Source organism: Martes martes (genome assembly GCF_963455335.1).
Source record: "Martes martes genome assembly, chromosome: 12".
Taxonomy (NCBI): Eukaryota; Metazoa; Chordata; class Mammalia; order Carnivora; family Mustelidae; genus Martes; species Martes martes.
Window position 1 is genome coordinate 83,312,565 of NC_137900.1, and position 137,025 is coordinate 83,449,589.

Sequence of the window (137,025 nt, forward strand, 5' to 3'; positions counted from 1 at the left end):
TTGAGAGCAGGACTTGGTCCTTGCCTAGGGCTGCAAGTGACAGACAGTGCCCACAGTCCCATCCCCCCCAGCTTGGAGGAAAGTGGGGCACTAAGCAGGGCTCTTCCTTCTCGGGCCCCCCATCTCCCCATCCGAGGAATAGGCAGAGTGAGATCCGCCATAGACGATGACCAGACGCGTGGTGGAAAGAGTGACCTTTAGATGGCAAGGGTCAGCTGGCCTTTTCACATTGGGTTTTGTGATCCTAAGTCTGCTTGAAGGCTAGGTATGGCTTATGGATATGAGGGGGGCCTGTCCCCAGTAGAGTGTCACCAGCCAAGGTTTCTTCCCTCCTTCCCCCCGACCAGTTCAAGAAAAGTTTTGTTTGTCTGACCTATCTGTCCCCCCAGGGCTGCTGGGGGGAAATGCAAGCTTTCCCCTCGCTCCGGATAAAGTCTGGCCCATTTACCCAACTAGCAGACGTGTCTTGAGCACCTACTATGTGCTGGGCTCCAGCCAGGGCCCTGGGGGCACATGGGGATGAATGGCACATGTTCCCAGCCCTCCCCAAGGCCTCAGATGGTTGAGGAGGCTGACTTGTTGAGGTTCACTTGAGGCACAGAGCCCTTTTCAGGGTACAGAAAAGGTGGGAGGCAGGTTCTACTCCCAGCTCAGCAATGAGCTGCTTGTGTGACTGGTTGCGTGACTCCAGGCAACTCCCAGGGCTTCCGTTTCCCCGTCTGTCAAGCAGGGCTTATCATGCGCTGCTGCCTGACAGGTCAGGAGACCTGGAATGCCCATCCTCATGCTCATTGGAGGCTCTGATTCTTTTCTTTCTGTTTTCACCCGAGTTTCTCCAGGGGCTAACCCTTACCTGCCTGCGCGACGGGGCCTTGGTGGATGTATTCTCCTGAGATGGTCGGTCCCTCCTCCACATCCATACATAGTCCCATTGCTTGGCTCAATGTTTTGGTTGCTGTGTGATCCCTCTCGCCTCTCCCCAGGCCCCTTTCATTTCAGGGTGTGCTGGAGTCTGTTTGAGGGGCCTCTGGAGGGGTTTTCCAGGAACACCCCAGCACACTTGGAGCTGGTTTGACACAGCTGCTTCCCAACTGGGATGATGGTTAGGGAAGGGCCTGTGTGCCCCATAGGGAAGGGCAAGGGCTGGGACCACTCCATACGGACCCTGATTTTACTGAGCCCTGCCAAGATGCCCTGTGGGCTGGCAATACCCTGAGGGTGGGGGCTGGTTGTGTCTTTTGTCCCCTCACCCCCTCATTTTCAAACGTACCTCCAAGGACCCAAGGCCCAACTCTCTGTCCCCAACTTGGATTCAACCTCTGAAATCGTACATTTATCCTTTCCTGCCTCATCTCTTCGTTTGTCCCCGCTGAGACACAATCCCTCCTTTGGGGTTTAACCCCAGCTTCTGCGGGCTCTCCTCATCCTTACATGCCCCAGGAGCTGGGAGTCTCAGTTCTTCTCATGGCATGTAATGGAGTTAAAATGGCTTTTGTTTGTTGAGTGCTTTCTCAGTGCCCAGCAGTGAGCTTAATTTTGTATTTGCCTTATCTCATTTAATGTTCATAACAACCTTGTGAGATGGATCCTGGTGTTATCCTAATTTTAAGGGGGAGGAAGCTGCAGCCCAGAGAGTGGGAGCCATATCCAGCATCACACATCTCTGAAATGCTGGAGTCCAGTTCTGCAAGACCCCAGATCCTGAGCTGATAAATGTACCACCTCACTATTCTGTGGGCAGGCAGCTCTTTCTGAGATCAGGCCTTGGCTTTGATAAGGCCTCCTCCTCCCATCTGATTTTCACAGTCAATGCCTCCATCAAGTGTTCTTGGCCATCATCTCCCCAAATCCTGGCCATAACTTGGGGAAGAGTTAGGGAAATGATTCCGTTGGCATCTGTGGGAGGTCAGTCTTCTCGGTTGGCTTGTCTGCCTGCCTGAGACCACTCAGGTGACCCCTTAGGTCTGGTTTTACCCCCACCCCCACCCCTATATCCCGCTGTCATTTGCGTTCTGCCAACCACGTGCTTTCCCTAGGAAGGTCACAGGTCAAACAGCCTCAGCCCTGTCTCTTCACCAAGTCTCTTTGTGCTAAGCGTTCAGGGTCCCCTGGTATGAGGTCCCTGAAGACAGGCAGACAGCTTGAGGCCCACCCCCCAGGGCTATCTAGGTCCCTGAGGGAGGCCAGAAGGTCCCCCATTAATCTGCCAGAATGTCAGCCTTTTAGCAATTGTGTTTCTGGCTTATCCTTATCACCTTCAGTAACAAGGAAGATAATGGCTGAATGTGTGCCAGGCCGGGGGCCAAGAGCTTGTCCTGATCATGTCATATCTTATTTTGACCCTTCCATCCTCCTTAAGGTGGTAGGGGTCCTCATTATCACTTCCCTTTGCCGGGTTAGGAAACCGAGCTTCATGGTGGTTAAGTGTGAGGCAAGGTCCGAACCGAGGCCACTAGGCTCCAAAGCCCATTTCCACTTAGAACCAGGCCTGGGAGCCCAGTGCTCCCTTTTCTGTGGTCGGCAGGTGGAGGACACAGGAATTCCCTCTTGAGCTCAGTGGGTCAGGTCTGCCACTCAGTCTCTGTAGCGCTGCCGTCTGTGCTTACCAAAACCTGCCGGGATGGGGGACCAGAGCCTGCTTTGCTCCGCTGCTGCTGGGCCCGGTTGGAGGGGCCTCTTGGACCCCCAGCACAGTGGCAGGGAGCTAACTCTTCCCCTTGACAGCTGGGGAAACTGAGACCCGCAGAGCCAAGGCCACTTGCTCAAGGCAAGGTAAAGAAGTTGATGAGAGATCCAGGTCTGGAATTCCGCCTCTTACATTCTATTTCCACACTGGTTTTGTTTGTTGTGCAGGAAGGGAAACCAAGGCAGCTGGGCTCCTCCTTGGGTCTTCCTGGGGGAGAGAAGAGGGCTTGAGCTCTTGTGTCACCTGATGCCACCACACTCACATCCCATCCGTGTTTTGCTTAGAAATGACCCGGAGCCTTTTGACTGTTTTTAAAAGAAAAGCCACGGCTGTGATACTTCCCCTGCACCTTCCTCTCCAGGCCACTCGGTTTAAATGTCAGGAAAGGGAGAGTATTTCCTGGTCAGGAACATTCAGAGCTTGCCGGGAGCTGAAGTTTTGTTTTGCGTTGAGTGGGAACTTGGACAGTCAGTCCCCAACCCCCAGAGCACCCCAGCCCCCTAGCCCCCCCTGCCCTACTCCCCCCACTACTACCTCCCTCCCACCCCCCTGCAAGGCTGTGTTTGACAGTTGCTGGGAGGAGGGATTTGAGAATGAGCGGGGAGCTGCCTCGCCAAGTGGCAGGGTGGTTATCGGGTGGAGGGGCTGGGTGGCTATTTTTAGCCATCCCGATCCAACAGAGGCATTGCAGCGTTTGTTCAATATTTAATTATCCATCCGAAATTGGCCCACGTGGCCTTGAGTTTGGAAGCGGCTCTCTGTGCTGTGATTTCCTCTGACTGCATAAATAAGGAAGCGAGGGGAATCTCAATCGCCCTCCAAATAATGATAATGAAAAAAAAAAAAAAAAGAATCCCGGGAGTCTCGGTACTCGGAAAAGACCAGCTCAGTTCTGCAGTCTAGACAGACCCACCTGTACGTTAGCGGGAAGGACGGCCCAGGACTCCCATCATGCCCTTGGAAAGGCAGCCGTGCTTGGTCTGTGAATCCCAGACTCGGCAGCTGCCTGGGTTGTATTTGGGATGGGCTTTCCTCCCCGTTGCCGGGATCCTGTGTTGACTTTGACAGCTGCTGGGTGCCCGAGAGGTGGTTTGGGGATTTTGCTTTTAGAAGCCTTGTTAGCTTTTATTTCCCTCCTCTCTTCTCCCTGACAGACAGGAGAGCACTTTCGGGATCTGGGCCATGTTCTTTCTTTTTTCTTGGCCCTTAGAGGTGATGAGTTGACACGGCTATGAAATGAAAAAGGCAGAGTGCGGGGAGGATGGGGAGGAAAATGTGGGGCTGGGAGGCTCCGTGCCCTCCCCCTCAGCCCCTGGCGGATGAAGGAGCAGAGGGAAGAGGAAGGAGAGGGGCCAGAGGAGCTGGGTAGCCAGCGATGGGTGCTCCTCGCTGTCCCTCTTGGAGGGGGAGGTTTGTAGAGTTTGGAGACCAATAAATTGGTCAGGGAGAGTCTTAGGAAAAAATGGTTTCCCATCCATTTATGCTTCTGTTCTGGGGACTGGGTTTGGCTTAGGAGTGTGGCCAGGGCAGGAGTCCTGACCGCAGCATAAATGCTGTGTGATCTCAGACAAATGACTAAACGTCTCTGGGCTCAGAAGCACTTGCAGCAAATAGGTGTGACGCAGCATAGAGGATTATTATAGGCTGGGTGAATTGTCATTATCTGTTCATCCAAAGCCTGAGGGGTTAATTACACCTTTATTAGGGCTGATCTAGAAATAAAATGTGATGCCTACGGGGATTGGAACCATCTAGATGGTTCCTTGGCATCCCTTCCCCCAGAGGCTGCTACAAGTGTCACTTGTACTTGTTTAGAGCAGCAGAGCTTTAATGAGCCACCTACTGTTTGCACACCCTGTGCCAGGGGCTGCCGTGGAAGATAGAGCCAGTCTCTAACCTCAGGTTGCTGAGCCTGGGGGAGGGTCTCCTGGAATCAGGTTAGCAGACGATGTGACTGGAAGGTTGGTCAGAGCCTTGAACGGTGAGCCAAGAGGTTGGCACTCACCCTAGCAAGCCACAGGGAATCAAAGGAAAGGTTTTGAAAATAATGGTAATTATGAAAATGACTTCCGGCATGCCAGGGGCTCTGCTAAGTCCTTTCAGTGTACCATTTTATTAAATCCTCATTCTCTCTGGTACCCTGATCTGCTTCATTTTGCAGATGGGAAAACTGAGTCTGTGATGGGTTCAGTACCTGCTCAGCATGACCCAGCTGTGGAGGGGCAGAGATCAGGGTGTTTAACCCTCACGTTTCTTACCAGAGCTGTGATTGGAAATATGCTTTTTAGCAGCCAGAAAGCTAGGTCGGTGTGGTACAGGAGAGGGTGGGGGAAGAGTGGGTATCTGCGAACAGAGGTGACAGTGTTGGCTGTCCCAAAGGAGGAGGCAGTGGGTCTGAGCTGGGAGAGGGTGAGAAGGACCAGACCAGTTTGCGGGAGTGGGGGAGGAGGTTTCCCAAAGGACTCAGATGTGATGCAGGGTTCAGAGGCCCACCAAGGAGGTCATTCGTGCTTCCTGGAGAATTCAGAGGGAGGCCAGTCGGTATGGGGTCTAGGGAAGCAGAGGGCAGGTTGAGAGAAGTTGACAAGGTTGGGGGAGGTGGTACAGGGAATGCCATTCCCATCTGAGGAGCAGTGCTGGACAGACTGCCCACATTTGCTCCCTGACCGACAGCAAAATAAGAAAAGTAAAACCAGTGCAGTGAGTCGCCCATGACGTCCATTTCGATGTAATCCATCTTCGTAATGTTTCTTTATTCCGAGATGATGGGGGTTAGAACATTCCTTTTATGAGATGCAAGGGGTGGTAATTGTTTTAACATTGCATTTGACAAGACAAGAGGTCAGAGGTCCTATTTATTGTGCCCATTTCCATATTATGCTACTGCATTGTTTTTATGGATGAAAATTGAATGGGTTCCTGATACTCCAAATTGATGGGAACCTGGCACTCAGGAGAGAGAGGTCCCACAAGAAGGTGGTGGCCTATGGCCTTTGGAAAGATCTAGGTGAGTGGGAGCCCTTGGAGTGGGTTGGGGAGCCAGCAGAGCAAGTAAGAAAATCACCTTTAATCCCAGCACCCAGTGATAAGCTCTGGGAGCAGGTAGGGGTTACTTCCAGGTCTTTTCTTGTTCTTGAATTTTTTTTTTTTCTGTTCTTGAATTTTTAAAAAAATTCTAAAATATTTGGAAGTATAGAAAGTGTGGGAAACAAAATCACAGACACCCATGCACTCGCTTCTCAGATGTAACAAATGGTAACATGGTCCTATTTGCTTCTGCTTCCTTCTCTTTTCTTTTTCTCTCACTCTCTTTTTTTCCCCTAGAAATAAAATGATTCAGGTACAACAGGGGCCAGGAAAGTACAGGCCACAGGCCAAACCCAGCCCACCCCCTGTTTGTGTACAATCTGGGCACGAGGAATAGCTTTTTTCCGTGGTGGACACAAAAATCAAAAGAGGAGTGATGTTTTATGACGGGAACATTCTATGAAATTCCCATCTCTGTGTCCCTAAGTAAAGTTTACTGGAACACACAGCCATGCTTATCCATGTATATATTGTCTGTGGCCTTTTTCAGGCTACTTTGAAAGAAGTTGAGTAGTCGAGAGAAGCCCTTTTAGGGGAAAAATTTGCTGAATGGCTAAAGGGACCTGTCCTGTCCCCAGGGAGATCCGGCCTCCTGAAGGCTGGGTGTGTCCTGCCCACCTGTGCTTTTATGCTTTTCCTACATATGCAAAGGCTTCAAAATGCATAATATGGCATTGTTTCAAACAAGGGATGGATGTGGAGAAGCTGCACACGTGCCTGCACGGTGGGTGGGACTGCCTTCTTTCCCGCACTCCAGCAGCACAGTAAAAATGGCCGCCCCCTGTGGGCCCTGGGGTGGGCCCCGCAGCCACGGAGCAAAGGGCCGCAGGGGGAAATGCGGGAATAGAAACACCGCACACCCGAGTTCCTAGAAATCCTCAGAGAGCAAAGGAGGAAGGAGACTTGGGGACAAGAGGGGACGTCAGGCTAGTTCATGAGTCCTTGGAGTGAGAGAGAGATCCAGAGTTTTCTGGAAGGCTGGGAATTCCTTGAAAGCGAGGTGCACAGGGGTGAGGGATAGGAAGCGTAAATTATCAAGGCAGTTGTGAAGGGGCTCGAGGAGAGGGGCCTCAAGAAGAGGCGGTGGCAGTGTCTACAGATGCTGGCAGGTTTGTAGGACTTCCCTTGGTTGGCTGCTGAGGCCAGCTGGGGGGCCGGGGGGCAGGCCCCCGCACTCTGCTTTCTGAGAGGTCCCTCCCAGGATCTAAGTGAGGGGAGCGCATGTCTTTGGCTCTTCCCTCCAGCTCCTGAGTGCCAGCAGCCTGACCCCTCCATGGCCCCTCTGGAGAGTGGCTGTGCCCCCCACCGAATGCTATGGGTGGGTGGTGTTGGGTGCCTTGGCCGTGCCCCTCTCCCGGCAGACTCACCCCCAGGAGCAGTGGGTACCTTCCCCTGATTCTGAACCACGTCCTGAACTTAATGACAACTTGAACTCTGATCCCAATTCTACTTGAGAGACAATGGGTTATCACAGTTCTAGGTCTCAGGACTCCTTCCCTTCCCCACACCCAGCATCATGGGAACAAAATGTGATACCAAGCGAGGCCTCCCTCATCTCTTTGTGCCTTGTTGCTGGGGCTGCGAGGGGACCTGGAAATGGAGAGAGAGGCCAAGGGCAGGGAGGAAACTCAGCTTCCTGGTTGACTTGGACCCGTTGTCCTCTCCCTGCTCTGTGCGTGGAGGTTCCCACCGTGGGGCAACCCTTAGGTTCACAGATGAAGGGCCCGAATCCTGCCTTCTGCATTCCTAGGTGTGTAATCAGGGTTCTGAACCTGTTTCTTCCTGTTAGAGTTGCTTCCTACTTTGGGAAACAGCCTTAGGATGAAAATACAGATATATGGCATGGTCACCAACCCCAGATCTTTTTCTCTACATTTCCTGATGGTCCGTTTTTTATTACATGCAGATATCCAGTTCTAGTGCTATTTGTTAAAATAACTATCCTTTGCACCATCAATTTACTTTTGCACTTTTTTTCCCCAAAATCAATTGACCATCTGTATGGTACTGTTTCTGCATGTTCTTCTGTTCCATTGATCTATGTCCTAATGCTAATACTACGCTGTCTTGATTGCTTTAGCTCTATTTCGGAACTATAAACTATGCCTTGAAACCAAGTAATGTAAGCCTCCCAACCTGTTTCTTCTTACTCTAGATCGTCTGGTTCTTCTGCGTCTTTTGCCTAACCACCTAAATTTAAAATTGAGCTTGTCGTTATCTTCAGAAAGTCTGCTAGGATTTTGTTTGGGATCGCATTAAATTTGGAGATGGGTTTGGGAGAAATCCATCTTAACAACACCGAGTCTTCCCAATCCTTGAACATGGTATATCTCTTCTTCATTTATTTAGATTTTTTTTTTTTTTTTACAAAGTCTCTCAGTGACATATTTTTAGCTATTAGTCTTGTACCTCCTTTATTAAAAGTAGTTTTGGATGCTCTTTGTTAATTACCATGCAGGGTGGGACTATTACCCTACTTGCAAGCTGAGAGCCTAGCCTGGTAGTTTCATGGGTGCCGGCAGAAGATAGGAGACCCCAGGGTCAGAGACAAAGGATTATGCACACATGAAGCTGGAGCTTCATGTCTACATTGGTCCCCTTTCCCCTCAAGTTCCTAGGGTAGTCACAGATGGTCTGTTCTAGAACATAAAATGATCACTCCCTTGTGTTTCCAAATTACAGCTTCATGTCCCCGACAGGATCTGATATATAATCTAGGGGGTCAGCTGTTCTGTAGGCTAAAAATTACACAAAGAACTGGAATTCAGTTTGCTTTAGGATTAAACCGTTAAGTTAGAAGCTGGGAGATCATTTAGAATTTGAATTTCAAGTTGTCAAGTACCAAAAGGTAAAGGGAGTTTTCAAGTTATATGTAAAAATCAATAGATACACACTTAAAGCTTTATGCCCCTTTTAATTTGTTGGGGGAAAAAATGAAGGCTGTTATGTCATATAGCCATGGACTAATTTAATAATACGGTTCTTAAATGTGCAGAACCTTAAGTCCTGAGGTCAAATCTTGGGGAACAAAGAAATAGCTTGTATTTTCTGAATGAAATGAAAAATAGGCTGAATCTAATAATACATCAGAATATTTAGGTTTGGATAATCACGGTTCCCTCTGGAGTGCTATCATTAGAACTTATATACCCTAGAGAAGTATGATTGATGTAAATAGTATCTGTACTGAGGATAAATACACAGAGTGCTGAGTACGAAAAGATGAAACGTTCTCCAGGCACAGATGTGAAAACATCTCTAAGTTATATTGTGAAATAACCAGCAAGTGTACCCTATGCGCTTGTGGTTTTCAGGTCTGTGGCTATCACGTGTGTCCTCTGATACCAGGTGCATTGTGGAGAGAGAAAGAGGCTTACGTTATACGTGGTGATGAACACTGTCTTTCTAGAAGGAAGCTCGACTCCTTTTTTAAAGCAGCTGTAAGCGAGAGGTGGGAGACCTTGAGCGTCCCCTGTCTGCATCGGCTGACGGTCTGACGGCGCTATCCCTCTATCTTTACTTTAATGTAATTAGAGTCTGTTGTGCTTTTATCAGGGGCTGTATGGGTTTCCTGTTGCTACTGTAACAAATGACCATAAATTCGGTGCCTTAACACAACACAGATTTATTATTTTATAGTTCTGGAGGTCAAGAGTCTGAAACCTATGTCCCTGAGCTAGAATCAAGGTGTCAGCAGGACACTATTCCTCGTGGAGGCTCCAGGGGAGGGTCAGTCTCCTGGACTTTCCCAGCTTCGAGAAGTCTTTGACCCATGGCCCCTGCCCCCCTTGCTCCCTTCACCACAGCACCAGCTCTGCCTTCTCGAACCCTCCTGTCTCCTTCTTGGGATGACATTGGGCCCACCAGGTCATCCAACGTAAACTCCCCATCTCAGGGCTCTTGATTTCATCTTGTCTGCAAAGTCCCTTTCACCACATAGGTGACCTCTTCAGAGGTTTGAGGGATTGAGACCTGGGCTCTTTGGGGCCCATTATTCTGTCTACCGCCAGTGGGTAAGGCTTAGTCATCTCTAAGGAACACCTGTCCCCCTTCTCCTAAAGACAGATGACCAAAAACTGAACTGGGAAAAGTACCCAGTGGGAGACAGGAGACCTACCAACTTATCAGTGCAATATTTTGGCAAACTCACTCTTTATTTAGCTCACTGTTATGAGCAGATAATAAGAGTACGGATGTGCTTCATTAACGCACACAAAGATAGACACAGAGCCATCATAGTTGGACTGCTGTGTCTGGAAAGTTCTAACAGTGTGAAGATTCCATGGCCTGTTGCCATGGTGATTTTACCTTTGGCTCTTCCTTCTGTTTACCTGGCCACTCCCGTGGTGGGGGTGGGCAGGGGGGATGGCGGGGACCAGTCTTTTGGCCTTCCAGGATGGGGGGCTATGTTCCCTCATCTACTGATTTGTTACTCGGTCCACTTTTTGAACTTTTCCTGATTCACTCTCTGTAGCCATCTGGTAATTTGGGCCGCTGTTTCTGATTTATTGGTTTCATTTTCTGACTTGTTTTTTTTTCCTCCTCCTTTCCTATGTGTTCAGGGGGCACAATTCATGCTGAATTCTCATACCACCTATTTATATTTTAATTTTTCTGTTAGTTTCTTGGTTGTCTCAATTATTCTTCACTCAGTAAATAGTGCGGTCATCTGTGTCCACCCCTAGCCCATCCCCTTCTTCAACGAGAACATCTGATGATAAATGTTTCGAGAACTATTGATAATTTTTTTTCTATATGAGTTTGTGCACACACACACACACAAACAGAAGGTAAAACAGCGTATCGGTTTAATCACATAGACAACAAATGTACTTCAGCCTAAGGCGTCTAGGGTAAGCCTGTGTGGTGAGGGTTATATTTCTGGGCCTCTTACCTCTAGATTGCTAACTCCTCTATTAGGTAACACGGGATACCAATCCATTTCTGCAGTGAGTTTCTTGGGATGGAAAATCTCAATTATTTACACACAGATATGATTCCATGTATTTCAAATAGGCTGTTTATTACTTTTCCATTTTGAAATCATCACGGATATATAAGCAGTTGCAAAAAGAGTACAGGGAGCTCTCCCCGTACCCTTCACCTGGTTTCCCTGATAGTTACGTCTCAACGTGACTATTTTGTGATACCCTCCTGCATCGATGCCCTCCAGCCATAAACCCATGGGGAGCACGCTTCTAGTTAGACAGGGTGAATTTATTTTTTATTATGCCAGCGAGGGAGAACATACACCACCGGGAACCATAGGACATCTCAGTCTTCATGAATATGGTAGAAAAAATACCTGCTATAGGATTTGGGCTTTGATGGGGGTGCTTTGGGGGGAAGCCTAAGGAAGTGAGGTTCACTCTAGCTCGGCTGCTGTTAGAATGTGGGGCGATTTTATGATGAGGGATCTCCACATGTGTCTTTAGGGAGAGGAGGCAAGCAGGAAGATAAAGCTGTCATTGTAGGGAAGCAGCAGTCAGTCATTTCAGCCAAGGCAGGAGGGTGTTTGGTATTTTGTGGGTGGCACAGTGACTTGACTTTGGCCACTTGCTTAGGCAAAATTATGACATGGCCTTGTTTTGTCTCACTTTAACCCAGTAAACTTGTCTGAGGCTGGTACCCTAGAAGATTCTGTATGTCCAAAAGGAGAATAACGTGGCACGTCTGTGAATGCCGGGTTGGATTCTGGGTGCCAGGGGCTGCTGTCATCCACTCTTGTCTCTCCTTTTCTGCAACCTGGTACCTGTGTATGTATGATTCCGTGCCTTTTTAAAAAAAAGATTATTTATATATTAGAGTGACAGCAAGAGAGGGAACACAAGCAGGGGGAGTGGGAGAGGGAGAAGCGGGCTTCCCGCTGAGCAGGGAGCCTGATATGGGGCTCGATCCCAGGACCCTAGGATCATGACTTGAGCTAAAGGCAGGTGCTTAATGATGGAGCCACCCAGGTGCCCCAGTTCTGTGCCATTTTATCACATGTGTACATTCACGTAACCACCACCACCAAGACACAAGACTCTTATCAATACCAAGAGCTCTCTTTATAGCCACACCCACACCCACCTGACATGCCCCACCCCTCACCACCATCCCTAACCCCTGGCAACCACTATTCTGTTTTCCATCTCTGGAACTTTGCCACTTTAAGAACGCCCTATCAATGGAATCGTATTCCATGTGGCCTTTTGCTACTTGCTTACCCCCCTACCAACATAATGCCCTTGAGATCCACCCAAGTTGTGGAAATCAATCAATAGTGCATCCTTTTTTTTTATTGTTATGTAGCATTTCATGGTATGTGTGTTTATTTCCTGTTGCTGCCACAACAAATGAAAATTTAGCAGCTTAGGTCTATCTGACTAGCTTAGTCAGAAGAGCATAAGATTCTTAATCTCAGGGTCGTGAGTTCAAGCCCCACGTTGAGTGCAGAGCTTCCTTAAAAAGAAAAAGAAATAAATTTAAAAAAAATTGAGCAGCTCAAACAACACAGAGCTGCCATCGGACAGTTCTGTAGGTCGGAAGTCTGCCATGGGTCTTGGGTCTTGCAGCACTAAAATTGAGATGTTAACAGGTTGAGTTCTTTTCGGAAGGCTCTAGGGAAAAATCCATTTCATTGGCTGAACTCTGTTCCCTGTGGTTGTAGGACTGAGGTCCCCTTTTCTTGCTGGCTGTTAGCAGAAGCATGTTCCCAGTTTCAAGATAGAAGTCACCCACATTTCTTAGTTTGCGATCTCTTTTTCAGTAGTTCCTTTCATGCTTAGAATATCTCCTGCCTCTTCCATCGTTGTACCCTTCTGCTTCCTCTTCCTCATTTAAGACTATTTCCCCTGGATAATGCAGGATAAATGCCCATCTCCTTACCCTTGATCCTGTCTGCAGAGTCCCCATGTAAGGTAACGTATTCACAGGCTCTGGGCATTAGGAAAAAGTGTGGACTTCTTTGGGGGGCCATTTTCCGCCTCACACACTGTGGATGGACCACAGTTTCACCGTTCACCTATTGAAGGACATTTTGACTGTTTCTGGTTTTTGGCTATTGTGCATGTTATGAACATTGGTACCAAAATGTGTAAAAGTGGATTATGCTCCATTTCCTTGGACGGCATACTTTTTTTCACTCAACGCCATGTTTCTGGGTGTGCTTCATGTGGATCTTACAGAACCAGGTCCTTCGTAGTGTCACTGTGTGCCACGTGAACCGAACCCCCTTAGTCATACCTTCTTCCTGCCTCTGTTGTATCCCACCAAATGACTGCCCTGGGGTGGGATCATCCATTCCCCTACTGGTGGACGCTTAGGTTGCTCCCAGCATTTTGCTGCTACAAACAGTGTGGCAGGAGACATCTGTGGGCAGATCTCCTTGTGCGAGGATGAAGCAGTTCTAGATTGGACGTGGAGGAGGGAGTTCTGGTCCTAGAGCGTGTGCGTGTGTCAGTTTCCACTAGTTCTCGTCTAACTGTTCTTCAGACCCGTTCCACTCCACCAACAGGGATGAAAGAGTGCCGTACATCCCTGTCAACATCCGGGGTCACTGTTCTTCTTTATTTTTGCATGTCTGAATGGTGTGAAATGGTATCTGGTAGTTTTAATTTGCATTTTCCTGGTCACCGTTGAGGTCCAGCACACACATATTCCCCTGTCTCCTGTCTCCTTTTTCTATACTCGTGCGGACTTCTTTTCTCCTGACACCAATATTAGAGGTCGCTGCCTCTCCCTGTTTTTAAGCATTAAGATCTGGGCAGTGCAACCCGACAACTGAAATTTGGTGTCTTGTCTGAAATTACAGGATGTTCCTCAGGCCTCCGTGTTTCCATGGGAACAAGTAACAGTCATCCTTCATGATTAGGTGGTATCCATGGCAACCAAGCCAGCAGCATTTGAATGAAACCGATTTTATTTTATTTATTTTTTTGCAAACACATCAAGGTTAAAATGCATTTCTCTGGCTGTGGCTTCCAGGAATGGGAAGACAGCCTGGCTTTCCTGGTAAAAGAGAGATTCTCTTGACCTCGTGGTGGAAAGGGGGTTGAGGATCCGCTTGTCCTGTGGCCTGGTTTTGCAGGTTGGGAGCCCTGAGGTCATGTGGAGGTCATAGTGGGAGTCTGAGCTGAGGGGAGACTCCTGGACCAGTGCTCTAAGGTCTAGGGATGCCAGCCTCATGCTGCACAGTGTTAGGTCACTTACCCTGTCCGGGATTCTGTATCAGCTGTGTTGCTTAGACCTTTGGGGAGCACAGGGCCTGAGCCTCCCAGTGTCTGCTTCCCCAGATTAAAAAAAAGTCTGCTAAATCAAAAGTCAGAGGCATCTATGTTTTTGTCAAGGGTCAGGCTAATTGTAGGCAGAATTAGGATGGGGGCAGACAGTCAACTTTCCATATTCTTTGCCGGTGTAAAATAGGGTTTGTTTTTTTGTCTTTGCTTTTGTTTTGGTGGCTGAGAATGGAGATTGTCACTGCTCTAACCCTCCCTGACTAATTGGATTGCTGATAAATCAGGAGCTCAGAGACGGAAAGGGACTGGCCCGGAGTCACACAGGAAAGGCCAGATTGAATCCTGTCTCCTAGTGACAGCCTTGCGCTCCTCCCTCTGCCCCTGGCTCCTGGCAATCTCAGCCTTCTGTGGAGTCCTCAGTGTGGGTTTAGGGGGGCAGTTTAAGGAGCTTCAGCACATACTCTTATTTCCTACCAGGCAGAACTTTAGAGGAAGTCATTTTTGCCCCTGCAAGTTCAGTCTCCCTGTCTGGAAAATGGAACTGACCACAGTTGTCCAAGTTATCATGTGGGGACTATTTGAATGGGTCCAGAACTTGCCTTCTTAGTGGGGAGTGATAATGTCCAAAGTTGGGGGAAAAATTGGTTCTTGGAAAGGAGGGGGCAAAAAAGTTCTCACTCTTTCTCTGTACAAAGCCCAGTATACGTAGATACATAAAGATAGCTACTGGATATGTGGTGTTAAAGTTTTATGGGGGGGGGGGAACTAGGGGGAAAAGTGTCTAAAAAGACCCCTCAGGAGAAATGGTAATGAAGAGAAGGTAGAGAGATGCTGGCTCCGAACTCAGTGGTCCACGAGGTTTTTAACTTGGGGTTTCGAGCCTGTGGCGGGCTTGGGAAAGCCGTTGGGGTGAGGGATGGAGAGAGAGCCCGGCCCGGGCTGGCCCAGACCCTCCCCCTGAGGACCGCGTGTACGACATCGCTTCTTTCCTGGCCTGACCTCCCCATTCCTCTATAAGCAGGGGCCGGGGCCTGGGCATTTGGGATCCCGCCTGGAGCATCAGTCAGGGTCCAGCAAGAAGCAGATGGCACTTATGCTAGAATGGTTGGAAGTGTGGGTGGGCGTGGGGACTCGTGAAGGGAGTGCAGGACCCCAGAGCTTGTGATAACTGGGGGTGATCTACCGAGGCTTAGGGAGGGGAGGCGAGCAAGAGCTCAGGAGACGGACTCATCTTGATAGTAGCTGGGGCCATCAGTGGAGGGAGGCAGCAGACAGCCTGGGCCACTCTCCCTCTCCTAATCTCCCTGCCAGGGCCTCCCTCGCCCCGGCCTAACACCATAGAAGTTGGGGGACCCAGAAGCTCGATTGGTGGGTCCTCTGGAGCAGAAGGCAGGGTGGAGAAGAGTGGAGAATGGAAGTGGGCCCAGTGGAAGCTACCTGGAAAGGTACAAAAGTCCCCTTCAGTGTCCTAGGGAGGGCAGGGCCCCACCCTGGGCATGGGCCGGGAGGCTTGAGAGGTCCGGCAGAACTGGCCACTCTCTGCAGGAGGGAGAGCCGACTCCTGTCCTGTCCTGTCCTGCAGCCCTCGGCTGCATTTCTACCTTCTGACAGGGAGGGGGCATGGCCAAGTCTTCTGAAATGAAGTTTAAGATTATTTTGGGAGCACCTGAGAGAGTCTTTGCTCTAGACCTATTGGGTTAGGGGCTAATGGACAAGTTCCTTTCCTCTGCGCTCAGCTTTCTCATCTGTAAAATGGGTGGTTGGCTCAAGCAAGCCCTGAGAACCTCGTGGTCCAGGAGGCAAGAGGTGGTGTTCTGTCCAGGTTGTCGGGGACATCACTCTCAGAAGGGAGGCAGCCTTGTTGGGCTCCTTGGGCCCTACAGGGGACTCTGTGCGTGTCTTGCTTGGAGCCACGATGGCCCACCTGCCTAGGAAGGGGCCGTGGAGCTGTAGCTGTGTGTGTGTGTGTGTGTGTGTGTGTGTGTGTGTGTGTGTGTTGGGGAGGGAGGGACATTCCTGAGGGGCTTCTGGAGGCTGACCACAGTGCCTCACATGTGGGTAGGACACAGCAGTTAAGGTGGACACGCAGGTGCAGGTGATGGGGGGGAGGTGCCGGGGTGGGGGGGGAGGTGAAGGTAGATTGGGAAGCACAAGAGATTTCCTAGGGAAGCTTCCAGAAAGAGTGGGTGTCTCCTAGAGTGTGACTGGCTGGGACCATGGAGGAGGGAGGAAGGTTCTCAGCAGGAAGCACCACGAGTGAGACACCGAGGCCCTCAGAGATTGGGGTCACTGGGCTGAGGAACCAGGTGAAGGAAGCTTTCCTGGAGGAGGTGGCCCCAGGCTGGCTGGTGCACATCTGGGCCTGGTATCGACCCTTGCCTTAGGTCTGCCTGGTGGTCAGCAGTGCTCAGACCCGTCCCCGTGGGTGGCCCACCTCCCCTAGGGGCAGGGTGGCATTGCCGGCTGGGCCATTGGCCAGGGCTTGGTACTGGCACCCTTCCTTGGGGGGTGATGGGCTCAACTTTGGCCTTCCACACGGCTGAAGACCCCTGCCCAATCTGGCTGCAGTGAGGGAATGGACTGGAAGGTGTAGACGTTGTCCCCAGTAGCCCCTTCTCCCTTCTGGGAAAGCCTGCTCCTCGCTGTCATCTGTCCTGTGTATGTGCACACATCCACCTGTCCTCACGTGGACATGTCCCTGGTACGTACGTACATACACACATCGATGCGGCCGTGCGCGTGTGTGGAGTGAGAGTGTACCCGACGGCGCCTGTGTGTACGTGCAAACCAGGGAAATCTCTGCCTTGTCCTTATTCTTCCTTGCGAACCAACAGGCCTTTCCCTGAGCACCCCCCATGTGACAGGCTCCACGCAGGGCACTGGGGACATGGAGGTACAGGCAGATCGGGCATGGGCCTTAGGAGTTCCATGGTCAAGTGGGGGGGGGGCACACACACAGATATACAGACACATGCACTGGGTGCAACGTGAGAACATAGATTGGCTTGGCCTGTCTGTTGCTGTAGAAGCCAGAAGGGCGCCCATAGTGAGGTGCACAAGGGTCTCCAAGGGTCTCCTCCGGGGCCTGCAGGATGGGATGAGCCGGAGTCCTCTGGGGGGCGTCCTAGCCAGAGCCCTGGGAAAGAGGCACCTGGAGCTGAGCATGGCGAGCCTGGTGTGGGTAATAGCCAGCCGGGAAAGCGGATGCCTTGCACTGACCTGGGAGGTTTTAAACAGACATGCTCAGGTCATGGCCATAAGTTTTAAATGAGCCATCACCATTTAAAAATCAGAATCTTTTATATTTTAAAAAACTCAGATTTCCAGCTTCTCTTGAATCATGGGAGGCTGTGGCTGCCCTGGGCCCCCTGTGGCGACACTGAACAACCAGGAGGCTGCTACCCTTGATCCTGGAAACTGCCAGCCCTGTACTGCCATCAAGTGTAAGGCCTCTGGAAAAGAAGGTCCGAATTGGAAGCCAGAGATCACAGTTCTCGTGTTTGAAGGGACTACTTGTATACCTCCAGTAACAGGCAGCTCCTTATGTCAGAAGATATACGATTTGAAGTGCAGGTATTAGGAGACCTTTAAAAAAAAAATGGGGTAGGATGCCTGGGTGGTTCAGTTGGTTGGGTGTCTGCCTTCAGCTTGGATCGTGATCTCAGGGTCCTGGGATTGAGCCCCACATCTGGCTCTTTGCTCAGCAGGGAGTCTGCTTCCCCCTCTTTCTCTCCCTCTGTGCTCTCCCTTGCTCTCTCTCAGATAAAGAAAGAAAATCTTTTTTAAAAATTGGGATACATATACATATTACATAAAAGTTGCAATTTTAATCATTTTTAAGTGTACAATTTAATGGCATTAAGTATATTCATGTGCTGTATATTATGTGTTGTGAGACCATCAGCACTATCCATTTCCCACTCTTTACCATCACTCCGAACAGAAACTCTTATCATTAAGCCGTACCCTCTGCCCTCAGCCTCCGGTCACCTCTGGTCTGCTTTCCATCTCTAGGAGTTTGCCTAAGAGGTGTTTTGTGTTAGTGGACTCATACAATATTTGTGTCCAGCTTTTGTCACTCAGCTTGTTATCAAGGTTTGGCCATATTGCGGCGTGTATCAGAACTTTTGTTCCTTTTTATGCTGGACCCACATTCCGTGGTACGGACCTCCCACACCGCATGCATCCATTCACCCGTGGATGCATGATTGGCTGGCTTCTGCCATTGGCTGTTAGGAATAACACCGTTCTGCACGTTTGCATACAAGTTTGCGTATGTGTCTGTGTGCCTGTTTTCAAGGCTTTGGGTATATATCCAGGAGTGGAATCACCGGATCATGCCGTCATTCTGTCTTTCACTTACTTTCTGGGGGAGCCGCCGAACTGTTTTCCATAGTGACTATACCATTTTATGGGGACCACTTGTCTGCTGTCCTGGCCAGGATGGGGAATGACAGGAGGGCCTGACTGAGTGGCCTTGAATGTCCGTCCTCACCCTCTCTCTCCCTCTGTTGACAGAGTCGCCCCAGGAAAGGCCAGGCTCCCGGCGCAGTCTGCCCGGCAGCCTGTCAGAGAAGAGCCCCAGCATGGAGCCCTCGGCCGCTACACCGTTCCGGGTCACGGTAACTATCTCTGCGTCACCATCGCCACCTGGCCTGGGGTGCTGCTCTGCGACCCCGCGGGCCCCCTTCCTGGAGCCTCACGGACCGGGAGAGCATCCAGCCTCCCTTGTTCTAGGTATCCGATCGCTCAGCTGCTCCCACTCTCGGTGGCTCAGCCTGTGGGCCACGTGGGGGTCCCATCCTGTGAGGGAGGGGGCAGACACAGAGGACAGACAGCCCTGCAGCCGTGGGGCCCGGAGCAAGCTGGCCGGGGGAGAGAGAGAGTCGTGCGAGGCCAGATAAACACAGCCTCCCATGTGCACGTGCGCACCACGCTTTCTCGACTCTTAGGATGGTTTTCATTTTTACATGGGAATATCTCTCTCATGTTACAGCCTGCGGTGTGTCACAATTTCATTGCTGTGTTTTTTTCTTTCTTGGAGAGACATAAAAGAATGCTGTATCTTAAAACTGATGATGTCTTGGAATTGACAAAACACAACATACATACTTTAGTTGTTGATTCTCATAGGCCCACCGGCACGCACCTTTTTCTTACAAACCTGAACAACTTTGCAGAGATAGAATGTGGTGACTCTTGATGTCTGACTCTCTGTCCTTGCCCAGCACATACGGTTTCACATACCCTTTTCTTCCCCGTTCAGCATGTTACCATGTGCTCCTCTGTCCGGAGCTCCGTCAACCCCCCGGAGGAGGAGGAGTAGAGTGGGGAGAGTAGAAGCCGCGGTCTCTTCTCCTGGGGGCTCATGGTCTGTAACAGAGCTAGATGTTTGATCGTGAGCTCATCTGTCCGCTCATTCAGCAGTTTTACGGCCTGCCAGCTGTGTGCCAGGCCGCATTTTTTTTTTAACGATTTTATTTATTTATTTATTTATTTGTCAGAGAGAGAGAGAGAGAGAGAGAGAGCACAAGCAGGCAGAGAGGCAGGCAGAGGCAGAGAGAGAAGCAGGCTCCCCACCGAGCAAGGTGCCGGACGCGAGACTTGATCCCAGGACCCTGGGATCATGACCTGGGCTGAAGGCAGCAGCTTAACCCACTGAGCCGCCCATGTGTCCTGCCAATCCCCATTCTTGGGACTGGGGCACAGTGGGAGGAGCTGGCCACGAGAGCACCACATAGACAAAGTCCCTGACTTATGGGCTCACATTCTGATGTTCAGGTTATGTGCTGTGACGAAAAGCGTGCTGCTGTGATAGAGGAAAACAGGAGGGCTTCCTGGAGGTGGTGCGGTCGAGAGGTGGTATTTGTGCTGAGGCCCAGTGGATGAGGAGCCAGTCCCACAGGGAGCAGGGGGAAGAGGGTTTTGGGTGGAGGGAACAGAGAGGGCACAGGCCCGGCTGTCATGGTGGGTGTGATATCAGGGTTCCAGGTGAGTTAAAAATGACTAGATATTCCCTGTGCATTGGGAAGAGTGTCCCCCAGAGGCTGACTTTTTTTTTTTTTTAAGATTTCATTTATTTGAGAGAGAGAGAGAGCATGAGAGGGGGGAGGGTCAAAGGGAGAAGCAGGCTCCCTGCTAAGCAGGGAGCCCAATGCGGGACTCGATCCCTGGACTCCTGAGCTGAAGGCAGTCGCTTAACCAACTGAGCCACCCAGGCACCCCAGAGGCTGACTTTTGAGCTGCGTCTTGAAGGGTCAGTGGAATTTGGATAGTCAGGGACAGTGAGAGAGGGAGTTCCAGGTAGGGGGAACAGCAGTTGCGAAGGCACAGAGGCACTCGAGAAATGGATGTGTTTGTGGACCGGCGAAATGTTTGGTGGGACTGGAGTTGAGGGGTGGTGTGGAGGACGGGGTAGGGGGTGAAGCTGGGAAGCTGGGCAGAGTCTGGATTAGGTGGAGTGTCAAGTGCCAGGCTAAGGGATGGGTCTGTCCCCAGGGCAACTGATTCTCCCACCTGTCTGTGTGCCATAGAAATGCTTGCAAAATATGTTCGTAGGCCCCCCTCAAAATCTCAGAGCAGGGGGCCAGGGGCAGAACCTAGATATCTGCATTTTACAAGTGCCCCCAAGTGGTGGTTGAGTGGTGGTCTGAATCAACCTTGGGCGGCAAGGAGGAAAGGGAATCCCAGGCCGAGAATGCGTTCAGGGTCCCTCCCCTGGGTGTGGCAGGGGGGGGCCCCTGGGAGAGGGTCTCCAGCCTGCAGGGAGGGCCAGGACACTGACACCTGGGTGACCCTGACTCCGGTCAACTGCAGCTGAGGCCAAGTCCTGCCTTCCCCAGGCCCTTGGGGGCCACAGCCACTGGGGCCGAGCCTTCAGGGGCCTGAGGGAACAATGACTAATAATAACGTGGTCACCTGCCCTGTGCTTCCAGTCTCACATTTGTGATCTCTTTTAATCCTCAAGACAGCCCTGAAGCTGACACTTTGATCACCCCATTTCACAGTCAAGAAAATTGAGGCTCAGAGAGGGGAAGTCACTCAGCCAAGCCCCAAATGCTAATAAATGATCGAGCCAAGATTGGGACCCAGCCTGTCTGACGGCAGACTGCGAGCATGCTGTGAGGAGGAGAGCTGTTTCCCTCCCGGAGCCTCTCAGTGTGGCCTATTCCCTGTGTCCCCTTGTTTGGCTGCTCCGATAGAGGCATCATCCCACCTTGACGTGGCTGTTGCTTGCAGGTCTTTAACTGTCGGGTAGCCTTGTCGTCTTCCCTGCAGTGGCCTCTTCGCTCTCTGTCCTGGTGCAGAGCCCACACGTGGGCAGAGCCAGCCCCAGCTCTCTGAGCCCCCAGGCCCAGGAGTCATCGTCCCGCCTGCTCTGCCAGGCTCTGCAGGCCGGGAGACATGGTCCCTGGCCATCTTCCCCACTTCTTACAGCAGCCCGGAGGGGAGGGACCACGAGCAGCTCCATTGCACAGATGAGGGAACTGAGGTTGAGGGATGTGAAATCGTTTGCCCCTTGTCACGCCGCTCCGAGGGAAGGAGCCAGGCATGGATGCCAGTACTGTTGGATGCTCGCGTATTGTGTCCTTCTCCGTGCACTTTGGTCCTTTTCTGTGTGTGGCAGTTAAGGAAAGGGATGGTAGTTTCTTTCCTTTTTTTTTTTTTTTAAGATTTATTTATTTATTAGAGAGAGCATGCATAAGAGCAGTGGGGAGGGACAGAGGGAGAGGGAGACAGGGGGAGAGAATTTCAAGTAGACTCCGCACTGAGAGCAGAGCCTGAAATAGGGCTCGATCCCGCAACCCTGAGATCATGATCTGAGCCAAAATCAAGAGTCGGACGCTTAACTGACTGAGCCACCAGGCACCGCAAGGGGTATGAGTTTCTATCCTGGGCTGGTGCTCACAGTTCAGAAGTGTTGGAGAGCTCAGAGGCAGGGATCTGTGTTCAAATCCTGGCTCTTCTGTGACCTCGTCAGTCACTCAGCCTCTCTGAGCTTTGTGTCCTTATCAGTCAAGTGTGGAATGTCCACCCTTCCTTGAAGGACTGTGGTGGACCTTCGTGAGTCTGGCGTGTACAGGCCCAGGTCTGACCCACGGTAGACACTTAATACAAAAAAATCCACCGCTGTCTTTGGAATTGTGTTTCCTTCTTTGGCTTTAGAACAGTACAGATCTAGGGAGAGTCAGGGTGGAAAGCAGAGGACAGGGTGTTTGGGGGAGGGTGGGCAGTGTGCCTGGCTTGGGTGTTGGGGACACTCTTGTACCCAGACCCTGTGAAGGCCCCGAAGCCCACCCTCTCCCCCTGCCCTGGCTTACACTTGCTCACAGGCACTCCCACAAGCCACATCCCTCGTGCTTGGCTGACTGCTGCTCTGTGCAGCCCCCCGAGGGAACTCGGGGAACATGGTTTTGCCTGGGGGAGACAGGGGAGACAGCTCAGGATATATTTGAATAACTGGTGTCTTCGCTGCCATCTGAAACTCGGATGACAGATGTCACCACCTCTTACAGAAGTGCCCCTTTGCAACCAGTAGTTTAATGAAGAAGCAACATGTTGTGTTGTATATCGTCTTGACTTCCTCCATGAAGACTAGAGCCTGGGAGGGCCTGGGCTTGTGCAAGCTCACCGTCCAGCTGGGAGTGGGCCACTAGGACCGCATGGGGCTGGGGGGCTCGTGTGTGCCCTGAGGGCTGTCGAGGACCCCGGATGAGGGTAGGAAGGGAAAGGAAACTGGAAGTAGGTGACCCAATGGACCTCCTGCCCATCTCGGGCTATCAGCTCTTGGACTCCAAAGAGATGCTGAGGCCAAGATTCAAACCCAGATCTGTTTTCTCTGGACCAGTAGGGAATCCTGGAAAGGAGAGAGGGGCAGAGAGGGCAGGCAGGCAGCAAGCTGGGGGGCCCGTATTGGCGCAGACTGTCAGGCGGAGTCCAGAGGCTCTGCATGGGCCCCATCTCCCTTTCCGAAACCCAGGCACCCTGAGCATAGCAGTGTGCTGCCCCCGTCACCGGCCATCCCATGTTGGGAAGTCATGGTTTGATTTGGGGGGAAGGCAGTGGTGACGGTTCCTGGTCTCCCCACAGGTCCCTTCAGCCCACCATCTTCCCCAGACCCAACTTCCCCTGGTGTAGGCTGGGTGCTTCCCCTCTCCCTCCTCCGCCCCCACCCCCTCCCTTCGACCTTGAGGAGAGCTGGCAGGGCTGGGGTGTGGGAGGTGGCAGAGGCTCTGGGAAACTTGACAGCCAATTGATTCCTCCTCGGGAAGTTGAAAGTGGAGAATCGTGTTTGAAGGTTTAGCTGAAATTAGGTCTCAGGGCTATTTTTTGCAAGATGGAGAAGGAGAAGTGTCAGGGAGGGGAAGGCCCAGGGGGTTGGCGGAAGCTGCAGATAAACTCAGTGCCGGCTTGATTGCAGATGCTTCTAGATGAGGGTCTTCATTCCTTTCAATCACCCACTTTTACCAGATGCTCATTTGTGCGCACCCTCGCTGGTCCTGGAGCTGTGATGGAGGTGTGGCTGGGGTGCTATGGGCACCCAGAACCAGGGGCAGTCGCTGTTGGCTAGGAAGGGCAGAGAAGAATTCCTAGAGGAGGCATCCTAGGGAGGCTCAGAGGTGCTGAGCTTTGAGGGATGTGTAGGAGTTTGTCAGGAACAAAGGGAGAAGAGTATCCCAGTTGGGGGAGACAGAAGCGAATCGGAACAAGCCAATGGCCCCATGGGATTAGAGTGTTGGGTGAGTTGGAGGCTTGAAGTCGGGCGGGGGTGGGGGGTGGCTGGGGAGGAAAGGGAGTGAGTGAAGGCTCTGGACTTTCCCTGTGGGACATAGGAGCCACCGGAGATGCTGGGGGAGAGTGGAGCCAGCGGATCTCTGGGGTGTAGACTTCAGGATTCCCCAGCCCCTCGCCCCCTTCCCACTCCTGCAGCTTCTCTGCACCTTCCCCACAGGTCAGCTGTCTTCCTGTCACACCCATAGTAACAGGCACGTGGACATAACCTTGCCGGCTTGGGAGGCACCCCTTCCACCCCACCCTGGAGGGCTGTTGGAAATGATCGTGAAGCCTTCCTTGGACAGAGGAAGGACTGAAGCTCAGAGAGGGGAGGGTCCTTTCCCGAAGCCACATAGCATATCCTGGAATTGAGCCCAGGTCTCGCCATTCCCTCCGTTTAGCGCTCTTTAGCGTTTAGCTTTGCCCACTCCAGCCCTCTCTCCCCTGCAGTTGAGACCTTCTCCCTGCCTCCATCGGGTTTCCTGGGAGGAGAGGCTGAAGGGAAGGGGCGTCTGTGGCTCCCGCCCACTTACTAGCGCACTGCCACCTCCGGGGCTGCCTCTCTGGGTCCGCGAGTGCCCCTTCTCTGCGAGGGCGACTCCAGTAGGCCTTGGGTGAGGGGTGGGCAGAAAAGCCAGTCAGGGTCACAGATCAGATGAGCCAACACTGTCATTGCACATGCGGCAAAACGAAGGCCCAGAGAGGGGAGGCTTGCCTGGAATGCTTGTCGGGGCTCACTCGCTCCTCCACTCCTGGCTGCCCTTGGCCCACATCAAATGTGCATTCACGTGGGACACGTCTATGTCTGTGGTCCCGCAGCTGGCGTGGGGAGGTCAGCTGTGTAGCCGTGGTTGACTGTGATGGGACCGTGGCGCCGGACCCTGGATCAGCGTCCCACAGATGGGCGCCCCATGCCTGTCCTCACAATATCCTGCTCCGTGGTGCCCTGTGAGCTGGTCTCCCAGCCCGGCGTCTGGCAAGTGTTCCCCAGATGAGAGGATGGTGGGGAGAGCCTTCCTCCACCCCTGCCGTTCATGGAGCCTAATTGTTATTAAACTGCTCAAACGCAAAAGGAAAATTACTATCATTTTGGTCTGTGTCCACCATCCACAGGGAGAGACTCCTTTCCTGCAGCGGGAATGCAGGAGCTGGGGACAGTGTCACAGACAACCCAGACGCAAGGACACAAGGAGCTGGCCAGGGCAGCCGGGGTGGACCAGGATGCTCTTCGGGTCGGGGATGTCGGACTCGGGGCTGTTTGGAACCTCCTGAACCTGAAGTCAGGCCTGGGGCTCGGGGGCGGGCTGTGGTATTTGGTAGGGCTTGGAGGCTGCTGGCCCCATTAATAATGGTATCATTGCCTGACTCTGAGTCTCTGTTTCCCCATCTGTAAATGGGCACAGGAGCCCCTTACTCACAGAGTGGCTCTGAGGGTCCGGTGCCTGGCAAAGGGGAGGCATTCAGCCTCCCATTCTGTCCCCCATTCTGGTGGGTGGGGCTCACTCCCGCCAGACCCCTTCCCCCAAATCCTCAGGTAGTCAGACAGACAGACTCCCGTCCCCCCCCCCCCCATCATCTGCCTCCCCAGTGCGGCATTGCCTTTGGCAGAGCTTCTAGGGCTCGGCCCAGGCACCAGGAGGTGGAGATGGGTAAAATGATACCTAAGGGGCCAGGGACCAAGATCCCAGGTCCTGAGCATGGATCCAGGGAGCCAGAGGTGTCTGTGCAGGGCCGCCTCCCACCAGTTGGGGGCAGCAGAGGGCAGCGAGTGGCCGCCTGGACAACCACGCCCAGACGAGCGTTGGAAGTCCCAGGGGTTTGTGTGCCCTCCAGGGCCGCAGGGGCCCAGCTGAACTGAACTGCTAGCCACAAAGCTCACCATTGGGTGGAGGGAAGAACTCAGATCAAGGAGCACCTATGGACAGCTGGGCCTGGCCCTGGTGGCTGAACCGACTGGACCGAGGTTGGCCGGCAAGCTGGGGGACCCAGGAAAGAGGATCCTAATTAGGGCCATTGCAGCGGGTCAAGGCCCGGGGCAAACGCAGCCTTCGAGCAGGAGCAGAGACGCAGGCTGAGTCCGGCCTCTCTGAGGGCCGCTGTCTGCCAAGCCGGCCAGCAGACGCTCCATCGTGGCCATTCTTCCTTGCAGTGTCCTGTTCTCTTGCAGTGTCCTGTTCCATTCTTGCCAGGACTTCGGAAGGGAGCAAGGCTGGTCTTCTGGTAGAGAGGGGTGGCGGTCAGAGCCTGGGCTGAAAGTCCCACTGACATGGGTTCGCATCTCAGCTCTGTCAGCCCCTGGCCGTTTGGACAGTGATGAAGTCCTTGCAGAGCCTGGCCCACAGCACCAGCCCGGGCTCTGCCAACCATGCTGCTGTTCTGTCCATTTTATAGATGAGAACACTGAGGCTCAGAGAGGGAAGGTGCCTTGTCCCAGGTCACATAGCGAATTGGGGACAGTGCTAGCATTAGAACCTGGGGCTCCCCATCTCCCTGCCTCATCTGGTCTTGGCCCTGCCTCCAGCCAGTGTGGCCCCCGAGGGTCAAGAGGTGTCTGTGCAGAGCCGACACTCCTGGCTTGGAAGGGAACTGCTCCCCTCCTCCCACCGCATCCTGTGGCCCCTACAGGCTCTCTTCTGGGTGAGGGGCAGGAGACTGGCTATGGGGGGCAGGGCTCAGATGCCTTCACTTCCCCACCCCCTCATGGTATGAAAATGAAGCAGTTGTCTCTGTCACATCAAGTGGCATTTGGGTTGGATTACAGACATAATTATCTCTGAGTCTTTGGGTGGGAATTGTTTCCAAAGCCAGGAGGCCCTCTTTGGAGGTGGCAGCAATGACATCTGTTTCCTATACAAGGCCCCACACTGGGATGAGTTACTTATCCTGTGGAATTGCTTAAAGAATGCTTAAACCAAGCCATGTCTGTTACTGCCCTGCTCTAGCATCTTAGATGGTTTGGGGGGTGGGATCTGCCCCCTCCCCCCACCACTGGCACCCCCAGTCCTGTCCCAGCCTCAGGGCCCTTCTATAGGCTGGTCCTGTCCTCCTCATTTCCCTGCTTTGAGAGCTGCTTCCCTCCTCCACACTCCCCTCACTCCAGCAGGCATCCCCTCCCCTAGGCTTCAGAGCACAGACTGTGACTTAACCATCTACCAGACGGTGACTTTCTCAAGGGCAGCGACTGTTTCTGATTTATCTGAACCCTGGGCATTGAGATGGGGCCTCATTTGTGGTGGGCACCTGGATGGGCTTGTGCAGTGAAGGTGTGTGAGAGAGACAGAGGCAGAGAATGAATTTGGTGAGTGAGTGCAGGTTGGGGAAGGGGAGGGGAGCAGAGATCTTTTGGCTTCTGAGAGCCCCACTTGGTGTCTCTGGGGCCGAGTGGCCACTCTTCTTGGGAGGAGAGGTCAGGACAAGTCACCCACACCACCACAGAGCCCTGGCAAGGACACCGGCCCTTGTTGTGAAATTGACCTTGACTCCGCCCCCTGAGTTCCCATGATCCCTCAGGGGCAGGACTCCCAGGTGAGGCAGGCCTACAGATGGTAAATCACCCAGGAGGAGAAAGAGCCTATAAAATCCTCTCCCAAAACGGTGCGTTTTGTATCCTGTAGTGAAAAGGGCTTTAAAAAGCATTGCTCACTCAGGTGGATTTATGGGCCTGCCACCCGCCTCTTGCCCCTCCCTGCCTCTAACATTTACTTGTCCCTGGGGCTGGGGCACCCTGGGGTCCTGGTCCTCCTCGGTGGCTCTTGGTGCAGGGAGAAACAGGATGCCACCTCTTCCCCGCCTTGCTGCTCAGGGGCTACTCCAGGCCAGCTGGAGCCTTGGGGGCCAGCCGGAGGGAGGATCTCACTTTCCAGAAGCTCCCTGTGGTCCAGCACAGGGCTGGAGTCTCCCCCATTGACACCTTTCCTTCGTGAAAGCTGTGCTCTCCAGAAGATCCCTCCCATTTGTTGTCACCCGCAAGTGGGTCACCAGGGAGGGGAGAGATGCCATATGCCCACCCTGGGAAGGATTTAGACCTCAGCTAGACCAATCCCCTCATTGAACAGATGGGGAAAGTGAGTCACAGAGAGCCTCAGAGTGTGGTAATGGGATTATGGAAGAGCTTGGGCTCTGGCACAGACTGGATTGACTCCAGCTCTGCTGCTTCCTAGCTGTGTGACCCCGTGAAAGTTGCTTGACCTCTCTGAGCCTCCTTTCTCTCATCTGCACGTCGGATTGTGAGAATTAATGAGGTAAATCCTATAAATCTCTAATTCAGCGCCTGAAGCTTAGACAGGGCTGAATAAGTACATCTGGTTTACTCTTATTAGCATGTTGGAACATCCCTCATTATTATTAATAGCAGAGCTGGGTTTTGGACTCACATTTCTTGACCCTGAACGTGGTTTTCTTGCCACTCTGCCTGGCGGCCTCTGTCGAGAGTGTTTGCTCACGTGGAGCGTACAGAGCAGAGGACCCGGCGACTAAACACTGACGTCAGTGAGTCACCCAGGAAGACTGGTTTGGTGCTGGGACCTCAGGCAGGGCCTGGAGGGAGGCAGAGGGAGAAAGTGGAGACCCTGCGGCAGGGGCGAGGCTCCCTGATGGAGTCAGCCTCCCTGCAGCCAGGCGGCCCTCGGTGCTGGACTCCCCACCCCGAGGTCAGAGCTGGCCAAGGGCTTAAAGAGCTGACGGAGTGTTTGTAGCCATCCAGACCTCTGGGACAGGCTGATTATGCTAAGGCAAGTGTCAGCTAGCCAGAGGATTTATGGGGCAGTGAGTCACTCTCTGACTGCTCTCGGTTATCACGTCCTTTTCGGAGACCTCAGAAATGGGTGTCCGATTTCTGTTCACTGATGCCACTCGGTCCTGGGCACTGGCAGGTCCTGGGCACTGGCACGAGTCAGGAGGGCCTCTCTTGTCCTCATTCCCCCCTCCTACCTGCACATGCTCGCCCTCTACCCGACTGGGTGTTCCCTTCCTCCTTCCTCACAGAGTTCCTTAGGGGACCCCTTGACCTGGGTGTCCTCTGCACTGTGTGTGTGGGAGGAAGGTGGGAAGTTAGGCCCCATGTTATCAGCCTGGGCTCAGGTGGTGGTGTGTAACTGGAGGTCAGAGGGACCTGTGATCCCTCTGTGGACCTTACAGCTTTCCTACCTCTGTGCCATTGCCTGTGCTGTCATTCTGTCTGGAATGTGGCTTCCCTACTCCAGATAATCTCAGCAGGATCCCCCACTGCCTCACTTTCAATGTTTCTATTAGGCTTTCAAAAGCTGCCTCCTCCAGCAAGCCCACCCGGATTGACCCTTAAAAGACTTCCCAGAGCATATTCTCACCTTTCTGCTTTCTCTTTAGTATCATAAATATTTGTTAATTAACTCAGGAAGTGTTTAGGAATACCTGCCAGGTGTCCTGCACTGGGAACCCAGGCCCCCACGGCCCCCACAATCCTGTGAGGAAGGGAGGTGTGAAATAAAACCTGTATAAATACGACTGTGATAAGTCTGCAGAGTGACCTGACCTAATCTGAGGGCATCTGGTAGGCTTCTGAGGAGAGACTATGAGGAGAGACTGAGGGTGTGCAGGATATCCTTGGCAAAGGGGGCCTCCATTCCAGGCAGTGGGAACAGCCTGTGCCAAGGCCCTGTGGCAGGAGGGACTGGTAATTCTGAAAGTCCCACTGAAGACACTGGGGTTGGAGCCCAGGAGAGGGATCATGAGAGGCCATAGGGGCCTTACCAAGGAGCTAGGCTTTTATCCCCAAGCCCTGGGAGCTGTAGAAGGGGGCAGAGCTGGTCATTGCAAGATCTGATCTGCTTTTTTCAAGGACCCCTCTGGATGCCCTTGGAGAATGGACAGGGAAAGGGAGGCAAGACTGGAGATAGCAAAGCAGCAAAGAGGCTCCTGGGAGTGTCTAGGAAGGGCCAGTGCCACCTCTCCAGCTGGACAGTGGGATCCTTGCGGGCAGAAAGTCCCTTCCAGGACTCAGCATGTGGGGAAGCTCAGGGAATACACCCTGAATGAGACTTGACCAGCAGTCTTCCCCATCAAAAGCGATTTGCGTTCCACAGTTTGCTTTGGTAAACTCCTGCCCTCTGTTTCCTTCTGGCTAAGGGCAGGGCTGTCCCCTGGTGGTCAAAGTCCAAGCAATAAAAACCATGACAATGACCATGATGATGATAGTAGCTAACATTTACCAAGTGCCGGGAAATGGGCTAAGTTCTTTACATGCATGATCTCATGGACTTGTTACAACAACCTTGAGGTGGCTACCGTTGTCCTCATTCTACAGAAACTGAAACAGACTTGGATGGATATGTCACTGGCCTTGGGCCCATAGCCATTAAGCGGTGGAACCCTTTGCTACCATGCCTCTTGGGGGAGGGGGGGTGAAAAGTATTTGCATTTTACCTGCGCATTCCTGGAGTTTTAGGCATGGTGATGGCAGAAGGAGAAATGTTTGGGGCTGGGGTCTCCGGCTCTGGGTAGGGCTGGGCCCCTGAGGAACAATGTGTTGGGCTACAGGACTCCCAAGAAAGCACATGTTCAGGGAGCTAGGAAGGCCAGTTTTCAGGGTGTGAGAGAAGCAAATAGGATGTTCTGGGATTCTGGAACAAAGTAAGATCCCTCACAGGGATCAGGGGAACTATGGTAGCAGCAGCATTTTCTGCCCTTGGACCTGAGATTTGGACTCCTAGCTCTTTGAATCTGGCTCTTTGGGCCCCTTTCCCTTCCTACTGTAGCTGTGAACATGAACAGAGATTAGGGCTGGTGTTTGGCCTGTGTGTTATTCTGTGTGTGCCTGGTAACAGCTGAGTATGTATGTGTATTTGTATCTTTATTTGCATGTTTCACAACTGTATGTGTGTATTTGTATGTGTGCTAGTCAACGTGTGTGTATCTGTGGGTGGCGGTGGTGAGGAGACATGTATGTTTCTTCGTGGGCACACCCCCCGCAATGTGTCTTTGTATGCATGCATGCCCTTGAGTTCGTGTGCGTTTCTGACCGTGTGCAGTTCTCCGTGTGAACGTGTTTAAGTGTGGTTAACCGATGAGTGTTTAATGCAAGACTGACCCTTATGTGCCAAGGTCTAGCCCCCTGCTGACTCTCATGGCTCATGAATTGGTTCTTTTTTGTGTAACCCAAGTAGTCTGGCTGCCCTCGCCGGGTAAGCTGGAGCGTGGAGGTCTTAGGTTCAAAGGAGCAGGCAGTGGCTATGTGTCATGTGGGCAGAGGGTGGCCTTTGAGAAGGTGGCTACCAGGAAGGCACTGACTTAATCCTAGCTTCGGATGCTTCCCTTCTGTCCCTTGTCACGATGTCTGACCTTCCACCATTAGTGAATCATTCCCAGCTGGGACCCTCTTGGAAGGATCCATACCTCCCAGGGAAGCCTGGCAACCTGCTGAGGGCCGAGCCCCAGGAACAGGGAAGGAAGGAAGGGAGGCAGGAGGAACTGTGCATCTGAAGGACTCAGGCAAAGCCAGAGAAGTCACTGGTACTGTTAGTGACTGGCCTGGGAGATCCAGCTGTGGAAGGCAGCTGCTCTAGCTTCTGCTTCTTATATTTATTTATTTGAGAGAGAGCATGAATAGGGATGGGAGAGAGGGAGAACCAGGCTCCCCACCGAGCAGGGAGGGAGCCCAATGTGGGGCTCGATCCCAGGACCCCGGGATCACGACCTGAGCTGAAAGCACACACTTCACTGACCAAGCCACCCAGCACCCTACAGCTTCAGTTTTTTAGACTTCCTGGGTGTCTAATGGAGCTGGGTGATCACCCAAGTCAGCCCTTATGATACAGAAGGGAAGACTGAGGCCTGGAGAGGGGAAATGTGGGGAGGCTAAGAGGTTCTTGAAGGCTGGGGTGCTGCAGAGAGCACTGGGTGGGGAGACAGGGCACCAAGGTTCTGCTGTGCTCTGCCACTGCTTTGCTCAGTGACTCTGGGCAAGTGCCCTGCCCGCCGTACCTTGGGTGCCTTGTCTGTACGGTGCGGGCCTTGGCCTGGGGGCCAGATCTGGGCCCTGCAGCTCTCCCTGTGACTCTGGAAGCGGCACCTCTTCCTGGACCCTGTGCCTGCCGAGGCGTCGGGACGGCCTGCCAGCCAGTGTCCCCTGCCGGTCTCCTCTCCTGGGGCTGAGAGAGGCGGAACTATCTAGATGAGGTCTTCCCCTCCCTTTCGTGTGTTTTGGGTGTGATTTTGGCATTCGTGCAAAGCTGCAGAAAGATCCTGAGAGACACACCTGTTAAAACAGCCTCCTTCCTTGAAGGCTGTTTGGGCACAGGCCTTAGAGACAGCTGCTGGCAGAGGAGCGGGGCCTGGGCCGAGGGAGAGCCCACCGGGTTCTGCCTCCATTCGGAGCGAGGTCTCAGTGGGAGTCAAAGGCAGGTCAGGCCTACTTACTGGTCTGGGGGTTGGAAGGGGAGAGGGCGGTGAAGACAAGATGGCGGATGCAGCCCCAAACAGATGGTGGAGTTGGGGGAGGGGACTCACCCTTGACAGAGCGCCTACTATGTGCCGGGCACAGGGCCTGGCGCTTCACACTCAGGTTCAAAGATGGCTCCAACACCAGTGGTGACATGCCACCTCAGGGTTGCCAGGTGGTGGCTCTGGAATGCAAACCCATGGTCTCCTCCATACTGCCTAGGTGACTCATGCGTGAGGTATATGTGAGGCTGGGCCTGGGCAAGGCGTCCCCGCCCTGAGTGGCCAGGCCCTCCCTCCCCTGTGGTCAGGGAGAGAGGGCACTTCCCTTATCTCCTCTGGTCTGGCCTGTGGTCCTGGGAGGTTGGGGCTGAGCTGTCAGTTCCCAGTCTGGCCTTCGGGACCTGTATGCAGGTGCGTATGAGAGGGCCCCCACCCTGCCCACCCCAGGGGCTAGAGCCCCCAGCTGGACCACCTAAGAGCTCTGTCACTTCCAGCAAGTGGCATAACTTCTCTGAGCCTCTGTTTCCCTACCTGCATTCTGCAGCACACATCCTCCCTGCGTTCCCAATAACAGGCACCGGGCCCTTCTGGGCCTCCCTCCGAGGGCTTGGGAGGGGTCCGGTGGGTGCCCCGGGGCAGTGACCCAGCAGAGTAGGAGATCTACAACTTGGTCCTCTATCTCCATCAGCCTCACTTGGAATTGACTGAAATGGGGGAATGAACAAATCCTGTGTCTGAAATTCTTTCAGGCCCTTGAGAAAGTTTCTCAGAACATCCCGAAGAAGGGGTGAGCGAGGTTAGGGCCGGATGTCAGGATGGTGGCATAGTGGCAGGAAATGGGTGGGGAAGCTGCCGAGAACTGGGATTCTTCCCTCCAGAGACCCCCACAGGGGGAAGCCCAGGGGACCCGTGGGGATCGGCTGGAAAGGGCAGCTGGCCGTCACAGAGAGGGGCAGAGGCTACACAGCCGTCCCTGCCCAGTCTTGAGGGCAGCAGCCTCGGGTACAGGGGACCGTGGCCATGGGCTGGGTTCATAGAGGCCGTACATCCCATCTGGCAGGTTCCGTCCTCGCAGAGCGTGCTGGTAGCTTGCTGAGCTTTCAGTCCCTGCTCTGGTGAATGAAAGCTGAGGCCTCCCCCTGAGCAGCCCCGGCCGCCCCCGGCTTGCACACTTTGTACACTGGGAGTCTCTGTGAGGTTGCTGTAGAAAAAAGTGCTTGTTTAAAAGCGTTCAAAACTACCAAGCAGGATGACATTCCGTGGCTCCGGGATCATTTTGCAAGCGTGTCCATTCATCCACAAGGCATGACACCAGCCTGTCCCTGCTGCGAGATAGCCTTCAGGCCCCTGGGGGAGCCCAGACAGACTCCCACCCGTGGTGGTCATGTGCCTTCTCAGGGCAAACGTCAGTGTCTGTGCTCCCGCCGACATCAGTAATGGTAATAGTAAAACTGGCAATGATTGCGTATAGTGGCTGAATATTTACTATTTTGCCGGCGATAGCTTGCCTCATTTGATCCTTCCCACAACCCTATAAAGTAGGATCATTGTGAGTCTGTTTTACACAGAGGGACACTGAGGCTGGGAGTAGGCTGCTAGCTGAGAATGGGGAGCAGGGGTGGGGGGGGGCAGGCAAACCAGGGCTCAGAACTGGCTCCGTGGCAGTCCTAGAAAGCGGACCTCAAGAACCTTGCTTTTCTGAAAGAAGGGACACGGTTTGCTCACTCCCTCTCACTAAGGTTGACTTGGGTTTAGAATAAGATTTTCTGACTTGAAGATGCTTCTTGAATTTGGAGCTGCAGCTGCCTCCAGAAATCACGTCCCTGGACCTGCCCATGAAGGGAAGGGAGAAAAAGCTCATCTCTCTTCATCCAAGGCCAGGGCTGGCTGAGAAGCTGTCCTTGGCTCCCTACCCCAGGAAAGAGGTCAGTAAGCAAGCTGTGAGGCTGGGCAGAGTAGGGAGTCTGGGGTCTTTGATTAACCTTGCTGTGTGATTTTGGGAAAGTAAGTCCTTGCCCCTCTCATTCACCCTTTTATCCGGTCTTCTGGATCTGAGTCCCCTTCCAACTGTGGCTTTCTGGGATGATGAGCATTTGCTAAGCCCGCTATATGCGGAGCGCTGAGTTGGGTCCTCTAGTGGAAACAAGGTCCTTTAGGGTGTGACGAAGGGTTAACAGGGACCTTCCCCATTCCCCTAAAGAATCACTCTCCCAATGGATAGGAGCCCCCTGTCCTCTTATTAATCTGCACACAGCTTCCTTATAGTTGGTTACTGTGTCTAACCCATAGTAGGCTCTGGATAAATGTGAATGAATGAGTTAATGAATGTTACAGAGAGTCTGAGACCCTAAGGTCATGGTTGGTTTGGTGGGGGACGGTAGTCTTCAGGGTGGAGGCAGCTTGTCAGAGGAGCCTTAAGTCTAGCCCTAGGGGGAGGGGTGGGGAAGAGGAAGTGACACTCATCCCACTTAACCTCCTAGAAGCAAGAAGGCTTGAAAAAAAAAACAAAACCAAAAACTCAGAAATAGGATAAAGCTGTCAATAGCTACCTAATGACTACATAAATTGTGAAAAATGCCTCATGGTTCTTTGTACCACAAGAGTGTAAAAAAATTGTGAAATTTTTCTCGGTGTAGAAAATAAAAACCAAGACAAAGTACAAGCCCATTAGGGAACTTGCTTGACAACACCTGTGAGAGAAGAACCCCTCCAAGTTTGCCAGGTGCATCTCCCCTCCCCGTCGAACCGGCATGAGGCCAAGGTTGGGGGCGCCCAGAGCTTACACAGAAGTGCAGATTCCTGCCTTCATGCCGAGGCTCCCGGAGAGCCTACTGCTCCTGGGCCTGCCATCCTTTGTGGTTCCTCTCCATTAGGGATTGCTCTCTGGAGGAGGGTCCCTCCTGTGGTCCCTGACACCTAAGAGATATTTGCTGAACTACAGCTGATGAGAGTAGCTTGGGTGACACCGAGCTGCCAAGTAAAGAGGCATTTGGACCCCACTGTCTGAGAAGGCCTGGATGAGGTGGTGTTTGGCAGAGGCTCTGGAGGATGTGCGGAGTTCTGGTAGGTGCCACAGGGATAGGTCTCCTATGGATGGGAGAGACGGAGGGAGAGAAAGAGTAAGGAAAAGCCTGAAGAGAGTGGGCGGGGTGGGGTGGGGGTCCTCTGGAAAAAACTCTGGCATTAGGCCGGCCTGGAAACTGTGTCCTTGGGCAAGTCATCTTACTTCTCTGAACAGGATTTCTTCATTTGCAGAAAGGGGTAATGGGTTTCTGTCATTTTCTTGTTTGTGTGGGGGACATGAGATGATGTGTCCAGCTAATGGTTCACCTCATCATGACTAGGGTGCTGGGGTGCAGAGATGGACAGATCCAGCATAGGGCTTGGCCTATAGCAAATGTCTACCTCTGGATTCTTTATTGTATGACAGAATGAAATGTGATCAGATTACGTACTTGAGTTCAAAATGAGTTACTCTCCCCTTTACTTCTGTCCTTATACCACCTGGCATTGAGACTGGGGTTGGGGGTGAGATCCCAGAACTCCTTGCAATTCTTCCCCCAGGGAATTCTTGCCTTCCACGAATTTTCCTCTTCCTCCAGCCTTCTGTAGTTGCGAGTCCTGGACACCCCAGGCTGTGGCTCTGAGCCCCTTAATCATTCCCTCCCCTATAAAGGAAGCACTAGTTCAACCTGCCTGCTGTCTCTTCCTTGTGTCTTCCATGGGACCAGGAGCTCCTGGGGTTTGGGGAGGGGATTAAGCGCTGTCCTGTGAAGATGGACAGATGAGACGGCCTGAATGGGGGCCCTGGCTGAGGTTTGCCGTACCCCTCCTAGGAACGGACCTTTACCCACCATGGGTCATGAATGGGGCCCTGCAGCAGCCTGTCAAGCCAAGGCCCAGCCTTCTCTCAGACGTGGCTGCCAATCTTGCAGCAGGCACTAGGCATACTCAGCAAACCCTTCAGCTTCTGCCCCTTGCCTGAGCTAGGTGCTAGGGACCCTGTCCCTGAGGGGGTTGCCCCCGCTGAAATACCAAGGTTCCAGGCAAGGGGCTTCCCCCTGAGGGTGGCCTACTGAAGGAATGGCACACAGGCTAGGGGGCCAGGTGGCCAGGGTACTACCAGGCGCTAGCCCCAGAGGACCGATCGCACGCCTTCCCTCAGAGCCTTAGTTTTCCTCGTCTGTAGGACCTCATGAGTGGAGGACGGCACAGTGTCAAGCCGGGACGGGGTGCGGGCCGTGGATTCCTGTGGGTGGGTGGGGGCGTGCCCTCGTAGAGGGAAGGGGTGAGGGGGCCCGCCACGGCCCCGGCGGTTGGGGGGGGAATCCCCGCCCCTCCGCAGCCCCGCCCCCTCGTCCCCAGCACACCCCCCACCAACCCCCGCGCTCGGGGGGCTCGGGCGGCCTCGGCCGCGGCCGGCGAGGCTCGGCTCGCCGTCGCCATGGCAACAGCGGCTTAGGGGGCGGGGGCGACGTGGCGGGCTGGGCCGGGCGGCGGGCGGCGCGGGGTGGGCTGGGCCGCGCTGCGCGGGCCGGGCCGTCGGCGCTCGGTCGGCGGGCGGGCGGCGCGGGCCGCGAGCAGCTGGGGCCGAGCCCGAGCCCGCGCCCGCCCTCGGCCGCGCGGCCGCCCGAGCCAGGGCGCGGGTCCCGCGCGGGTCCCGGGCCCGCCGCCGCCGCCGCGCTAACCCCGCCTCCCCTTCCCCCTCTTGTCGCCCCGCGCGCAGGGCTTCCTCAGCCGCCGCCTCAAGGGCTCCATCAAGCGCACCAAGAGCCAGCCCAAGCTGGACCGCAACCACAGCTTCCGCCACATCCTGCCCGGGTTCCGGAGCGCCGCCGCCGCCACCGCCGCCGCCGCCGCGGACAATGAGAGGTGAGCCCGCCGCCACCAGCGCCCGGCCCGGCCTCCGCGCGCCGCCGCCCCGGGATGCGCCCCGGAGGGCGCGGGGACAAAGCGAGAGCCGGGGCTGGGGCGCGCTGGAAGCGGGAGGACACCGCACGCCGCCCTCCGGCAACTTGTGGGGCCACCTCGGACGGGGGGCGGTGCACGGCGGGAGGACCTTTCTCTCTCCCCGTGGGGCGAGGAGGGGGTGCCCGCGGCCCGGGGCGAGGCCGGGCGGGAAGTGCCCTCGCCGAGAAGTCCTGCCTCGTCTCGCCGAGGTGGGCATTGTTTCCCGGGCGGTGCAGTGCCCGGAGCTGGGGACCGAAGTGGCGCCTCCACCCCCAGGACCCATCCCCCTGCCTCTGGAGCCCCCGGGTGTCCGATACAAAAGGCATTTTCGGCTGGGTTTTGCTGAGACCCAGTGGTGAGGAAAAGGGTGAACATCTGGAGGGGAGGAGCAGGGGGCTGGGCCGCTTAGGGGGCACATCTGCTCTAAGTAGGGCGCGTGCTCCGCTGGGGGCTGGGGTGATCAGAGGGGGCAGTGCCGGGGGCTTGGAGCTCAGGGGCATTGCCTGAGGCTAGGGAAGAAGGGCCTCATCCTCTCCCAGCCGGGGCAGCTGCTTCCCTCCCTCACCTCTTTACTCCCAGGGGTGTCTCCTGTTCCCTGTTTCCTTTTCCTGGGCAAGCCAGGAGCAGGTGTGGAAATTCCAGGGGGAGGTGGCTTGTGGGGCAGAGGAGGAGAGGGAGGAGGTGGTTCAGCCTGCTCCTAGTCACCAGCAACAGAGCAGGCTTCAGCTCGCAAGGGCAAGTCATCCTGTCCGCGTGCGGGGGCACTGGGCGGATACAGTCTCTCCACCAGGGTCCCCCTCCTTGAGCTGTACCAGCCGCGGCACCTTTCTGCTTGGGCACAGGTACCGTGATAGATTCCGGTGCCAGTTAGAACGTGTCCCTGCTCAGCTAGTGGAGGTGAAAGAACAGGCAGGCACCAAGGAGCCTTTTTAGCATTCAGCCCCGACATCTCGGGCCCCTGGCATCTGTCTTCATAGGCTGTGCCCCTGTGTATGATTGGCAAGTTGGCACTCCCTGTAGGGGAGGCACAGGTAGAATAAAAATGTCTCTCCTCCCCGTTGGTTCCAGCAGGCAGAGGAGTACAAGTTACAGCCCAACTCCTGCCCAAGGTTGAGTGGCTGTTTAACTGACCCCTAGCATCTTCCTGGAGAGCACCCCTCCCATCCCCGGGGAGGATTACTAGACCTTTAATTTCCATCAGCCCAGAGCTGCTCTCTCCATTGCATCCCCACCGCTGCCTGCAGCTGGTTTCCTGCCCCAGCCACCAAGCCCAGCCTGAGGCAGGACCCTCAGCCTTTCTCTGATGGCCGTGGTGCCCCAGGGGACCAGGCGTGCCCTGGCAGGAGCATGCAGCCAGGCCAGAGCTCAGCGCTGGGTGCAGCCACTGCGTCTTTGAAAATCTCGCTTCCCATCTTTGTTATTGTCTGGGCGGCAGGCCACCCGGTTTGCTGCTTTCCTCCCTCCGCCCGGCCCCTGCCTCCGGCTTTTCTCCCCCAGGAACATGCCCTTCTCTGCGCTTTCCTTGGCGGGGGTCAGGACCCTCTGCACCCGCATGCGGGGGCTTGTGTACGTACCCCGTTTTGTGTGCATGTGTCGGTTGTCCGGGGAGCAGGAGAGACAGCAGGCGGTCCGGCCTCTGAGTGTGTCTGTCCTCCCGGGAGCAGACAGCACGCATGCCATGTTTACCTCCCTCCAGCGGGAAGCCTGCACCAAGAAGCGGGCAAGTGTTGGCTGGCAACCCGGGCTCTGGGCTGGAGGTCGGGGCATGGCCCAGATGACCTCTAGCAGGTCCTGCCCAGCTTGGTCTCAGGTCAGGTCAGCCTTGCCACATGCCTGGGGGGTGAGGGGTGGGCGGGTGGGGGTTCGGGAGGAAAACTCTAAGCCTGTTTCTAGAAATGGTGTTAACAGTAGCTGTTGGAGCAGAATGTCACTGGCAGTGGTGTGGGATTGTCTTATTAATTTTCTATAAACAAAATCTGGCTCGGTGGCTTCTCTGGCACAGGAAGGGAGCCCGGATTTCTCACGGACAGGCAGAGAGACCGAGTTTGAAATCCCTGGACCCAGCCTTGGAGCTAAAATAGGCTTTGTCAGGAGACTGGGATCTCCTGCTTTACTGCTTTGCTTAGAAATAATGGCTTTCTCAGCTGCTTTGGGGATGGATGGGCAGATATTTCTCTCGGGTAGATGCTTCTCTGGGGCAGTCCCTGGATTCGTCCTGTGTGGAGTTGACTGAGTAAAACCAACTGGTGGAACCCCCCTCCCCAAACGCTCATGGTCAAATCCGGGTGAGTGGAGAGGAGCCTCCCTCCACTCCGATGTGCTGTGGTTGGGCTGTTGAAGGCTGGGAGGACAGAACGGGCTGCCTTTGGCTTGGCTTAGCAGTGAGGAGAGGGTTGGATCCTAGTTCCCTGGGACCCCCACCGGGCTGCCGCGTTTCTGGCCGGGGAGGGGGTGAGTGCAGCCTCAGTGAGGAGATAGGCATTGGAAGGAGGGCGGAAGCTTCTAGGGTAGCAAGTGTGAGCCCTGGTCCCCATGGCTTCCTCCTGTCAGTGAAGAGTGTGGGGCACTCTGGGGTGGCCACTTGGGTTCAGACTTTGGATAACGCTGTCTGTTTCAGAGCCGCTGAAGCGGCTTCGTTGCATGCCGTCTGCTGTGCTCTGCAAACTGCTGTGTTGTGGAGGCTATTTTTTGTGCTGGAATTCTCTCATCTGGAGGCTAGAAATCAGTTGGTTCTGTGCTGGGATCTTTTGGCTCCCTGGGAAAGGAGTCTGGCCAGGTGTGGGGCTGCTGAGTTCTGCTGGTTAAGGAAGAGGGCCTGTGTCTTGATTGTGAGGCTGGGGTCAGGCCAGCCAGGACTTGGGGGCACAGCTGGGTCCTGGGAGTCTTGAGGGCCACAGGACAGGCTTGAGCCTTTGTACTTATTCTCCTGAAATGGCTTAGGGGACGTTTCTAACTGGTCTGCAAAATCCCTGGCCCCCTTAGACACTGATTTCTTTGGAGGTTTTGGTAGTAAGCACCAAGGACAGGTAATCATGTCTCCTGGATAAGGGAAATGAATACTGCTCAGGGATTTTCCAGGTGAAAGGCGTGCTGGCAGAAGCATTTTTGTTTTGTAGGCTGGAAATGTTGCTGCTTCATTTACAAGCTGTCTTAATGTTGGTAAAAGCCATCTAGGATGTGGCGGTTCTGTCTTCCCAGAAGATAATTTCCAAGTCACTCATTTATTAATGTTTCTGAGTAGCTAGGAGGGTCAGCTGGCAATATTACACTTCCTCGGTGCTACTGTTTCTGTGTGACTCTGGCCCCCCGCGGGTGCTGAGAGTATGCCCTCTCTGGCTCTCAACCCATCCCCCTACCCCTGGAGTTACTCTTCCCAGCTGGCCTGGTGCAGAGCTGATCCTGTAAACGTGGGCAAGCCAGGCGCAGGCATGCAGGGCTGCTGTGTGCGGAGTTAAGAGATTGATGACCCCTTCTCAGGAATATGTGTGTTGCCTGGAGTTCCCACACCTGAAAGTTACTGATGGTGGGATTCCAGGCAGAGTAAAGCTAGGGAGGGAGATACTTGGAAGTGGGGGTGGGGGCCTTCAGGAACCCTCAACTGGCCCAGAGTAGGCAGCAATCAGTTCAGTCCCTTTGGGTGAGGCAGTCCCTGGGGGAGGGGAGGGGAAGCTTAATGGGAAACGGAGAGTGGAAGATGGGATCCGTTTTCCTGTTCTAGTTGTTGACAGTAGGTGCAGGAGGAGCTGATCGGGGCCTGGCCTTTCTTGCCTCTCTCCCTCCCCTTCCATAGACAGGGAGTGTCTGGTCCTCTACCTTCCCCTGGGTGACGTCGAGATGATTGTGCAATTTAGACAGTCTCTGGGAATAATGGGAAGTGTGTGATCTTTGGCTTTGAAGCCAGGCATTCTTGGGGCAAGTAGCGTAACCTTCCTGAGCCTCAGTTTGCACATCTGCAAAATGGGCCTCATGATGATAATATGATTGGAAACATTAATGTTAATATATTCGGCATGTGTTTAATATAAAGTGTCCCATTTGGTGCTATTTCCTAGGCAACTAACACCAGGTCTTGCACATTTCTTAAATGTTTCTTAAATGTTACTAAATAAATAATAATATGTGAAAGAGGCTAGACTAGCATTTTCAGTAAGTGAGAGTTACCATCAGTGGGAAAAAGTCACTTCATTTTAGATAAGCCTCTGTTTTCTCATCTACAACGTGGGACTAATATCAGGCAATCATGCTGTGTTCTTCTGAGGTTCCAGAGAGAAACTGGATGTTGCTGTCTTTGGAAAGGTGAAAAGGGTTGTGCAGAAAATCATTATTACCTTGAATATGAGAAATAGAATGACCCTCATTCCTGTCTATACCGTAGGGGGTTGGGCTGACAAACTTCTCCTATGTGTATTTCAAAAGTCCACTGTTCCAGGAATGCCTGTGTGGCTCAGTCGGTTAAGCGTCTGCCTTTGGCTCGGGTCATGATGCCAGGGTCCTGGGATCGAGTCCTACATCAGACTCCTTGCTCAGCGGGAAGCCTGCTTCTCCCTTTGCCTCTGCCTCTCCTCCTGCTTGTGGTCTCTTCCTCTCTCTCTGATAAATAAATAAAATATAGAAAAAAATTCCATTGTTCCATTTATGTTTGGACCATACTTGTTTTTAATAATTTAAATGTTTAGGTTATATCCAGTGGGTTTTTTTTTCTAATTAAAAATGATGCTGGTATTCAAATATTTGAATATTTATCTTTGTTCATGTCTCTTTTTCTTCTGGGTCAAGTCTTAGAAATGGAATTACTAGGTCAAAGAATATAAACAGTTTCAGGTTTTTGATAAAAATGCCCTCCACAAAAAAGCCTATAGTAATTTATATTCCCCAATGATTTTTGAGAGTGCCCACCTGTTTCCTCATATCCATAAAAACATTGGGTGTCATTAAAACGATCTTTGTCATTCAAATAGGCAGAAAAATGGCATTTCTTTGTTATTTGCATTTCATTGCTTGTTAGGGATTGAATATTATTTTCCGGAGTTTAATAGCCAGTAGTGCTTCTTCTTTTGAGTCTTATCTAATCCTGTCTTTGCCTTCTGAACATTCTTAGACAAGCCCCTCGCAGCATTCTTAGTTGCCCTCTGTGGCCTCCCTTAGCTCTAAGAGGCCCCATGTAGGTGGATCTTTGTTAAATGGGCTCCTGCCTTCCAAGGGGTATGGTAGGGAATTCATTAATTACCCTCAAGAAGGGCTCACCCAGCTCTCCTCTCCCTTCTCCCCTCCCCTCCATAAGAGAATCAGGTTTAATTCTTAATCTGATAATTATCATAAGGAGGCCTGGCATTTACACAGCACTTTGCAAGGTCTTCTGCCCTGCAAGGTAGGTGGGCAATGAAAGGGCTATTAGGTTGACGGAAACTGAGGCATGCAGTCAGAGGCATGGAGGTGGGACCATCACAGAAGCTGGGCCTGGTGGACCAGGTCGCAGCCCGTCTGCAACATTGTACTTGGAGCCCATGGGCACTTTTGGGGGGGCAGGGCTGACGAAGGCCACGCACATAAGCACATGATTCTGAGCCTCATCTCTGGAGAGGGAGGGGAAAGCCACAGAACATGACCTGGACGTAGGGAAGAACCAATTTATTTTTCGCTTTCTCATTTTTATCGCCCTCCTTTTAGATCAGTGGCTCCCTCGAGTATCTTCCAGAGATCGGAGCTGGGCATTATTTTTAGGAATGGTGGAAATTAGCTAGTGGGAATGTGATCAGCCCCAGGCTGGGGTTTCAAAGGCTGGAGAAGCCTTTCTTTTGCACAATCTCGTAAGCATGTGTACATCTATGCATGCATGTTTTTGTATGTCTTGCAAGTATGTACCTGCCTTCGTGAAGGTGTGTGTACATTATATGTAAACGTCCTTGTGCACGTGTGTGCGTCTGAAATGACTGATGACATGTAAATTGTTTGGAACAGTGCCGGGCGCTTCATTCTGGGCTGGACCATATGAAGTGGCTGTTTTTGTAGGTCAAATACAGACATGGTTCAGTCTAGTAAGTGGTCACTAAGTATTGACTGCTATCCTTATTGTCATCTGTTTTCTTATGTGCACATGGCTACCGCTGTGTGTGTGCGTTTGCATACACTGTGTGTAGAGTGTGTTCTGTGTTTGACCTCTCACACGTGCACATCTGTGTGCAGTCTCAGTCTAGGTGTGTGCCCCTGAGGTGGCCAGTTTCGTGAACAAACTGCCCGCCTGCTGGGGAGAACCTCAGGGCTTGGCATATACCTGCCCATCAGGTATAGCTGCCACTTTTTCTTTTTTAATATATTTATTTATTTATTTGACAAAGAGAAACACAGCGAAAGAGGACGCATAAGCAGGGGAGTGGGAGAGGGAGAAGCAAGATTCCTGCCGATCAGGGAGCCTGATGCGGGGGAGGAGAGCCTTATGCAGGGCTGGATCCCAGGACCTTGGGATCATGACCTGAGATGAAGGCAGATGCTTAACTGACTGAGCCACCCCGGTGCCTCCAGGCACCACAGGACAGCTGTGTTCTTAATCCCCTGTGCCTTCAGGGGCTAGCAGAGCCCACGCCTGGGGTGCCAAGGGGCCTGTCATCTTCTCCACAAGTAACCTGCCTATTTCCAGGCCCCTATGTCTGAGGATATGCAAATTGACTCTTTAATGGAATTCCTTTGCAAAATATTACTTGAACCAGAAAGTTAATTACCAGGCTTTAATTAATGGCTATTTTAGAAGGCCACAGAAAAGAACTGGAGATCATAGGGGGACCAAAAAGGCAAGAAGGAAAACATTCAGTGCCCCTGGCTGGCTTGGTGACTCTGTCCCAGGTGGCAAGGCACACTTAGCTCTTTCCCTACCCTGACCTGCCAGCTCACCGCCCTGTGGTGGTCGGCTGTGGGTGAGTGAAAGAGAGCCCCCCTTGTATGGAGATACTCTGGTCTTCTGGCCATCAGTCTGTCCATCTATGAGGAATGGCCTGGGCCGCGTTCCCAGCCTGGGGGTGGGGCGTGCAAGGAGCTGTGGATAGCTGTGGAGGCCCAACCCAAGCCCCAGCCCTCTGAAACCTCTGAGCAGCCAGGTAACGTTGCCCAGATCAGAGCTGTGGGATGGACAGTCACTGGCCACTCTGCTTGAAGAGTAACCCCTTCCCTGCTTCTCCAGTGCCTTTGGGCTGCTTCCTGCAGTCCCCCGACCCCTACCCCTTCCAAGAGCCTAAGAGCCCGAGGCAGCTTCCTGCAGGGCCAAACCTCCACCAGGGGCCAGCTTCCTTCTCTGTGTGCTCCCCCTCTGCTCTGGTGAAGTCACCTGTGATCCAGCCTGCCCATCTACCTCAAAGGACAGACCGAAAACACAGGGGAGATTATTGTGATGGAAACCGTGTGGGAGTTTCCCCCTTCCAGCTGGCCGTGCCAGGAGGGGTGGCCTGTGTTACTGTCCCCTCATGAGATAGAGAGAATCTCTGTTCTTTGTGGGCATGTGTGGGCGGGAGTTTGTGGGAAGACACACAGTGTCTCGCACGTAGCACGGGACACAGCCTTGGCTGGCTGCCTGCCATGTCGTGTCTGTAGCTCACACCACGTGCCACACCTGGGCATGCACACAGAAGGGCCTTCCCTGGCATTTGGAAGGCAAACCTTGTGGAAGCTACCATTTGTGCGCCAGAGGTCCCCTCTGAGCCAGGTGGGTGGTGGGATGAGGGCCAGGGAGAGAGGGAGACAGGGTCCCCAGCCACAAGTTCCCTGGCACTCTGCCTGGGAATACCTTGGGCATTCTTGGGGAAGGGTAGGAAGGGACCCCAAGGCTAGAGGTCAAGCCCAGTCCTGGGGGCATGCCAAGAATAGGTCTTCCCCTCCTACCCCCAGTTGCACCCGCTCAGGAAGCCTGCATGCTGACTCCTGGGCTTGTCGCCTCGAAGACCTCAGCCGATGGTAGCGGCGTGGGGTGGACTGGTTGGAAGCTCTGACAGAGCACTTTGTACCCTGCACGGAGTTGGTGCTCTGGGTTTGCCCAGTGAATAACTGCGTGAGCTTCAGTCTTCTAAGCCGGGTGGGGGGGCGCGAGGGCAGCCCCGGAGCCTGCGCCTTAAAGGTTCTCACAAAGGCAGCCTCAGCAGGGCTTTGCCATCTCCAGCCTCCTTCCGCCTCTTGTACCTTGACTGCCACAGACCAGGCCAGAGTGGACAGAGGGCACCAGTTGTGGGAACCTGGCTCCTAGGCCGGGCTCGACTGCTAACTCCACATGATCAGCCTCAGAAAAGCCACTGGAGCTCTCAGTCTGGGCTCCATCCCTCCCGTGAGGCTGGTGGGGCAGGCGTCGGTCCAGATAGAAGGGGCTTAACATTTCTCTGCATCAGGTGCCCTGTGGGGTGAGTTATTCCTTGTCACAACGCTTTCCCCCACCTTCCTTTTCTGGTGGGCAGCCCTCCTGAGGGGAGCTGAAGAGCCCTTCTCCAGCCCCCTCTCCAGGCTGGCTCTGGCCACCTCCCAGTTGACCGTGCCCCTGCCACCTGCCTGTTGGCCTGACCTCTCACACCCTCAGGGCCCTTGTTCGCAGGCCCGGCCTACTTGTAACAGAGCACACTGGGCAGATACAGATGCCACCCTGGCTGCGCAGGCCCTAATTGGATGCGACGTTGTCATGGGGAGTTTTCATACTGAGGGCAGTGAATTAGTGCAGCGTCTCCCTGTGCCCACGGACTAAGGGGAAGTTAATTTCATGCCCTGTCTTTTTGACATTTGTAATCAAAGCTTTGTCTTGCAGCTGCGGACTGTTAGCACGTGAAGGATGTATGAGCCTCAATTATTGTTTCTGGCGAGGGAGGAGATTGATTAATAGATTGTTCACAGTCCCACTCCCTACTCCTTAGTCCCCTTCCTGTCTTCTTCCTCATTTTCCAACTTCCCCACATTTCATCTGGAAACTGGGCCCCAGAACAGGGTCTGATTGAAGCCCCACTCGCACCTGGGCCTGGTTCCGGAGCAGGACAGACCAGCCCACCCCAGGGAGGACCTGTGTGATGAAGAGGAATTGCTTGGGGCCCCTGATACAATGCATATACTTGGGCCCTAGCCCAGCCCTTCCAGAGTCAGATTCTGGTGGAGTGATCACGTTTCACCCAGTTTGAGAAACACTGCCCAGAGTTTGTTTCTTTTGCAGGGGCGCAGGAATTGTGCCCCGGCTGTGTGCCAGTGCTGTATCCTTATTGATTCCTCCTAGTGAGAGGGTTTTTCATCTCCCATTTCTTAGATGTAGAGACCGAAACTCCAAGAGTGGAGCATAGCTAGCCCAGAGTCACACATTGGGGGACCTCCTTGCCCGGCAATCCGTTCTCTGATTCATGCCTAGAATCCCCCCATTATCATGCCATGCCCCTTCTTTTTAAGCTTAATGATGTTTTCAGAATGAACCTTCCCCTCCTAGAGAAGTGCTATAGCTCCCTCTTGTGCTTGCGCAGGGCTCCCCTCTGTAAAAAGCTCTCACACCGGCGTCCCTACTCTCCCAGGGGCACGTCGAGCGGTTAGGGCACGTGTGTCTATGATCTGCACTGTAGGGGTGAAGCAGGTGAGGCTTGCACAGGTGGAGCTATAATGTGTCTTCTCACTCCAGGCCCAGTGCTCAGCCTACCCATGCCACTGAGACCCTTTCGTCTTGCCAGCTCTCCAGTTACAGGTGTGGAAACGGAGGTCCACAGAGGGGTAATCACCACCAGGATCAAGCAGGTGGCAGTCATGTAATTCAAGCCCAAGTCCACCGAGTCAGAGCCCACAGAATAGGACAACTCAGCATTTCAGGGCTGGACCATGTGCCTTTGGTCCCCACCTGAGAGTGGAAGTCTTTGAGCACAGCCTGGAGGGTCTCTGCTCAGGGATCCGTGGCTGTCTATGCAGAGGCCAGGCCTGATGGGGTGGAGTGGGCTGGGCTGCACTCTTTATCCAGGAGGCAAGGCGCCCACTGGAAGTTGTGGGAGAAGGATAAGGGGGCAGGGGTAGTCTGGGCCTGTGGGCCTGGAGCTGGAATTTGAACCCAGGACTGCCGTAAAGCCCCATGTTCTGGGCCACCAGTAGCTGAGGAGGTCAATAGTACGTGTGCCCGAGGCAGTCACCCAGAGTCGGTCCAAGGCCCAGCCTACCTGCTGCTTTTCTCTGAGCCTCAGTTTCCCCATCTCAACAAAGCAAAACCAAAAGCTAATGTCCCAGTGCTCAGGATTCTAGGATTCCTGGAAGGAAACAGCTAGTACAGGGTGGTGTGTCATCTTTCCCAGGCTTTGCTGCACCTCCTCAAGGTCCTGAGGGCCCCAGAGATGTCCTGGAGCAGAGCCATAGCAGCCAGGTGGACGGGGCACCTTCCAGCTTTGCACCCTTCATGGCGAGCTTCTCTTGGTGCTGGGCTGCCTCAAGTGGCCACTCAGGAGGGGCCAGGCTCCTCGCCCCGTGCCTTTGCCTGCATTCTCTCATTCCAGCTGTCCAACATACTGTGAGGGATAGGTGCTGTTACTCTCCTCATCTTGCAGAGAAGAAAATTGAGGCCCAGAGCGACTGAGCAGCTTGCCAGTCTGATGGTTCATAAGTGGCGGAGCTGGGATTCCAACCCAGGCTGTGGGGCTGCGTTATATGAAGTCCGCTGGCAGTCACTGTTCTGCGTGGTCTGTGTTCACACGCTTGTTCTACAGAAGGCACGCCCGGTCAGTAATGTCATCAGTCAGTCACCTGCCTTTATGAAGCGTCTTGTCTCGTGCCAGGCATTGTGTGTCGCGTAGGCGTCATCTCTAATCCTCTCGACTCCCCTGGTTTTATCCTCCGCCCATCTTCTGGGTGACGAAACTGGCCTCTGAGGGGTAAAATCACTTATCGGGGATTACCCTCCTGATGGATTTAGAATCTAGGTCTCTTTAGATTCAAAGTCCGGGCCCTCTCTAGTGCAACAGCTGACACAACCGGCACATCCTAGGGTCACCTCCCTCACACCGGCCCGCGTGCTGCATGCTCTGGTCATCCCAGGTTTACAGCCAGGAAACAGCCATCGCACGGCTAGAATGGCAGAACCGGGTCTGAACCCAAGTAGTCCGGCTCCCACATTTGTGCTCTTAAGCGCTCGTCCTTCTCCCTGTTCTCCAGGTGAGGAAGCCCTGGCTCTGTCAGGTAAACGCTCCTTGCCCTGCATCAGACAGCATATGCGCAGCAGAGGTGGGATTCGCTTCTAGATCTTTCTGGACTGGTTTACTGTCTTCCTGCTGAGACAACATGAGAGCCGCCTGTGGGGGATACTAGAGGCCGTTATGGGTGCTCAGGTCCTGAGGCCGTCGTGGCATGGAGGCGCACCTTCCTCCTGGCCTCCTCGCCAGGATGTGAGGGCAGGGCCCGCTCGGTGACTCTTCCCGACATTTGTACTTAATCAGTGATTATACTTGTCTAGTTCCATGGGCCCCTCAGGGTTCTGGGCTCCCATATTTCTTTTTCTCTTGGCAGAGCTGATGAGCTGTGGCTGCATTTAGATCTATTGATTTGTAATGCTGGGTGAGATTGGGCAGGTGGAAGAGGTTATAGGCCGGCTAACTGGCCTTGTGCAGCACCTCCCTTTCTTCCCAGGGTCAGCACACAGAGGTGACTTTCCTCATTGCCCAGGTGGGCAAAGGGAGAGCAGAGTGGTGATGTTGGGCAGGGACTCCCCAGCCAGCCTTTGTTGTGGACCGCTGGGGAGATGGGGAAGCCTGGCACCCATGGGGCCGCTAATCACAGCTGGGGCCGAACTCCTGACTGGTGAGGGCTCTGAGGCCGTTGCAGACCTGAGATGGTGCTCATCCCAGCTGCCAGGACCGGGAGGGAGCTGGAAGTTGGTGTGGGGCAGCGGCCACACAGGGTCGGGTGTTCTGCCGGTGGCCCACGCAAGCTGCCCGAGGTGGTCTTGTCCAGTTGCCCTGGGATGTGAAGTCCACACTTCTGATGGCCAAACCCAGTCTAAGGGGTTTTCAGAATCCAGGGCTGTTGGAGCTGGCAGGGGACTTAGTGAGCAATCTAGCCGGAGTTTCTCAAACTCGGTTCCTGAGGTTCCTAGAGGTTCCTAGAGGTAAGGCTAGGTGTTTTCCTCCACGGGGGTGGCAGGCATCCTTGCTCTTGGGGACTTATTCTTTGATCCAGAACATTGGCGGCGGGAGAGGCCTTGAAGTACAGAAACCAGTTTCATCTTGATTAATCCAGGGCTTCCTGTCCCCACACCCCACCCCAGGAGCATCCGTGGAGCAGCAGCCATTCGCCAAACATTCTTTAGTAAACACTAATTTGAGATGTTACCTCTCCCTAGAAGCATGCTTTTAAGAGGAATCTTTGGAAGTATTCCATCCCTTTAGGATCTACAGGAGTAAGCTTTGAATGATGGCCTTGCTAGCCCAGCAGGTGGTATGGGGGTATGTTGGTTTGGAAAAAGATATCCCCAGGTCTTCAGAATCATTCCCCGGAGCAGCTACCTGCTCTCCTACATGTGGGCTGGGGCTGGTTCTGGTCTGAGTTTTCTGTGGGCCCAGCGTGTGGGGGATTTATTTCCCCTTTTGCAGACTGGATGGCTCCCTTCTTGTACCCAGCAGCTTGGGCTCTGGGCGTCCCCATCCCCCTCTGGACTCCTGCAGAAGGCAGCAGCCGGGCAGAGGCTACCCACTGATTTGCATAATTGCACCGTCCCCTGAATAATTAATAAAGCTCTGTCCTTGCTGGGAGCAAAGACTGCACCATTATGGATGGGTTTGCCATGGATGGGTTTGCCGGAGCTCTTCCAGGAGCCAGTTCCCGGACTCCTTGGCTTTTCCTGGCATGGAGTGCCCCCAGAGAGAGGAGAGGGCACTGGGTTATGTGTGTGCAGGGAGTGTGTGTGTGTGTGTGTGTGTGTCCATGTCCACGTGATGCCGATAGCATCATAATGGGCGGGGCTGGTAATACATTTGCTCCTTTCTTCCAGGACCCACAAATGGGGTCTCGAACACACAAATGATTTGGGATTCTCTATTCTCCTGCTTTCTGTGGTCCTACAAATTAACTCTTTTTTGAAGTATGATCGACTGTTGTAGAGACTTAGCTCCCTTTTCTGGTGGCCTGGAGGGACCCCTGTTGATTTAGAGGTAAGGGCAGTGGTGGTGAGTTTGCAGGCAGGAGCAGGGGACGAGGGGGCATTTCTGCTCGAGGCCTTTCTTCTTTTTCAGTTCCTCCAAGTTTCTGGGTTTCTTGAGGTCAGAAGTGGCTTGAGAGTGCCTTGCATCTGAGGCTTCTAAGTCCCTTTTTTATGTTGTTTCATGGAGGAAGTGAATTTTCCCTCGTAGATGTGGTCTTGCCCGCCTGCCATGCTAGGAAGGGAAATTGAGGGCTGGGTCTGCTTGTGTCTTGCTGACACTAGAGAAGATCCTATAGTCTCTCCAAGCCAGGATTGTCCTTGAAGGGCCTTGGTCTTGGCCCTGCCTCCTCTCATCATTGTCAGAAGCTTCTGTAAGAGTGTTTCTCAAACCGGTTCCCACAGAATACCACATTCTGTTAATGAGTGCTTGACTCATTAAGAGGTAAGGGGATTCCATAGTGCCAGCGGGTCAGGGAAACATCCAGTGAACCAAAGCAAGTAAGTTTCTTCAATGCTTGAGTCCTGGGAGCCTTGAATATGCTAATTTATGCATCTGGGTGTCCAAGAGGGTATATAGAATGCTCTCCTTCCCCCCCCATCCCCTGCACAGACTCTTCTGGGGCCTGCTTGCTCATCTCCACGCGTGGGGAGATGTCCATGCCACTGCCCGGCAGTGCCAACTCTTGGAAACCCTGTCCTCTGTTGAGCTGCCCTTGTCAGCGTGTGTGTGGCACTCCATCATTACCATTTGGCCCTCATACTGGCTAGGGAGGTGGCAGGGATTATCCCATTTTACCGATTTTACAGATGAGGAAGCTGAGACTCGAGGGTAATTATCTCACCCCAAGGCACGTAGATGGGTGGTGGAGTTGGCATTTAAACCCATGTCTGCTAGCTGGACCTTCAGTTTTTTCCCCTTGGCCACAAAGAAACCATTTGTTCCTAAATGAAGGTCAGTATGTTGGCTGGCATTGGTCCTTGGGCCACTGGGGACCTGTTCCTCCCACAGCCCCCATTCCAGCTTGGTTCCGAGTTTCTAGGAGTGGGAAGTAGGAGGTTCTCCAAAACCCTATTTAACAGTATCCCAGCTGCAGGGCCTGCGTTTGGAGCCACATGCAGAGATGGGCATAAAACTACTAGGTGTCCCACTCATCAAGCCATTCCAGACTCTCTTTTCTTCTGCGCTCTCCTTTTATAGGGTGGGGACATTAGAAGTACCCCAGGAGCTAGGTAGCCACTTGTCTCAGGCTGGTGGTGGTGGTCAGGGGGTGGCGGAGGCCAGGCAAGTCCCGCTGCCATCTCTTGTTCTAGGTGTTTCTGAGAGCTGCTGCTCGGCCCTGGTGGGTGGCGAGGGGCAGCCTGGGGTGAACACGTTGGCAGCACCTAGGCTTAGAGGCTGCACTGAAGCTCAGGTATGAGTCCAGGACCTAGGCCAACTGTTTTATGTCTCAGGAGTCTCCTTGGGTCGCACGGTGAAAGGAACTGTATTGCCCCCAAGTGGCAAGGTCATCCTGTTCCCTTAGAGAGCAAGACACCACAAAAGTACCCTCGTGAACTGAAGTTTGCTCTGCTGACACACGGACTGAGGTGTGGACCTGGCTTCCTAACCTCCTGTGTGATCTGGGCCAAGTGCCCTAAGCTCTGAACCTAGATCTCCTCACCTTTAAAATGAGTGTGATAATGGTTCCTGTCTTCCAATGTTCTCAGGTTATATGGGATCATCTTTTTCACATGATCATTTTACCATCTCTCACGTTTGCACTCGCTGTGCTTTTTTTTTTTTAGATTTCTTTATTAGTATTTTGACAGAGAGAGAGGGAGTGCGTGCGCTAGCATGGGCGGGAGGAGGGGCAGAAGGAGTGGGGTGAGAGAGAGAGAAAGCAGACTCCCTGCTGAGCGCAGAGCCTGATGCGGGGCTCCCTCAACCTCGAGATCACAACCTGAGCCAAAATCAAGAGTCAGACGCTTAACTGACTGAGCCATGCAGGGGCCCCAGCACATGCCATGCTTTTGAGCTTCCGCGTGAAACCCCAGCGCCCTGCCAGCAGATGCAGCCTCGCCTTCCCAGGGCCCACCACATCATGCAGCAGGAGACAGCCCAAGACAGGCAGGAAGAGATGTTTGTGTGGACATTTCTCCCACTTAGAAAATCAATATTCTGTGGTCTGCCTAATTGTTCTGTTGCTGCTAAATGAGTCATTATGGAAGGAGACTAGCAAATGCATTGTGAGATTAATGGGAGAAAATAGTTGGCAAATGACTTTGGTTTGCTTCCGAAACTCTGAGAAGGTGTTACTATGAAAAATCTGGAGAGCCATGTGAGGCTGAATCTCCGGAAGCAGCTGGTAGCATTGTGAGGCTGCAGAGGTAGTGGATGGTCTGAGAGCGTCCTTTCAGGGCAGGGCTCTGATTTGAGTATCACAGGGGTTGGAATCAGGAGTTACTTGGGGATCAGATCTGGAGTCTGTGGTGGGACAGGGAGCTCCGATGGCCTGGCCCCAAGGCGAGGGGATACTCTTCAGTTACCCTACATTCTGGGCGGTGCTCCGGGAATGCGGTGGTGAGCACAGCCAGCCCCAGCCCCTCCCCGGGCGGAGGGGACAGACTGTAGTGAAACTCACCCACAGGTAAAGGTGTCTTTATGGTTGAGGCCTGTGTCCTGAGGGCTGGGAGAGGCAGGAGAGCCTAGAACTAGTGGGTCTGATCTGGCGGGGATGGTGGGAACAGCCTCCCCAAGGAAGGGAGGAGTGAGCTGAGCTCTTAGGGAAGAGGCTTCTGGGCAGAGGGAAGAACTTGTGCAGACCCAGTGGTCCGGGAGCAAGGAGCTAAAAGGGCTTGTGTGGCCTTAACCCTCACAGCAATCCTAAGAAGTGGATACTTCCTCACTTTGCAAGTGGAGGAAACTAAGGCTGAAGATGCTCAAGAGACTTGCCAGAGATCATGCGGCCTTTCACGGCAGAGGCAGATTTGAACCCAGGCCTCCATGACTAATTGTGTGCCTGGCCTGGATGCTGCTCTAGGCGCCTTCTGCCCTTGCAGGAGTCTCCACGGCCAGCGCCAGGCCCGCACTCCTGTAGGGCAGGGGGCCTAAGACTTTCCTGAGCTCCCAAGATTCCAGATTCTGGGGAGAGGGATCCCCATTAGTCCCAAAGCCAGGCCTCTGCCTTTGGGGGGCTTTGCTTCCTCCTGGTGGCAACATGACTTAGGTAATTTTCTGTTGATCAAAATGCCAAGTCAACTAATGACTCCTTTTTGAAAAAAGTTCTCTAACACACTTCTCTCCCCATGAAGTGGGTTGATTTATTCCCTGCCATTAATCCCTGCTGGCCTGTCATCAGGGGGAGCCTATGAGCTTCCTGTAGCAGTGGGATGGAGGTGTGGTCAGTTCAAGGTGCTTGGGGTCCTATGAACTCCCCAGGGTTTTAGGAAGTGGCAGCTGCAAATGGGGAGTAACCAAGTATTCACTTGGAGCACTGGGATGGGGCCATCAGAGGTCATCTCACCTTTTCTTGGTCCCTAGTGACAACAGAGCATCATGGTACCAAAGAGTGTGGTAAAAAGTTTCCAGAGCCTTACCTGGGGGGGTCGGAGCCATAAGACTAGAGTTGGCCCCAGATTCTGAATTCTTGACGAGCCCTGGTGTGATTCTGACACCCACTGAAGCATGGAGATCCCTAGCTAGTAGCTGTGGATTCTCCCCTCTCTGGAAGGGTCCCAGGCCTCTGAAGGCTGTCAGTGGTGGAGGTGCCGGGTTATCAGGCTTCAGAGTGACCTTGGGGCCGCATGTACCACCGCCTGCTCCAGCTGGGGGAGCCAGGCCTCACTGCCCCGAGGGACACTAGCAGTACGAAGCACCATGGGGACCTGAGCCCTGGAGGAGACAGGAACTCGGCCTATGGTGCTTCGCTACTGCTATTGGCTGAAAGCCCACTTTCAGCCCAAACTCAGATTGGATTGACTCCTCCCTACCCCTCTCCCAGTATAAACCACAGCCCCCCTGGCAGAGGCCGAGTGTTTATTTGGTCTGGTAGCAGAGCCCCAGCTGAGGGCTCTTTGTCCTGCTCGGATTCCACTTCCTAAAGAATTCTGCTGAGTTCTTGAGATAAACAGCAGGGCCTCTCCTGTGGGGTTCGGGACAGGTCTGTGGCTGGCCCTGAGGGTACAGAGGGGATCTAGTCCCATCCCAGCACCCCGTTTTGCTGCCAGAGGGAGTTATCAGTGGTCCCCCAGAGTTGGTGCCCTGAGGTCTGCGTTCTGTTCTTGTTCCTTCTTCTCAGGGAGCCAGTCCCTCTCTTAGAAAACTAAGCAAGCCAGACCTACTCATGGTGGTATTTTTGGGTCCCCGCAACAGCTCTGACTCTGAAGACCCAATCTGGAGTCTCCTCCTAGTCAGTCTTTGTTCTCCCGTGGTGGCAGACTCAGGCTAACCTGAGCCCAGGCAGATAGGAAGCAGAAGTAGCCGGATCAAGCCTTGTCCCACACGCTTTTTCTTCCACTTGGGCCATGGATGGATTCTGGAGTCTTGCCTCCCTCAAATTCTGCCCCAGCTCAGGCACTCTCTTCTCTTGCTTGTTTTCATGGTGCTCTGTTGTTTGCAGCGAGACAGTGGACTGTCCCCTATCCCCCCTGGGGAACCCAGGCAGCTCAGCAGCAAGCCTGATGTTTTGTCACCACCCATTTCTGATTGGTCATCCCTGCTTCTCTCTCTCCTAAGTCAAGGTGGCTGCGTAGCTGTCATGGGGTTCCTTCCATAAGTGTCTGTGGCTTATAACCGTTAGTGGTGGTGGGACTCCATCTCGTTTGTGTCCAGCTACTACCGGGAAGAGTGTTTCAGGGCAGGCAAGTTTCATAGAGCACCTGCCCTGTGCACGCACATTTTAGCAAACTCTCAGAAAGACAGCCCCATGGCGTCCGGTAAGCCTGGCCGCCCCCAGCTTTGTCCTTCTGCCCTGGAGAAGCACCTTGCACCACAGAGTCACTCCCAGGTGATGCTGCAGGGTCCTCATGGCCCAGCGCTTTTGAGTGCCAGCACCATGGCAAGGACCTCCTTATCGGCTTGAGGCCAGGGTTCTCCGCTGAGTGGTGGGATTCAGGATCTAAAGAATTCTTGGACCGCAGGCGGCCATATGCGAAGGGTTGGCTTGCTAAGCTCACCTGAATTTTGGGGCAGGTACAGCCAGGATGGCGATGCCCGATGCTCTTTTTTTGTCCAGTCACATTTGAAGCCACTCATTACACTACTGGAAACACATTTCTAAACGAGAGGAAACACGGCATCCTCTCTGGTTTCAGTTGTACAGAAAACTAGTTAACAGGCTTCCTGTGGCCACCCCTAGCACGCTGGGGTCCTGATGAGGGGTCTGCAAACCTGCCTTAGGGTGGATTCACTTAAGTTTCACACATGTATTTATCCCACCGTCAGCCATTTACCTTAATGTGTTTCAGTACGGACCACATTCTACTTCGCAGTACGTGGGCATTCGTAATTGAACATCACCTTGCCCTTCCAGGCATGGTCGCCCCTCCCTGCCCGAGCTTTTCCGGCTTCTGTGTCAGATCCTGCTGGATGGCAGCTCTCTACTGACCCCAGAGGGAGGCCGGGGCGGGTGGGGGGTGGGCACTGAAGTCAGGGTCCTGCTTTCCTTGCACTGGTCCCCTCTCAGCTTCCCCTCCTCCCCTGCCTTTCCTGGTCCTGCGTCCACCCCGGTCCCGTGTGGGCCACCTGCTGCTGCCGGACCAGGCCCTGGGTGGGGGTGGGGGAGGGGGACCACCGCTGGTCATGCTGGGCGTCCTACAAGATAAACTTGGGTTGTTGGAAATGCTGGCTCAGGACCCTCAAGCCCCCAGCCGGGGTCCCTGTTTGGGTTGTGTTGTGACAAGGGACTTGTTTCCACCATGTGATGTCTGCCCATTCTCTGTCTTGATGGCCTTTCATGCTGGTAGCTCCCCTGCAGGGGGCCCCTGACATTTTGTGTTCCGGTTTCAGGAGGCCAGGCACTCGATGGGGAGCCCCCAGCTGGCCAAACTAGTGGCCTAGAAGAGCCCTTCGGGTTCTAAATCACTCTGCCTGCGAAGGCAGAATCTCCGGGCTGCCCTGGCAACAGCTCCGCGCCAGCCTGTCGCGTGGCCGCTGACAGCTCTGGCTGCTGAGTGGCTGCGCTCGCCCACGGCCCCCCTGCTCCTCACACCCCTGCACTCATTAGCAGCCGCACGCTCCCGCGTCCTCTAGGCCGATGGCGCAGGGCAGGTGCTGGGCTGGGGTCCTTGGACTCTCCCGAGCATGGGGTGGGAGGGGTGGGGGGAGGGCGTCACCCTTGAGAAATTTCATCGGCAACAGTGGCCTTGGTTGGGTGCCACTCAAGACCCGGCTGCAGGAAAACAAAGCCCGACTTCCAGGTCTTAACAAGTCTCTTGGGAGTCCCCAGACTGTCATCCCCGCTGCACCCCCGCTCCCCTGAGGCTCTCTGCCCGGGTCGTCCCTGTTTATTCATGTTACTCAGACAAATTCCCTCTGCAGGTGGACAACTGGGTTCAAATCTCAGCTCCCCTCATCAACTTTGACTTCAGGGAACTCGCCTCACTCTGTAAAATGGGGATGAGGGCACTTCCTGTCTCACGGGGAGGTCAAGGGAGTAAAGGGGATCTGTGGGCAGGTGCCGGGCAGAGCACCTTGAGACATGCGCAGCAACGCTGAGATGCCCGAGCCCTGCCAAGCGGCAGGTGTCCCTGTCTCAGGCCACTCCCCTCTCTGGAGTGCCTCCTTCCCTGCCCCTGTTCTTCCTGCGTGGACACGGTCCATCGGTCTAGTCCTGGCCGCTGCTGCTGCTTGGAGCCTGCCCGCAGCCGCTTGCTCCGGTCTCGGGCAGACTTCACTTTGCTCCGCGCTTCCCCGCCTGCTTTCTGTGCCTTGTGATTATTGCATCTGCTCTGCAAGTGGGGTCTTCTGAGGGTACTGGCTTGGGCCTCTTGAGCTGTCCTTGTCCTGCCCTTCTCGGCAGAGCAAGGTAGAGTCTAGCTCCTTCACAGTCCCCCAGAACCTCGGGGTGAACTTGGAGGTCCTCGCCTCCTCCAGTGGAGCGCGTGACCAAACTCATTCATAAGGCTTTAGAATGAGAAGTAGTCCGAGATCCTGTCACAGGTGGGGAAGCTGAGGCCACAAGTGGGGCAGGAACATCTTCAGGCACACAGGAACTGGAGGCTCTGCGCGCTTCTCTCCTTGGGGGCTGGTCAGAGCTGGGCCTTCCTGGGAGGAATCGGGGAGGACTTCACAGAAGTGACAGGAGCTGAGGTTTGAGAGAGGAGCAGCTCATCAGAGGGATGGGGGAGAAGGGTGGTTAGGCAGAGGGACCCCTCGAGCAAATGCTCAGAGGTCAGAATCTTCCTGTCCTCTTGGGATGTGAGGCCGCCGTGGGAAGTGAGAAAGGGCTTGGAGCTTAGGGAGTGGGAGGTGAGGAGATGCGGGTGCAGAGAGGTGAGCAGCCCCCCCACCCCCGACCGTGTGTTGGATTGAGTTAGGGGAGGATGGGCATCCTTGCCCTGTGCCGGGTGCCTTTTCTCCTAGATGTTCACTGTGAACTGAGAGGTGGGGAAACCAGGTACCCAGAGGTTTGGTGACTTGACCTGGGCTTCCTGGGCTAGTAAGGGGCACAGCCAGAGTGGGAACCTGGGCCTCATGAGTCTCCAGGTTCTGCTGAGCACTGCCTGCTGGGGCTGGTGCAGTGCCTCCTCTCTAGGGCCGGGGCCCAAACTCTTATTTTAGCTGCCCCCCAGCCAGGTGTGGGAACCATGAGGAGAGTGTACCTGAAAAGGGTGGCCCTGGTTCTGGGCCACAGAGATGCGGTGTCACTGTGAGTCACCCAGCACATGTGTGCGGGTGCACACGACACAGTGGGCACCTTCCGAGGATGGGGTCGCTGCTCAGCGGGCCTGGCTGCTCTTTCTTTGAGCTAGGCCTGTTGGGAAATGAGACCAGTGCCGGGCGGCCTCTGGCTGGGCAGCCCCAACTCTGGCCTGTGCCACCCGGAAGCTGAGAGATAGGGCTCTTAGAAGACCTGGGTCCCTCACCACTTCCTTGGGGAGCCACGCCCCCCCATAGGTCTCACAACTATTCTGATCTTATTTCCTGGCAGTTCTCAGGGCATGACAGTTGTCTGTGGGCCTCACTGAGGGACAGGCCTCCATTCTGGGCCTCTGGTACCTTGCCCGCAGCCCAGCCTAGCACAGGAGCCTGGTAAATGCTTGTACTGTGAATGATACATTGAGCACCTACTGTGTGCCAGGAACTCCACCGGGCACTGGGGTAACGGACTCCAGCGTGGCACTTTGTGACCCCCAGAGCTCCTCTGGCTCATTTTAGGTCAGTTGTCTTGGATCAGGTATTCGTCTCCCCATTTTCCAAATGAGGAAACCAAAGCACAGAGAAGAGGCAAGTAGCCTGGGGTCACATCGTGAGCCGGTGAGGGCCAGAGCCAGGCTAAGCCCATCCTCCAAGTGGATGCCCACCCCCTGGGCTATGAGTGCGTCTTGGGGGGTGTCAGCTGTTTCTCTGCCACTGGCTTCACTGAACTCTGGAACCGGGGACCAGAGATGGTGCTCCCGGGCCAGCAGGGAAGCCAGGCCCACAGAGACTCTGGAGCCCAGGAGCAGGGCCCCTGGGGGCACAGCCAGCACCTGACTCCTTCTCATTGCTCTGCCCCAGCAGGAGCAGGGGCCCCCTCTGCCACTGCTGAGGAACTGGCTGTCTGGGACAGTGACTGTGTTTGGGGTAAGTCAGAGGCAGGAGAACAAAGAGAACCCTTCCTGCCAATGTGACTCTGACCTTGGAAACCCAGAAAAAGGGAAGAGTTGGCTGCAGGCTTCAAAGGGGGGCAGGCCTCCTGCGGGTGGACATTGAGGAAGCCTTGGCTTTTGTCAGTTCTTGCTGCCGAATTTCTCCTTTTCAGGTTAACAGAAGTCCTGGGGATCAGTGTCTGTGGGCTGGCCTGGAATCCTGCCACTTCTCCAGAAGGCGGGGCCATGCCAGGATCGCTGCTCTGCTTTGCCTAGGCTCTAGAAGACACAACTTACAGACGTGGGACTCTGGACCCAGCTCCCAAGGCTTACCCCAGGGCCCCTTTGCATGTGTGCCTAGCTGTGGGAGGGGGTCCCCAGGAGTGCTTGGGGTCTTGCAGGGAAGTGGATAGAGATCAGGAAATCCTGGGTACGGTGAGGCATTGCATCTTTGCTCATTATTCCACAGACGATAGGCAAGTCCCTATCGTGTGCCAGGTGCTGACTTTGTCCCTGGAGAGATTCGTGGTGGGACCTGCCCCTGTCTTGTCAGCTGTGAAAGGAGCCCCTGACTGAGGCAGTCCACGGATGGGGGGGCACTATGTAACTTGGAGAGTGGGTGCCCTGCTAAGGGGGGGGGCAGCCTCTACACTATATCACCAGGTCTTTGGATGTATAGGAGAAGCCAGAAATCTAGAGCGTTTTGGGTGACATTTTAAAATTTCACATCTTTAAATGTTGGCAATTGATTCAAAACTTAAAAATGTCAAATGCTATGTGGGCTTAACAAAACATGAATGTTGACCAAATACAGCCCATACTCTTTAGTTTAGAGACCTTTATCTAAGTGTCGGATGGAACCCAGGTGGGCAGTGGGGGGAGTAGGCAAGGCCTCCTGGAGGAAGAGCCACATGGGCAGAGGTGTGGCTGGGCGAATCTGCACCCGTGTTTTCAGGACAGTCTGGGGACCCCAGCAAAGCGGCCTGGAGTGGCAGACTGGGTCGGGTGTCATGCGGACTGTGGAAGCCGTGCTGCCTGGAGAGGGACCAATCCTACCTGGTGTGAAATGCTGCCCCAGTGGAGTGGAGAACTGGCAGGCTGACCCCGGCTCCCCTGAGCCAGCAACGGCTCTGCCCTGTCCCTCTAGCTGGGGGTTTCTGCCCACCATCGGCACAGTGAATGAGAATCTTTGGTCAGGGAAGAGCTCAGGGAGGAAAGGCCCGAGGTATTTAAGAGAAGGCCCTGGGACACCTGGTATCCAGATCTTTAGCGGAGGTATAATTACACAGCTCTGGGCAGACCGTCCATCTGTCTGGGTGTCCGTGTGTGCATAGGACCTCCCCCTGCCCTTTGCATTTGCTCTCCTGCTGGCCCTGTAGCTCCTTCAGGCACCGGAAGTCCTAAACCCTCAGAGGGGGCTCACTTCTCCCCACCCCTGCAGGGGTCCTGCATTCTTCAAAGGGTTTGGACTGCTCTGGCCAGAGCCTGTCTGGTTGTCTTCCTGCTCAGGCCTGCAGGCATAACTTTCCTTTGTTTCTCCACCCTGTCTGCCACGCCCTCCACAAGCCATATTTTTGTTTCCTTCTAAGTGATCACCTGCTGCAAGGATCCTTCAGATTGTCCTGGCAATATGTCTAGCAAACTGGCATTGAGCACCGGCTGTGTGCAGGACCTTGGGCCAGAGAAACAGAGGTGATCGAAGCCCAGGGACCTGATACGGCCACGAACGGATGGGGCAGACAGACTCAACCCACGGACCGTGGCGGGGTCAGCTCCAGGGTCTGGGTGAAGGGCAGTGAGGCAGGGAAGAGGTGAGGTGACTCTGTGATCCCCAGATGCCTGTGTCTGAGGCCAGGGACTCCTGGCTGCTTTCCCAGCCTTGCCTCCTCCCACTCGCGCTCTGTCCTCAGCCTGTGGGGCGGCAGCAGACGGCCTGGGTGAGGCGCAGGCAAAAGAAACAAAACGTAAGGAGGCTCCTGGCCTTTTGGGCAGAGCAGGTGCCATTTTTTGCCAGATTCCTTGCTGGATACCCTCTCGTTCACATCCTTCACTTTACTTTTAAGTCTTTTTAGTGTAAAGGTAATTAAAAGTACAAGCACAGAGTACCAAATTCCAGCCATACAGGGGAGTTTCAAGCAAAAAGTGACATTTTTCCTTCCACACCACTGTCACCATAGAGCCTCCCCATCCCACAAAAACCACTGCTGACTGTTGGCCGGGGCTTTTTCTGCAGACTTTTTGTGGCAAATAAAAAAAACAGTGTCTGTGTCTATGTGCTGAAGACATGTCCGCTAGCATAATCCTTCCTCCTTGGCCTGTAGAGAGGGGAGGAGGGGAAAGCTGGCTGTTCTGGCCCAGAATGAAGACCCACCACCCTCCACCCCTGTCCCTCACCTCGTTCAGCCCTCTAGCCACACAGCTCTGGGGGTGGCGCGGCTCCCAGGTGGGGCCGTGGTGTGGACTCCAAACTCAGGCTTCTAGAGGGGGGAAGAGACAGGCCTCATGGCCATCACAGGGCTTCTCGTGCAGACAGGACTCCTCAGGGGACCCTTGGGACTGAGTCATTTCTGGTTTTGCCCACCTGTGCCCAGCCCCGGGGACGGGAACAGGAGCCAGCTGTGGTCCCTATATGCCCTGGAGGAGCTCCCAGCCTCGGGTAGGAGAGATGTGTGCAGCCTTAGCCTAGCTGGGGACTGTCACTTGGCCTCTCCCTCTGGGCCCAGGTGGGCCACCAGGCACAGACCCTGGAGCCTGGCCCTAAGGGACTATTTGGGGCTGGGGGCAGCTGAGCCCAGGGAGGACTGTTTGCCTGGGCTCAGGGAAGCTTCTGGAGGCATTGGAATAACCTAGGATTCAAAAGGGATTTTCTCAACTCTGGCCCATCATCTGATGGGGCTCGAAGTACCTCCAGCTCAACAAGGGAGAAACTGGATAGAAAGGAACTGGAAAGATCTGTGAGGTGCAAATGCTGGTGCTGTTGTTTTGTGTGGGGTCCCCTGTTTCCTGCCCCCTGTGTGGATTGGGGGCCCTGTGTGGATTGAGGCACAGAGCTGGTTGAGGACTGGGCCTTGGGTGGGGGAAGACCCGTCTGCTTAGGCTGGAGAGCCTGGTCTGGGCCAAGTGTTGGCCCTTGTCGCTGCTCTGGGGATATTGAACGGCACTGGGTACTTGGTCACCTGTTAAGATGGGGTACAGGGGTTTGTCTGATGGCCTTTGGCTTTGGCACCCATGTCCGGGTGATGGGGGTATTGATGGTGATGAGGATAGGGACAAGAAGAGTGAAGGAAGGCTTACTTTGTGCCAGGACCCTGCGGCCCACCCCCAGGCTGGTCTCTACCTCCAGCTTTGCTCCCCTTTAGTGCTCCCCCACCCCCGTATGGCCCACCCCTTCCCACTGGACTCCAGGCTCTCTCCTGCCTGCCTTGTCGAATTTACTTTACTGACCCATCCCTGTCCCCTGCACCTCAAGTACCCTCGCCCACGGTCTCTGCCTCTGTTGTTCCCTTATCCTTGATCACTCTGCCTAGGTGTTTGTGACCTGCTCCCTCACTTCATCCAGCCATGCGTGAAGCAGCCTCCTCTCCCTCTAGCCTGGACCCTACCCTGTGTTTCTTTCTCGCACTTGAGTTCACCTGAGATTATCACTGTGTACTTCTCCCACACTAGACTATAAGCCTCAGGGGAGCAGCTAGTGGCTGTCTTGTTCCCTGATGTGTCTCCAGCCTCTAGAACAGGGCCTGCCACAAGGTCGGTGAATGAACAAATCAATGGATTTCATTTACTCTTACCTCATGGGGTAGGCACATTGCTGTGCGCTTTTACAGACGAGGAAGGCGAGCTCAGAGAGTGGGACTGACAAGCTCATGGTCACGTTTGCAACATGACAAAACTAAGATTTGATGAGCCAGATGTCTGTAGCCCAGAGTCTTGTCTTAGCCAGTAGAAGCTACCACCTCCCCAGAACCTAGGCCGGCCTGCTCTCCAGGAGAGGATGAGAACGCGAGGGGCTGAGACCTGTGGGTATTGTACCCTGAGAAGACAGGAGGAAGTGAGGAAAACTGGTGGGAGGAGGCCAGAGAGGGCCAGGGGGCAGGTCGGACGCTTCACTGAGGCTCAGGACAGAGTGTCTCTGCAACGTAGTCCCTGAAGAGAGCCAGCCCCGGGGCACCACGGCTCCCAGAGGCCCCTTGTGCTGGCTCTGGTTCCTGGCACGATTTCTTTCCCAGAGGAGCTCAGGCCTGGCCCAGCTTCCCAGGGCAGAGAAACACATGGAGAGAGAGAGAGAGAGAGAGAGAGAGAGACTCCAGCCTTGCTGTTTGCGTTGTTGTCACGTCTTCTCAATCAGCCTATTTCTGGGAGCAATGACTTCATCTCCTGTGATTCTTGACACAGCCATTGTCAGGCATCCATGGAAAGACTGGGCCTGGCACCGTCCACGTTCTCCTGATGAGCCAAGTTAGGAGAGCCAGTTGGCAGGCCCTAACCTGACCTGGGTCGGGGGCTTACGGTCAGGTCTGCCTCCAGGAGACTCCCCGTCCAGTGATCACCCTCAGATCTGGCCTCGGTGACCCTAGGGAGCCCGGTGCAGCAAACGCCAGCCAGCCGGGCGGCCGGCGCACAGCCTGTGTTGGGGGCCGGGGCAGCCACACCCAGCGTCCACCCTCAAGGGCTCCAAGGGCTCCTTGGAGTAGGCTGACCCTGCCTGCCGTAGAGGGGCTGCGTGGGACAGGGAAGGGAGTGGGGACCCCACTTGGGCTCAGGGAAGGCACCACAGAGTTGTCTGGGCCACAGGGGAAAGGTGAAGCCTGGTGGAAGATCTCCCCGTGGAGGGTAAGGGAAGGGCTGGCTAATGAGCCTGGCGTCTGGGTGTCGTGGGCCACTGTGGCAGCGTGTTGGGCTGGGCAGTGGCGGGGAATAGAGTGGAAGATGATGAGAAAGCAGGGTTTGGACTTGACCCTGTAGCTGGCTGGATTTTCAGAGGGGATGGGGCCTGGTCAGGGCTGTGGTTTTAGAAGCAGCTCCCCGGCTGTGTGTGAGGATGGGTGTGGGAGGCTGTCTTCGAGGAGGGGGTGGACACCGGCAGTGGACTCCCCTTCATCCTCCAGGGTAGGGGAGTCTCCTCCCCTGTCCCTCCCCAACACTGCCTGCAACGCCAGTTCCCACCCCTGGACTGCTTGTGGGCTAGGAACCGGAGATGGTGGGAAGTCCCAACTTTAGAGTGATCCCCCCAAAAATCTTTCAGCTGGACTTGGTGCAGATCTGGAAGGCCCCAGAATCCCAGAAGGCACATCTTTAGCCCAGGTTTATTTACATTTTCTCCTGGAGGCAGGAGGAGGACCTGAAGGACACCGGGCAGGATGTGGTGCCAGAACACTCATGCCCCCCAGCTCCCCGTTTGGGGGTTCCCTGGGCCACACCTCGGAGCAGAGCCAATGGTGCAGGCCCCTGCTGGGGGTCAGACTGCCAGGTGTCCAGTCTCATCTGGCCCACTTACCCGCTCTGTGGCCTTGAGCAGGTTGCTTGCCCTGTCTGAGCTTCAGTGTCCGCTTCTGTTAATGGGGACAGTAATTGTACCTGCTTCCCAGGGTATTTCTGAGGATTATTTTTTTTTAAAGTTGGGGGGACTGGGGTGACTCAGTTGGTTAAGCGTCTGCCTTCGGTTCAGGTCACGATCTCAGGGTCATGGGGTCAAGCCCCATGGTGGGCTCCCTGCTCAGTGGGGAGTCTGCTTCTCCCTCTCTGTCTGCCCCTCCCGCCCGCCCCTGCTTGTGCTCTCTCTCTCAAATAAAAAAATAAAATCTTAAAAAAATAAAAATAAAGGGGGAAGGGGCCGAGCAGAGCATCCTTACATAGGAGAGGCCCATTTTGCCTTAGCTGTGGCAGAGGAGCCATGGGGGTAGGGGCAAGGGTGAGGGCAGTTATCTTCACCATCCTTATCGAGGCTCCCTTAGGTTTCCCAGGGCCAGAAGTGGGGAGGAGTGATGAGAGAGCCTGGCTAAAGGAGCAGAGAAGTCTGGGCCCTAGCTTCCACTGCTGCTGACCTCAGGCAAGTCTCTCTTTGCCTCAATTTCTGGGACCAAGGAAGGAATAAGGAAAGGATTGATGGTGGTTGGAGCCAGCAGGGGGCAGGTGAGGGGCTGACATAACCTGTTAAGACTTCTCTTCATTTCCCCATACTGAAAGTCAGCTAACTCCCTGCCCCTGAAGCAGGCACCGGCAGGAAATGTTTTCAGACGGGCCTTTTCCAAGCGAAGGGTGGCCACATTCTCCTGCTTCTGTGTTATTTTCCCACAGAGGATGGTCTGCTCTCGCCCTTGTCCCTGAGCCACCACCCATCTTCCTTTGCTTGCCTTCACCGTTCCTGCTGTTCAGCATTGTCCTTTTGGTAAGAAAACTGTTCGGCAAACCAGCAAACATTTCCTGAGCATCTTTTGTCTGCTTAGGTCTATGCTGGGCCCAGGGGATACAGGGATGGTTAGGATACTGACCCAGCTATTAAGGGGAGGAAGACTGTTGAATTGTCTTGTGTTTAAACATCTGAATGCAAAAGGAGCAAAGCTGGGGCAAGAGACCCTGGGCCCTAGGTTCTTCTGCTTTCTGCCTGTGGGACCCCCGGCAAATTTACACGACCTCTCTGAGTCTCAGTATCTTCAGCTCAAAACCCAGGTCAGTCCCTGATGATCCCTCCCAGTTCAAAGTCTGGGATCAGTTTTGGATAATTACCTTCACTCTGTCCTCTCCAGGTAGAAGGCTGGGCTAAGTGCACTTTAAGCGCAAAGCTGGAAGAGCAGACTCGAGGCAGTGCGCTGAACCACGGTGAATCCAGCTCTGCAACTTACTATTTATATGTCTTTGGACAAAATCCTTCCTTGAATTCCTTTGAGACTTGTTTTTGGGGGGGATGTAAATGAGTATTATGGTATGCCTGATACCATAGGGCCCGGCCCATGGGAACTCACTCATTAAAGCTGCTGAATAGCTCGCCTCCTCGAATCAGGCACCTGCTCCACACCAAGAACGCGCCCCTCCAGCACCCTTCTCCTCCGCCCCTCTTCCCAGCTCCGCATGTTCCATAGCGGGACTCTCCACGGGGAGGAGGCTGGGGAAGCAGTAACAGGCAGTTCCTCCCCCCCACCCTACAGCAGAGGCCTACAGCTAACTGAGGAGACCTAGCATGGGCACCCACAAACAAATCTCCCTCCAGGGAGAGCCCCTCGGTGGGGTTCAAATGGTTTAAAACCTCCTTGATTTGAATATAAAACTGGTTTGGAATTCTGTCTTGCTTTAAGAAGAACATGTTTGCTAATGAAATTAATAGTGTAAACAAGATTTGGGGAGGGCAGGCAGCCAGAGGAGAGGGGTTATTTAAACACACTTCAAAGAACACCCTTTTCCAGCATCTAAGCCACCCCATTTGCATACGTAATGATTGTGCTAATTATAGGTGGCCTCATCTGCTAACAACAAGTTTGCCTGGTTGTGCTACATTATTGTAATCACTCAGTCAAAATTTCTGGCATGCTTTTCATCAAAGATAACACTAGTAATAACTCCTATCATGTTTGATCCCTTGCTCTGTGCCAGGCATCTTACCGGCCATTTGACAATGATCTCATCTCATCTTCACAACAGCTTTGTGCCCTGAAGATTCCTATCCCCTGTGTACACAGGGTGAGATTGACGTACTGGGAGGTTAGGTAACGTCCCTGGGATCCCATAGCCGAGAGCTGGTAGCTGGGGACATGGCCCAAGTTCTTTGCTAACTCACGTTCTTTCTACTCCGTGTATAGCTCTGCCTCTCTGGGGAGATTTGGCACATGTGCTCGCTTTTTCTCTTGAAGCTTTCCCTTTCTTGTTTGGTCCTCGCAGGAACTCCCTTTTGGCTGCAGAGGAAATTGAGACCCTAACAAGGAATTGAGGGCAGTGCAGGAGGCGCAACTGGGGCCCCTCATTTCTCGGGTGACACCGGCTCACTCAGCCACCTTCCCACAGTGGAGGGAGGGCCGCCCCTCCTTGTTCTTCCCTGGGGTCTTGAGTCCCATCTTGAGAGGATGGTGTCTTGCCTCTCCCACTCAACCAGTGCTGGGCTTGGCCTCACAGCCCAAGAAAATTATAAGGCAATAAACAGGTGGGAGGACACCAAGTGCATCATAAATCGCCGTACATTTGTTGTCATTAAATCGGAGGTTGCACCCGGGTGGCTCGTGGCCACACGTCGCCCACAGACAGGTTTCCTTGGGTCTGAGAAGATACAGAGGTGTTTGTTGGTGTTTTTAAAAAAATCAATTACCAACGCTGAAACACCCATAAAACATTTACCTGAACAATCTGGGTTTCTGGCTTTTCCCGAGCAAACAGATGTGGCAGCATTGAGCCTGTATTCCTTTGGGCAGAGAACTGGCCGTTGCAGCTCATCCCATCCTTTTCTCCCTGGAAAGCCTTCAAGTTGGCGTAGACCGCCTTAGCTCTTCCCAGTGGCCCTGTGTGTTGGGGGCAGGGGAGGGGGATAATGTTCCCATTCTGTAGACAGGGAGCTTGGGGCCCAACGGGACCGCTGGACCCCGCCACAAGCTGGCATTGGGGAGGCTGGGACTTATACTTCATCCTCACTGCCCTCCAGATGTGTCTGAGCCCCACTGGCCACCCTGGAAAGAAAGAAACCTTTCACGGGCCTAATGACTCAAAACTAACCAACAGTGAGCCTGGGGAACTGTTCCTGTCTCCCCTTCTCCCTTTCCACCCTCCCGAGGCCGGAGGGGACATGGGAAACCTATTCATTTAAACTCAATTATTTTCTCGAAGACAGAACTGAACTGAATTGGGTCAGCGGCTATATTTGCTGTGCTCAGCTATTTCCCCTGTACCGCCAGCGCCCACCGGGTGTGTTGCTGGGCTCCGTGCTGCCGGGCTCACCAATTATAACTCCAGATCAGTGGCCGTTCCTTAGCATGCTTAGTTTGGGAACAGAGGAACACCCTGTGCTCCTTCACCGAGCAGGCCACAGGAGCAGGGTCTGGAGTGTGTGGTCACCACCTCCTGGACCCAGGCTGCAGGTTTGGGGCATTTCATGTCCAACCCCTGTCTACAGTAGACGTGCTTCTGACAGTGGAGTTTTACAGATAAGGAACCTGAGGTCCGGAGAAATTGGGTGCTTGTTGGAGAAGTAGGCCTTGGAATCAGATGCAACTGGGACCTTACCAGGTGTGTGACTTGGAGCAGAGAGCTGACTGCTGGGCACTCCATCTCGTCTGTAAATGAGGCATGAGTTTTACTTGACATACCTCTGGGGGCCAGCCTGTCATACTGGAAGCGTGACGTGCTATGTGGACAGTTAACCCACCCATCCACACTCATTCCCTTGCACTGTGTGCAAGGCACAGAGCGTGGTAGGGGACCTAGATCTCAGAAGGCATACAGGCTGGGCTGCCCTCCTCTCTGTGAAACCGTTCCTGATTCCCTGCAATCAACTGGAAATGTTTCTGCAGTCATTATAGGTCCCCTGTTGGGCCAGGCCCTGCAGTGGATACTCGCTCAGCCTCTCCTGGACCTGTAGTTGGGTGTGCTTTTGTTCGGCAATGATGTCTGTATGTGTCCCCCCCGCGCTGGACTGCCAGCTTCCTGAGGGCAGAGAGCACGTACGTGTCTTGTTCACTTGTTTGTACGCTGATGTCACACCCTTTCTAGCTGGGTGACCTTGGACTGGTGGGCCTATTTTCTCGTCTGTAAAATGAGACAGTAGTGTCTCCCTGTGACACCCAGAAAGAGGCTACTGGCAGCTTTGTGCGTAGACACCTGCAAAAAGTCTCGGGAGACATTTGGAGGGAGTCAGATCAGATGCTTCTGTTCCACCCTCTTGAAGCCCGGAACATCTAAGATCGGGGCTCTGGGGGATCCTGGGAAGGGCTGTGAGTGCCGTCTTGTTGCAGAGTTGCGTCCTTATGTGGAGCAGTGTGGACGGGGTGTAGTCTGTGGGCCTCCCCTCATCCCCTCCATCTTCTCTGCTCTGGGGGCTGGGTCTTTCCCAAGCTCGGGCTGCTTGAGCTGCTCTGGTCTCAGGACCTAGCCAGCCGCTGCTGACCTCCAGGAAGGCGCCCAGGTCCCAGTGCCTAGCATTGGGACTTTGTTTTGGCGGTGTTGAATCTGGAGGTAGAACAGGGTCCCCCAGTCCACTCCCATGATATTATTGCTGGTCCCAGAGGCATGGGGGTGGGCAAGGGGACAGTTTAGGGAGGTTTGGATTCCTTGACCTTTTAGGGACTTGGTGAAATCAGAGGGCATGTCTGTGAACTGGGGCATTGGGCCCGGTGTAGACCTGTGGTGGCGATGGCTATGGGAGCAAGGCTCCATTCTCGTGGGGTGGGGACAGAACTTGGGGACTGGGCAGCAGGTGACCTAGTCAGAGACACAGAAGCTAGACCCTGGTAGAGCACAGTGAATGGAATTTGAGCCTTTGGGGGCAGGACTTAGGGATGGGGGGCCTGACCACCAGCCGACCCCAGCACACTGTCATAGGGCTCTAGCAGCCACAGGCTCAGAAACTGTAGCAATCCCTCCCTCCCCCTTGTCCCTTGTAGCAGTCAGTCCCTGGAACACCATGCTGAGTGTTTGCCCAGCACTTGGCACCGTGACAACCAAGAAAGAAATGCTGACCAGGTCTTATTGCAAGTTCGAGAGTAAATTTACTATTTTTCTAAGGAGGCATCACGTGGGTGGGAATTTACCCACCTCCTATACATACACAGTGTTTTGATGGAAACATTGCATTTTTTGAGTGAACATGTGTCAACATCACTGTGGGGGAAAAGGTTCCAGGATTCTCTGCCAGCTGAAGTCATTACCACAAGGCACTGGTTGGGGGCCTGGCAGATGGGGGTGATACAAACAGGCCAGTGGAGGGTGAGGAGGTGGCCAAGTGGGGAGCCTGGCTGGCCTGATGGGAGGCCGGAGGACCTTGGAGCTGGGCCGGGGTGGGGGGTAGGGGGTCTCTGAGCAGGTGGAGAGGAGGAAGGGAGTTGGGAGGTTGTGGGCTGACAGTGTACATTAACCCCCTACACACACACATCACAAAACAAGGTAAGTAGGGAGCACAGAGACAGGGACAAAGAACAGAGGCTCTGGAATGGTGAACACTGGCAGCTTAGACCAGAAGGACAGGCTGGGGCCAGATTGTTGAGGGGCCTGGAATCCCAGCTCCCACCACTAACAAGCTGTGTGACCTTGGGCAGCTTTTCCAACGTCTCTGTGCTTTAGCTTCATTTTAGTAAAATGTAGCAGTGGATGCCCACAGCTTATGACTCTCTGGAGGATTCATGGAGATAATGTATGTAGAATGCGTAACACTGGGCCTGGCACATAGCAGGTGCCAGGACACATTTGTTGTTTGTTGGTGATGATAAAATCACATAAGCATAGATGTGCGCACATAAATTAACAGCTGGAGTGCACTGAAACTGCTCTCCAGAGTTGGCCCTCAGTCTAATATCAGGTTTGATTCTCACCTTCAGCAAATACAGCAGTTGTCTATTTATTTATTTATTTATTTATTTGACAGAGAGAGATCACAAGTAGGCAGAGAGGCAGGCAGAGAGAGAGGAAGGGAAGCAGGCTTCCCACTGAGCAGAGAGCCCGATGCAGGGCTCGATCCCAGGACCCTGGGATCATGACCTGAGCCGAAGGCAGAGGCTTTAACCCACTGAGCCACCCAGATGCCCCTACAGCAGTTGTCTCTTTAGAAGCTCTTGTCCATGAACAGCCGGTCCCTGGGGCTGACTCTCCTGTAAGGCACCTGTCTCCGGTCCTGTGCCCACCTCCGTCTTCTAGCTGAGACAGCTCTGGGCAGGTCAGAGAGGGCCTCCATCCTCTGCGTAGCCTCTAGGAAGAAGAGATCCATGGCCACAAGATAGGTCCCCCTCCCAAGGGGCTGTGCCTTGACAGTGTTGGGGCTGGCTCTTGCACATCAAGAAATGGGAAGGTGCTTGAGGGAGGATGGTTCCAGAGTTCTCCAGAGAGCCTAGCCCAGTTGGCGAGACATCTTCAGATCTGAAAGATGATGCCACATCTGGGCTCTGAACTTTTGGTAGGAGACTGACCTACAGGGTGTATGTGTTCATCACACATTTATTTGAATCCCAGGACTTGAAGAACGGGAGATGAATAGATCCCAAGGAGGGCCTGCCAGAGCAGTCAGCAGGACCCCCCGGGGGAGGGGGATGCTGCGTGAGGCAGGCCGGGAATTCAGGAAGAGGAAGGGGTGATTTCATACTTCCTGTGCCTGGGGACACTGGGAAAGCCTTCCCGCAGGTGGGGACAATTAAGCTGGGTCTGAAAATTTGAATGAGAATTAGGAGTAGGGGGAGGAGGGGTGAGATCAGTGGGAGCAAAGGTGTGGCCTGGAGGAAGGGCAGGGCAGGCCTGTGACTGGTTGCTCCCGTGAGGGTGAGGAGTGCCCCGGTGGGTAGGTGGGGCCTAGTGATCAGGGAGCCCTTGTTCTCCCAAGGTGCTGGAACCGGGCAGGAGTGACTGGATCCTGGCAGCCTCCGGAATTCCCCCAGCTATCTGTGGCCAAGTCACTGTGTGTTCTGTACTTTCACATATTGTTCAAGTTGACTCTGAAAGGAGCTTACAGGAGGTTATGTAGCCCTCTGAGCTAAGGCTGGAAGGGTATGGAGGAGGGAGCTTATTCAAGGTCAAGCAGCTGGTGAGTGTGGGAGCCTGACTCGGGATACACATTTTCTGACCCCAAATACAGGCTTCTTTCTTATTTTTATATTATTTTTTTAATTTGAATTACAGTTGATGTACAACATTATATTGGTTTTAGGTGTACAACAGGATGATTTGACAGTTACATACGTTATGAAAAAACTTGTTTCTTTTTAGCTTTTGACCCCTCCTGTGTGGTAGCTGTCATATTGAGAAGCCGCTGTCATAGGGGCCTGTTTTGTAGAACAAAAGCTTAAAACTGGGAGGACCCACCAGCAGGGTGGCTTCCTGCCTGGGGTAATCTGGGAAGGCCTCCAGGAGAAAGGGGTTGTTAGAACTGGAGAGGGAGACTGAGAGGACCAGATGGGTAGTAGGTACAGATGGTTGTCTGGAGTGAGGCATATCTGCTTTTAGATGAAGCTGGGTCAACTTGTGCAAGTGACCGAGCTTCTCTGGACTTGATTTCTTCATCTGTAAAGGGGTCACAGTATTAGCCTTGCCTGTTTGTTGCCAGACTAAGCTCAAGTAGGAGGTCTTGTAGGGCCTGCATCCAGTGGAGGTGCTTCGGAAATGTTCTCTGGCCCTCCTTCCTGTCGCCAGGGGCTGGCTTCTGCCCTAAGACATCTCTCTCTCTCTCTGCTTACAGCCTTACTTCTCCCCTCTTCTGAAATTTCCCCTAGGACATTGGGATCTTGGGCTTGGAGCCCTCTGGGCTGTGGGTATGGGCGGATGGAGATGTTGGGGGCTGCAGCCTTCTCCTCCAGTGGTCAGGGTCACCATTGCCTAGATGGAGCTGAGCCCAAGTGAGGACACTGCAGGGGATGGAGTGAATTACAGACTTCCCAGTTTGGGGGTTGCTTTGGGGCCATAGTCAGACCTCTTCACCAGCCTTTCGTGCTCCAGCCAGAGTCCTGGCTGCCTGCACACAGTAGGTGCTAGACAGTCTGGCACTTGATAGGAACTCAGATGTTTGCCGAGGGACTGGAGCAGCCTGAAAGCACTGTGAGCAGAACTGGGGCTTGTGATGTCTTTGGATATAGAAGCCAAGGAGTAGGCAGGACCCCCAGCAAGGGCTGTATACTCTGCCCCACCCCCACTGCTCTATCCATATTTACATGGTGGGATTGGATACCGTTATCTGATTGTCTCAGAAAGCTGTGCGGCAGCCAAGCCAGTGGAGGCTTCTGGGTGCTGGGCCCCAGCTTGATTAACCCTCAGGGTGGTGGCTGTAAGAGAAGGTGTTCCCTGTGTGTGGCAGAGGCTCACTGTGTAGCCAGCTCAAGTGGAATGGAAAAGTGGTGACTCGGGGCCAAAATGTTGAGTTGATTGGGTGTGCCCTTCCCAGAGGGATTTGTTTCTGTGTGACCTGAAGGTGAGTCTCTACACCAGAGGGTGGGGTGGCACTTGGGCCCGTGGATCCGACTGGGTCTGCCTGCCCCGGTAGCCTTCCCAAACCTGGGCAGCTGACCTTTCTCACCCAAGCGCTTCCTCCGTCCTGGTAGTTAAACCTACTCCTGTCATCGTGGCCCCATCCAGGATGTGGGTGTGTGGGTGCTTCCCTACAGGAGATGAACCGGGTGGGAGAGGGAACTTGAACTCCGGACTGCTGCCCGGTGCTTCCTCACTGCGCAGGGGTCTGCGCCAGTGACTTGGGTAAGCAAATCCCTGGCTGTGCCGGTACCTCCGCCTTCGTTCACACTTTAGAAATGTTTGAATGGAAGTGCGGGGTGGCAGGGGAGTGGGAAAGTTCCGGGCTGCGGCTCCGAGCCGGGGAGCCCGGGTGTGGCCTCCGCGGCGGCGGATCTGGCGGGGGCGGCCGGGCGGGAGAGCGCAGCGGCCGGGCGGGAGCGGAAAGCCGTTGCAGCTGCGGACAGCTGGCCGCGCAGACCGGCGCCGCCGCGGGGCCTGGGAAGGGCTGGACGTGCGGCTCCCAGTGGGCGGGCTCCTGGGCCGGCGGCTGGGGGCGGGGCCGGCGGCTGGAGGCGGAGCCGGCAACTTCCGGCCTGGGGGAATGGGGCGTGGAGCCGCCCGAAGGAATGCGCCGGGAGCGGCTGGCGGAGAGGCGCTTTGGCGCGTCCCCAGAGTTACCCCGCTCTCTTCCCGAGCTGTGACAGGTCTGTGACAGGCCAGCCAGAAAGGTACCGAAAGATATTCCTCAGCACATGTGCCACTGCCTGCTTTGTGCCAGACACTGGTCGGAGGTGTTCAGGCTTAGCAGGGTGAACAGGTCCCTGTTCTTACAAACCTTTCCTAGGGTGGGGGAGAGAACAAGATGATTTAAGATCAGAGGAAAATGAAGCCGGGGTGTAACTTGGGGGTTGGGGTGGGAGTTACGCCTTTAGCTAGAGTGGCCAGGGACGGCCTCTCCCAGGACACTTGATATGAGACTTGATATGAGACCGGAATGAGGCGAAACCAGCCTTGCCTAGAGCTAGGGCCGCTCAGAGGGAATAGCAAGTGCAAAGGCCCAGAGGCGGAACTGGGGCAAGATATGACCCGGGGCGGAGTCAGCGCTTCATGGGAGGAGCCTGCAACGGACCTCTCTGGCCGAGGTTCCTCCAGCTTCCTGGACCCAGAGCTTGGCGCCAGGTCTGCACCCTGCCCCCGTGCTCTGGGAGGAAGACTTGCCTGTGGCTGGAAGCAATTGTTGGTTTTCAGGAGTCTTTCTAGACTTCTTGGATGTTGTGCCATGTGGTTACCTGTATGGAAGACTGTAATTTTCCACTTGTTCTCTGAAGGACCCGGAAATCTCTAGATGTTGTCACCGCTATGTTGTTGTTTTTTTTAAGTCATTTTTGAAATTTCAACTTGGAAGACAGATTCAGCATGTGCTTTGCGGGAAGGGGAGGCACGCCTGAACACACCTCTTAGATGCTGGCCCGAGCTGAGAAGTCCCCTGATCTGGCTGGGAGAGGCACTTGGCTGCAGGCCGTTCTCAGGAATGGGCCTCTGTGGCCTCGGACTCCTTGGTGACAACCTTGGCAAGATTCTGGGCCGGGCCAGAGCACCAGCTCTGTGGAGACCCGGTCAACCTCGCAAACCAGATCTGGCTCCCAGGCTCCCAGTGCGCAGACCGGGGTCATTTGAGAGAACTGCGATTCCACTGCCAAGGTCTGTGGGGGCCTCCGTGGGAGGAAAGGGGCACAGGAAACTTCCTCCCTGGTGGGTGGGCACGGATCCAGCTGAAAGGTGTGGGGCTATTTCTCCAAAGAGGCGCAGCCCTGGGACATCCCCCTCACCTGGGTCCAGGGCCTCCTTGGTGTGCCGAGGAGGTCTACAACAGCAACCCTTTCTCTTATCTCTGACTGGCCCACGGGGCACTGAATGGAAGGCTTCCCCAAGGGCTTGGGAAGAGTGAAGGTGGGGCCGGGGTTGCTAGGCTGGCTCCTCTCCTGGGACTCAGGAGCTCTTCTGAGGGAGCATCAAGTCTGGGTGGCAGGGTGGAGAGAGGCCCAGGAGCACAGGACCAAGGAGGCCAAAGCAGGAAGACTCTGGGGTGCCTGGAAGGTAACCTAGGCCCAGGGAACTGGCAGGGTTGCCGAGGTGGGCTGTGAGAAGTGGGCTTTGACCCCAAGCTGCCTGGTGAGAAGTCAGTGAGGGCCCCGGGCTCCTGTTTCCTTAGCCTGGGGCTCCCAGCAGGCCTCTCGGAGACAGATTTAATAATCCTAGCCTGTTTCTCTGGCCGTTAGTGTTGCAGGAGAGAAGCTTTACTCCTAAAACTTTTATTGATCACGACACTAATAAAAAGAAAAAGGTTTTTTGGAGCAAGGTTTTTTTTTTTCCTTTTTTCTTTTTTCCTCCTGGAGCAAAGAACATCAGAGCCCTAAAACACAAATCTGTTTTCCTTCCTCTCCCTCGATTTAGGGCTGGGGGTGGGATTTGGCCTTGTTCAGATTTCCCCTCTTCAGGAAGTCTTGCCTGACTCCACTGGCCTTGTGGTCATTCCTCTGTTTTCCAGTAGTTCACCGGAGCTGCCATTGCGCATCTGGTCTGTTCCCCAGAAGGGTCGAAGGGTAGGGCTTACAGAAGCCTCAGACCCCGAGCGCAGTGAAGGGCATCTGCCCTAGGAGATAGTGAAGGCTTCCTCTTGATTTCTCAGGCTTTTTTTTTTTTTTAAGATTTTATTTATTTATTTGACAGACAGAGATCACAACTAGGCAGAGAGAGAGAGAGGAGGAAGCAGGCTCCCCGCTGAGCAGAGAGCCCGGTGTGGGGCTCGGTGTGGGGCTCGATCCCAGGACCCTGAGATCATGACCTGAGCGGAAAGCAGAGGTTTAACCAGCTGAGCCACCCAGGCGCCCGACTTCTCAGGCTTTTTGGGTTTGGTTCTTTTGCTGCCTCGTTCTTCATTTCATGAACACTTCCTGAGCTCCAACACCCTGCCGTAGCCTCCCTTAGGACGCAGAAATAGAAGACACGGTCGTGGCCTTGCAGAGCTTGCCTTCTGTCAGGAGAGACAGATGCTCATAAATAAGCGGGAAAGCAGAGTAATTCGAGATTGGGGAAAGTTGTCCTACTGAAATGTCAGTCAGGGATGTTTGTCTCCTCTGTTCGGCACCTTGTTTCCCAGTGCCTAAAATAGTGCCTGGCACGCAGTTTGCACTAAATAAATATTTGCTGGCTGAATGAACCAAACACTGAAGAAAACAAGTGTCTCAGTGGAGAGTAATGGGGTGTGGCAGGACCTGTGATAGCTATCCAGGGGCTATCCGTGGGGAACAACTGAGCTCCAGACGCTGGCGTTTCCCTGAGGCCTTTCCCTTGCAGAGGTGAACGGAGAACGCCCACCGAGGCGCAGCGAGTACAAAGTCCCCAAGGCGGGAAAGCAGAAGCTGCGGGGGTGGGTGGGGGTTGGGTTTGGTGGATGAGGTCAGAGGGTAGGCACCTGCCCACTTCTTCCACTTGGGGAGGAGTGTGGATTTATTCAGAGTGCCATAGGGAGTATTGGAGGAGTTTCTCACCCCAGCGTTAAATAATCCGTTTTACATTTCTATACTGTCCCTCTGGCTCCCTGGTAGGGGTGGGAGTGAGGCTGCAGGCTGGGGCGAGCAAGGGAGATGTTAGAGGAGTAGCAGGTTTTGCTGAAGGATTGGATTCTGAAGGCTGGGGTGGGGGGGTGTCCTGGCTCCTGAGTCTTCACTTTGGACATTTCGGACTTGAGATTCCTTGAGGCATCCAAGAGAAGATGTCAGCCCAGCATGTCATGTGTGAGTCTGGAACTCAGAGGAGGGGAGGGCTGGGGATAGAACTCAGAGGGGCCTTGAGCACACTAGAGTTGATGAAAGCAAAGGAACAGATGAAATTCCCAAAGCAAGGTGTTCTCCTGAAAGGGAGTGCCCCCCCAGGTTAGAGCCTGAGCAACTCCAATCCCCCCCAACCCAGGGAAGGGGCCGAGGTAGCAGGAAAGGAGATGGGAGAACCTCAGGTGGTGGTGGCAGGGAGGGAGGAGGAACACCAGAGGGTCTGGTGGCCTGGGTTTCAGGGAGGGTCTGGGCTGTCTTCTGTCAGTAAAGAGAGGATAGAAACTGTGGTTGGCCTTGGCCCCATGAAGGCCCTAGGGGACCATGGGGAGAACCACTGGGGTCAGGACAAGTGAGTTGGATAGTAGAGGAGGAGGCAGTGGTGTCAGGGAAGGGCAGGAAGCACCAGCCAATCCGGGAAGCAGGGGAGGATTGGGTAAGGGCTCAGACACTCCTCTCTCTTCTTTGGGTTTGCCAGGGTCTTGCCCATTCAACCCTGCGCCCCATCCAAATCCTCTGAGCAGAATCCTTGGAGGCTGATGCAGAGGGCTGGAGGGGTGCCCCAACGTGCTCTTGAACCCCTGTCTGGGTTCCTTTCTCCCTTTCTCAGCAGAGCTCGCTCACCGCCCTGTAGTGGCTCACTTTTTCTGGTTCGTGGGACCACCTGACCCCCGTTCTTTCCCATCTCCCTACTTCGTCTCTCTTTGGGTCCAAGGCCCCTAGAGAAGAGCATTGTGGAATTGGGTTTGCTTGGAGGGTCTTTCCATCTTTGTCAGAGCACGCTGGACTTCATTTACACTGGTAACTTTGCTCTGGAAAGCTCCTTTGTGTGTTGGGCGTCCAGAGAAGTTTGAGGTCTTTTTCAGGGTATTTTGGTGGCCAGAACCTAGACCTCCCCCAAGGCGTGGCTGGCTCTGTGGGGAGTTTAGAATGTGTTTGGCTTGGGGGGTGGACAGGGTAGGATTGGAGACAACCTAAGTTCTAATGGTCCTCAGGTGGGGGTTCTCTGTAACTGTCAAATGAATGACACTCAGATATTTGCGTCTTTGGGCTCCCAGGTTGTTTGGTTAAATGCTTCCTCTGCTGGTTAAGCAGTGTTTTCACATCTGTTATCTGCAGGGGATGTTTCTTCATTTCATACCTGAAGAAACCGAGGCCCAGGAAGGTCAAAGTTCTTGCCCAGAGGTCACAGTCGCTAAGTAACATCACCAGAATTGCACACCAAGCCTGCAGACACCCCCCCCCCCCCCGTGAGGCCGCCCATGGGACCAGCCTTGGGGGTGTGGAGTGGTTGGTGGGGTGCAGGGTCCTCAGTCTCCTCTTGCCCCTTCGGAGCAGTGGCCATTTGCTGTGCGGGTCTGTAGGGCATTCCTCCTGACCACCTGTTTCCTGTGGCAGTCCAGACCCTCCCTTCCCTGAGCACATGCACACCAGTGGCTGCAGGCTCCAGGAAGATAGGAAGAAGCAGCCTTGAACCGGGTCAAACCTTGGGGGGTCCCCAGCTTCTGGGAGGCTGTTTGTGTATGGCATGTGTGGCTGTTGCAGAAATCCCCACAGGAAAGCCAGCTCAGCTGCACAGCATCCCGGGGGAGACAACCTGAGCAGGACAGGGCCTGCCCCCTCACTGGGGATTGGGGAGATTGAGGAGACTCAGAGACGGCAGGGGTGGAGCTGGGCTGCCCCTGGAGGGGTGGCGATGAGCTCTTGTGCTCCCTCCCCATGGGCCAGGTGCCTCTGTACTCTTGCTTCCCTCCTCCTACCCAGCAGATCCCAGTTAGCCTGGGGCCGGTGCAGGACAGAGGCAGGCTCTTTCCAGGTTTCTAAGGATTTGGGGCACAACCCCCCCACATCCCCCCCACCCCCCTGCCCCACTGTCTCCATGGCTTTCTGGCCTGGATGCTTCCTGGGGAGGACAGACATCTGGGAAGAGCTACAGAGTGGTCTTGTGTGGTAGTCCCTGAGGGTTCCAGGTGGATCCCCCCTCTTTACAGGGGGCATCTGAGGACCCGAGGAAGAAGTGACTTGTTCAGGGTCACTACCCAGTAAGCTGGTTTCCTACCTTGTGTCTCTTAGCGTATCAAGGGGGCAACCTCCTGCAGCTTAACTCATCTGGCTGCTCTTTGTCAAGTGCTCGCTCTGAGCCGGGCCTTGTTCTGTAACTCGTCAGTTCCTTATAGCCACCCTGTTGGGGGGTTAAGTACTGTTGTTCCCCATTTTACAGAGAGGGGCTTGTCCTCGACCACCTGGGTTGCAAGTGACATGGCCCACATTTGAACTCAGTCTGTTCTTAAGCAGCAGCCTACCTAGCTTCAAACTTGATTGCTGGGTTCTCTCGAATCAGAAACAGAAGCAAAATGGTCAACCCTTGAAGGACCTGGCCCTCGCAGAGTTAGGCCCGAGGACACTGCCTGGCTTTGGCTGTTCTCATGGAGGATGGCCAGACACCACTTCCAGCGTGCCCAGCCACTCCAGATGCCAGGAAACAGTTCACCTCTCTTGGAGTGTTTGTTAGACCAGGTACCGAGGTCCAGGCTGTAAGTCTCTCCTCACCTCTCCCCACTCCTGTTCTAGCAGCTCGGCAGGCCCTGCCTACCCTTGGAGCCTAAGGGCCTCTGGAGAGCACTCATCCCTGCAGCCCTGCCTCCTCCATTCTCTGGGACAGTGAAAGGGCTTCGGCCACTGGGCTTGGAAGGACGGCTCTCCTCACCTGTCCCTTCCTCTAGCCATATAGCCTTTCCAGAAAGGGATGAGGGCCCGAGTGTCAAGCACGCCACTCCTGCAGGGCTGCAGACCTGCCTCTTCTCCCTCCTTTACCTCCTCCTCTCTCCTTTTCCTGTATCTCACCCTTACCTAGCATCTGTCTGTTTCCTGCCACCTACCCTCCACATTCTCCCCGTGAAGGAAGGATGGTCGTGGGTGTGGAACAGGTAGGGCCCTCGGGTCAGGGTGGGGAAATCGGGCCTCCAGAGGGGGCAGGTGGGAGTCAGAAGCCTGGCTTCCTCATCTGTGAGATGGGGTGTGGGGACACGTGCCTGTGGAGTGTTGTGAGCAATGCCGGGCAGTGCTAGGACGTGCGTGTCCGGCCCGTAGTGAGTGCCAAAGAGAGCCGTGCTTTCTGTTCTTCCTGCTCCAGATGTCGCTGTGTTTGGGGGTGTGGGGCGCTCTTCAGGTGAAATTTGAATTTTTACTGTTGTGTATTTTGTCTAGATCTTCCTGAGAAGCCCAAGCCCTCCGTTCTGATCATGACTTTGGGGGAGTTTTTTGGGGTTTTGCTGTCTTGTCTCCTGCACTGAAAAAGGGATCTGTGCCTTTAAGGCCCCGGCAGCCCGGAGTGGGACACTGGCCCTTTAAAAGCACATTACAGAGAGTTGGAACTTAGCCTTTGTTTAACTAGCAGTGATTAGTCCCAGCGGACAGGGCTGGAGTGGTATGTCTAGGACCAGACCGGAGTGCTGTGGACTGGCTGGGCCCACTGGGGGACAGCAGGCTGACCGGTGGCTGGCCTGGCCCCTCGCTTTCCCCGGCCTGGTGATCCTGGTGGCTTGGGGACCCAGGTGGCCGCGCTGAGGGATGGTAAGTGGCCTGATTATTCTGATCTGCCTGAGCAGAGGCTGGAATGTGGGCGGCTGCCAGCCCTAGGGCCCCTGACCAGCCTCCTAGTCCCAGGGAGCCCCAGTGAGATAGGTAGGAGCAGGCTGGTAAGGAGGGGTTGTCATAGGTACTCAGTCTTGGGAGGGACTCCGTAGTTCTCCAGAGATGGGTGTCTCTGCAGACATCCCCCGCCTGCCCAGAATGTGGAAACAGTTAGATTAGCCCCACCAAAAAGCGAAAAACTGAGAAGTGTTGCTGCTGGTTTTAGTTTTTACAGCCAAGCCTTGATGGCCTACCCCTTTGAGAACCGGGCAAGGCTAGGAATGGCCGAAAAGTTTTCTGAGCTGAGGATCTTGGCCTTTGCTCTGGGTGGCCCAGCCCTAGGCTGGACTGGGTGGGGCTGCGCTGGGGTTTGGGGGCCATGTCATCTCTACCCCAGCTCCCCAGCCCCCCAGCAGGGCTCTTTTATATTCCCCCTCTCCCTTCCTGGATCTGTTCCCTGATCCCTGGGCCAGCGGGCGGTGGAAGCTCAGGAAGGCTGCTCCGGCCCGGAGTGTGTTCTGCTCCCGCGTACACATCTGAAACCGTGTTAAGAGCCCGGTCCCTGTGATGTGGCAGCCTTTCCTGGGGAAGTACCTCTGTCTCCAGGGAAGGCAGAGATCCGGCTTGTTAGTGGAGGGCTTGTGAGGAATAAATGAGCCAGTGCCGTGAAGCGCCAAGCGCTGTGCCGGGCGCGTTCCAGCCTTGGTCCCAGCCACCCTCACTGCCGTTTCTGGGGGGCTGGTGGTGGATCCGACTCCTACCAGCAGGGTGTCCTTCTCACCATTTTCCAGACAGGGTCACACCAGAGGTGACAAAAGCAGAGCTCAGGGTACAGTTCTGGTGACCCAGAATTTCTGTAAGTTCTCTGAAAGCTGGTGTGTGGGCTCACGTGATTTCTGTAGTTTTGGTGAAAGCCTGAGGCTTTGACAAGCAGTGAAGATAGTTTGGAGCTGGAGGCCAAATGCTAGGCTTCCAGCTCTGCCCCGTACCTGGGAATGGTGACCTTGGACAAGCTGCTGGACCTCTCCTCGCCTCCATGTCCCAGTGTCTGAGGGGGTGGGGTGCATGGGTCAAACCCTGGAGGGAGTTCTCGGTTTTGCTGGGGCACATGTCATGGAGGTAGGGGGTCTTTGAGCCAGGATTCATGGATAAAGCAGACATAGCTGCTGGGTTGGGATCCACCTTGGATGCTGTATTTTTTTTTTTTTTAAAGATTTTATTTATTAGACACACAGAGAAATCACAAGTAGGGAGAGAGGCAGGCAGAGAGAGAAGGGGGAAGCAGGTTCTCCACTTGAGGAGAGAGCCTGACGCGGGGCTCGATCCCAGGACCCTGAGATCATGACCAGAGCCGAAGGCAGAGGCTTAACCCACTGAGCCACTCAGGCGCCCCTTGGATGCTGTATTTAAAAGTGTATGGCATTATTGGTTGGAATCCCATGGGCCAGGTGGCGAATGACAGATTGGGCTAGTTTATCCCAGAGGCAGCCAGTGTGGGGGGTTGGTGGGGAGAGTTGATGAGCTCTCAGAGTCTGGCATACTGTCTGGGCTTGGGAAGCCCCTTGAGGTCTCGAGCCTCAGTTTCCTTAACTGTAGTCAGGGGGCTGGGTTTTATGAGCATCAGAAGCCCACATACACTTCCCAGGTGTGAGATGTCATGGGTGAGGCAGGCAGTGTAGAGCCACAGATAGATGCCTGTGGCTTATGGTCATTCGGAGCAGGAGGAACTCAGCAGCTACACCCCACTTTCCTTTGACGTCTAGATTCCTGCCTTTGTTGGTGGCCTGGGAACCTGTGGCTCACTGGCGGCCACCGTCTCCAGCTAGTTTGCTGCTGTTGAATGACCCAGGCTGTCTCTCACTAGTTACAATCTGGGAAGCAGAGCTCTAATGTCCCACTGAGACTCCCAGATACCAGGCTTGGGGACGACTAGGGAGCCCAGGTCCCAAGGCCTCCAGGCTCAGTGTCGGCGTATTGGAGGCACCTGGTAGCTCTCTGCTGGGGTGCTGGATTAACTCGAACCGGGAATGGGGGGCATAATGAGGTTTGTGAGCATGAGGAGCCTCCAGCAGGCTCTGGCAGGAGGGAAGGGAGCCCATTTGTCAGGTAAAGAGGCCGAGGTGCAGGAGAGGCCACCTTGAGAACTCTGCTCTCTTGGCCCAGTGCCTGTTCCCATCTTCGACTCTTGTCTCCCTGAGACCACAAAGCCACTCTGTCCCAAATTGTGGCTGGAATTAAAAAGACAGCAGGGCTGGAGATGAGCACTGGGGCTGGAACCTAGGGTGTCTGTGTTTGTTCCCGGAAGTGTCTGTCCATCTCTCCTCAAATGGGGACTTAAGGTGCCTACTTAAAGTGACAGCACTCTCAATCTTGCTATTGGGGGTGGTATGTGGAATGGCCAAGGTTCTCTGGGCTCAGATGACAGAGAGGCTCTTCAAGAGCCCCCATACAGGGAGGGCCGGGCGACCCCGCATGCTGGGCAGAGTGAGAGGCGTCTTGGAAATAACTGTGTGCCCAAGGAGAAGTCAGGAACCTCCAGAGCAGTGCTGCTGGGTAGGGAAGGGGCAGAGTGTCCAGGCAAAGGCAGAACCAGGGCTGATCTTAGGGCTCACTGCATGTCAGAGGTGGTGTCACCCCCATTTTGCAGATGACAAACAGAGACATATGGAGTAAGTAAGGTGACCAAAGTCCCAGAGGTTTATTCTCAACATGTGTTTGTTTTTAAGGAAGGAGTCCTCTCCACATTGACCAGTCATCAGCCAGCACAGTGCCGGGAGCTGGGGCTGTGTTGACAAGGGCCTGGTCCTTGGTTGAGGCAGGAAGCTTGGTGACCAGGGATGGGGAAGACAGTCCACACATAGCTTTGTCACCCTAACGTGAACAGCCTGCACAGAACAGGAGGGGACATGGCATGGCCCTCGGGTGTTAGGAGGGGAGAAGGTCCTGCCTCTGTCCCCATCCTCACATTTCTTGGAGGGGCCACCTGAACCCAGGAGGACTTCCTGGAGGTGAAGAGCTGGGAGGAATTAGATAAGCCAGAGGGAAAAGTGGCTTTCTTGGGGGACGGAAGTCCTTGGTTTTCAGTTCATTTGTGGTTTTTTTTTTTTTTTCATTTGTTTTTTTTATTTCATCATCTTTCACCCCACTTGGGTCATGAGTCCCCAGGGCCTGAGGCAGCTGTTGGCGGTATTTATGGTTGCTGCCCCGGGGGGTGGCGGGGTTGCTGGGGAACCAATCTGAAACCAGTCCCACACTCGGTGGTGTGATCCGTGGGACCAAGGGGATGGATGGGTGCGTTCATGTATGTGAGAAGGAGAGGGTACAGACTGAGCCTGCAGGGTGGGAGCAGCTCGGTTAGGGCCTTGAACCATTCTCGAGAGTTGTCCAAGTGGAAAAGGTGGGAAGGACATCCGGCAGGGGCCCAGCTTGTGTGCCATAGGTGGCTGTCTGGGTCCTGGGGTCCTGTAGTGTCAGGGTTGCCGCACACGAGGCTGGAGGCAGTGCTCCTGGGGCTGGGAGTGGGGGGCTTAAGGTTTAGGGGTGTGACCCTCCTTAATCTTTCTGAGTACCCTGTCCAGGCTCTTGGCTGTTTCTCCTGTGGAGCAGCGAGGGGGCCGGAGAGCTGTCCCCACTCCGAAGCAGGAGGGGCACTCGGCCCTCAACTCACTTTCGATTTGTCCAGATCTCATCCCATTCAATGAGTGTTCCTCAGATTCTCTTCTTTTAAAATTCAGGGCACTTCGCTGTTCTACTGAGGTTTATGAATGTTTAAAAACTGCTTTGCGGTCCCCAAAGTAATTTGACAAGTCTGACAGCTATTGATTAAAAACCCGAAATTATTCAGGCTGCAGGATGACTTGGGGGATTAGATGGAAAGTTTTTTGTTTCTTCTCACTCTGTGTGCCCCTTGCCCCCCCACCCCCCGAAAAGACATAAGAGGTGGGAGGTAAATGTGTTCCCGAATGTTTTTTGAAAACTCCATTAGGCTGCGGAATGGCACTGGAAAGGGTGGGGATGGGGATCACCCCTCACGTCCCCCGTCTGGGCTCCAGCTCCGCGGCAGGCAGCAGTGAGGTGCCCTGGGAAGGCGCTGGAGGTGGTGGCGGCGGGGGAAGGTGGTGTGCTCGTTCGTGTCTGGTCCCTTGCGTTCTTGGGCTGTGGACATGGTGGGGCTTCTGTGGCGCCCTTGGAAGCGACCCAGCGGGTGAGGCACTGCACCCCAGAGAGAGGAGGGAGCTGGTTCGGGGCTGCTATGCAGCAAGTCCAGAGGTCCAAGGGACGGGGTGGGGGGGCAGGGTTGTCCAGGACAGGGGCCCTCCTGGCCGGGTTTCTCGTCTCCCTCTCAGTGAGAGCGTCCAGGCTCGGCCCAGTGTGAGCTGAGTACCAGCACCGGCCCCCTGAGGTTGGTGAAGCCCTTTGGCTCTCAGCTCCCATTCTGCCCTATGTGACCAGGCCGAGGCGCTCCGTTCTCCCAGCCTTGTTTCCTTTGGGGGATAGTTGACCCATGAGGTAGGGCTCTGAGGTCCTATTTGAGTTCATGTTCCCTGTTTCTGCTAGGGCGATGCTGCCTTTTGTGCGGGGCTGTTGGGAGAAGCCTGTGCTGTGATGTGTGCGCCTTGATAGGCATTCCTGTCCCACAGCTGGTACACAGTACGTGCTTAGTAAGTGGCTGTTAAGTCCAGGCGGCCACAGTGTCGATCATTAAATCAGCACCTATGGGGCACTTCCTAGGAGCCTGGCCTCAGGCTGCGCTATAGCCATAGCACGTGATAAGCCATCCCGTCATCCTGTCGTTGTTGTAGTGGTGTAGACCTCCTTTGCCAGTTGGGCCCTGCGGTGTGGAAGGGAAGCACGGACTCCCAGGGGTCGGGTGAAGTCTGGAGATCAGCATTGCCCAGCCCAGGGCTCAGCATGTGGATAGAGATGGGGTCACACTGGTTCTGGTGACTGCTGGGACCTGTCCCCTGGCTTTGGATGAGAGAACCCCAGGCCGAGAGGGCCCTGTCATCCCAGGAAGACTTCCCAGGCAGGGCAGCCAGCCTCCTTGCCTTTTAAGGACAGGCTCTGTCTCCCCTGGGCCCTGGGAGCCGCTAGGCAGCTGCGTTCTTCTCCCCTCTCCTGGGACCGCAGCTGGGCCAGGAGTAAGCACTGGCCTTCTCAGCGGCGGGTTCCCAGGCCAGCAGGGCAAGGCTGGGTGTGGGGAGAGATGGCTCTGCTGGATGTTCTGGGTGGGGTGCTGCCCTGTTTGTGTCCTGCTGCTTGATTCCCAGGACGTTGGCGCCCACACCCCGACTATGCTCCAGTTTTGGAGGGCAGAGGTTTCCAGCACAGCTGTCAGCTGTCTGGACTGCCTGGCTGTGACAGGCAGAAGTGAGCTTGGCATGTTCTGACCTGACTCCAGAGTCCACAGGTCCTGCCAGCCCTCAGGCGGGCACCTCCTCCATGGAGACCAACCTCGTCCAGGATTTCTACCCCTTCCAGGCCTGGTTGTGGTCGTGGGCAGTGGCAGTGGACCACACAAGCATGAGTGGGAGCTTGGGTCAGGGGATGCTATGCTTGGGAGTCACAGGCAGAGGAGCTAAAGTGGCCTCTCGAGGGGTCTACTGACCACCCATTCCTTTCATTCAGGAAACTAAGGGCCTTTTTTTTGAGGTATCCCTGAGCATTTGGGTAGATGTAGTTTGTCCCCATTTTATAGGTGGGGAAAACTGAGGCGTGGAGAAGGTGAAAAGACTAGAGTGATCAGAGGAAAGGAACAGAAAATGGCACTCGCCCGCACCATCTTACTTGATCCTTCTAGCAGCCCTGTAGGGGAGGTAGGTCATTCTCCCCGTTTATGGGTGCAGAGACTGAGGCCCGGAGAGTTGAATGACTTACAAGTGATCATGGTTGAGTGGTTTTTAAGGAATGGAGAGTAGCTTTGCCATGCGGCTGGGCACCACTGACACTAGGCCCTCCTACCCTCCTCCCTGTTCCCAGCTCTGAGTGGGGAGAGCATGCACGCCTTTGCTCCCGGGGCTTACTCCACTGCCTGCCTACCTGTTACCCAGCCAGCCTCCGGCAGGGCAGGCGTCCCCTCTGCAGCGTGCCTACAGGGGCTACCAGCTCCTGCTTGCATACTCCCACAGATAGGGTACTCACTCCTTTAAAACCAAACCAGCCTGTGCCTGAGTAGTGACTGGCCTCTCCTGGTCCCAGCTCTGCCCTCTGGGGGCATGCAGGGCAGCTCCCTCTGCCCCTTTAAGACTTTGAAGGAAATTTTGAATCTCTCATTTTCCAGGCTATACAACCTCTCAACTCACCCTGTCCGCTGGGAACATCCTCCCATGTCAGAAAGGGCTTCTTAATTATCGCAAGTTTTGTTTTTGGGTCTCCTCCCTTCTTGAAATAATGGGGAATTTGCTAAACTTCTGTGTTAGTAACCTTTGAAGAAAAAAAGGCTGGAGTTGAAAAACAGCTCATGGGTTGGCTGGAAGGCTATCAGATAAGACTGTGGCCCCAGAGCTGGGACAATGTCCTCTTGTTCCTGCTCCCTGGCCCTCACAATGAGCTGCTGTTGGGGCTTGGCTGTATCTCCAGCGGCGGCTCCGCCCGTGCCCGTGCCTGTGCCGGGCCCACGTTTCCTGGGCAGGGGCTGTCCCACCCTCACCAGCTCCCCTGGCTCTTCCCTCTGGACGTGGAATGAGTGGGTAATGGTGAGCAAGTCAGCTGGCCATGGCCCTTGGTGGCTCAGCCGCCTGTGGGGTGATGGAAAGTTGGAGGAGGCAAGGATGCAGCTAGCCTTAGACTCCGCTGAACGGGGTTCAGATCTCACTTGGCTGCTCACCACCCATGCGATCTCGGGTGAGCCACCCAGCCCTTCTGGGGTGCAGCACCTCGGCCCTGGTTTGTCCCGAGGAGACAGGTGGGAGAGCGGTATGGGGCGTGGGGCTCAGCCGCATGGCCTGGGCGTGAGCTCTTGTCTGCCCGGGGACACCAGGCAGCAGGCTGGTGGCGGCAGCATTTGGGCTGGGCTTCGACAGCTGAGAAAGAGAGAATTCGTTAGGCAGAGAGGTACGGGGAGAGGTGGTAGGGCTTCAGGAAGTAGCATGGGCAAAGGGCCCCAAAGGGGGACGAGCGGGGAGGAGAGTCTGGGTCACTTGGCGGGGTGTGGTGTGAGGGGAGATAGAGAAGGTGTTTCAGGGAGGGCTTCAGTGCCAGGTTGAAGCACAGTGATGTGTTTCTCTTCAGGCTGTGAGGGGACGGCAGAGGGATGGGGGTCACACCACGTTGGGTGGAGGGGCCCATCTGGTAGGATGGTGCTGCTATGGTCAGATGGAGAAGGCTGGTGGGAGGCCCTCCCGCACTTCCCCCCAGGCCCTGGCCAAGACTGCTGGAGCAGAGGAGTCCAGGGCAGGTCTCCCTCCCCTGTGGCCCCATGGCACTCCCATCTGTGACCTGGGAACCGCGGTACCATCCCCTTCCCAGGAAGTATGAGGATTCCATGCCATGCAGGTAAAGGCCTGAGCAGACGGCCGCAGCTGGGGAGGGGACACAAGGCTTTTGGTCCTTGGGATCTGATGAAAGTCTAGAGAATCCATTGTGTCTAGGATTCAGGGATGTCTCAGAGGGTGGGGCAGTTGTGGGGGGTGTGGCCACAGAGGGTACAAAGAGCCATCTGGCCTTGGGAGAGGTGGAGGGAGCTCCCCATAACTGGACAATGCCAGAACAGTGGCATCTCTCAAATTCTGGGGGAGCCCTGGGGCGCTGCTCTTGGGACCTGACCTTGAGCAGACAACCGCTCTGTGATCAACGCTTGGGTCATCTTTGTCCCTTTTCCCGGTCACTTTACGTAACCCAACCAGCTCAGGGAGGATTGCCCCCATCCTAGCTGAGATCTTCCCCCTTCCCAGAGCTTAGCTGACCTTGGCTGCTAGGATACTGTGGCTTTGGTCTGGGAACCCCAGGGACCCTGAATCTTCTTTCTGAGACAGATCCAGCCTTACCCACCAGGAGCCCCCAGCCAGGCAGGAAGATGGTCTATGACAGACCTTCCCAGCATAGCCTCATGACTGTCATGGGTTGGGGCCATTGCAAGGTTGCTGTCTTTGGGGAGTCTGGGAAGGCTTCACGGAGGACGGTGTGCTGATGTTGAGTGTTGAAGTTTGGGTAGGATGAGGGGACGACATATGCCTGGAGGCCTGCCTGAGGGAACTGTGAGTCCTGAGGGAGAGCAGGCAGGTGGACCCCAGCAAGTAGGGCTGGTACTGAATCCCATGCATTCCTGGCCGGGAACCCCTCTTCTGCTCCAGGGCCTGAGAATCGCCTCTCTCTGAAAATCCTCTTTATAGCACTTCAGTGTCTGCTCGTTTCTGTTGGGTTTTGTTTAAAGCAAGGCCCTTCTTTTTCAGATAAGGAAGTGGCCCCCAGGGGGTTGAGGTATGGAGGTGACACTAGGAGGAAGACCAGCCCCTGGGCCTGCCCTCTCGGAGCAGGCTTGTCTCTCCCTGGTGAAGTGGGGGTGAGCTCAGTATTAGCTTCTCAGCCATGTGAGGATTCAGCAAAGGGATATATGTGACATTTCCTGTGGGCACAGCCCAGAGCTGTCAGCTCTGCTCTGGTGAGGAGGGCCGGGCGCACGGAGCCCGCAGTCCCGACTGAGATCTGAGCCCAGTGCAGTCCCATGGCATCCCTGGTGGGGTTGTTGTGAGAATGAGCTCGGACCTGGGCTTCAGCAGTGTGAAGGCTTTTGCTCCCCTTAGTGTGGTGGCTCTGGTCTCCAGGGACCACAGGAGGTCATCGGGGTAAGCCATCATGGGACAAATCTGGGTGCTGGAGGAGGACACGCAGTGGGACTCTTGGGCCACCTTCTCTCTCACGCTAGCCGTGGAGTGGCAGGGAGGGACCTGATGTGGGGCTAGGGGTCACAGAGACCTGTACACAATGGCATCAGGCCCCAGACCCCCGCACCACACAAGGCAGCCATGGGCAGGGCTCCCAGACCAACCAGGGCCCCATTGCAGCAGGGGCCTTGGGCAGATGAGGTCACTGCTGCTCCCTGAGCCCCTTACCTTTCTGTAAAATGGGTAGATGAATGTTGCTGGTGAAAGGGATGTGGGAGTGAGCAGCTGGGTGTCCTGCGCCTGATGGAGGCGGGTGCTTCTGGTGGAGTACCTCCCAGCAGTGGAGTGGGAGCAAGGCACTAGCTGGCAGCTGGTCTCCTCCTTTTCCGGAGCTGCTTAGGACGGGAGACTGAGCCTCTTGCTGCCCGCTGGGAGCCTGGGCAGTCTGCAGTGCCCTCCACCCTTCTCCCTGCCTCGTTGGGTTTTTTGGCCAGCCTATAGGTGAGCTATAGGTGAGCAAAACACCACTGTAAGATGCTGTCCCGAGGCAAAGGCAGGGCTGGGTGAAGGCCTACTTTGACTCATTGATGGCGGGGGCTGGTGTAGAGTATTAGGGGTCCTGCAGGCCTGGGACAGGGCTGGCTTCCTGGACGAGGTGGTTCCTAAGCCATTTGGTGATACTTCTGCTTTCAGGAAGTGACCAAGTGACAATTTTTCCTTCCCAAGCCCTAGTCATTTTATCAGCCACCACCAGGGACACACTCAGCCTCTGCCAGGACCTTTCACCCTGGCGGGGTCACAGCAGAACAGCTCCCTCTGGGCCTCTTGTGCCCCTTTTCTCTCCCGCCAGGAGCCTTTTGGGGAGGAGGGGAACAGGTGGACTCGGGCTGAGCGGGAAGGATACGTGTCTGCCTGCGAATCAGGAGCCCCGGCCCGCTGGTCCTGTCCCCACCCAATGGGGCAGCACTTTGAACCTGGCCCTCTCCTGTGCAGAAACAGACTGGCACACCTTGGAGTAGCTACTGGCTGGCCCGGGGGTGGCCTCTGCTCCAGTCCCCCAGCCTGGAGAAGCCCCCAGGAGGTTGGGAGGGTCACAGCTGCCCAGCTGCAGCCAGGATGCCCTTGCTGTGAGTTTGCCCACGATCTCTGTTCAGCCAGGAGCCTTCCCAGGGAGGCCTGGGCCAGCTGGGGCGTGTTTATGGAGCAGGATGATGAGGAAGGAAGAGGAGGGTTCTGCAGCCATAGGTTCCAGGCTCTGGCTGCTTTGAGGTCTGACCTGGACCTGTAGGGGGCTGTAAAACCAGAGCCCCCTAGCTCTCCCTGGGTAAGACCAGTCTGTTGAACCGTGACTCCCTTTGCACTTCCTGGGTCTGTACTCTGCCCTCCCAGCATCCTTACCTGGCAGAAGTTTCCAGGCTGGGTCAGAAAGCAGCCTGATCCTGGCCCGCCGACTGGGTTTCCAGTCCCGGACAGCAAGTGTAGGGGTGGTGGGTCCCAGCCCTTCCTGGGCAGGGTGGCTTTTCCAGCCTCTGGGGCAGGGCCTCTCTTGCACTGAGCTGTGAAGCCCCATCCTGGGAGGGAGGCCTGGAGTCTGCCCCATGTGGTAGACAGCCCGGGGTGGCCTATTGCAGCTGAGGGGACTACAAACCTACCCCCAGCCCAGGCCAGTGCTGTGATGGGGGCGGGGAACGGGCCACTGGAGCAGGACCTGGGGACCTGGGTAAGGGCAGGTGGTGTGGTGGGCCACCGTGCATGTTTGGGAAAGCTGCCTCCTGGGGACAGGGTACCAGAGGAGCGGAGCCAGTGTAGCTGTGTATGCCGCTGGCCTGGAGTCTCACTAGGCTCTACGTGTGAGTTTGGGGGTTTGGCCTGGCTCTAACCTCACCTCAGCCTGCCTCACAGCTTCCCTCTGGTCTGCGCATTCCCCTCGAGCTCTCAGGAGTCCCACCTGAACGCATCTGTTCAGCTTGAGTGATCTGAGCCTTACCCTGTGCCAGCTTCATGCTGGGCATGAGGGGGAGCAGTTCCAGGGAGGCTCACTGGGTCTCTTGGGTCAAACTCTGGGGCTCCCTAGGGCTGGGGTCCCACTTCCGGCTCTGACTCCCATGGAGTGCCTAGCACAGGACTCCATGTTAGAGAAGGCTGTTGCCATGGACATGGAGAGTCCGGAGGGTGGAGGGTGGCTTCTTGAAGCCTGTGAGGCCTCTGCGCAGGACCTGTTGGCTCATCTCTGGATTCCTGAGCCCCCACATTGTGGGCCTCAGTTCCCCCTTACCTCCAGTGGGCGTAGAGAGATAAGGGCTATAGCATTGTGTCCTGCAGGAAGTGTCTGGTGCCCCTGCCAGATCTCCCTGCCCGAGGTGGGGGTCTTTGCTGAGACAGGGGAAGAATGATAGCTTGAGCCTTGGGCCATTAGAGGCCAGGAGCTGAAGGGCAGAAGTTGTTGGGGGAAGGAGGTTTGGGTGGGGTAAGCCCAGGGTGCGTCCTGTACCGGTTCCAGGGGTGTGCGCTGTGGACAACAGTAGGGGCAAGGCCAGCCCAGCTTCCATGCCAGGGCCTCCCCTGGCATGGAAGGCTTAGCAGGCCTGCTAGTCCTCAGGGCCCAACTGTGGGAGGGGGCTTCGGTGGGGCACTGCTGTGTGCCATTGGCTCTGGGAGGGACATTCACCTCTCTGAGAAGGACTCCACCAGGCTCTGGTACATGTGCCATCTGAGGTGCTTTCCATGTGATATGCTGAGGAGACCGACGCTCAGAGAGGGGAAGCGACTTCCTCAGGGCCACACAGCGAGTGAGCAGTGTGCGCAGGTCTCTCAGAGCCCATCCTGGTCTGGGCTCCATTTGGGCACCAGGTGGCCCACTGCCTCTGCTCTTTGTGTCCATGTGGGGCCCACTGACCCTGGCCTTGGGCCCAAGCTCCAGAACATGGGCCCTGTCTGAGCGTCAGTGTCTCAGGGACCCAGCAGGGACTGCGGCATCCTTCCCGGCTTGAGCCTCGTGTCTGTATATAGAGGTGGAAGTGCTGTTGCTCTCCTCCCTGAGGGGGCTGCTGCGCGGACTGCGATGCTCTGTGTGAAAGGGCTCTGTTGACAGTGACGTTCTGGACAAATGGCTGACTCCTTAGTCTTGGAGGAAGACCAGGGCCAAGGAAAGGAGGTGGGGAAGGTTGCCTGGGTGCTGTGGGTCTCCAAGGCCAGGACCCTGCCCCAGATCCGGTGCTGATGTTCAGCTCCTGCGTGGTGGCCTCATCCTCAACCATTTGCTCCCTGAGATGCTGAGCCACTTCCCCAGAGTCCCCCAGTGGGGAGGAGGGCCTGGCGGGTCCCTGTAACTCCAGGACTGTAATGCCCCCTTCTTGGGAGGAGTGATTGCCTCTAGCTGGGAGGTCTGGGCAGGCTTCCTGGAGAAAGGGGGAAGGGAGGGGCGTGGCAGGCTGGGCATGACGCAAGAACCACCCCAACCCCCCCAGGTCCCATCTGATGCCCAGGCTGAAGGAGTCTCGCTCCCACGAGTCCCTGCTCAGCCCCAGCAACGCGGTGGAAGCGCTGGACCTCAGCATGGAGGAGGAGGTGGTCATCAAGCCGGTGCACAGCAGCATCCTGGGCCAGGACTACTGCTTCGAGGTGGGTCCCACCGCAGGGGTGGGGTGGGGCACCGGTGTCCTCTCCTGGTCAGGCCAGTTTGCATCTAGACACTCTCTGGAGTGCTTTGTGGCCTTACTGGGGGCTGGGTGCTTTGGGGCAAGGCTGGAAATCTGCTCATAGCTTTTGGCTCCTAAGAAACCAGATGGAGGTGGGAGATGGGGTGCTTGTTCCTGCTCCCTGGGCTCCTTGAAAATGGGCCAGCGCTGTCCTCCATGTGCAGGGCACAAGGTCCCAATGGGTGAGGGGAGAGAAAGCCCGTATAGAATTGCTTAAGCCCCAGAACTTGCTCACTCCTCAGAAACCCCTCAAACGCATTGTGAGGTAGGAGAGACCATCACCTTTTTGCGGCCTGTTTCCCCTTGTGCATAATGAGAGCCAGAGCCTTTCTTGTCCTAGCTTTCTGTGACCCAAGGTTTGAGAGCAGAGGGACAGCCACCCAACATGTGCAGGGTGTGCAAGGCTGTGACCTGCCCAGTCCCTCACTATAGATGGGGAAGCCGAGGCCCAGAGTGATCAAGATGTCAGCAGCCACACAGCAGCCCAAGGCCAAACCAGGACCAGGGTAGCTAATGTTGCAGGTGTTCCTGGGAGTTCCTAATAGCTTCTCCAATTATTCGTATTCTCTTCCCACCTCTGTTTCTGGGAAACTTCCCACCCCTAACAATCTTGCATGATTAGGGGAGCTCTCTGATAGAGGAATGAGCCTGGTAATGAAAATCAGCTACTCAGGGACAGCCTCCAACCGTCCCTGCCCCGGGGAAAGAATAGAGTGGGGCCTGGCACCTGCCTCATGCTCTGCCCACTGGGTGCCGTCTCAGGCTCCAGGCTCCTGGTCTAGCGGGCTCTGACGTCTTTGCCTGGGATGGACTGAAGATGATGCCTGTCTACTTGTCCACAGCAGGGGGTGCTGTTTTATGCAGGCCCTTGAGTGCCTGGATGAGGACTCTGCTTTCCCCCTGTAGAGCCCTTGGCCTGGTGCTGGGGACAGCAGGAATAGAGTAGGAGCTGCTTGGGTTAGGTTCCCTCACCTGGAGGAGACTGAAGGATGGGGAAGACAGGAGAGGGGAGGGGTTTCAGACAGAAGGACCCCAGGGCCAGCAGGCCTAGATAGCCCAATTCTTTTTTTTTTTTTAAGATTTTATTTATTTATTTGACAGAGAGAGAGAGATCACAGGTAGGCAGAGAGGCAGGCAGAGAGAGAGGGGGAGGCAGGCAGAGAGAGAGGGGGAAGCAGGCTCCCTGCTGAGCAGAGAGCCCAATGTGGGGCTCAGTCTCAGGACCCTGAGATCATGACCTGAGCCAAAGGCAGAGACTTACCCTCTGAGCCACCCAGGCACCCCTAGATAGCCCAATTCTTATTTCTCCAGTGTGGTCACCAAATTGCTAAGTTTCTGTGACCATCACTGTTGTCACTGCCACTTGGGAAAAGAACTGTCAGAAGGCGTCAGCTGAGGACTGAGGTGATCCTTTGTGCTTACTGGTGGTTGTCTCCTAGGTACCTGTGGTTTTACCTGTAGAGGGAGGTTCTGAGTAAGCACTGCCCTCTGACCTGGACAGGGGGCCCCTCACCTTCTCTCCTCCCATCTCTGGGAGAGTGAGACTGGAGCCAGAAAGATGCTTTCCTGTGGGCAAGGGTGCTGAGGCAAGGGTGGGGAGCTGGGGCCAGGCACCAACTGGGCTGTCCTGCTGTTGCTGACCTGCTCTGGGACCTTGGGTCTCAGCGAGTCACCTGCAGACATGGTCTTTGTGAGCCTTGTTCTGCCTCCTCCCTGTGGCTGTGGCACAGACCCGGCAGCTGAAGTCCTCCAGGGCCCAGAGGTCTTCCGTCATACCAGCCTTGCTGTGCTCCCTTCCTGTGACACTATCCTGCCCGTCCCCCAGGTGACGACGTCGTCAGGAAGCAAGTGCTTCTCCTGTCGGTCGGCAGCCGAGCGGGATAAGTGGATGGAGAACCTCCGGCGAGCGGTACACCCCAATAAGGTAAGCCTGGACCCAGAGCAGACGCAGACTCTGGCAAGGGGGCCGGAGTAGGGTTCTCCGGTGCAGGCCACGATGGGGGGTGGAGGCGGCACCCGAGTGGGCAGTGGTGTCGGACCCCGAAGTAGGAGCTCCATTTGGCCAGGCTGACACAGGCCAGAGGACGGAGTATGGGGCCATTAAGGACATGCGTGCCAGTGCCCTGCTGCCTGAATTCCCGTCCCCCCCTTCCCCCTAACCATGCATATGGCTGGTTCCATATGCATCCAATTCCAGCTTGGACAGCTGTTTCCTTCAGAGGAGCACTACTGGCCTAGGCTGGTGGGCCCCCAGCCCCTCTCATCAGGTTCATGGATCCCCCTCCTGTAATTGGCCAATTCTGTGCCTGCCTCCATGGCCTGCCTGCAGGGCCTGGGCAGAGTCCTGGTCGCCGTGACCTCACTAAGGAAGGGGACTTAGCAGCGGTCACCTCTAAGTGACTTTACAGACTGGCAAATGCAGAAGAGCGGGGAAATGGCGCAGTTGTCTGCTGTGTGCCAGGCCTTGTGCTGCCCTCTTACTTGGTCTGTCACTCCATTTCGTTCCCATTTCACAGAAAAGGGACCCGAGGCTTAGGTTAAGTCACGGGCTTAAGGTCAGTGGGCTAGTGCAAGGCAGAGCAGAGACCCGGCCCCTTGTCCACCAGGCTCCAGAGCTGTCCCTGCCTCCTCCCGATCCCATGTCGGGGCTGGGCCCCTCCTGGGTCTGAGAGCTCTCTGCGGCCCCCACGGTGAGCGCGGCCCCCTTGTGCATGTGCAGGACAACAGCCGGCGTGTGGAGCACATCCTGAAGCTGTGGGTGATTGAGGCCAAGGACCTGCCGGCCAAGAAGAAGTACCTGTGCGAGTTGTGCCTGGACGACGTGCTCTACGCCCGCACCACGGGCAAGCTCAAGACCGACAATGTCTTCTGGGGGGAGCACTTTGAGTTCCACAACCTGCCTCCTCTGCGCACTGTCACCGTCCACCTGTACCGGGAGACGGACAAGAAGAAGAAGAAGGAGCGCAACAGTTACCTGGGCCTGGTGAGCCTGCCGGCTGCCTCCGTGGCCGGGCGACAGTTTGTGGAGAAGTGGTACCCGGTGGTGACGCCCAACCCCAAGGGTGGCAAGGGCCCCGGGCCCATGATCCGCATCAAGGCGCGCTACCAGACCATCACCATCCTGCCCATGGAGATGTACAAGGAGTTTGCCGAGCACATCACCAACCACTACCTGGGGCTCTGTGCGGCCCTTGAGCCGATCCTCAGTGCCAAGACCAAGGAGGAGATGGCGTCGGCCCTGGTGCACATTCTGCAGAGCACGGGCAAGGTCAAGGTGCGTGTGTGGGCACAGGTGGGTCTTTGCACGTTGTGCAGCCCACACGGAGGCCTGGTGGTGCGTACTAGGTTACCCACTGTCCCCTGTGTCCGAGTCACGGTGTTTAGCTCTCACAGAGGTACCCATCACAGCCCAGGAGGGCCCCCTAAGCCCCAGAGTTGCGTCACAGAACGGGGGGCTTTGTGTCCCTCCTCCGTGGTTGGAGGTGGTTGCTAACACACACATGGAGCCGAGGGATGGGGTCGTGGCATAGAGCAAAGGAGCGGGTTTGAGGGGCCTCTCCGCAGCCCTCGAGGGCTGGCCTCTCATAGACACACATCCAGTGAGGGAGCATTCAGGTGACATCCCCAACGTGTGATGGCCTGTCCTAACCCCCAGCCTCCTCCTCCCATGTCAGACACACAGGCTCACAGCCAGGCTCACATACACGGTACACACAGTGCCTGTGCCGTTCAGCAGTCAGCCCACTGTGGTGACAGCTGTCCCTGGCCCCACGGCCCACGGAACGGGGATTGTCCCAGAGCCATCCAGCAGGCCCTCCTGTAGGGTTGGAGGGCCCCACCTCTCTGCCTGCCCTCTCCCCCCACCTTCCAGGCTGCGCTCAGCCCCTCACACCTGATTCCGGAGGCAAGTAGGCTCCTTCAGGAAGGCCCCCACTGCCCAGCTGCCCAGCACAGTGGAGCGTGGTTCTGTGGGCCTCAGAGGTTGACTCCCACCCCTCCACCCTGCTCCTTCCATTGGTGGAGAGCTACCTGAAGGGGGTTCAGTGGAGAAGGGCTGGACAGTGGAAGGCCTCGGGTGCTGGCCCGTGTCATACGAGAATAAAACATGAATGTCTTATCTACATTTAAGAAGTAAAAGGAAGGAGCCGGGCCTCTGTGCTCTGGACATGGTGTGGTTTTAGAGCCAAGTGGCCTGTGATGGAGGTGAGGGACCGCCATGTGGCAAGGTCCTGAGCCCTCACAGTCTGGGGCAGGGGGTAGACGTGGGTTGGGTGCCCAGGTGCATAACTCCCATCAGGGCCCCTTATTCCCTTACCTGTTCCCAGAAGTCTTTGGCCCCCTTTGGGCCCTCTAGAGCTCCCTGCCTATTGGACTGGTGGCCCCCCTCAAGGAGAGGGACTTCCTCAGCGTGGTCTCTGTGCGGGCAGGGAGCGCTGAGTTTCCTCCTCCCTCCCCCAGCTTTGGACCTGACTAGGCTGGACAGGCTCTGGTCAGTGTTGGTAGGCTGCTGTAAACCGAATGAGCTGAGGGAGCCTCTAGCCCCCAGAGAGGGAGTGAGTGAAGCCTCTTCTGCTGCTGTGTCTGTTCTTTCAAGACCCGACTACGAGGGCTGGGCTCGCCTGGCAATCCGACTTCCTTCTGCGGTGACTTTGTTCGTAAGGTTCATGGTCCTCACTGTGGAGGGAGTTGGAAGCCAGGCTCTAGGCGTCCTCAGTGGGCCTGGGGGATCATTAGGCAGAACGATGGAAAGTAACTTGAACTGGGGTGATGTGCCTATGAGCTGCTTCTCTCTGAACACTTGGGAACTAATGGGGCATTCTGGGGGAGAGGCAGTGTCTAATAAGGGCCCTGCAATCCTGAGGTCAAGGTTGTGTGAGTGGGCATCTCAGCACCTTCCTGCCCTCTCCCCAGGCTCCGCCCTCCGGGGCCATGGCTTTGTAGAGTTCCTGCCCTTGGACTCCAGGGTTTCTCCCTGCCATCCCCACTCCCGATCTGGCCCAGGTAGCTGTGTGTGGACTTGGACAGGTCACTTTACTATTTTGTGTCTGTTTCCCTTCATTGGGTTTTAGCTCTAAAAAGAGCTTCTCATCCCAGCCTGGGCCTCGCGCCCACCCCAGGAGTTATGGAAGACCTGTGACCGGGAGCTGGAGCCCAGTGGAGCTGCAAGGCCCCATATGGTACTTGCCTCTGCTTCTTTGTCTTCAGAGAAGGGGGCACTACAGCTCATCCGTAGGGCAGGAAGGTGTCCTCGGGGTGTGTGGTACCCAGAGAGGCATCAGCCACTCCCCCTCCCCCCACTTTGGCCGGTGGGTCTCCTGCACCTAGAACTCACTTCTCTATTTTAGGGGCCACTTGTGATTTCAAAGGGCCCAAAGCTATGCGTATTAGTGTGAGGGATTTCCAGGGCACCAAAAACCCTGGCCCCTGTTGGCTGCCTTGCCACCTCTATCTCCCTCCCCTAGGTCTCTGATCCCCTCTCTGCCCCTCCCCCAGGTCACAGGGTTGACTGAGGGCTTGAGGAGACAGGGGCTCCCAAGGGAGGCAGGCTCACCGTACCTCATCTTCGCAGTCAGGAGGGAGGCTCAGGCTCCTTCCAGGCTCAGGCTCAGGCTCAGGCTCCTTCCAGGGTCTCCCCATGACACTGTGTAGGGGACCTACAGGTTCTTCAGCTTCACAGCTGCCTTCCAGAAGCCTGGGACCCACAGCAGTGAGGGGCTGCCTCACCACTCAAGCCGAGGACTGTTCTCGCCATCTGAGCCCTGGCCCACTGCCTTCCAAGGCGTCTGGACAGCTTCCTCCTGTGGGGCGGCACAGAACAAGTCTGTCTGGTGTGGGAGACCCCATCAGAGTCATGGGCAGGAGGATCGTGGCAGCTGTTTATACAGTGGAGGGAAGGTGGCCCGTGTGTCCTCTTTAGCGCTGTTGGCGATGGGAAGGGAGATCTGCTCTGGTCTCCTGGCCAGGCCTGGTCAGGGTTTGAGTCCAGTGGGGCCGACCACAGTGCAGTTGGCTCCCGGCTCCATGTGGCAGCTGGACCCAGCTCTCACATCACTACCTCTAGGTGTCTACCTTCCATGGGCTGCCCGTGCTCACCCGCCAGTGGCTCCTAGAGGTGGGCACCGCCAGCGGACCAGCTGCAAGAAGTGGGTGCTTCTGGCTGGGGAGTGGGGCTGGGATCCTTGGGTCCTGCCATCCGGGCCTGCTCACATCCGCTCTTCTCACCTGCCCTCCCAGGACTTCCTGACCGACCTGATGATGTCAGAGGTAGACCGCTGTGGGGACAACGAACACCTTATCTTCCGGGAGAACACACTGGCCACTAAGGCCATCGAGGAGTACCTCAAGCTGGTGGGCCAGAAGTACCTGCAGGACGCGCTAGGTAGGGAGGGTGCAGGCTAGCCGTGGGCGGTGGGAGGCCCACCCCCGCCAGTCCTTATGTCCTCTCCCTGCCTCCTGCCCCAGGTGAGTTCATCAAAGCGCTGTATGAGTCGGATGAGAACTGCGAAGTAGACCCGAGCAAGTGCTCGGCCGCCGACCTCCCTGAGCACCAGGGCAACCTCAAGATGTGCTGCGAGCTGGCCTTCTGCAAGATCATCAACTCCTACTGGTTAGTGCCGCCTGCACCCCTGCCCTGCATCTGGCCCTGCTTGCGTCAGTGTGCCCGCAGGGTGCCGAGCAAAGCCCTCGAGGTCCATCCTCCCTGACTCCTACACGACAGAGCGGAGGGTTGATGAAGGCGCTGGTGGCTCAGCTGCAGCCTCACGTAGCTCCCAAGTGGTGGCTCTGGGACGGGACCTCCGTCCTGCCTGGCCCCCATCCTGGTCCTTTGTGGGCTCTCCGATGTAGAAGAGGGTCCCAGAATCCGTGCAGGACGCGGGGTGGAGAGTTGATGGGGCAGCGCGTCAGCAAGTGTCTTAGCGGGCCCCGTCCATGGGCCGGCTGCTGTTGCAGGTGCCGGAGCCGCAGCGCGGCGAGCGAGGTGGGCAGGGCCCCGTCCAGGCACCCTCCAGGGCCAGGCAGATGGCTTCATGTGAGGCCTCCCCACTGTCCACAGGGTTGCCGCCACCACCTGTCTCCTGCGCCATACCTCACTCCTTTCTTGGGCAGGGCCTCCCTCCCCCCCGCAGTCCCACCACCACATACCACCTCCTTTCCTGTTTTAAGGCCTTATGCCTGCCTCCCCTCAGTGGCCCCCCTTCATGGTATCAAACATGGTTGTCTCACCCCTCCTGGGCACTTCTGTCAGAGGGGGATTGTGCCTATGTCCAGATCTGTTTCCTGCATATACTTGGAACTCCCTGGGGGCAGTTGGATCTGCCAGCTCAGGGCTGGACCTAGGAGGACCCAGGAATGGCTTGCTGCTCCTGAAAGACTAGCAGAGATAGGCCTCCTCAGTGAGTGAGAGCAGAGGGAACAGCCAGAGGCAGCAGAATGGATGTTCCCCTACTATGTCCTTCTGCCCCTGGGCTGCACAGGGTACTCACCTAGGGTCAGCCTCGCTCCTTGGGCTGGGCCAGAAGTGACCCCCAGGCCTGGCGGTGGAGACACAGCCCTAAACACTTTGGGAACATACCTCCCGCCCTTGGGCTGGGCTGGGCTTTCACCCTCCGGCCCCCATTCCCAGGGTAGAATGGGTGTGGGACACAGGGAAACATCCGTGGACAATTTCCCATTTCCTCTTTCTGATATTTGTCAGACGCCCAGGGGCACCCGTCTGTTCTGGACAGGCCTTCCACCCATGTCATTGCTCCACAACTGCCCCCTGCCTGGTCTTGGTCAGGCATTTCGAGGGCCAGGACCAAAGATCCTTGCCCTGCTCCCCCATCGCTGTCTCTCTGGCATGCTTTTGCCGGTTCAGCCTCATTCACTGCGGAGAGCCTGCTGGGCAGGTGCTGGGCTTATTGGGCAAAATCAAGGCAAAAGCCTTGATTAAGGCTTCTTATGGCCTTGTGATGGTCGTGTGAACTTGGCAGGGCAGGGCCTATTCTCATTGTAAGAGTGAGGGAACTGAAGGTCAGGGAGGGCTGGGCACTCGCTCAGAGCACCCTGAGCTAGCAATAGAGCTAGCAACGGAGCCAGTGACAGGGCCAGCGATGGAGCCAGGCATAGAGTCTATGCAGTGCTGGGCCTGGTCTTTCCTGGGGTGGGAGGCATCTCTTTTCTGGGTAAAAGCTAGGGACGCCACTTAAAGATTGTCCAGTGGGGCCTGACTGTGCCAGGCTGTGGATGCTCAGCAGAGAGAGCCCCCAGCTGGGTGCTAGGAACCCTGCCCACCCCCACTGGCCCCCCATGGGTGGGTGGGGGCGCACTCCCTCCATTTGCCTTCCCGCCCAGAAAGTGGAAAGCTGTCTTCTCATCCTGTGATTAGGCTGTTCCCATCTTGATCATTCTGAGCTCTCCTGAAGCTGTCCAATTCCTGAACATGATTCAAGCAAAGGGAGCGAGTCTTAGCAGCCAGTGATGGCATTCAGGGAGCAGCGGCCGATTCCCGTTGTATTCTTCTCCCTGTGCCTCGTGCCTGCTGTTGGAGGCAGAGGGTGAGGCCCCTGGGCAGGCTAGCCACTGCCCCTGGTTCTTGTTGGGCCAGAGACCTGGCCTTTCTGTGCCCATGCCCCTCCCCTCTCTGCCCCTTTGCGGAGAGCCCACCGCCCTGCCTGGAGCTCAACTGTCCCCGCTCCTTCCACCAAGCCTTCCCTTGGCCCTGGCTGTGCCACGCTCCCCTGTGTTGGTTAGCTCCCCCACAGCCCACCTCCCCCACTCTCAGGCCCAGAACTGGGTCCCTGCTGTGCACCCTCCTGCCCTGGCACCCTGCCCGATGACTGGCCCCCCGTCCTCTGTCCCCTCAGTGTCTTCCCACGGGAGCTGAAAGAGGTGTTTGCCTCATGGCGGCAGGAGTGCAGCAGCCGCGGCCGGCCCGACATCAGCGAGCGGCTCATCAGTGCCTCCCTGTTCCTGCGCTTCCTCTGCCCCGCCATCATGTCGCCCTCGCTCTTCAACCTGCTGCAGGAGTACCCTGATGACCGCACCGCGCGCACCCTCACCCTCATCGCCAAGGTCACCCAGAACCTGGCCAACTTCGCCAAGTGAGTGCCGGGCGCCCCTCGGGACAGAGTCCGGGCGCCAGCTGGAGCCACAGGGATGAGCCGGGGTCTTTCTGCCCTGGAGTTGGGTGGCGCACAGCCCCCATGTATGGCCCCGCTGTCCTCAGTTCTTCCTGTCCCCGTTGTTCACAACAAAATCTCCACCCCACATCCTCCCCCTACAGAAAGTACATGGCATTTGGGTACGTTTCCTTCATTTTCAAAGGTGAGAAGAGAAGATATTTTTTCCTTCTGCTTTTTTGAATTAACATTTTATAAGGATTATCCCGTGTACTTAACATTCATAAGCTTCATCTTGCAATGAATGACTAATATGCCTTCCAGGGAGAATGGCCCATGTTTCCGTAACCCGCCTGGCGTGGTTGGGCTCTCAGGTTGTTTCAGACTGTCCTTGTTTGATGCCGTGAAGGATGTCTTTGCTCAGAAAGCACTTCAGTGTTCTTAGCTGTCCCTTGGAGCCACTGGGTGGAAATGGAAGGGCTCATTTGCGTGTGGATGGGGGCCTATGTAGGCATCTCTGTGCGGGGCTCTGAGTCACATCTGGCCCCAGCCTCCCGGACCCATGCTTCCCCAGGGAGAGGGATGTGGGAGAGGCAGCAGAGCAGTGAGAGAGACGCACAGGCCTCTTAGGAGGGGCCTGGGCTGGTGGTCCTAGGAGACGTGCCCCTGCCGCGTGTCAAGACAAGGCAAGCAGGAGCAGAGGTGCAGCAGGCCCCGGGAGGGCCATGTGCCGGCAGGATGAGGACCCTGGCATCCCCAACTCGTCACGCGCCAGGCCAGGGGGAATGGGAGGTGAGATGCGAGAGGTCACAGGGACTTGAGGTGCAGGTGGGGCAGGGGAGCCACTGGACAGCCTGAAGCAAGAGGGAGGTTGGCTGTCCTCCATTCGGGGTCCTAAACCCATTAGCCTGAAAGTCAGGGGCACGTGGAGGGAGCATAGCAGGCAGCTGGGAGCCAGGGCCAAGAGGGTAGCCATGGTTCCTGCCCACAAAAGAAACTGTGGCAGTGTTGAGGGCAAGGGGTGGCGGTATAGGAGGCAGTGGCTGCGGGGTCTGGGGTTACTGGAAGATAAAGTCAGCAGGTCTCACTGGGGAGACAGCGAGAAGCTGGACACCACCAGGTTTCTGGCTCAGCTGTCTGGGGCTGGTGGTGTCCCCCCTGAGGATACACAGCTTGGTGGCGGGCCATGGGTCTGGGGCAACAGAGCGGATGTCACTTGGCCAGGCCAGGGACAGGGGAGGGGCATGTGGATGTGCACGTCCGAAAGCTCAGCAGAGAGACCTGCCAGACACGCACTGAAAGGCATCTAAACACCAAGCCTTTGGAACCTGGTGGAAAAGAAGAAGGAGACTGACCGGCAGGGAATGGGGAGTGAGGGCCACAGAGTGTTCTATGTCCTGTGAGAAGAGGTCCCGAAAAGGGTCTCTGGGCTTAGCCAGGAACGAGGGCCCTGAGTCAGAAGAGATTGGTCGGCAGGGGAGTGAGTGGCATGGGAGGCAGCTGCGGTGGGCTAGGAGGGATGGGAGTTGAGGAGGCAGAGTGCCTCAGAGAAGGGAGGCTCCTGGGCGGGGCCCCGGAGCACTTACCCTGCCTGCTTTCTGTCCAGGTTTGGCAGCAAGGAGGAGTACATGTCGTTCATGAACCAGTTCCTGGAGCACGAGTGGACCAACATGCAGCGCTTCCTGTTGGAAATCTCCAACCCTGAGACCGTCTCCAACACGGCCGGCTTCGAGGGCTACATCGACCTGGGCCGGGAGCTCTCTAGTCTGCACTCATTGCTCTGGGAGGCCGTCAGCCAGCTGGAGCAGGTGCCTGGCCCCATGGGGCTGCAGGGGGTCGGGCTGGGCCAGAGGCTGCCGCAACGCTGAAGGGTCCTCCTCCAGACTAATTTTGGGAGCGAAAGTGTTTGCCCACCCAGGTGCTGGAGCCGGAGGTGCCAGCCCAGGCCCTGTCAGCATGCACTGGGAGGCTCTGGGCCCCATTTCCTGGGAGGGGCATGTCCCATTCACTTGGCCAGCACCTGCCACGGGAACTCACTCTGTGCACTGGGGCTCTGGCTCTGCCTGGGCACACTCAGCAGTGAGTGGACGGGTTTGTGCATGATGGTGTGCTCCCTGCCTGTAAGAAATGTGATCATTTTTCGCTGCTTCTCCAGAAATGTCCTTGCTTCAGGATTTAAGGCCACTGACATGAAAAATGTAGACTGAAGATGCGGTACCTCCCCATGTCAGGCAGGAAGGCGTAGACCTTTCCAGAGTTGCCCTTGACCATCATTTGAAAATTTTACTCCCTAGCCACCTCTGACCCTGCTGCAGCCACCTGGCAGGTGCCCTCCGTGACCTGGGGTCCCCCCATTGGCCCCGCAACCCCAGCCCACACAGTGGACAGGTTCCTGGCGGCAAGGGCCAGGCCTGCGGGATCTGCTTCCAGAATATCTCCTGCTTTCCGGGACCTCACAAGTCCGCCTGACTAAAGTAGTTACTGCCTAGACAGGGCCGGAAGGCCTCCCTGCTGCTGTCGCAGTCCCACTCAGGGCCCTCTGGTGTGCAGCTCTCCAGATTCCTCTGCTCGTGGGTGCGGTACACACGCAGGCACAGAGTTCTTTTCCTCTTGTTCGTGGCCAAGCAGGAACTTTGGTGGGCCCACAGTATGCATTTCTGTCTCACTGTTGTCAGTCCTGCCACATAACCGCTGTGACCTGATGGCCGCACGCTGTCTGGCCCAGGAGCATATAGGCCACTGCACTGTCGCTGGACACTTGGGTTCATCCCAGCGCTCTGCTGCTGCACTCTCTTCTGCTTGCGGGAGTCCACTGCCCTTTGGCTGCAAGAGGCACCGGAGGGGTCACACCCTAATGGCCACTGCCTGCCGAGTCCCTGAGCCGGCCTCCAACCGCTACATCCGCTCCAGCACATGGAAGCACGGATGGTGGCCGCTGCCGTCACGGCCGATAATGGTGCAGCCAGGATTTGAAATTGAGCTGTCTGCTTCTCAAGTCTGTGCTGTGTTGACAACATGAGTTTCACACTTTCCTTCTGCGCAAAGTCATGGAAGCCAGTGCATAAGTAGAGGGCGTCCCAGAAGCCTCTCAGAGAAGGAGGTGTCGCTGTGGCAGATTCTGGGGTTCCCCTCTCTGGGGCACAGGGATAGGACAAACCCGGGTTGAAGGCTTGGGCTAGGTCACCATTTCTCCCTTTGGGCTTTGCACCCCTCCCTCACTCCCAGAAATAACTGAGAGGCCTAGGAAAAATGTTCATGTGCAGATTCCTGGCCTTCCCAGTCACTTCCCAGACCTGCTGGATCTGACAGGTGGGGGAGGCCGGGGCCTGCCTTTCCAAGGGGCCCCTCGGCAATTTTGAACCACAGCAGCTGCAAAGCACTTGGCCTTCCCAAGTGGCCCCCAGAGATCACACCTGCCTCTTACTGTGTGTTTGCAGAGCATCATATCCAAACTGGGGCCCCTGCCTCGAATCCTGAGGGATGTCCACACAGCACTGAGCACACCAGGCAGTGGGCAGCTCCCAGGAACCAACGACTTGGCCTCCACTCCTGGCTCTGGCAGTAGCAGCATCTCAGCTGGACTGCAGAAAATGGTGATAGAGAACGACCTCTCTGGGTAAGACCTGCTAGGCATACTGGGTGTTGTGGGGTACACATGAAGGCAAGGTGCAGCAGTCTGCAGCCCCAGTTGGGGAGGAGGACGTCTACACAAAAGTTTATAAAATAAGCTAGATGAGACTTGAAATGTGTTATGCAGGCTGTAGGCAGTGAACCTCCATTTGGGAAAAATCAGGGAAGGCTTCTTGGAGAAGGTGGTGCCATAGTTTGGGGCTCGTTAGGAAAAGGAATATTTCCATTGGTGGAAAAGGCCTTCTACATAGAGGAACTAACACAAAGACTTGGAGAAATATGCTCTGTTGAAGAACCATTTGGTTCCAAGTACTTCTAAATTACCCAGTCGTGTGTTCAGAATACTCTGGTGGTATTTCCTGGGTCTGAATCAGAATCTCCAGAAGTAGCACTCAGGCATGTGTGTTTTCAGCAAGCGCCAAGGTGACTGACTGCAAGCCTCCGAGTCTGGGAGCTCCAGAAACTAGGGGAGGTGTCGAGGTCCAGGCCACAGTCTGAGCCCTCGGCCCAAAGGCACAGTGATCTGTAAAATAAGGCACTTGGTGGACAGGGAGGCAGAACGTTCTCGAATGTTAATATCAAAATGAGGGTGTTCCTTTGAAAGACTTGGGTTTATGGGGAGCTATTTCTGCCCCACTCATGCCCTGCCCTGCAGCAGCCGTTTTGGGCCGACTCGTAAGGACGAGGCTGGACAGCAGAGCCGGGAGTCAGGTCCTGTCTTGAGGCGGCGGCAGGCCTATAAGCAGGCAAGGACACTGAGATCAGGAACCTTGGGGGTGTGGTGCAGGACTGGAGGCCTGGGAGGAGGCCAGCGATGCAGAGGCCTGGACGCCACTTCCCAGCTCCCTGTGAGCCTTGGGGGTCCATTCATACAGGCTGCCGAGCGAGACAAAGCAGTTCAGGTAGAGTTCAGTTCAGGCTGAGAGGGAGCCAGGCACCTCTCCATCCCAGGCTGGGCCAACTCCAGCCCCCCATAATTGAGCCCCTGCCTGCTCAGAGCTCTCTTTACCCAACCCCTACAACCTCCCTCCGAAGCCCACCTGACCTACCACATTGTGCTTTCTAAGGAGCTGCCTTCCGGGGAGGGGCCAGGGAGAGGCTGGGGGACTGGGGGAAGGGTACAGCCTGCCTCTGCAGGTGCAGACCTTCCCTGTCTGAGTCACACCCTTGGATCCTCCTCTGATTCCTTGTTTTTGCCAGGAACAGCAGCCCCCGCCTGCCAGTCAGACAAAGGTGGCAGCAGGAGGCTGGGCGGGGTAGGGGTGGGGGTGGGGGGGAAGGCTTCACTAGGTCCCCATTCTGGTTGTCAGTCTGGTGAGGAACAAGAGGGAAGAGGCTGCGGGAGCCCCTGTGGCTTTGAAGTCAGACCCTTGGATAGCAGAGAGCCACTGCGTTGTGGGTTTGGGTTTAGCTAGGGGGATTTTTCGAGAACACTCCAGGCCGCGGCACCCAATGTCCCAAGGTGTAGCTGAACCAGGAACGGACGTGCCGGGCTGCCTGGGCTGGAACTAGCAGCACTGGCCCCTCGAAGGGAGGTGCTGTGCAGGAGCGGCTGTCCTGGCCGCCCGGTCCCCAAGGTGGCCTCCACCAGGGGCTGTGGCCGGGGCTGTGGTTTGATGCTGCAGCCAGGCCACTGGTCGCAAGACCAGCCCACTTCTGCAGCCCGCGCACCTCCTCTCCCCTGCCCTGCCTTCCCCCTCCCCCTGCAGTCCCGGCTCGTGCTCAGGCTGCCAGGCCCCGGCAGGCTGGCGGGGCTCTCGGTTTGGAGCCGCCTTGGCCGCACTCACAGCTCTTCTCTTCCCCCTTCTTTCCCTGTGTGTGCTTGTCTCCCTGCAGTCTCATAGATTTCACCCGGTTACCGTCTCCAACCCCCGAAAACAAGGACTTGTTTTTTGTCACAAGGTCCTCCGGGGTCCAGCCCTCACCTGCCCGCAGCTCGAGTTACTCGGAAGCCAACGAGCCTGATCTTCAGATGGCCAATGGTGGCAAGAGCCTGTCTATGGTGGACCTCCAAGATGCCCGCACGCTGGACGGGGAGGCGGGCTCCCCGGCGGGCCCCGACGCCCTCACCGCCGATGGGCAGGCGCCGGCATCACAGCTGGTGGCCGGGTGGCCGGCTCGGGCGGCCCCAGCGAGCCTGGCAGGGCTGGCCACGGTGCGGCGGGCAGGCCAGACGCCGACCACACCGGGTACCTCCGAGGGCGCCCCAGGCCGGCCCCAGCTACTGGCGCCACTCTCCTTCCAGAATCCCGTGTACCAGATGGCGGCCGGCCTGCCGCTTTCGCCTCGTGGCCTGGGCGACTCGGGCTCTGAGGGCCACAGCTCCTTGAGCTCCCACAGCAACAGCGAGGAGTTGGCAGCTGCTGCCAAGCTGGGAAGTTTCAGCAGCGCCGCTGAGGACCTGGCACGGCGGCCCGGGGAGCTGGCGCGGCGGCAGATGTCATTGACTGAGAAGGGCGGGCAGCCCACGGTGCCACGGCAGAACAGTGCCGGCCCCCAGCGGAGGATCGACCAGCCGCCGCCGCCGCCCCCGCCACCACCTCCCGCGCCCCGCGGCCGGACGCCACCCACCCTGCTGAGCACCCTGCAGTACCCGCGGCCCTCCAGTGGAACCCTGGCATCGGCCTCACCTGATTGGGCTGGCCCCGGAGCCCGGCTTCGGCAGCCGTCTTCCTCGTCCAAGGGTGACAGCCCGGAGCTGAAGCCTCGTGCAGTGCACAAGCAGGTCAGTGGTGCTGTCCAAGGGTAGGCCATGCTCTCGGGCCGCCGGGCCATCATACCCCACCCATGTCGTGCTACTCCTCCTGGTCATTTCACCTGTCCTCAGCTGCCATCCCATGCTGAACAAGGCCACACATGGCCCCATCCCACCAGCCTGCCACGCATACCACCTCTCCTCTCCCCCGAGGCCCACTGGTCCCTGCCAGAATCTTTTGAACCAGGAACAGTGTGGCCTTAGGGTCTCTCTGCCAGTTCCCCCAGGGGCAGTTGGGGTCAGGGAGAGAGGGGAGGGGTCCATCCATCTCCAGTTCCAGGCCCCACCCAGGTTAGGAGTCAACCAGACCCCCAGCACCCCCACCTTTGTGCTCTGAGCTGGCCTCCAGGACTTCCGTGTCACCCTGGGGCCACACACAGTATGTGGGACAGATGTGCTCTGGGTTGAATGCCCGCCCGCCTGCCTGGCCGAGCTCACTTGCTCTCACCTGGGTGGCAGAGAGGGGCACTCAGGCCACCTGGGCTCCTGACTCTGCCCAGACTGCCATCAGGAGTGGGAATTCCTGAGTCGGGGACTGTATCAGTAACTGTCTGACCAGCTGGAGGTCCCCTACCCTTGCAATGTCCCTGAGCCCCTTGTCCCTGTGACTCCCCTGGTGCCACCCCACTGCCTCCCTCCAGACCCTCACAGCTGTGTTTCATTGTAGGGCCCTTCACCCGTGAGCCCCAATGCCCTGGACCGCACAGCCGCTTGGCTCTTGACCATGAACGCGCAGTTGTTAGAAGACGAGGGCCTGGGCCCAGATCCCCCCCACAGGGATAGGCTAAGGAGTAAGGAGGAGCTCAGCCAAGCAGAAAAGGTAAAGCCGGACCCTGGCATTTCGGGGTAGGGCGGGGCTGCCTGCCTGTGGCCGCTGGCAACGTTCTCTCCCCTCGAGCCCTGAATGAGAGGTGCTGCTTGTTCCCTGCGTATGGCCAGTCCCCTCTCCACCCCTGGTCCCCCATACGGACATCAGCCGTGGACTCTGGAAAAAGAGCAGCAAGAGGAATTTCGCTTAGAGCCAAGAATTCCTGTACAGGCTGCACATGAGGCTCAGCTGGAGATTGTACAGAATCCAGACTTCTGGTTCCTAGTCCTCAGACCTCTGGGAACCCCCTTCCCTGAGTGACCAGGCCACCGAGCTTCTGCGGGCCTGGGACTTGAGGGCTGGGGGTGCCACAGAGGCACATGGAGACCGTCATAGGCAATTTCGTGCATGAGGAGGCAGAGAGGTGTGGTTCCCCGAGACAGCGGGGAGGGCTGTCCCCAGCCAGGCCCCCCACTCTGGGTTTGCGCCTATCCAGAGCCTGGCTCTTGCCCAGTTCCTGTCTCCACCAGGACATGAGAGAGAAAGAGCCAGGTAAAGGGTCCGACTGCTACTGAGAGGTTTTCTTCCCCCAGGGGGGAAACGGTTCTGAAATACCCAGACTCCACCCACCACACACATCTAGCAATTAGTGGGGCAATGGGGGGCTTCTGTCCTCCCAAATTCTGCCCGTTGTTATGGCAATTGCCATGGTTCCATGGCTGGTTCTCGTGTCCTCCTGCGGGCCAGAGCCCGGAAGACGCAGGACCCAGCGCAAAGCCACCTCAGAATGGCAGCTACTTCTTCCACTCCCCTAGATGCCCTCGCCTCGGCCCTAGGAAAGCCTTTAGCAGCCTCTCAGGCAAGGGCACGGAGGTCAGGGCGGCAGCTCTCCCTCCCCCTGGCCTAGGGCGAGGTTCACGTCCATGCTGCATTCCGCCACCCTCCACCATCCCCTTAGTCCACTGCATCCACCTGCTTTCACCATAATTACGTGAAGGGGGCAGGGGGACATGGGGCTCGGTGCTGCAAGAGCCAGAGTTTGGTTGGGCGGCAAGTTGGGCCAGCCTTAGCCCCGGCTCCCTTTGTGAGCCCGGGGCTGGGCTCTGCACCTCTCGGAGACCCAGAATCCCGTTCGTGACTTGCAGGGGTCAGGCTGCAGCTGGAGTGCCTCTTCCCTTGCCGTTCCATGGCTGAGCGAGCTACTGCTTCTCTTATCCTCTGTGCTGCTAACCCCCACAGGCGGGTCCGGGGGGAGACCTTTTTCTCTCGAGCTCCCTGGAGACCTGGCACTGCCTCTGTCAGGAAGGATGCTCTCTACCCAGCTCTGGCTGGCTGAGCGAGACTTGGGACGGGCCGGGGTCATCTCTCCCGGAGCCGGGCTCTCCTGTGGGTCCAGCTTTGCTTCAGGAGCTTAGCTTGGGGCTGGGACTGGGCCTCTCACCAGCGTCTAGGCTTGCATTGCCTAGGACTCCAGGAGAGGCTCGCCCTGCCTCACCAGTCCCGTATTGTTGCAGCACCCTGGCCCCCGAGCCCTTGGTGTCATCCCCACCTTACCTTTAGCCTCTCTGCCCCCTCACTTCCCCATGCCACTGCCCTTGCTTTACGGTCGAGTAGAGGCTGGGAGGCTAGGATCTCACCCCACGGGTCAGTCACCATGGGCCTGGGGAACCTTCTGGGGCCTCATTTTCCCCCTCTTATAGAGTCCCTATCTCTCAGGGCGCTGTCAGATCTTAATATATTCAAGAGTGTGTTTTAACATTGGTTTATTATTTAAAAAACTCAGTGCTCTAGTTCAATCCTTACTTCTGAGATTTAGGTTTGAATCTTCATTCCCTCATAGCTGTAAGGTCAGGCTGCAGGGGTGGTAGTTTGGAGGGGAGGAGCCCGGGACGGGGACAGGCTCGGAGTCTCACCCTGGCCTTTCCGGCTGGGTCTGAAGGCGTCTCCTCACTGTGTCAAGTGGGCTGAGGTGGTGAAGACCCCTGGTACATCCCAAGCTGGGCTCCCTCCCACCCTGTGCTCCTGCTCGGGCTCACGAGGCTGTGCTCTCTGTCCTGGGTGCTGTGCCCGTGGCACGCTGCCCTCCTGGTAGGACCTGGCGGTGCTGCAGGACAAGCTGCGAATCTCTACCAAGAAGCTGGAAGAGTATGAGACCCTGTTCAAGTGCCAGGAGGAGACGACGCAGAAGCTGGTGCTGGAGTACCAGGCGCGGCTGGAGGAGGGTGAGGAGCGGCTCCGGCGGCAGCAGGAGGACAAGGACATCCAGATGAAGGGCATCATCAGCAGGTGAGGACAGCCTTCTCCTGCCCTGGGCCAGTTCTGGTCCTGCCCGCCCCCCCCCCCACACACACAGTGGGCAGACCTGTGCACCGCCCTCCTGAAGGTAGGAAAGGCTGATGAACTGCGGGGGGAGATGGGAGTGGAAAGAGGAGAGTGTCCCAGGGGACAGAGATAGTGTGGCACAGGCCTGGAGGTGGGAAGCAGCCTGGGGCGTGGGGAGCCCTGCCATCAGTGTGTACTGATGGTAGAATGCAGAGTTGGGCCCAGAAGAAGGTCAGCCAAGGCCAGCTGACATGGCCCGTGACCCCTGGAAGGAGTCCTGTGCTCTTGGTGAGCACTGTCAGGGGAGGTAGGATTGGAGGTGCCAGGAAATACAGTGAGGACCCAACTCAGGGCAGGAAAAGTAGGAACAAGTCAGTTACATTGAGTGGGTGAAGGAGAAGGAGGCAGAATGACCCCAGATTTCTACCAAGAGCGTCGGGGTGTCTTGGTACGAGTTGCTCAGATGAGGGTCTTTGGGAGTTTAGGTGTCCTAGCCATGCCGGTTCGGGATCTGTTGAGTTGGAAGGGGAGGTATCCAGCAAAGATCTCCATTGGCTTCGATGCTGACTCTCATCTCTGTTGATGGCTTGGGTATCACATGCTGTGGTGCTCTTCTCTCTCTCATTCTCTGTCTGTTTCTCTCTGTCTGTACCCAAGGGTGGGGCGGGTACACCCTCGTGCGTGTCTGTAGGCGGGGAGTGCAGTGAAGGTGTAGCATCCTGGCCGTCCCATGGTGTCCCAGCCGTAATGTTCACTTCTTCACGACAGTAATAGGTTGAGGAGGACATGCTGTGGGTTTTGCAGCTTGTTTGTTTGCATGATTCAAGTCCATCATCTGGACAGGCTTCGCAGGACTGCCAGAGCCAGGACATTTCCCCACCTGGCCTCATGCTTCATCCACTATAGTAACCCTTCCCAGGTGCTTGTCTTTAGGCTGCCTGTTTCTCTGCTCCTAATTATTGTTTGTTTCACTTACCTGTGGGTTTATTCATTGTAAAATGGTTAGCATGAGCAGAGGTTCTGTAACCAGGCTGACTAGAAATCCACCGTTCACTTGACAGCCAGCTCTGTTCTCCGCTCTCTTCATGTATGTGGTTTCAAGAATGGAAATGCTTCTCAAACTAACCACCATCTCCTCATCGTGTCTCTTCTCTGAAGGGTGCGTGGTCTGTGAATTCAGTGGCTTGCTTAATACATTTATTTCTACTAACCCATCCCGCTGTTTTTCCTCCCTAATGGAAATGTCGCTTATCAATTTTGTTGGTAGCATGGTTTGAATCCTTCTATGTTATTACTAGTTTTTTGCCTACTTGTTAAGTGCTCATTGTTCTATTACTTACTGAGAAAAGAATATTGAAGGTTTTAATCGTAATTGTAGATTTGTGTATTTCTTTTTTCTTTTGTTTTTGCTTCATGTACACTGAAACTATTCATCCACATCTAGGATTGTTATGTGCTGGTGATGAACTGGCATCTTTACTGTTATAAAATCACCTTCTTTATCTCTCATAATACTTTTTGCTTTGAAATCTACTTTGATGTTGATTATAGATATACCAACTTTATTCTGATTAGTATTAGCCAGGTATATCCTTTCTTGGTTTTTTTTTGTTTTTTTTTTTTGTTTTTAAAGATTTATTTATTTATTTGAAAGAGATCACAAATAGGCAGAGAGACAGGCAGAGAGAGGGGAGGAGGCAGGCTCCCCGCTGAGCAGAGAGCCCAGTGCGGGGCTCGATCCCAGGACCTTGAGATCATGACCTGAGCCGAAGGCAGAGGCTTTAACCCACTGAGCCACCCAGGTGCCCCTATCCTTTCTTGTTCTTATACTTTGAAACAATCTGTGTCTTTCTATATAAATGAGTTTCTTTTGTAGACACCTTTTCAGTTTTTGCTTTTTATCTAATCTGGCAGTTATTTTGCCTTTTAATTGGAGTGTTTAGACCATTTACATTTAATGTAATTATCAATATAATTAGGTTTAAATCTCTTTATCTTGCTACTGTTTTCTATTCCTACCATCTGTTCTGTTCCCTTTTTTCCTGCATTCTTTTGGATTGAGCATTTTTATGATTGCATTTTATCTCTTACTGGCTTATTAGCTATATCTCTGTCACTTTAGGGCAAGAGTTGATGACTTCCTGTAAAGGGGCAGATAATAAATATTTTAGGCCTTGCAAGACCATATGGCCTCTGTAAGTGTTCAGCCGCGCTATTTGAGCAGAACTGTGCGTGTGGTGTGGCTATTTACAAAAACAGGCAGTGGGCCCAGTTGGGCCCTGTCAGACTGTAATAGTAGGAATTCTGTCATTACTTTTGTTCCTTTGTATTTAAACTGTCTTTATTCTCTGGCTGTTTTTAAGATTTTTTTTTTTTATCGTTGATTGCCGATAATTTGATTATGATGATCCTTGGCATGGTTTTCTTCATGTTTCTTGGGTTTGAGCTCTTGAATCTGTAGGTATGCCATCCTTCCTCTAGGAATCCCATCCCACATACATTAGGCTTTATATTGTCCCACATTACTCTGAAGCTCCATTGTGTCCTTTTTTAACTTTTTTAAAAAGACTTTATTTATTTATGTGACAAAGTGAGAGAGAGAGAGATCACATGTAGGCAGAGGCAGGCAGTAGGAGAGGGGGAAGCAGGCTCCCCGCCAAGTGGAAAGCCTGATGCAGGGCTGGATACAGGGTTGGATGCGGGGCTCTATCCTGGGACCCTGAGACCCTGAGACCCTGAGACCCTGACCTGAGCCAAAGGCAGAGATGTAACCCACTGAGCCACCCAGGTGCCCCCTTTTTATACTTTTCCCCCCATTATATATCAGGTGATTTCTATCCCTGTGTCTGCAAGATTAATAATCATTTCTTCTTCAGTGTCTAATCTGCTATTAATCCTACCTAGTATTTTTTCATTTCATTTCAGATACTGTATTTTTCACTTTCAGACTTTCAGCTTGGTTTAAATTCTGTCCATTTCTCTTCTCATCATACTTATGCTTTCCTCTCTATTTTCTCAAGCACGTGGAATATATTTACAATAGCTGTTTCAACGTCTATTAATTCTGTCATCTGTGACATTTCTGAGTCTGTTTTTATTAATTTTCTTCCTGGTTACTGATTCTATTTTTTTCTTTCTCTTATGCTTGGTGATTTTGGGTTGGATGCCAGACATTGTGACTTTTATGTAGGTGTGGGATATTTTGTGTTCTTTTAAATATTTCTGAGGCTTTGTTCTGGGACACAATGAGGTTATTTGGAATTAGTTTGATTCTTTGGAGGCTTATGTTTAAGCTTTGTTGGGGTGGGCCTGGACAGCCTCTAATCTAACCTAATCTGGCTCCACTTTCCTTCTGGGGAGTCTACTTTATGTCCCCGTGTTAGTATGTCTTTCTACTCTTCCAGGTAGGAGTGTGAGCTCTCCTTGGGGTTGTTTATTCTAATGTTCCCATGGTTCCTGCCCCAGCCTGGCTGTGTTCTCACAGGCCTGCAGACCCATCCCCAGCTGAAGACTCAAGGGGAACTCTCAGGAGATACGTGGACTTTTCCCTGTGTTTTCTTCTTGGGCACTGCTTCCCTGGCTCTCCTCAACGCCATGACATTACTTCCCTTTTGTCTGACCTGGACCCTCCCGGCCATGAGCGGGGCTCGGCTCACGCAGTCCCTTTCCTTAGCACGCACTGCCTGTTGTTCATTGTCAGGAAGCCTTGTTTTTTTTCATATTTTTCATTTGGTTTTCTAGTTTCTTAGTATTGGTGTTTGATGGCAGGAGGGTAAACCCAGTCCCTGTTTTCCCACCAACTGGAAGCACAAGTCTCTCTCCCCTAGTGTAATTTCCCTTCGGACTGATGCCATTCAGTGCCCCTCTGCTCCCTGGTCTTCCCTCCCTGCTTCTTATAGGCTTTACTCAGTGTCTGATCTTACTGTGACAAGGAACCCCCCTTGGCGTGGCCCTTCACCCCTCCTCCTGATCAGTGCTCCCTGACTGCTAATCCTGTTGACTTTGCACAAGGCCCCATGGGTACTTGCCCCAGCACAGTTGACCTCCCCATGCTCCTTCTGCATCAGGGGCTCAGGGGCTCAGGGCCCACCCGGGGGTTAGGGCACAGCTCTGCAGGCCTGGAGAAGTTGTGCAGGTAGCAATGGGCATGAAGCCTTGGGAGCAGGTGAGCTTGTCTGAGAAGAGCATGGAGAACAAGAACAACGGGCACTGGGACTGACCCCGCAGGGCCCTGACATGCTGGGGGCAGGGGGAACAGGCATCGGCAGAGCAGTGGCCTGCCAGCTAGGAGGCAGACCCAGAGAGTGTGGAGTCCAGAAACTAATGCAAGAGCATCAGAAGGTAGGTGTGAGCCACTGTGATTGACAGGTGCGCCGCGAGGTGAGGCCAGGAGGGGTTTCAGGGAAGGAGCAGCTGGTGACAGACACACACGTGCCTTAGCTCTGGGCTTCTGCACACGGCATTCCTCCCGTCTCCCCTACTCCTTACCGCACCTTCAGACCTTGCTGATACCCCACCCCACCCTCCAGGACAGTTATCTACTCCCTGTTCTCGTTCCCGTGGCCTCCAGGCCTCCCGTGCAGGGCATGGCTGCTGTCTGCCTGTCTATATCCCTGCCACCTTGTAACTTTTTGAGTGAGGGAGATCTCTATTCATCTCACTGCATCGAGTGCCGTCCCTGTCTTAGCATAGCCTTGGTGAATGCTGGGTGGGTGGAGAAAGCCCTAGGGCCCTGCCCCCTCCTCCCCCCGCCCCCCGCCATGCCACAGATCAGATCTTCTGACGCTACACCCCCTGCCTTGCTCTGGGGGGCGGTGAAGATCTAACCGCCCCCCACCCACCTTGGCTTCTGGAAGAACATCCAGAAATGGGCACCTCCAAGGGCTTCTGGGGGATTTGGGAACAGAGTCTGGAACAGGTTAAGTATAAGAAGGAACAGAACCATCTCTTATCAGTGGTTGGAAGCCCACTGGACGGACTGTCCTAGTATGTGCCCTCTGTGCCCATGTGATGGCTTCTTCCCAAAAGCACCCCCATCCCCCTGCCCCACCTCCTTAGCTGCTCCCTCGAGTGCCAGCTGGACTGTCCTTGTGTCTGGTCACAGGCTGATGTCAGTGGAGGAGGAGCTGAAGAAGGACCATGCTGAGATGCAAGCAGCGGTAGACTCCAAACAGAAGATCATCGACGCCCAGGTGGGTTCTGGCCCTTTGGTCAGCCAGAGGTGTTGAAGGACCTGGGGGAAGGAGCAAACTGATTTTGACATCTCCACGTCCCCTGTCATACCCCCACTGTAAAAGCTGAGGAGGGACAGGAGGCCAGGCTCTCTGATCCGAGAAGTCCGGCTTCGAGGTCTCAGTGGATCACAAGCGCACTAGGACAGGCTCTGGAAAGGGTGGGACAGCTCCTGCCCTACTGGGATGACTTGGTGGGTACTGACCCAAGAGTGGAAGCTTTCAGGAGGGGACTGGGGATGGCATGGGGTGACAGCAGGCTGGGTGGACAGAGCAGAGGGGCTCTAGTTCAGAACTGTGGCTTCCCGGGGGACTGGGAGAGGAGGCACAGAAGAGACTCAGGCCTCCATTCGCCTTCCCTGCACTCCTCTCCTCTCACTCACCCAGGAATAGGGCCTTGCTCAGATTATGAACAGCACGGACCAGCCAGGAGCTGTGACCTCTGTGTCACATATATGCATGTGAGCAAGGGCACAGACCTCGTACCCTTGGGGCTCAGGCGGCTGATGGACAGCACCACTAGGCCACTCTGGGGAGCAGTGATGTGAGAGACCTAGGAAGGCAGGCTTGAGGTCTCGGGCCATGGCGCTGAGGCCGCCTGCTCCTCGGCTTCCTCCCCACACACCCATGGCCCCATGACCTCAGCCCCTTTCCCGCCCTTCGCACGCCCTGGGCTCCCGGTCCTCCCCACATCAGCCCTGGGAAGACCCCTGTCCCGGCACAGACCCCTGCGGCCCCAACATTATAATGCCCTCTTTGCCCCCAGGAGAAGCGCATTGCCTCGCTGGACGCCGCCAACGCCCGCCTCATGAGCGCCCTGACGCAGCTGAAAGAGAGGTACAGCATGCAAGCCCGTAACGGCGTCTCCCCCACCAACCCCACCAAATTGCAGATTACCGAGAACGGCGAGTTCCGAAACAGCAGCCACTGTTAACCTGCCCGAGGAGGGAGGACTGTGGTGGCACGGGGCAGACCTCAGCCCGGGGAGCCCCAGCGCGGGGGCGGGAGGCCCAGGCTCCCCCCCTTTCCCTCCACCTGCGGTCCAGGAGGTGCCACGGAGGGAGCCTCGACAGACTGACGCGGCGCGGGCCTGCTCCCCTCTCTTCTGGCCCGAGAAGCGAGTTCGGTGCAGGCCAAGGAGACTGCACGCTGTGGGGGGGACAGCCTGGTGGGAGCAGGGGCCTGCCAAAATACGTCTCTGTTGGTTATTGAATTTGGTGTGTGTCACCTTTCTTTCTTGACCTGGCCAAGTGCATGTAGCCCCTCCACCCTCCCTCGGGAGGGAGCAGTGCAGAGGGGAGCACCGCAGAGGTGGAGGACTGAAGAGGCGGGGCCCCGGCCCTGGCCCCTGCCCTGGGGGGCTTGCCCGTTGCTTCCGGGGCTGCCCGGCCGGTTGGCAGGCAGGGAGAGGGTGGGAGGGATGGAGTCATCAGAGTTCCTGTCCCCGCAGGGCTCCGCCCTCAGCACCTGCATGCAGTCCGTCTGGGGACCCTTCCTGGCTGTGAGGAACCGAGGACTCCCCCCGTACCGGTCCCCAGACTCCCTATCTCCCCCCCAATTTGTGTTGCCAAATAGACCCAGTGAGGGTCCTGGCTCGCTCTTCTGGGCTCTCATCTCTGTGGGGAGGATCCAGAGCCTCGCTCACTTGCCACCCAGGGCCCAGGCTGACCCTCCGGGCCTCCCCAAAGCCAAAGATCTGGGCGGAGCCGGCCCAGATGGCCCTGTGCCTGGTACCCGCCCTTCTCCCGGGGCTGGCGCGCCAGGACATGGTGGCCGCAGGGGGAGTGGCCAGCTGGTCCTCACCCCGAAAGAAAGGCCGACCTTCCCTGATGGATGGTGAAAAGAAAGTCTGATGCCAGCAGGCCCTGAGAAGGTGGATAACTGTGATTTTTTTTCCTTTCACAGTATGCATTAGAAACAAAAGCCCGCTTGCTCGCTTGCTGGAACACAGGGGCCTTTTAAATTGAGCGTGCGCACTGCATGGGAAATAGCAGCCCTGGAGGATGGTAGCCTTGCTCCCTCTCCGAGACAGCAGCGGCCTGCACCAGGCCCCGTGTGTGCGGCCGGCCGCCTCCTCACCCTTCCCGGGCCCCCAGCCGAGGACCCAGGCGCTGCAGACAGGACAGGGGCACAGCTGGGGCTGGCTTTCCCCAGCTCTAGGCTGTTCTGTGGCTTCTCAGCCCTCCCTGCCCCCCCCCCCTTCTTGCGGGACATAGGTGGGCAGGAGCTTGGGTCTGTCTCGGTCCCTCCCTATCCCCGCCCCCAGCCCTGGGTAATCTCGGGCCAGAGCTGGTTGTTTGCCCAGCCACAGGGCCACGGAGCCACCCCCTCCGCCTCAGCCTCGGGAAGCCAGGGAGACCCTCGGAAAGAGCCTGAGCCCTTCCCGGCCCTGGGACTGGAGGCCTGCCGCTGCCGGGGGCCGAGGTCCCCGCAGAGTCCGCCGGGTCGGGGAGTGCGGGAAGGGTGGCCCAGATCGTGCAGCACCCCGTCCTGGCCCGTGCCCCAGGAGGGGCCTCTCAGATGCAGCCTGCAGTTCGGTGTGGCCAGAGATCGGCCAGTGAGGAGAGGGCAGGCCCCCCCAAGGGTCACAGACCTCAGGAAGGAAGGCCGTGGGGGCTCTGGCACTGCCCCCACTCTTGCCCACACAGGCAGGGCCCAGCCCCAGTGACGTCCTCTGGTTCGGTCTCCTCCCCTCTTCCCCCCACCCCTCTCCCACCAATGCCTCGATGCCTCGTAGAGCAACCTCGGACTGAGCGCCTCTTAGCAATACGGGGGAGGTTCCCAGGGCCCCGGGTGGAGGAGGCCAGCGCAGGTCTGGTGCTGGCGGCCCTTGGCGTGGGTTGTGAGCTCTCAGGCCGAGAGCCTTATTTACTTAGTGCAAAAACTGTAAAAGTGTACAGACTCTTCACAGATTTTTATCTGAATTGCAAGTCTGACAATTTTTGTAAATGTTCTTGGTGTTCGACTGTAATGTAACTATTTCACCTAATGGTTGTACATAGTCTTTAGTCCTGGTGCTGCCGAGGGCTGCCCGGGACCGCTGCTCTCCGATGGTGTGTATTTTATTTTTTAATCTAGAGAACAGTATTGGGCAGGAGGAAGAGGTTTGGGATTTGGGTGTTGGGGTTTTTTCCTACCCGCGGCATGTACTTGCTGGCTTCACAGCGTGCGGTCTGGGTGGGTTGCTGGGGACATGCACCCTGACGGGACCAGCAAAGTGGCTTCTGTCCCAGCCACGAAGAACCCGTGTCCCAGTGTCGGGCCGGTTTGCCTGAGGGCCAGAAGCAGGGGGAGGGAGGGAAGGCAGGCCCTGCTCTGGGAAGGTAAGGCCCCAGGCCCAGTGGGGCCCCAGGCCCAGAGTCTGCCGGAGACAGCTAGCTCTCCTCCCCTGCCAACACAGAGAGGCCTGACTTTTTTGCTTAACTCTTACGTTTCGGGTGAAGGAAACTGCCAAACTTCCTATAAGTGAAGACTTTTTTCCGACTGCCCAGAAAGGGGGGTGGGGAACCAAGACCAGAACTCCACCCCCCGCCCCAGAGCATCTGCCCCGGGGTACGCCTCTCTCCCTGCCACCCGCCCATCCGCGGAAGGCAGGCTGTCCAGGGAAACAGACCCTCTTTTCTACACCTTTGGCCCCAAAGCCACCCCTAGCCCCACACCACCTCCTTGCTCCCCCTTTTGTAAGTATGTGAAAAAGAAAAAAATGCAAACGTCGGAGTCTTGGCTGGAGGTCCTCCTTCCAGCTATGACTTTTAACCATGTAATAATGTACAGAGAAAGTTGTTGGTGTTCTACAACTGTGTGGCTGTGCAATTTCTGTACATTTGCAATTAGAAATATTAAAGATTTATTTAGCTATTTTAAGCCTGACTCACCTCCCTTCAGCTGTGTCTCAGGAGATCTTCCAGGGGTGACTCTTGAGTTGTGGGCTTTACCGAGGGGCAGTAGCGCGGGGTTCGCCCTGGCAGTAGTCGTGGACAGGGGAGACTCCCGGAGCACGGGGAGCGGTGGTCTCAGCTTACCGAGTGAACGCCGCCTCCAGCAGGTGGGGGTCTCTCCACTTAGGGAGCAGACTGGTGCCCTCTGCAGGGCCCTTCCTGCCCCCAAGAAGCTCCAAAGGGAGTTCTTTGCTGGTCCCATGGCTCCTGCACATCCTGTGTCAGACACCATCTCCTGCCAAGCTCAGGTGCTTTCTCCAGGGGAGGGGCGGGAGTTTCGTCTGTGTCACCAGCAGGTCAAGGCTAAGCTGGCTAAACGAAGCTTCGAGTGCCTGGAAGGCTGAAACGCATGGGGCTCTCAACGAGCCGGACCTGTTTGCAAGGCCCCACCCAGGGTCTCTGAAACCAGGCAGCCCCCAAACTCCTTCGGCTGCACCCACGCAGGTGGAGGGGGCATTGCAGCCAGGGGCTGACTCAGCAGGAGCCAGGCCCCGCCCAGTAACCCCAAGGGGTCAGTGCTGGTCCTATTCACATCTGGCTGAGAGGGGGCATGGCCAGGCCTCAGTCCATCCCGTCGGAAGGGGGCCCAGATACAACAGGGGGCAGGGATGTGTCTCGTCAGATCCCCGATGGAGACCTCCCATCTGTCACCTGCACCCGTGTCTCTGGCTCCTGCCAGGGACTTGGACCCCGGCTCTCCAGCATTCCCAGAGAGAAACCCCAGGGCCTGTGCTTGTCCTTAAAAACAGTGGGAGGGCTGGTTCGAGAACAGCGTGGCATGGAGTAGCAGAGCCCCACGTCACTGCCCACCTACACCAGCCTGCCCGTGTTCCTCTCGGCCATGGGTGCCTCCAAACCCAGGGGCTTCGGGTGGGGGAGGGGCTGCCTCCCACCTCCCAGACCTGTGCTTCTCCTGGCTCGGCCCCTGCCCCACACCGCTGCCTGCCTGCCCAGCACCCCTCAGACTCTGCCCCTCTACCATGCCTCTGGCCATCAGCCTGGGTCACCAGAGCCCTCTGGTGTCCAGTGAAGATCCCTCCCCATTGTCTACATTAGTACCCCGGCCTTAGACCCCCTTCCCTCCCAGGTGTCTTTGCTGTGTCTTTGCTGCCTTCTCCACCCAGCTTAGCCCCTATGGTCTCCCTTCTTTCCCAGGCCCCCCTTTTGACAATCTCCTTTGATCACATCAGCCCTGGGTCTACCCATGACCTATGCTCTCTGGGTGGCTGAGCACGGCCGAAGAAAAACACCCCAGTTCGCACCGAGCCCCTGTGGGTTCCCGTGTCCCTCCCCTCTTTTCCCATCTCCCAGCCAGACGCCCTGCCTCTCAGAGGGCCGTCCTGCCCGCGGGGAGAAGGCTCCATCGTTGACCCTCTGACCCTTCCCTGGCTCACTCCCAGCCCTCACGGCCTGCAGCCACAGGAAAGGAGACCCTCTCCCTGAGGCAGCCCCTGGCCAGGGCCCTACCCTCACCTTGCTGCCTGCATCGCTCCTAAAACTAGCCCCACTGCTCTTTCCCACGGCACCAGAAGTGCTCACCTGCTCCAGGCTGGGTTTTCTTCCCTCCGCCTTCAGCCAGCCTTTAAGGTGTGCTGCCCAGGGGACCCTGTCCCCACCTCGTCACCTCCGTTCCTCCCCCTGCCCAGTTCCACCCGGCTTCCCCTCCCACACCTCTACCTCCCCGTTGCCAAACCCCTGGGCCCCCTTAGAGCTTCCATCCCGCTGTCCTTGGTCCTCAAGATCAAGCACCGCCATTCCTCTGCTGGGCAGGACCACGTAAACACCACAGGAGGCAAGGAAGTAGCCGCACATGAGACAAATCGTGTTGACAAAGGGCGTCTCTCAACAAACGTCCGGAAGCCATGAACCTCCATGTGTGCATTAAGTAGCATCAAACAGAAAGCGAAAACGAAATGCAAAGGAAAAAAATCAACAGAAACACAATTACCTTCAAGACTAACACACCACTGCTATTGGTTTATTACAGATGAAGACAATAAGAACCCCGAGGCTTTTAATAATTTATAACGTTTAATAAGCAGGGATACCTTACTCTTGCCCCAGAGAGCATACCTTCTTTCTGGTTATGCTTGGAACATGACCCAAAGTCAACTATATATTGAGACATGAAATCCTCAGAAAGGTGCCCAAAGACACAGCTGGGGCCACATTCTGTGCCTTGAAACAATAAAACTAGAAATCAATAATAAATGTTTAAACAAGAAAAAAAAAGCCACCATCAGGAAGTTTAAAAAAATAAATATTGAATCAATAGAATTAGATTTTTGAAAGAAACGTTTTCTCATTAAAGCATAAAGACCACACTCATTTATCTCTTTAACTCCCTAAACGCCACCATCCTGATGGGGAAAGGACTGGAAAGATGATCAGCAGTGAATGTGGGAGGAGGCTCAGGAGACAGGAGAATTTGAAAAGCCTTGACAGATGGAAACTGAGGAGGGAGACAGACAAACGGGTGCGCTGAGCAGCCCCGCCCGAGAGGCTGGGGAGTGAGAGGTCCCAGCGCGATGGGACTGAGCCAAGACACCAGGTGGGAAACAGGAGAACCAGGGCGCAGCTTCCTCCCCTGCTCTGCACAACCAGGAAATTTCTCTCTATCGTCTCATCTCCTTGGAAGGAACTGGACATTTATTCTATGGAGGAATCAAACCAGGCATGCTCCAGACCTGGGGACACGAGGCAGAGCAGAGGGCTCTGTGAGGTGTAGGTCTGCGAGCTGGTGGCAGCGGGTAAAGTGAGCTTCTACCCCCAGTAGTGCTTGCCCCACACTCACCTGCACTGCTCCCAGAATGCCCGGAGCCCATCCCCCCAGGCAGCCCGACTGGAACATTCTTTGGAAAACTGTCTTTGGAGAAAAGACCCCCAGATGCTTCCCCAATGCCAAGACTGCATCTCTGTCCCAGCATCCTGTAACGACACCCAGCAATCAACAGGCTCTGTTGTGCATGCGCGGGAGTGGGACGAGCACGGACATCCCAGGAACGCCCCGCCCCGCCCCCCAGACTAAGGAAAGCTTCCAGTGAGTAAAAGGAACTGGATATGAATTTCTGGGCCTTTGCTTCAATATGGCAATAAAGCCCCTATTTGCAAATATAACAGCTCAAGAAAGAATGACGGAAAGCAAGGAGAGAGGGAGGGAGGAAAAGAGAAGAAAGTAACAAATCTTCTAACGTGAAAGAGAATGAAACCAACCAGCCCAAGAGAAGAAACAGGAAAGAGAGAGACAACAAGGAAAGGGAAGATCATTAAAAACAAAACAAAACAAAACAAAACAAAAAAAAAAAAAAACCAGTAATAACCCCAAACTCTAATATCGTTATGGAGCTAAAACAAGAACAGGTGCCACGAAAAAGAAACCAGGATCAAGAAAAGACTATTAGATTCTTCACAAAAACAGAATCTCCAATAGAAGTGATGGCATACAAAGTTGAGGTGCGCTTCCGGAAAGTACAACAAAATATACAAACAGAGAATGGGACGGAGGGAGGGAAAAAAAATCTAGAAGCTCAATCCAGCTCGTCCCAACATCCAACTACTGGGAATTCCTGAAGGAGGGAAAAGACGAAATGGAGACCTGGGTAGCCCTGTTGGCTGGGCACCCCACTCCACTTCCGCTCAGGTTGGGGATGAGCCCCATGGGGGCTGGGCTTGAGCGCGGAGCCTACTTAAGTCTCTCTCTCCCCCAGGGGCGCCTGGGTGGTTCAGTTGGTTAAGCGGCTGCCTTCGGCTCAGGTCATGATCCTAGCGTCTTGGGATCAAGTTTCGCATCGGGCTCCCTGCTCAATGGGAACCCTGCTTCTCTCTCTGCCACTCCCCTGCCATGCTCGCCCTCTCGCTGTCTCTATCACGTGTGCAAAAAAATAAATAAATAAAAATACTTTTTAAAAAGTCTCTCTTCCCTCCATCTGCACGCCCCTACTCACGCATGCACGTGGGCTCACGCTCTCTAAAAAAAAAAAGAAAAAAAAAGGAAAAAAAGAATAAAACTTAAAAAAGATAAACAACAACAAACCCTAATACTCTAGGGGACACTGGAACAATGAGCTGGCCTCTTTTGCCTTAATTGCAAAGTTGGATGATTTTTCTGAATGTTCTCTGACAATGCACAACGCAAGGCCTCGGTGAGCGGGCAGGCAATGTGAGTGACGGAAGCAGGGCCACCTGAGACGACTGTCACCGGAGCAGCAGGTGGGACCCGGGGTGAACTGAGGAGCACTTGCCCTTCCTGCAGGAGTGGCTCCCCCCAGCAGGGCACACAGCCACGGATTTCCATACCGTGGCTTTTCTCACGGACCCCCATGTTTCCATACCCAGCTCTACCTCTCTCTGAGCTCCACGTTCCCAGGGCCATGGGCCCACTTAGCATCGCCAGTTGGCGTCCAGCTCCACGTGCCCGAAATGGAGCTCCGGACTTTTCCGACCCCAAAACGGCACTGCCATCCTCCCCATTGCTGTCACCAGGAGCCAGGGGTGACTTCTTGATTCTCGTGCATGAAAAACGACAGATGGTTCTGGAATGGTGGTCACGATCTAGTGGGTGTGAACGGCAGGAAGTAAATCCACATGCCCCCAAGCCTTTAAAGGAAAACAAATTACACAGTGAGTGACATGGCCGAGCCATGGAAACAAACATGCTACTAACTAGTGATGACTTCCTCCGCTGTGCGGGGCTCAGCAGGATGGCACAGGAGGACAGGCCCTTTCTGCTTCATACTATTATTGTGTCCATATTTCCCAACCAGTCTTCATTGCTTGTTTTGGTACGGAGCCCTTTAAGAACAAATAAAACATATCCATGTAATAAAAAGCTGGACAGCCATTAAATCTATGGAATAACAAAGGACGGCGAGAGCTGTTAACACTACATTGGGTGTAAAAGCTGATAACAGGACCGTATGCCCAGGAGGATTGGAGTTTAGTTTCTAAAATCTATATGCAAAAGCAAATCTGGATTAAGAGGCAGTGGAGGGTAAGTAAGAGCTTGAGCCTGGGCGTAAGGAACCCTGGCTTCTGATGTCTGATGTCTGCTGATATGTGAGCTTAGGGGACTGGGGCAAGTCTGCTTCGTCTTAACGGCCCCGACTCTAGGTGGGCCTGACCGTCTCCGCAACTGTCCGAAGAGATGCTGTTTGTCACCCCTGTCTGTCCACAGGTGCTGATGCAGAAATGAACATTACCTGCTCTGGGAGCAATAATAATCATTCTCATAAAGATCTTAAGATAAGGGGTGCCTGGGTGGCTCAGTGGGTTAAGCCTCTGCCTTCAGCTCAGGTCATGATCCCAGGGTCCTGGGATCGAGCCCCATATCGGGCTCTCTACTCAGCAGGGAACCTGCTTCCTCCTCTCTCTCTCTCTCTGCCTGCCTCTCTGCCTACTTGTGATCTTTCTCTGTCAAATAAATAAATAAAATCTTTTAAAAAAAGGATCTTAAGATAATAATTACTATTATTAAAGACATACACTGAGCTGGTCGCAAAACACAGGTGGAGAGGGGGCAAGGACTTGTATCCCTCCCCGCCCCACCCTGTGCTTATCGGTATTTTCTGAACATATTTTTGTTTTTTAATAAAAGCACATTTAAAAAAAAGAAAGACTATCTCAAGCCAATAGCCAAGATCACCCTCAAGAGTGAAACATACCTGATGAGGTAAGAAGTTAAGACTCGGTTGTAGGACTGCCCGTGTCAGTGGCAAATGCCAGCAGCCAACTATAACCACCGGGCAAGAGAAGACGAAAGACGGGGTTGTCTTAGGATTTCCCTGGAAATCAGCCAAAAACTGGTCACAATTCAGTAAAGTGTCTACGTATGCAATAAATATACAAAATTGAAACTGCTTCTCCATGGGCGCTCACAGCTGGATCCCCCGGAGAGGTGGTCCACATGGTCTGGGTGGTGCCCGGACCCCCGGCAAGGGGAGAGGCCGTCTCCAGAGCATATCCCATCACACACCCGATCCTTGTCTTATTTTCTGATGAGCAGGACAACTATGCAGCACTGTTTATTGAATTTGTGTTAAAACATTCATGCATGCAGCATAAATGTTTAAAATTTACTGCTATTTTTGTGACTCTCTTTTGGCATTTCTTTGTTTTTATATATCCTTGAAACGCCCAGAAAACAAATTAACCAAGGATGTCTCTTGCTCTCTGAGACGCCCAGTCAGTCAGAAACAGAAAGAATTCCTTTCCCAGAGGACGGTAGTCTGACTTTGGCCACGTCCTCCCGGCCAGCCAGTGACTCTGGGTCAGTGACAATGAGGGGCCCAGAAGCCCCACTCACTGGGGGCACAGGATCCCTGGGGAAGGCTGGGTGGGGTCCCGGGATGGGGGTGCCCACACTTGGTGTTTACACTTTGCTGGTGCATGAAGTTGGGCTTCCTGCCCATCAGGGAATCCAGCACTGAGATCAGAAGCATCCCCTCCCGGGTGCCTGGGTGGCTCAGTGGGTTAAGCGACTGCCTTCGGCTCGGGTCGTGATCCTGGGGTCCTGGGATCAAGTCCCACATCAGGCTCCTTGCTCAGCAGGGAGCCTTCTTCTCTCTCTGCCTCTCCCTGCCACTCTGCCTGCTTGTGTGTGCTCCCTCTGTCTGACAAATAAATAAAATATTAAAAAAAAGAAAAAGCACCCCTCCCACCCTCCCCCAGGATTCTGATTTGGCTCTCTGGAGAACCTCTGGACTGCCTTTCTTTTAAAATGTTTCTACATTTTACCTTTCGTTATGGAAGTAACAAATGCTTGTGTTAAAAGATACGTTTTATTAAAATGATGAAACCATGCCTTTCACACAAATAAAATGAACGTATGTTTAGCATTTTTTAAACTCATTAATTAATGAGAAAACCCGCCAGTTGTCTCAACCCATTTGGAGGAGAATTTAAAGAGTCACATTTATATAGGAAATCACAAATGCTGAGCGAATGTTACAAATAGACGCGAAACTAGTCTGTCCACAGGGCCGTAATCAAGGGCATTCCACTGGGCATGATCTATTTGTGTTTCTACAAATAGGGATAAGAATCACATGCTTTTTTTTTTTTTTTAAAGATTTTGTTTATTTATTCATGAGAGAGAGAGAGGGGCAGGGGCAGAGGGAGAAGCAGGCTCCCCACTGAGCAGGGAGCCCAATGTGGGGCTCGATCCCAGAACCCTGGGATCAGGACCTGAGCTGAAGGCAGTCGGAGCCGACTGAACCCCCCGCCTGCCCAAATCATATGCCTTTGAATCAGGTTTTTGTGATCGAAGGAGCTGAAAAGTAGCTCAAGGATAATGAAAAGCAGTTTCCGGGTCCAGGAGTCGGGTAATCCTTGTTCCCTATTTTGAAGTCTTTCACAAATTTTCCTGACACCTGTGAAAAACAACCACAACAAACAGAAACCTCCAAAGGTAAAAGGGATTTCCTCCTTCACAAATCCCCTTCTTGATGAAAATCGTTTGTGAACCGTTGATTGAGATCTCTGACAGACTTTACTCCTGAGCATACAAACTAATATTTTTAAGACAAAAATGTAATCACACTCCCCACCAATGGACAGTTTGCTTTTTTCACTTGGCAATATATCATGGACACCAAACAATTCATGACAGATACAATCCTTTTTCTAAGCTGTCCTTGTCTGCCTGCCTGCCTGCCTGCCTTCTCTTTGCCTCCTTCCTTCCTTCCTTCCTTTCCTTCTTCCTGTTTTTTTAATTATTATACTTGCACATAGTCTAAAATCTCAAGCCCTAGAAACTGAAGTTTAAAAAAACAAAAAACAAAAAAACCCCCAAACCTTCCAGGGGCGCCTGGGTGGCTCAGTGGGTTAAGCCTCTGCCTTTGGCTCAGGTCATGAACTCAGGGTCCTGGGATCGAGCCCCATGTTGGGCTCCCTGCTCAGTGGGGAACCTGCTTCTCCCTCTCCCTCTGCCTACTGCTCCCCCTGCTTGTGCTCTTTCTCTCTGTCAAATAAATAAAATCTTTAAAAACAATAACAACAACAACAACACCTTCCAATTTGGATAGAATTCACATTTACAGTGAATTTGCTGAAATCAATAATACAAAGAACACCAAGATTCTCCTAGTAACGCTGTTACCACATTTGCCTTATCATTTGGTCTCCTCCCCCTACCTCCCCCCAACTTTTTTCTGAACTCTTTGAAGATAAGTGACATATGTCATGGTCCTTTACCCCTAAGTACTCCCGTGTGCATTCAGTAAGATTGGAGATCCTCTGTTGCGTAATCGAGGGATAGTCATCAACCTCAGTCAATTTCGCATTGGTCCATACTGTAATCCGACATCACATTCCATCTTCTGTATTGAACCAGTGATGTTCTTTTATAGTATTTTTCCCTCCAGCACGGGATCCAGTGGAGCATCAAGACTGTGTTTAGGTATTGTGTCTCTAATCTCTGCTAATCTAGAATATTTCCATGGCTTTTCTCTATTTTACCGTGTTGAGTTTTGGAAGACTGTGGCCAACTATTCCCTCCTCCTTCTGTAATAGAAATATAATGTTGCAATTTGTCTGATGTTTCCTTGTGGCTAGTTTCTGGTTATTCATTCTTGGCCAAAATAATGCAGGGAGCATATTCTGTCCCATCTGAAGGCACATGATACCCGTCTCTCCCTCACGGGTGATGTTCATTTTGATCCTCTGATCAATGTATGGTCCTATCTCTCCATCACATAATTACTGTTTTTTTTTTCTTCTGTCTTGGTTCCAACTAATAAGCAGCCTATGGGGGAGACATTTTGAGACCATGAAAATATCTTGTTATTCATCAAACTGTCCCCCTAGATTTAGCAACCATTAACGATTCTTGATTGATTCAGCCTTTACTAGGATGGCTACAAAAGATGATTTTCCAATGCCAGCACCCCTTTTCCCTTACCAGTTGACGCTCAGAATTTTGCTGCCAACAAAGGATCTCCTTTCTCTTCAGGTATTTATTTATTATTGGTATATGGATAAATGAAGTCCTATTTTTAAGGGTTTGTAAGTCATTGCTTAATTATTTTGGTGCTCAGACAATCCCAGATTTGGCCACAGGAGCCCCTTCACGCTGGTGCCCATGTCCCCTGACACGCTCAATGTCTTTTTGAACCATTGCCTTATTTTAGCATCGTAAGAGGTACAGGCTCACCTTGTACCTACTCTCCTCCAGCTCTGGATCAGTCATCTCCCTGAGCAACTCTGGGGACTGGAATTACGGACCAAGACCTGAGAGCCACTGGAACATCCTTTCTTTTTTACCGTTTCAGCAGGAAACAAATAAACATCTGTGTATAAATATGTGTGTATGTATGCACATACACATACAGTACAAATATGCATTCATATGCATACGCATGTGCGCGCAAACATACATAGTCACCTTCCAGATATCAGGAGTTGGCATGTAAGTCTCTGATTCCACAGAATCTGAAGTGTAGCAGGTGTCCCGGGGGCCCCTGCATCAGGCAGGCAGAAAGGGCGGCCGTAGGCTGAGCAGGGGGGAAGCAGAGCTGATCCCCATCCCGGCCCCCAGTGGGCGGGGGGCACAGGCTCGGACTGAGTGGAGGGAATGGCTGAGCCTGCCAACAGGGTATGCAGATCCTCGGGGAGATTGGCTCTCAGACAGTCCTCTCCACAGGGCAAGGGAGAGTCCTGTGTTGCCCCCGACGGTGCCCCAAGCCTTAGCGCGTCAGGATTGTGCAAGAGCCTCAGCCATCCTGAATGAATGCTCAGATGATTCAAGTAATGCTTCATCAATCCACAGGAGTGTGCCGTTAAGGGGTGGGTGCAGCCTGAAAAAAAACCTTGGGGGTATAAAATATCATTGCCGACAGCAAAACCCAGAATGCACGTGCTTGAAAGTCAAAGTCATGCTTCATCCAGGAAGATCGGCTTGGAGCGTTATCCAAGAATATTGCAAAAGACAAATAACTGGAAAATTGAAGAATTAAACAATTATCCCAGCAGAAAAACAGGCAAATATACGAAACAGCAAGCTGCAAAGAAGGAATCCAAACGGCAATAAATGTGAATGTGGCCATCGATGCTGATGATTCAAGAAAAGCAAATGGGTGTGATACTGAAATGTCTCTCTCTCTCTCTCTTTTTTTTTTTTTTTTTGCCTAGAAGTGCTTAGGTAATTAACAAAAAAAAAAGGAATCAACCCAAGTAGAAAAAAATATTTGATACATTAAAGAAAATACATGTTCTGGCATTCCCTCTGCCATCCATGCCTCAAATTGTCCATGTGGATTTGTCTTCTCCATTATTAGGCTCTGGAGTACAAATTTATTCAACTTTCTATAATTAGCACCGACATAGTGCTCGGCAGAGTAGGTTCAAAAAAGGAAGTCATGTTTCTTGACCACAGAGCAACTAAAGCAGGAATTAATAACAAAGGTTTATGGGGATGTAATGTACAACATGGGAAATATAGCCAATAATATTGTAATAACTTTGTATGGTGACAGATGGTAACTTGCCTTAGCCAGGGGATCATTTCGTATTATATAAAAAATATCGAATCCCTATGATGTACACCCGAGACTCATCGGGTATTGTCTGTCAACTAGCCTTCAATAAAAAACAAAGTTAATCTGCTACTTAGAAATCAAAAATGTGTATTGAAGTGTGTATGTGACTATACATTTGTGTGTGAGTGTGTATCAGGTGTGCCCGCTGTGAAGAGTGTGTCGTGTGTCCATGTGGGCTACGTGTACCATACACGCGGGGACGAGAGGGAGTGTCTGTGGGCGTGTCTCCGTGTGTGGCTCTGTCCCGGTGTGGCTTGCACACCCTCATGGGTGTGTTCCCTGTCTTGGTTGGTGCAGAGCCGTGGCCAGTGTGTGTGGCCTGTGCTGAAGGGAGAAGCCCCGGCCTGCGGGCCCCTGGGGTGCGGCCAGGTTGTGAGCTCCGTGGGCTGAGCCCCTGGCCGGCCTGGCTCCAGGTCCTTCTGTGGTCGTGCGCGAGGGCCAGGGAAGCCAGGGATAGGGCGATGAGCAGACAGACCCAGGGCAGCGGGCAGAGGGCAGGACAGGAGGACAGCACGGGGCCTGGTATCATGTCTCTGCGAGCAGCACCCAAGCTCAGCCCCCAGCGCCCAGCACCGGCCCCCACGGGCTCCTTTGCACATCGTTCCCTCTTGTTCTCAACCTGTACACAAGGAGTGGGTTCAAGACCCTCCCATGCCTGCTTCTGGTTTGGAAAACCAGTCCTGGCAAGGGCAAGGGGCATGTGTTCTTCCCGGGAAATAAGCAGCAAGGTCACGTTGTAATAAATCAGCGCAGGTTTCAGAGCAGCACGGGCTCTCGCGGGCTCTGCGGGCCGTGGAATCCAATACGATATGCTTCAGCCTGTCGGCTAATGGGCTGCTGCTGGACACCACGTGACCCAGCCTTCCCGGGGACGAAGCTGAAAAGTGGCCCAGATTTATTTACTGGGACCGTGCCTGTTCCTGCCTGTGGGTGAGCCGGAAGATGACGAGTCCTCGTGAGCAGGTGGGAGGAGCTGGGTTTCCATGCGGCCCCGGGGCCTGGGCAGGCCACCTGTGGCCTCCCTCTTGGCCCTGCAGCCGGGTCTGGCCCAGCCCAGGGTGGTCACCGGCTCCCCCGGATGACACACCATCCCACGACTTAGAGCGTCAGTTTCCCCGTGTGTCAAATCCTTCATTTGCTCAGCGTTTCCGCTCCCACCTGTGTCATTCATTCATTCATTCACTCCCAGAACATCCCACCTGCTGTGGACTGAGCTGTGCACAGGGACGTGCCAACAGGATGGCGCAGGCCCTGCTCTCCCAGAGGGAGGTGAGGCGGCGGCCAAGCCCCTGCCGTGGGAGGTGCCCTCAGTGTTGCCTCCTATGAGCCTCGTGGTGTCTATGCTCTGTGTCCCCAGAGCCCTGGCCAGGTTACAGCCGCCATCCCGCCGCCTGGACTCTGGCCTCCCTCCCTCGCACCCACGTACCACCCACGCTGCCTAGCCCACCCTCCAAATTCAAGGCTTGCTTATTTTAAAATACAAGCCCCTTTGAACACTCTTTGATGGCAAAGAAGAAATCTTCGTCGGGCCGGCAGGGGCTGGGGGGCCTGGCCTCTCCCTGCCAGCCTCTTCCTCCCTCCTCCTCACCCCTGTTTTCCACCCCCACAGTGGGGGACTCCCCCAGCCCCAACCTACGCAGCCATCTGCACTTAGTTCCTTTCTGGCCGGCCCTCCCGTGGCCACTGGCTCCCCGGGGCCTGGCAAGTGTCAGCGGCCACCGAGTAGGGGTGGGAAGGGAGGGGAGCAGGGAGACCAGGGCTCTGCCGGCTGAGCAGACCTTAGCCGGGCCAGCAGGGGTCTGGTGGGGACGCTGCTGCCAGAGGCACAGACGCCACGAGATGCAGGGTGCAGGGAGGGTAGGGGCGGCCTGAGGGGTCAGGCAGGGGCCACGGAGGAAAGTACAGCTGGGAGGACCCTTATCTGACTTCTGTTTGTGAAGGACACCCAGGTTGCAGGGGGAGGACTGATGGCAGACTGAGGTGAGCAGAGTCGCCGGAGGCTCTGTAGGTGCCCAGGGGGTGAAGGAGGCAGAGCTGGGATTGGCAGGGGGGGCTGGCCTGGACAAGGGCCACGAGCAGGTGTCTGGGGTCTGGGGAGAAGGAGCTGCCCTAGCACCTACAGCCCACCAGCCCCTACAGACCAGAAGTGTCCCCGACGCCCCGCTCCCTCTCCGGGGGCTCCCATGGCAGAGACCGCTGTGCCTGGCCCCGTGCCTACTGCGTCCTCCTACGATGCCCCTTTGGGGGAATTAGAGGAAGAAGGAGAACCTGCTTCCTGAATGGGCCCTAATTTATTATCTGAAAAGAGCAATGGACCTACTAATGAAAGGCCTTCACTGTGGACTCACAGGGCAGACTCTAATTACCTGGGAAGAACCGGTCTGCTGCATTTTTTAAAAATTTGCATTTTGCAAAGTGTTTAATGGATATTTATGCAAAAGAACAACCTATTGGGTAGATGCATGCCTTGCCATTAGGCTGAAAGGCTGAGGAGGTTCTGGGTCTGCGGCTCTCTTCATGCCCACCGCGTCTGGCAGTCAGAGGCTGCCTGCCTGCCCGCCTGCCTGCCTTCACTCGGGCATTCATTCCACACGCATTTCCTCCTCCGTGAGGGGTCCTGGCTGGCTGTGGGATTCAGACATCAAAGAGCACAGCCCTGCCCTACAGAGAGATTCGCCTTGACCTGGGTTCAAGGGGTAACAAGAGGACTGAGGGGCCCCAGGGGAGGGTGAGCCCATCTCGAGCAGAGTTGGTGGCCACAACACCTGGAGGAGGAAGCTGCCCAGGCCCACAGGGGAGGAAGGGCATTAGGAGCAGAAGGAAGAGCATGGATGAAGCCAGGGAGGAACGGAAGTGCCCAGGGCGTATGGGGAATGGCAAAAATCTGAGAGAGCTCAGGTCAGGTGTATGGGACCCAGAGGCAGCGGCTCTCAGGCGGCCCCCTTGGTTCTCCTTTACGTGTCCTTGACCCCGGTGCAGGGCACAACCTTCACGGTTGCCCATGGTGGCCCTGCTGGTCAGGGCTGGGGAATGCTGGACCCCACATGGAGGTCCCCCCAAAGCAGGTGAGGCGTTTGAGCTGGATCCCGACGATGGGATGCTGTCTTCCGTCTCGAGGTAGGAAGGTGACGTGATCAGATTGGCATTTCAGAAAGGCCACTCTGGCAGCCTGAGGAGAGTGTGTCGGAGGCAGAAAGACAGTTGGCTGCCAAAAAATGGCCCTTATAGAACACACAGTTTGCAAAAATATGACAAAAGGCTAAGTCTTCTCATCTGCCACGAGATGCTACAAATCGACAAGAAAAAGACCAGCAGAGAAATGGCAAAGAACATGGGCAACCAGTTCACAGAAAAGGAAATACTAGAGGTTGTTTTTTCCCATCCGTTGGCAAAAGTGGGCATGTTGAGACTGTGCTCTGTTGGGGAGGGGGAGGGGATCTGGCCCTCTCACACCTTGTGGAGGGAACGAAAACAGGTCCAGTGTCTTGGGAGGGCACCTGAACAATTTATCGATTGCAATTTAAAATGTGTGTCTCCTTTGACCTGTTCATTCATTCTCCTGGGTAGAGCTGGACAGGTAAATCGAGATGCGTGTACATAAAGAAGAGTCCCGTTATGGGGTAACAGAAAACCGGACACAGTGTGAATGCCTCCCCTGGGGACCAGCTAAGCGAACTATGTATTAGAAATGGCTGTAGGGAGTTGTAGAAAGGTACGCCGTAACACCATTAAGAGACTGAGGCTCGGCTCCACATCGGTGTCATGCAACAACGTCCAAGAAATAACGCCTGAGGTAGAAGCCAAGTGCAGGGCAGCGTATGAAAGAGAGGAAAAGGGCTACAGGCACATAACTAAGACTTCTCGTGTGTGCACGCACTGTCTTTGAAAGAAAGTACAAACCCCCAGGAGCGATAGTTGTCTCTGGGGACAGACTGGAGGACTGAGGGACGGGGTGGAGGGAGACTGCGTACGACTGAACATCTTTGTGCTGTTTTATTTGTTTTAGCCGTCTATCTGCATGAGTGCCATATGTGCATTTAAGTGTGTGTGTGTGTGTGTGTGTGTGTGTGTGTGTGTGTGTGATATTTACATCTCCATTGTGTATTTCTTTGAAACTGACAACAACCATGTGAAGCCGTGATGGGCTGAGTGTCTTTCTCATGCAGTGGGGTTGGCATTTTACCTACTGTCTTTGGGGACTGGTTTTTCCTGAAAGTAAATTCCCCAGATATCTTACAGGAATCGAAACTCTTTAAAAGCCGTTTTTAAAGGAAGCTTATGTAAAATGTACAATGTTCCTCCATATTTTTTTAGGCAAAGAATGTGGAATGTGAATGAACACTTCCTGGCTGGCCCCAAAGCCAAGGGCTCTTTGTCCCCGCACTGAAAGTCCCCTCTCTGCCGAGGCCCTCGTCCCTTCCCCTTTCCTCTCACCGAATGCCACTTCACTCGCAGCGTGTGAGCGCACTGAGAAGGGCTGAGATGGGGAGTGTTATTTCCAGACCTGGCGTGAGTGGCCTCTCTCAGGGCCGTGGAGCCTGGGCTCCGGGGCAGACCTTCTGGATGCCGCGATGCTGTGTGCGTGAACGCCGGGGGCCCCAGGGGAAGGGGGTCTGGAACATTCTGATCTGCAGGAATGTGGGCAGCTGCTTCCCTCCCCCTGCTGGCCTGCCATGTGGCCTTGTGGGCCGGAAAAGGCGGCCTTTCGCGGCCTTAGGCAAGGCATGAAGCTTCTCTGAATCCCCATTTCCTTGGCTCTAAAAGGAAAGTGATGCCACCAGCCTCCCCGCCAGGGCTGCTGGGATTCCAGTGCCTGTGACCAAGCTGGTCCATAATGTGGGCACCGTTATGCCACTGCCCTCCGTGCCACGGTTCCCCTCGGCGATGGCTCTGCGGCCAAGCTGAGCAGTTCCCAAGGCCCCTGCTCCGTAAACTTGGCCGGACTCGGGCAGCCTCCAGGAAGCACCGACAGACAGGCGAGGCCTTTCCTCAAGGATTTTACCACACTGTGCAAGGGCTTTTTCAGACAAACATTTGCTGACATGGCGCTGCTGAAGGCCTCCCCCAGAACCTCCCACGCCCACATGTTCTGGGACACCTTCCTTGACAGGACTCAGCGCCGTGTGAAGGGGGAGCACTCCCGAGGCGGCAGTGCTGAGAACCATCTGGAGTGCGGGGGCTCCACGAGGCCGGGATCCCAAACTGGCCTGGGCATTTACAAACTGAGCTGCCTTGGGAAAGCCCCTCTGCCTTGGTTTTGAACCTCAGTTTCTTCACCTGTGAAATGGGGTGATGATAGGAATGTCCATTTCCTGAACTTCTCAGATAAACGCACAAACCCATAGGGTGTGTCCGGCGTGGTCTGGCCAGTGTGTGTGCTTGGTGAGTTGAAGATGTGGGGGACACCCCCTCCCCTCGACCCCCTGCCCTGTGTTCACTCTGCACAGCTGCTGCAGGCTCTGGGAGGATCCCTGCGGACATTCCACTCCCTGCACCGAGTTTGCTCTGTGTGGGGCCCACTGTCTTCAGTGGGCCAGTGTGCAAGGCCGGACGGAGCTGGCTTGGCTGGACCCCCTGTCTCCAGGCCAGGAGGCCCCAGGGCTTGGGC

General features: G+C 55.0%; 1 protein-coding gene across 2 annotated transcripts; it reads left to right on the plus strand.

The window, feature by feature from the left end:
- The first annotated feature begins 74,558 nt into the window (after positions 1–74,558).
- On the plus strand, positions 74,559–120,803 carry DAB2IP (DAB2 interacting protein). Of its 2 annotated transcripts, XM_080820348.1 has the most exons (15): positions 74,808–74,818; positions 92,870–93,023; positions 94,926–95,024; positions 95,820–96,374; positions 99,335–99,479; positions 99,563–99,707; positions 101,947–102,183; positions 103,808–104,009; positions 105,639–105,817; positions 107,668–108,556; positions 109,254–109,406; positions 111,487–111,680; positions 116,821–116,908; positions 117,714–117,784; positions 118,853–120,803. In XM_080820348.1, exons 2-15 carry the CDS (start codon positions 92,880–92,882, stop codon positions 118,860–118,862), a joined length of 3,111 nt encoding a protein of 1,036 aa, XP_080676474.1. In that variant the 5' UTR covers positions 74,808–74,818; positions 92,870–92,879; the 3' UTR covers positions 118,863–120,803. The 2 variants fall into 2 exon arrangements, with proteins under 2 accessions (XP_080676473.1, XP_080676474.1); XM_080820347.1 differs by lacking the exon at positions 118,853–120,803 and having other exon boundaries at positions 74,559–74,818; positions 117,714–118,205.
- The last annotated feature ends 16,222 nt before the right edge of the window (positions 120,804–137,025 follow it).

Excerpts from the sequence above, each read along its gene's own strand:
- DAB2IP (XM_080820347.1), top strand. The coding sequence starts at position 74,649 with ATGGGCCTCTGTGGCCTCGGACTCCTTGGTGACAACCTTGGCAAGATT. Across the intron at positions 102,184-103,807 it reads AACCTGGCCAACTTCGCCAA|GTTTGGCAGCAAGGAGGAGT; the intron begins GTGAGTGCCGGG and ends CTTTCTGTCCAG. Across the intron at positions 104,010-105,638 it reads CCGTCAGCCAGCTGGAGCAG|AGCATCATATCCAAACTGGG; the intron begins GTGCCTGGCCCC and ends GTGTGTTTGCAG.